The 142,806-nt window shown below is 36.8% G+C and overlaps 5 protein-coding genes across 8 annotated transcripts; 2 read left to right on the top strand and 3 right to left on the bottom strand.

Moving 5' to 3' along the window:
* Nucleotides 1–11,349: 11,349 nt before the first annotated feature.
* LOC137406896 (uncharacterized) lies at nucleotides 11,350–24,166 on the top strand. The gene is made up of 4 exons (XM_068093498.1): nucleotides 11,350–11,638; nucleotides 14,514–14,697; nucleotides 23,739–23,863; nucleotides 24,150–24,166. The coding sequence occupies exons 1-4, from the start codon at nucleotides 11,350–11,352 to the stop codon at nucleotides 24,164–24,166; spliced, it is 615 nt and encodes a 204-aa protein (XP_067949599.1).
* Nucleotides 24,167–46,998: 22,832 nt separating this feature from the next.
* On the top strand, nucleotides 46,999–61,754 carry LOC137406386 (uncharacterized). Its single transcript, XM_068092961.1, has 12 exons — nucleotides 46,999–47,084; nucleotides 49,155–49,327; nucleotides 50,106–50,241; nucleotides 50,514–50,635; nucleotides 51,102–51,239; nucleotides 52,105–52,227; nucleotides 52,677–52,867; nucleotides 56,031–56,235; nucleotides 57,107–57,241; nucleotides 58,277–58,533; nucleotides 58,860–58,988; nucleotides 61,437–61,754. The coding sequence occupies exons 2-12, from the start codon at nucleotides 49,181–49,183 to the stop codon at nucleotides 61,606–61,608; spliced, it is 1,755 nt and encodes a 584-aa protein (XP_067949062.1). The 5' UTR covers nucleotides 46,999–47,084; nucleotides 49,155–49,180; the 3' UTR covers nucleotides 61,609–61,754.
* A 531-nt stretch (nucleotides 61,755–62,285) lies between these two features.
* On the bottom strand, nucleotides 62,286–70,582 carry LOC137406161 (protein amalgam-like). The gene is made up of 8 exons (XM_068092691.1): nucleotides 70,413–70,582; nucleotides 69,836–70,050; nucleotides 68,102–68,274; nucleotides 66,935–67,163; nucleotides 65,654–65,823; nucleotides 65,191–65,305; nucleotides 64,017–64,207; nucleotides 62,286–63,100 (listed from the first exon to the last, which is right to left on the bottom strand). Exons 1-8 carry the CDS (start codon nucleotides 70,538–70,540, stop codon nucleotides 62,789–62,791), a joined length of 1,533 nt encoding a protein of 510 aa, XP_067948792.1. The 5' UTR covers nucleotides 70,541–70,582; the 3' UTR covers nucleotides 62,286–62,788.
* A 10,976-nt stretch (nucleotides 70,583–81,558) lies between these two features.
* Nucleotides 81,559–102,418, bottom strand: LOC137406608 (paramyosin-like). 4 transcript variants are annotated; one of them, XM_068093201.1, is made up of 19 exons: nucleotides 102,188–102,418; nucleotides 101,850–101,951; nucleotides 98,056–98,112; nucleotides 97,339–97,425; nucleotides 96,686–96,852; nucleotides 95,915–96,053; nucleotides 95,367–95,552; nucleotides 94,330–94,526; nucleotides 93,232–93,371; nucleotides 92,615–92,745; nucleotides 91,950–92,071; nucleotides 91,417–91,614; nucleotides 90,109–90,304; nucleotides 89,730–89,858; nucleotides 88,838–88,999; nucleotides 88,274–88,483; nucleotides 85,827–86,027; nucleotides 82,992–83,169; nucleotides 81,559–82,045 (listed from the first exon to the last, which is right to left on the bottom strand). In XM_068093201.1, exons 1-19 carry the CDS (start codon nucleotides 102,305–102,307, stop codon nucleotides 81,894–81,896), a joined length of 2,874 nt encoding a protein of 957 aa, XP_067949302.1. In that variant the 5' UTR covers nucleotides 102,308–102,418; the 3' UTR covers nucleotides 81,559–81,893. The 4 variants fall into 4 exon arrangements, with proteins under 4 accessions (XP_067949302.1, XP_067949303.1, XP_067949304.1 ...); XM_068093203.1 differs by lacking the exon at nucleotides 82,992–83,169 and adding an exon at nucleotides 83,216–83,425 and having other exon boundaries at nucleotides 81,910–82,045; nucleotides 102,188–102,417; XM_068093202.1 differs by lacking the exon at nucleotides 101,850–101,951.
* A 2,836-nt stretch (nucleotides 102,419–105,254) lies between these two features.
* Nucleotides 105,255–135,854, bottom strand: LOC137406393 (PHD finger protein 21A-like). Its single transcript, XM_068092968.1, has 12 exons — nucleotides 135,770–135,854; nucleotides 133,561–133,752; nucleotides 130,833–130,965; nucleotides 128,540–128,708; nucleotides 127,830–128,390; nucleotides 127,498–127,626; nucleotides 122,917–123,077; nucleotides 119,696–119,856; nucleotides 117,851–118,026; nucleotides 112,826–113,051; nucleotides 111,379–111,463; nucleotides 105,255–105,789 (listed from the first exon to the last, which is right to left on the bottom strand). Exons 1-12 carry the CDS (start codon nucleotides 135,832–135,834, stop codon nucleotides 105,610–105,612), a joined length of 2,238 nt encoding a protein of 745 aa, XP_067949069.1. The 5' UTR covers nucleotides 135,835–135,854; the 3' UTR covers nucleotides 105,255–105,609.
* Between the last annotated feature and the right edge of the window lie 6,952 nt (nucleotides 135,855–142,806).

Genomic DNA, 142,806 nt, shown 5'->3' with positions numbered 1-142,806 from the left:
ATTAGGAAAGCTAGATTTGTGTGCACACATAAGTGTGATGCTATTGGCTGTAAAGACTTGTGTGCACACATAAGTGCGATGCTATTGGCTGTAAAGACTTGTGTGCGCACATAAGTGTGATGCTATTGGCTGTAAAGACTTGTGTGCACACATAAGTGCGATGCTATTGGCTGTAAAGACTTGTGTGCACACATAAGTGCGATGCTATTGGCTGTAAAGACTTGTGTGCACACATAAGTGCGAGGCTATTGGCTGTAAAGACTTGTGTGCACACATAAGCGCGATGCTATTGGCTGTAAAGGTCTTTTCCATGGCACAAAGACGGCATATCGCACGAATGTTTTGATATCCAACAGCGACACTGAATCATAATACAACGAGAGCGTCACAGCTGTTGCCATGATAGCATCGCAGCGTCTTATGAAAATGTGCCATTGCGCTGTCGCTGTATGGAAAGTTGACGGTTTTCATTAAGTTTAGCACCGCAGCGCCACATGGGGGGTGCCGCTATGTTATCACTGTATGGAGACTTAGTAATAAAGGTTCTCTCCGATACCTTCTAACCAAGGTTTCCTATTGGCTGATAGCAGTTTTACCAAGGTTTCCTATTGGCTGATAGCAGTTTTACCAAGGTTTCCTATTGGCTGATAGCAGTTTTCAAAGCCTTGAATCTTCAACGATTCAAGTTATTGTTAATTAGAATTCCAGTTTTCAAGCTTTTTAGCTTCAAATTTTTGACAGCACATTTTGGACTTATTACTTGACAAGAAAATATTTTTTAGAAAATAAAATATTGCACTGATTTTTAAATTTTTATCCTATCAGATGGAAAACCTGTTTGAGTAAAGCATTAGATAACAAACCACTTTTAAATCATGAAAATATCAAATCTCAAATATTTTGCAGAGATGACCTATAGAACTAAAGTGCTTTTAAATTCTGACTAAAAAAACATGTGGTGGTTTGGGTTTAATTATAGAGAGTGTTTTATATACATATATATATATATATAATATACATGTATATTTATATACAATATAAATATTTAAGATACAGTAGAGGCCAAAAGTAATGATACCCTTCATATTTTTGTGATCAAATAGATTTTTGCATTTTTACTGTCCCTCTGTACCAGATTGGTAGACTGACACTTTAACATTTGCACTAATCAACTGCCTTCAAGTATTTCTAAATAAATTACAGCAGCTTATTCTTTCCATTTTATCGAGACACTTGAAAATTTCACAAGACGCATTAAACAGCCAGGCTGGTAATGTATACAACGGAGATACTGTGATATAAGGGAGTAGTCGGGCCTAAGGTCAAAAAGGACCGTTACAGCCAGCCAGACAAGCCCAAATTAGGAAAATAGCCCGGCCCCACCAAACCGAGAGGAATTCGGCCTGACCAGAAAGATCGGGCTGGCCCACGATTCAGCCAGAAGCACTACTTGCCAGTGACCAGCCCGTAAAGAACAAGCTGTTGGCTACCGAGCCAATGCCTGCCAGACCGACCTACTGCAGGGTCGACTGATCCAAACAGGGAGCGAAGCCTGCCAGCAAGAAAGATATATAAGGTGCCAGATGTCAAAAAAGCATGGCATGGAAAAACCTCATTATATGCAGTTGTTTGTTGCGCATACGTTAACTGTAATTATTTATGTATTGGCTAAAACTATATAAAGCCTTGTGCACTTTGAAGTGGTTTGATTTTTGGTGGAGCAGTAAAAGGTTGCAGCTGATCCTTTGCAATACTCTAATGTGTTTACGTCATTTTCTCTTTCTTAAGTGCAGCAAAAGAAAATTGTATTTTTAGGTTATTTATGGAGCTTTAATTATTCAAATCAAAATGGAAAACTCGCACTGATTTCACACTATGATATATAGAACTTTTTACAAAGTACCAAGCAAAACCTTTATATAAATAATACTAGTACTCTTGCTTGCCCTGTGCACTGTGAGAGATTGTCATGAGTTATCAGTATAATTATTATCAAATGGTGGTAACGTGCTTGCTTTGGCATCTGACATCCTGTGTTAAATTTTCACGAAAGATAATATTTTTAGCACCCTCAGCGTGACTTTGAACAGACAGATGGACAAACATGGTTCTTATTATAGTAAATATTAAGTTGAATTTATGTAAAAGGATGTGATATAGGAGTGCCTACTGTATAATGAAGGGATGCACATACTTAATGTGGTAATCTCTAATTGTTTCCCAGTCGGTAAGAATTGAACTATATTGATCCTAGCAAAATATCGCATTAATTGTTATAAGTTTGCCTTAGGAGCAAGAGCAGCATATACTATGGATTCTTCATAGCTTAACGAGCCTGGCAGTCCCATGCATCGCGTGAGATTATCTCGAATAATCACTATAGTCACATTTATCTCATGACGATGTAAGGTGATTGAGTGGTGTTGTGGTAGTGTGCTTGTCTTTTAAATTGGATATCCTGAGTTTGAGTCCCGCCTGAGGTAACATTTTTCCCTAACATTCTGAGTATAGTTTTAGACGAACAAACACTGCTCTTTTTATAGTAACGATTATAAAGATTGCATTTGAACCTGCACCTTATAAGAGCGCAGTTGTAGTCTCATCATGGGAGTGTTTTTACACATATATGATGAATTTTGATAATTCATATCATTTCTGCCAGTCACAGCAAAAGTTTCTGAACAAATGTGTACTATTATGTTACACCTAGCAGTCCAGTGTGACATCAGAGATCATCAGGTGCAGCGATTACATGTAAGTACACGCACAATTATTCCACGATGCTCGAAGGTGATCGAGTGGCGGAATTGTTAGAGTTGCTCAGCAATACTGACAGTTGAGAGTTGTCTTGCCATATTTAGCATTTGTTTTTTGACTTAAAACAGACAAGTGGACACAAATGCTACTATAGAAATGTTTGCTCAAAGCTTTTACATGTATATCCGTACAAGGATGAACTATTTAATTAAAGATGAACTTGCGTAAAATCTTAATAGACATCAGAAAGTATCGATATTTTCTTATCATTAAGAAAATATGGGTTGATGTTTGAAGTGATCTGACTGCCAGCATGTTTTAAGATTAAAATTGATAAAACTTAATAACAGCTCAAAATGCTCAGAAGAAGGAAAATACGTGCAAAATGACGTCACTAGTTGTTGTCAAGGTAGTTCGTATCAGCTGTTGCATTCAAATTGTAGCATTATGCGTCTCTATTCTGTCAGTCTATTCGCAACTATAGACGTCATAATCACACGTTAGCTTGATCTGAGCATTTTAACCGCTATCCAGTTTTGTAGATTTTAATCTGAAATCATCCACGCCGTCAGATGATCTCAAACATCACAAACAATATCGAATGATAAAAAATACCGATACTTTCTGATAGATTTAACTAATGTTTTGTATATATATATGTCATGCTGCCGAGCTGGGGGTCAGTTATGTTTTCTGCGTCGCAGTGTATGAACAAGCAGTACCTGTCTGCCTAACTGTAAAAGCTAGTATCTTACTACCCAACATGCAATAAAAAGGACCCTCATCAATATTCTAAAGCTTTGCCTTAATTTAAAGGTCCGGTTGATGCCTTAAAGTTGAACATGCTGCCGCACTCACATAGTTTTTATCAGCTCAGTTTGTTAAATATAAACTTTTCACTTCCTGTCTGCATTAGTGCATTTTATGGCTACTGATTAAATGATTGTTATATTTAATATATATTATTTATGTTATATATATAGTAATTGAAAATACTTAGTAACCTTTTGTTGTTATCTCCCAACTTAAGAGCAAACTTTACTAGACAAGCGTTAAATTGTTTTTAATTATTTTAGATCGGCAGTCGCTAGCTCAAATTTAAGCTCCAAACTTCCGCTTGGACTGTTTATATTTTATTAAATCACGCCATCCTGTAAATGCCAGCTTTTATATTGCTATAATGTGTGCCATTCTGATGCTATGTAAAACCTTCTCACTAGATATATCTTATTACTTACCACTTGCCACTCCTAAGAGATGTCTGAAATAGTTCAAATTGTTCAAGCAAATTGGTACAATTCCATTTGTCAAGCTTTGCTGTTTCTCATAGAGTAGTTGCTCTGAAACAATTGACATCTGCTCAGCTACTATGATAGCATTCATTGGCTGCCAGTGTGTCAGCAACTGTATAGAACTTATGTCTAGAGGTCGTATGAGGTCATGTTTGAGTAGCTGTTCTTATTTTATGTTTTTGTTGCATCCGTATTTCTTATATATTATTATTTTTCTTTGTCTCATAATTTTATTTGCTCTTAACATTATCGACCGATGTAAATAAAGTTTATACGTATTTATCGTGTGAAAGATCTAGTAGGTTTCTTTCCTACAAAAATTCACATCACCGCAGTCACTATCGTATTATTCATTATCTATTGTCAGCATTGATTCATTTTCTGCTGAAGTTCATTAAAGACTCGTTGAATGCCCAGCATTGCACTGGTAATAAAATAATTACCCGATGAGTTTGAGTAACTTAGCTGGTAAGCTAGTCAAATCTATGTACCGCATCAGAAGTTAGATTAATAAACGTTATGTTACTCGTAATATATTACTCATTATGTCAATTAAAACGCTCGTTAGTATTTTAACTATAGTTATTAATCTATTGCATCGCAAGTAGTGGGTGTGGCTTAATGTGTTAGCTTGACTGTCTCTAGAGCTGAAAATGCTGAGTTGATATTCAGTGCAAAACATATTTTCATTGATAAAACTTGATCGACATAACTAGACACACAGCCAGAGCTACAGACAAATGACAAGCACTGAGATTTAGGCATTCCTTTATATTATTCATGTGGAAGATCAAGTATTGTTGGTGCCTACAATAATTTTCTTACACAAATGTATCATCAGATCAAGGTGGTTAAAATAAAACTATATTTTGCCACAATAGCAAAGTTTGCTGCCCACTAGACCGGTCTGTTTTGGCAATACATTCCAAGAGCTTTCCTAGCCAACTAAACTTTGATTTGAATTATGGAGTCGCCTCTGGCTGAACCAATTACATTAAAGTATTTTCTCTGTTTCGCTGTTAACACTTTTAAAATTATTCTGGTCAGTGTTAGAATAAGTTGCAATAAAAAGGAATATTGATGAAAGGAAATCAAATACAAATCAGTACTTCAAGCATTTTGCAAATCATTAGAAAAAGGTAGATAGGTATGAATTTAATTATGGCTGGTCAGTGTTGTTTTAAAGTAAATTAGACTACATAAGACCACAAAACAAAAAATAGCACAAAGTAAAGTAAATTATGAGTATTAAAAAAAAGCTTTTTGGTATGACTCTGTTCAATATCATAGTAAATTGACAAAGTGTTGGTGTCTGGTATAAGGTGCAATGGTTTTTTTAGGGAAGTAGAAATGTGAAGAAGGATGATCAGGCAGATTGGTGATACAATTTGAGCATTTGAAACAGCAAATATCTAAAACACCTTTAGCTCCTTAACATTAAAGGCATTTAGACGTTAGTTTGTAACTATCAATATCAGGTAGCATTACTCTATGGTGCAATTTTTAGAAGCGTTCAAATTTTCTTCATTATTTTCAATATCACTGTATGCGTTATACAGTGATGCCTTTCTACTCGGTGGTTCACCTTTTGCAGCTTCAGGACTAATTAAGAAAATTCATATAAATAAAAACTGAAAACCTAAAATACGTAGCTCATACTCTGACCCAGTGAGATCCCTCCACAAGCATCTTTGTGATGGCAGCAGCCTCAGTTTGCTATTTTTGTTACGTTTTGTGAAGTTTATAAAGACAATGTAGTTGTGACCTTCATCAAGCTTCTTAAAGTCCAAATCATTTAATCAACTAACCTGAGAAAGAGAGGAAAATACTTATAATTAATGAACAAGTGATTTCAAAAATGATTTTCTATTCCGTGGAGTTTTTCTTTTTTCAAAAGGTGAAGGATCAGTGAAAATGTTATTTGTACAAGCTATCTTATTACTGTTGCGTTATTACTATGATTGTTATTACTGTTGCGTTATTACTGTTATTGTTATTACTGTTATGTTATTACTGTTACTTCCTTACTGTTACGTTATTACTGTTATTTCATTACTGTTACATTATTACTGTTATGTTATGTTATTACTGTTGTGTTATTACCATTATGTTATTGCTGTTACGTTATTACTGCTATGTTATTACTGTTGCGTTCTTTTTGTTATGTTATTACTGTTATGTTATTACTATTATATCATTACTGTTAAGGTATTAAATACTGCTGTGTTATTACTGTTATATAATTACTATTACATTATTGCTGTTACATTTTAACTGTTATGCTATTAATGTTACTTCCTTACTGTTACGTTATTACTGTTGTGTTATTATTGTTATGTTATTACTGTTATGTTATTACTGTTACGTTATTGCTGTTGTGTTTTTACTGTTATGTCATTACTGTTAAGGTATTACTGGTGTGTTATTGCTTTTACATTATTACTGTTACATCATTACTGTTCCATCTTCACTGTTACGTCATTACTGCCGCGTCATTATTGTTACATCATTACTGTGACATCAATACTGTTAAAGTATTACTGTTACATTATTACTGTTGCGTTATTACTGTTATGTATTTGATGTTATCATACTTTTATTTTTTTTGCGTCATTAACTTCTGACATATAAATCCGCCTTGCTGTTTTCTTTTTATTTTTACAAAAATCCAGTTTTCACTTCACCGTAAACAGCCGGCGGTGTGCATGCACTCATCGGCGGCACTTGAGGAGGTTGTATGCTCGCAGCGCCTACAGTACCGGTGGTGAACCCGAAATAGAAAATGGTATCTTTTACGTATGAAATTAAAATATAACACATGTTTCCGGGTCAAGGCCGTATTAATTCCTTTACCATAATCGGAAACACAGATTGCTCAGAAACTCGAATTACGGAAATCGTAAGTACAATGCATTCTTGTTGCGCGGGCAGTCTGTGTGTAGTTCTCGCTACTGGCAACAGCCTAAACCTACACTGGGGTCTGTAGAAAAGTTCACCTTGCTGACCTTTGCCAGCAGCTACTGCTAGCAGAAAAATTATTGCCACTCTCACTGGCCAGCTGGTTCTCAGCAACCGTCGGCAGCCATCGGTTGCACCATCTTCCCTGCTTACGGTGGTAGGGTGAAAACCACTGTGTGAAAAATGCACTTGTGCGCATATGTGATGTGGTATGGTTGACCTGAGGTTACAGTTGACCTTTTCTTGAAGTTTCCATGAAGTATTGAGCACATAAGAAGCATACCAGATTAACCCCACACCAGTAAAGCTGTTGCCTCAGAGTCTAACAGTTTATGCAAAGCTTACTTGTAGCTACTATGTCAATAGTAATACTGAACCCTCTACTTCTGCTGTTTAACTGGCTTATACAGTACATGTCAATACAGCCATGTAACTGGCTTATACAGTACATGTCAATACAGCCATGTTACTGGCTTATACAGTACATGTCAATACAGCCATGTTAAAGCATATAATATTTAATCTATATACACTACCAGCACTAAAGTATTAAGCAGAGATAGGAGGTCCTTATAACAAAAAGGATAACAATGTGACAACAAAAAGTAAGACGAAGCATTTTAGGCCAAATAACAAAACAAAAACAAAAGTAGAGTGAGAAAAAGAAAATGGAAAATGTGACAACAATATATAGGTGAAACTGAAAAAACTACCGTAGTTTGATTGGTAGGATGCTAGACTTATAATAAGTAAGTCAGCAGTTAGAGCCCCTCGCATCATAGATAGTGCTAAGAAGGGCATCCAACCAAAACCCCCTAGGTAGCTTTCTCACAAGGATGTCACGCTATAAACATTTTATCGGTTTACACATAGGTAAAGCTGCACCTGCTGTAGCATTGGCAAATGATTTTTTTAGAAGTTTGACATAAACATTGGTCTCCGCCTCACAAAAAGGTTTTGAGGTTTTCAAGTTTTTTGAATTATTTCAGTTTGGTAAGAGTACCAACTAGGTATATTGATACTGATTAAAATATTTTCTGCTACAAGCAGCTTACAGCAAATCTATATGTATAAATCTGGGTGATTGTCGTTTGTCTGTTTGTCTGTTGGTCGTTTGTCATTTCTGCGTCTAGTTATAGCGATCAAGCTTTAGAAGAAAAAAAACAGTTCACCCGGAACCTTCAGGTCTGCAGACAGGCGAGCTAACCCCCTAGGCCAAGCAGCTATATTGCTATACAAAGACATTATTGTGGTCATACACATCCCATCGGGTGAAATACTCATGCTTGCAGTACTTGGGAAAATATTATTGGTTACTACTAGCTCAGCTTATTAGCTACTACCTGCATTAGAGGTCATTACGCACAACGTTACGATGATTAAGCTGGCTTCAGAAATGGCTCTTTTTATAGTTAAAATTTAGACTAGTTTAATTTACTAGCTTAAGTTAATCAATATCGTCTGGTACATATTTTACTACCCATGCAACACTAGGCATTAACCTAGTCTTTACTATAGCAAAATTTGTGTCCATCCTTCTGTCTGTCTGTCTGAAGCCACGGTTAGAGTTTGGTAAAAAGGCATACAACGAGAATCAAACTCACATTTTTGGTTTAGTGGCCAAGTACACTACCAACTGCAACACTTTACCACTTTTCTGTTTTGTGAAATAATTATGTTGGTATTTATTACACATGATGATCTCTCACAGTGCCCTGGGCTGCCAGTGTACTAGTTTTAATAAAGAGATCATGCTGACAATTTTGAATGTCAGCAAATAATGGACCAATGCTGACAATGAGTGGTATGACAGCGACTCTCCAAAAATCACTTATTCTAGGAAATAAGCTAACCAGATCTTCCACATGAGTAATACAAACATAACATAAAATAAGAACAGCTACTCATATGACCTCTGGACATAAATTCAATACAGTTGCTGACATACTGGCAGCCAATAAATGCTATCATAATAGCTCAGCAGATATCAATTGTTTCAGAACAAATACTCTATAGGAAACAGCAAAGCTTGGCATTTGGAATTGTATCAATTTACTTAATTATTTGAACTATTTCAAATTATCTCTTAGGAGTGGCAAGTGGTAAGTAATATGAAATATCTAAGGAGAAGGTTTTACATAGCATCAGAATATCACATAGTAGCCATATAAAGTCTGATAATAATATTAATGGTGTCAGTTGATGTAAAAACAGTTCCAGGAGGAGTTACAAGTTCTGTACAGTAACGTTCATTAAAGCAGTATTTAGCTATAAGGTATGCCATCTATAGAGAGCAGCCAAGATCACAAAGCCTTTGGTTTGAACAAGAATACTTTTAAAAGAACACACAGATCTGTTTGCATTAACCTAAGCAGACAAAATACTCTATTTTTAATAGATTTCTCATAGTACATGTACCCAAGTGCATACAATTGTTGTTGCAGTATTATGTGAACTAACTTTTCTGTTATGCAAAAAGGTCTAACACTCTCATATCCTAGATCTCAGGATATCAGAACATCTCACTCTCTGGATTCAACTGAACATTTGGTTCAAAACTGTATTTGGTCATATCTCTACATTCAATTAAATCCTGATGCATCATGCTAATTTAATCCAATATGTTTTGTATGTTAAAATCATATACGGTATTTTATTAATTAAATATTTTCATAAGAATTTGTTGTAACTCATCTAGCTTGTTCAGAAGCCCCAAAAATGTTTGTGAAGCAAGAAGCACGTCTCATTGCAGCTAGAAAAGAATTCAACTAGTCAAAAGTTCAAAAGGCACTTTTTACAATCAACTACCGTAAGAGTAAGTTATAGTATTTGACCCTGCTGTTTTTAGAGTTAGTAACAAATATGTTCTCGTTTACATCTGAGCCAACATCATTCAAGGTATCAAATGCTGCCGTGCAAATAACTCTTGCTCAATCTATTCGGCGTCAGCAAATATTTGTTACAAATTACAAACTAGCATTATGCCCAGCAATGCTTGGTAGTTCTTCCACATTCAATACATATAGTTTCATGACAACAATACAAGAATGTTCATTCATGACAATTGTCCTTAATGCATATGAAGATGATTTATGGAGTTTCTAATCAGATACATTGTGACACATTTATACAGAAATACGAAAGTTCTAAGATGGTAAATACAACCTGTCATTGCTGATGTGAGCCTGTTATTGCATATTAAATAAGCCTTTGGTCTCATAACTCTGTAATTCTCTTTTATGTGAGAAATATTTTATGCTAGCTAAGTTCTCATGCTATAGCAACTACCCCCAAAGGCAGAGCATGCTAGAATTCTGTTTATTTTTATGTTTTTTAGTTCATTACGCTTCACCTAATGGTCGATTTAACAGTTGGTTTTATTTAGCAATTTAAATTTTTTAATGAATGAAACATTTTTTTAAATCATTGATTCTGAAGAATCTGTGTTAGAACTGCCTGGCAAAGTAGCTAGACATGAGTGCAGGTAAAAGAAGCTGTAATTACTAGGTTTACATGCAGGAAATAATAGTGGAGTGATACCAGGGTGTACCAGTGCTGAAGCGCTACACTGGGCCAACAATAGACAGATCGCGTTTCCATAAAGCGCTATAGTAAGGCGAGGGCTGTATGACGCTTTATGTTAAGATTGTATCCTTAAAAGGTCAAAGGCAAAACATCTACTATTTAATGGAACATCTTGATTTTAAGGTCCAAGCAACCTTTGCTTCTGCCAATTTCAGTTTCTAGTAAAAACAGGTTAGAAAGTTTTGAGAAAATTTTTTACATATGCAGCAACACAAAAACAAGACCTAAGATCGCGCACAAGCATGACATCATTGGTCACTAAGAACATCTCCATAGCACAAAGAAGGTGCATCATGCCGGTGTTTTACTTCCAAACAGTGACACTAAATCACGACAGAAGGGAAGCAACACGACTGTTTCCATGTTTGCATTGCACAGCAATCTAGGGCCGTGTCAGTTTGCCATTGCTGAGGAAAACTTAGTAATTGTGCTCTCTAGTTCATTTAGAATGATCTAGAAGCTATCAACCAGCCAATAAAACAGGACTTGATAAAAGTTAATGTAGAAAACTTATTGTCATAATATTAGTATATACAATTAGCGCTTTAATCTAACAAATCAGTGATGATTAGCTTTTTTATTTGAAGTTGAAGCTTTTAATTGCTTTTTTGCTATATATACTGCATTCGGTTAGCAAAATTTTGTACTTTCAATACTGCTAGTTCAACTTTTACAAAGAATTGAAACTAGTTGACAGATATTACTTGCTAGGAAACATTCTGTTACCTGTTTAGCAGAAAATTTATATAGATTCACGATGTCTGAGGCCGCACCACCACCAGAGGCTCCTTCAGCTGACGTCAACGCATTAGACAGAGAAATAAAAGCTAGTGAAAATAGTGCTCCTGATGGCCAAGGTGAAGGTCAAAGCGAAGCTGAAGGGGGCACTGAAGGTGGAGATGAAGGCACTGCGAGAAATGCTCAAGGAGACACCGATGAAACAGTTGATGAAAATGCCAACAAAAACTCCAGAGGAAACAGTGCTGAAAATGTTAGTGAAGATCCTGATGAGGACAAAGGTGAAAAAGATGACAGTCCTCCAGCAGGTACTAGAGCTAAGAAAGCATGTTAATTGATAAGCTAACTGTTATATTTAGTATGTGTTACTTAATAAGCTAACTGTTATATTTAGTATGTGTTACTTGACAAGCTAACTGTTATATTTAGTATGTATTACTTGATAAGCTGACTGTTATATTTAGTGTGTGTTACTTGATAAGCTAACAGTTATATTTAGTATGTGTTACTTGATAAGCTAACTGTTATATTTAGTATGTGTTACTTGATAAGCTAACTGTTATATTTAGTATGTGTTACTTGATAAGCTAACTGTTATATTTAGTATGTGTTACTTGATAAGCTAACTGTTATATTTAGTATGTGTTACTTGATAAGCTAACTGTTATATTTAGTATGTGTTACTTGATAAGCTAACTGTTATATTTAGTGTGTGTTACGTAATAAGCTAACTGTTATATTTAGTATGTATTTCTTGATAAGCTAGCTGTTATATCTAGTATGTATTACTTGATAAGCTAACTGTTATATTTAGTGTGTGTTACTTGATAAGCTAACTGTTATATTTAGTATGTGTTACTTGATAAGCTAACTGTTATATTTAGTATGTGTTACTTGATAAGCTAACTGTTATATTTAGTATGTGTTACTTGATAAGCTAACTGTTATATTTAGTATGTGTCACTTGATAAGCTAACTGTTATATTTAGTGTGTGTTACGTAATAAGCTAACTGTTATATTTAGTATGTATTACTTGATAAGCTAGCTGTTATATCTAGTATGTATTACTTGATAAGCTAACTGTTATATTTAGTGTGTGTTACTTGATAAGCTCACTGTTATATTTAGTGTGTGTTACTTGATAAGCTAACTGTTATATTTAGTGTGTGTTACTTGATAAGCTAACTGTTATATTTAGTATGTGTTACTTGATAAGCTCACTGTTATATTTAGTATGTGTTACTTAATAAGCTAACTGTTATATTTAGTATGTGTTACTTGATAAGCTAACTGTTATATTTAGTGTGTGTTACTTGATAAGCTAACTGTTATATTTAGTATGTGTTACTTAATAAGCTAACTGTTATATCTAGTATGTGTTACTTGATAAGCTAACTGTTATATTTAGTATGTTTTACTTGATAAAATAAATGTTGTACATAATATACCGCGGGCTACGCGCAAAACTGTAACTTCTCTTTTGCACTAACTGAGTTACAGACCTATAAAGTTGAATTTTGGAAATGTGAGTTTATGTTTGCCCTTGAACCTGCCTTCTTATGCTGTCTTACAGTATCTAGTTATAGTAGTTTAGAAATTAATATTATACACAAGTTTAAAGTTATCACTCTCAAATTGAGTTATAGACTTACAATAATATTGCACTAAATTAATTGAGCGCAAATTTGTTGTATATTAGAGTTACAACAATTTTGCGCTCGGAATTAGAGTTAATTTAGAACATGTAAGATTTTACCTGATTATAATTTATTGCATTTTTGATTTCGAAACACATAAACACCAAATAGTTCACTTAACAGATTTTAACATTGATAGTGTGACATGCACGTAAATCTATCTATAAATATTAATAAAAAAACCTACATAAGATTATAAAATATCAGATTATTTGGAACCAAGTACCTTACATACATGTAGCAGCTGTCAGCAGTTATATGTTATTTAAAACTGTTTTATTTAGCTATGAACAGATTACATTAATTGATAAAATAAATTTTATATTTAGCATATGTTACTTGAAAAATAATTTATATATTGAACATATGTTACTTGATAAAATAGCTGTGTTACTTGATATATGTTACTACGTATAGTAATTGTTATATTTAGTTTATGTTACATGATAAAATAATTGATATATTGAACATATGTTACTTGATAAAATAGCTGTTTTATTTAATATATGGCGCTTGGTAAAATAATTGTTATATTTAATATTTGTTACTTTATAAAATATTTGTTACATTTAACTAGTGTGACTTGTTAATATTTCCTAGTTGTATGCTTTTTGTTTAGTTATCACTTTTCAACAGGGAGAATCAACAGCTCATGTTAGTCTTAGGTTGACCATTAATAAAGCTGAGAGAAACCTGTGTTGCATTTTTTTCAATTTTTAGCTTTCCACCGTATTTATTTTACTGTCATGGTTACTTTTGCATATAGTGAGTTTTTTTCAATTTTAGGTGTTTCTATTTAATGGTAAACCATGAAGTTTCTTCAAGCAATTTTGAAAAGCAACATAATTGAAAACCACTCATTGTGAAGAATCTTACATTTGAGAAAAAATATGAAAGGCCTTTGTATCCATGATACCATAGTCTTTCCTATTTAATTTTTGAAAAGTTGTGGACACTAGTTGTGGACACTAGTTGGGAACACTAGTTGTGGACACTAGTTGGGGACACTAGTTGGGGACACTAGTTGGGGACACTAGTTGAGGACACTAGTTGTGGACACGAGTTGGGGACACTAGTTGGGGACACTAGTTGTGGACACTAGTTGTGGACACTAGTTGGGGACATGACAAACTAACACCAGCTAGTACCATGGCAGTCTAGGGTGTCTTTAGTGATTATCAGGTGTCCTGATAAAACACAGTAAAGGATTATTTGCACAGTTATTGGCACAGGTGTCAAAGGATCAGTCTACCAAGTCTTCGGTCAGGAGTTCGAATCCAGCATATAGCAAGTTTTCCAACCAACCTGTAACCATAGCTGAAGAGTGATTGTGACAGCAAATGAACACACACGCTATCAGACTAATACATAGATTAAATGTTACTTAGTAAATTGCAAATGAATCCACATGCTATCATATTATTACATAGATTATATATATGGTATTTACTAAGTGGATATATATATATATATATATATATGTAGGTATTTGGGAAGAAGTGCAAGACTTTGTAGATGAAATCTTGGACCAGGCGCGAAACCATTTTGTCGGAAAAGCAGGATATGCAGCTGTAGTAAAGATGGATATACTTTCAGGGAATTTGATGAAAGGTGGCAAGGAAAGAGTGAGAACAATCATTCATTTGTTGGCCTCAACTGTAGTTTACAGGTAAGTTAGTTTTGTTTCGGAGTGGTATTTGAAGTAGCCATTGAAGCATAAATATGCAGTATATATATAAATATATATATATATATATATATATATATATATATATATATATGTATGTATATATATATATAAAAAATTGTTTCCTCACCCCGGATACCCCGTATGGGTGGTAAATTCTGCTCTAACTCAGGTCTCCTACCAGAGACCTGGGAGTTTGAGCACTCGCCTCAAGATCTTAGCTGTTCCCAATAGCGCACTTTTCTGCAACTCACCTGAGTTGATTGCTGTTGGTATTTGGGCAAGCCACATTTTATGCGCCGGTGTTATTGCGCCCAGTGCCCCAATGACTACTGGGATTACAGTTGTTTTAACATTCCAGCATTTTTCAATCTCTTCTCCAAGAGGGAGATATTTCTCTACCTTTTCTTTTTCTTTGCTGGCTATATTGTAGTCATTGGGTACTGCTATATCTATTATAGTAGCCCTCTTGTTCTCCTTGTCTACCACCACACACCATACATATTTGTATATATATATATATATACATATATACATATATACATATATACATATACATATATATACATATATATATATACATATATATATACATATATATATATACATATATATATATATACATATAACTAGAAATTCCACTGTCATGCAGCCCACGACCAAAATGATATTGGAAAAAAAGAAAGGGTGCTGATGGTTGAGAAATGCAATATTAGCAGGCAAATGGCACTGCAGTGCAATAGGATAACTGCAATGGTAGCTGTAATATACTGGGTGTGGGTGTTATTATATACAACAAATAGCAATAATGAAAGGAAAAGATTATATGTTTATATCTCTCCCTTGCGATAGGAGAAATGCAATATTGGCCAATATTAGAAGTAAAATGCACTGATATTATTAGAATAACCATTATTATTAACATAGTAATAATATAAAACCAATGCACAATTTTGTTTACATTTCAAAACGTCATAGCTAACAATACCACGAAGTTGTGATATTTATATAGATTTTTAGAAATTCTGTACTACGTAGTCATTGTTCTGTAGTCATCCAAACTTATAATTAGTTATTGTAATAATCTCATAAGAACCGTTAGAAAAAATATCATCGTCATTTTCTTTACTTACACTGCGTTGGACATCAGTTAGAATACTAAAGTACTCCAAATTGTCTAAAATGTCAGTTACTTTTAAATCAGCAAAAATGAAATGATTGCAGTACTCCTAACTTAATTACAGAAACCTTCGACAATGCCATAGACTGGTGAAATGTGCACGTTATTTTTTCGCGAAATGTGCACGACTTAATCGTTCTATTCTCTGTCGTCCAGTGTTTCAATTTCCGGTCTTAACTTTTATTAAACCAAGCTTCTCAAGCGTTTTGTGATGATTTTCGTTCTAATAAATCTGTCTATTTGTGTATAATTACGCTCAAAGCAATCTTATAAGATGCCATAAAGAAGTGAGAAAATAAAAACAACTGTAAAGTTTATCAAACTTTGTCAAACAACTGTAACTTTTAAACTTCATATCATGAAGAAAAGGTTTTCTACCAGTCTAATAAATTAAAAAAATAAAACAATTGTAAAAGGGATTAGATGTAAATTTCAAATAATTAGCAAGTAATAGCTAAATTAAGTCAGTTTTGCAACAATTACTATAAAAGATGATACGGTAATGATACAATTAATACAAACTGAGAAAACAAAATAAAATTCATGAATATGTTGTTTAATAGTAGCGATTCTTGCATAAAAGTGTGTGGGTATAAAAAGGTTACTGTCCCACCAGAAACTATCCATCAATTCTTTGAATACGACGATACTACAAAATGTGACAGAATATCATGGCATTTTGTAGTTGAACTTTTATTAGAACAATGTCTGCTAAAAATGGTTGAATAATAGAATAATATTAATAATAAAGATTGGAAACTAATCAAGTAATAATAACAGTGATAGGAAAATGAATAATGTTTAAACTTCAAACGCGATACTCAATTTATGTTTAAAAGAATGCAAGTTGAAATAATAACAACGATGAAACAAACTTTAAAAAACTTATATTATAAACTTCAAAATTCATAAGAAGTTTATAAATGTAATAAGAGAATTTAAATTTATATATCTATATATATACATATTTCTCAAAGTACAGTATATAAATGTATGTAGATATAAGAGAGTGGAGACTAACTGATACTTGCAATCTTACACGATAAATCTTACAGTAATCTTACAATTGTTTGTTGTAAAATGTGAAATTAATTACGAAAAACTAATTGGTTAGGTTTAAAAGGAAAAATATGTAAGCTAATACATTTAGCTGTACAACCCAGCGTTGCCCGAGTAATAAAAAAAAACTCAACAGAAAATTGATTTGTATTCAACATATAACAACATTTGCCATTCTACCTAAAACAACTGTAAAGGTTTTCAAACTTACTTTGTCAAACAACTTTTAAACTTCATATCATGAGAAAAATGTTTTGTGCAGGTCAAATAAATTTTAAAAATAAAATGACTATAAAATGTTTTAGATGTAACAGTGAAATAATTAGCAAGTAATAGCTAAATTGAGTCTGTTTTGCTACGATTACAATATGAGATGATTCGGTTATGATACAATTAATACGAACTGAGAAAACAAAATGAAATTTGTGAATATGTTGAATTAATAATAACGATTCTTGCATAGAAGTGTGCGTATAAAAAGTTACTGTTCCACCAACAGCTATCCATCAAAACTCTGAATACGACGATACTGGTATGACGATATGTTATGTAAAAATAAAATATTGTAGGGTCTTTGTCTGAGAGAATCTAGATGCTATTCTTACTCGAGATAATACAATTGTCCGCGTGAAAAGTAGTGACCTTAACAGCGACTTAGCAATTGAAACCTAAAAAAAGCCAGAAATATAGGTTCACAAAAGCGGCATCGTGTTTTGTATAGTTAATAAAATTTATTTGCCAAATTCTAATATTGAGAGAGTCTATTCGTCGATATCGTTTTGCCGAAAACAAATTATCCCTAATACGTCGAGGACAAAAAAGCATCGCGTGTCATGAAGCTAAAATAAAGCCATAGACATGTAATTATTATGTCATTTTAGTGTGAAAACGGCAAACGATAAATAGGTAGGTTATGTATAGAGGCGCACTAACCGGAGATTCCCGTTAATGTGCCTTAGATACCTAGTAGCAGCTAATAGTCCGGAAAAGTACGGTACTCTATAAGGCGAACACATAGACAGACAGATAGACAGACAACGATTGCCGTTTATATAGTAGATATATATATATATCCCATCAAGTATATGTATGTATATATATATATATATATAGATGAGGGCCGCGAATGAATAACTCCAAATTCAAGGAGGTGAGCGTAGACCCACCGGATCTTCAGTACGAGCCCTGGAAGGAGAAGCCTTTAACCAGATGAACTCGGCCAAGACTGTTATTATGGACAACTAGCCCGGCTGGTCCAAACTCTCGCTGACAAGGTGGAACGGCTCCAGGAGCAGATTTGCACTCAATCCGAGAAGAGCAGCCAGCCAGCTATTCTTTGCTGAGGATGTGGCCAACCGGGGCACGAACGGGAAAATTGCCCTCACCACACCAAACCGGCTTCGGGAAACGAAGGACGGCCACAGCAGTAGCTCCGACTACCGGCTGTGTCCTTTGACCTTTGACTTGTGTCCTGAGCGACCTTTGACCTTCCGGTCCGAAGCCACTATCGGCATTTACACGAGAGTCCCTTATTGTTTGACACCGGTCCGTCTTCAATCAATGGAGTGCCGGCTCACTTTGAGGAATTGTTCCAGGCGGCCCAGCTGAACTGTGAGGACATAGGACAAACATCAAGGTTGGCATTCCTGCTGCGTCTATATGCCACAGTGTTCAGTACGGGTGACGACGATGTATGGTGGACCTTGGAAGTGGAACATTCTATTCCACTTAAAGAAGGCACTCGGCCAATCCGACAACCCCCTCACAGACTCGGACTGGAGAAGGAGGCAGAGGCCGAGAGGCCCGTGGTGTTGGTCTGAAAGAAGGATGGAAAGTGGCGCTTCTGTATTGACTACTAGCAGGTATGGGCAAGTACCCCTGGATGCAGAGGCGTAGGAGAAGTCAGCTTTCTCGACACGGTCCGGACTGTGGAAATGGAAGGTGTTGCCTTTCGGACTGGCGTTCGCCCCGCCACCTTCCAAAGACTCATGGAACACATTCCGCATGGCCTCCACTAAAGAATGCTGCTTCTATATCTGGATGATATTATCGTCATCGCCCCGGATTGTGACACACATCTACATTGGCTGGAGGTCTTCCAGAGAATCCACAAGGGTGGAATGAAGCTGAGGCTCTCCAAGTGCAATCTATTGCAATCTCAGGTCCGCTACCTGGGTCACATAGTAAGCCAGGACGGAGTTTCTACAGACCCCGACAAGGTGGAGGCAGTTGCAAAGTGGCAGAGTTCGAGCGGATTGAGAGAACTCTAAAGATTCCTCGAGACGGTCGGCTATTACCGGCAATATGTCCCGGAGTTCGCCACTATAGCTCCTTCCCTGCACCGACTGACTGCAAAAGGAGAGCCCTGGAGATGGACGGAGGGAGAACAGGCTGCTTTCAACACGCTGAAGGAGAGCATCAGCACCGCCTCGATCTTGGGCTATCTGGATCTTCGGAGGCAGTACATCCTGCACACGGACTCTAGCGGATGTGGAGAGGGGTTCGTGTTGTCCTAAGTACAGGAGGGCTGCGAGAAGGTCATTGCCTGCTACAGCCAGACTCCCGCCCCTTGGAACACAATTACTGCATCACTCGACGGTAGCTACTTGCGGTAGTGAAGGCGGTCAAGCACTTCCGGCTGTATCTGTACGGCCAGGAGTTTCTCCTACTGACAGGTCACGCATTACTCTGGTGGCTATGCCGGAGGAGGGAACTCTCAAACCAAGTAGGCCAGTGACTTGAGATCTTGGCGGAGTTCCGCTACATCCTGGAGCACCGATCAGGGACTCGCCACGGGAATGCAGATGGATTAAGCAGGAAAACCTGCAAAGACTGCCGGCAATGCGTGAGCATTGAACAGAGGGATGGGGGCCCCTCACGGAAAGAGTTGGCAAAGGAACAAGGGTCGTTAGCTATGTAGGTACCGACCAGTTGCCTGGATGGGACTCTCGCCCTCAATAGAGCTAGATCGACCCTGGGCAACATCGCATACCCAGGGGGGCCGACCGGCAACTCGCATGGGACTCCCGCCCCAACAGTGGCAAGATTGAACCTGGGTGCCGGAGGTTCCTCCGAGTGGCCATCAGCCCCGCCATGAGTGACAGGATCAAAGGGCGAGCTGGCTAAGACACAGGCTACCAAACAGGGACCAGTTGCCATCATGTACCGTGCCATCGCCACAGGAGAGGAAGTGCCAGCAGAACACCTGGAGGTCGGGAGCAGAGAGCTGGACATCTTGCATCGCGTGCGGGACTCCCTGCGCATACGACAGGACGGCATGCTGGAAGCACGCGTGGCCCCATAGGGCCACACAAGATGGTGCGCCATCTGCCCCCGCCCATGTGAGAAACCACAGTGTGGCAAATGCATGCCTTGGCTCACTCTGCGGTGGGAAGGATGATAGGTCGCCTCCAACTGACGTGGTACTGGCCCGGACTGACATCCACAGTCAGACGGCTCATCAAGAGTTGCAAGGTGTGCCAGGCCGCAAAGCATGGAGGGACAAAGGCGACCGAAGAAAAACGTAGGTTTTACGCAGGACGACCTTGGCAGAAGGTGGCCATGGATCTGGTGGGGCCATTTCCTGTCACACCAAGGGCGAACAAGTGGGTGCTTGTTCTTACCGACCACTTCACCCGGTGGCAGGGCGCTTTGGCACTACCTGACGCCACGGCCTTGGTGGTTGCCAACGCACTGAATGAGCAGGTCTTCTGCTACCTGGGATTGCCTGAGCAGATCCACACGGACCAGGGGGTGCAGTTTGAGAGCCAACTGATGGCTGAACTGTGCCAACTCTGAAACGTGGGGAAGACCCACACGACTTCGTATCATCCACAGGCAAATGGAATCGTGGAACGGAATAACCGAAGACTCGAAGACTCCTTGAAGGCGCTGCTCTTGGCTCTTGGACAGGACGAGTGAGACCTACTGCTCTCCCGGCTGATGAGGGCATACAGAGGCACCCGCATTCCGTGACTGGAGAAACGGCCAACATGCTAATGTTAGAACGGGAGGGAGCTGAGGTGGCCAGACCGGCTGGAAAGCTACCCCCCACTAATCGAGTTCTTTTCTGCCCACGAGCACACTCTGGAGGTGCAGGAGAGACTGCAGACGGCGCACAAGGCACTATGGCAAAGCAGATGGAGGTGCGGCAAGAAGACAGAGAAGAGCCACCGCTTTACGCCCCAGGCAACTGGGTATGGCTCACGAACAAAAGCCGGAGATGAGGAGAAAATCCCAAGCTGCAGGCGAAGTTCGTGGGACCATACCAGGTCCTGAAGGCTTGGGGAAACTACACATATCTAGTGGAATGGCAAGGCCAGTTTTCCATCCAGAGCAGTTTTCCATCCAAGCTAAAACCCTATCATGCTTGCCCAGAGAGGTTGGAATCGGCCCCAGCCACTCTGGAGCCAAGAAAGGGTCCCAACATGAAGGGAGCTCGACGCAGCAGGCCGGAAAAAAGGCAGAAAAAGGCCAGAGTGGACCCTGTGCCAATAATGCCGTCCTGCAACTGGGAAAGGTTGCTGCTGGAGGCTGCTGCAAAGCAAGGACAGGAAGTAACTCCGAGAGAAAACCCGGCCAGACCAGAGGAAGGAGAACGCTAGGGACGCCAAAGATGCTAGGGATGCCAAAGACGCTCTCCAAGTTCGGTAGAAGCCAATCCGGTCCGACTAGAAAATCCGGTTCCCGGTTCCTGAAAAACCGAAACCAAACCCGGAGGAGACCGGAACGGCTCCGACACCGGTGACTTCATTGGAACCTGTCCGCCACAACCCAAGGCCGGCCCAAATGACTAGAAGGCCGGATCGGTATGGGAACGGAGTGTGCTACTCAATGGAGTCACTGGCAAACGACCCTGAGATGGGACAAGAGAACAACCAGGTAGTTCTCACGACCACTACCCAGGTCTTTCTGTTGGAGCACTTGCTCACCCCGGACACCCTCAGTTTGTTGGAGAACTTGGATGACGCATGTGATGCGTCTTTGCCAGAACTATTGGCTTCGGTCACGAGGAGCTTGAAAGAAGCTGAGGAAGCCCTAAGTGCACCGAAGCCAGTCGGTGTGGCAACAGACCAGGGAGATCTGAGGTGGGAGAAGGCAGCCGCCAAGGCCGACACAAGCTGCTTCAGACATGGATGTGGAGGACCTGGGCAGAACCCTGACAGGAAAAGAGGAGGTCTGCCACGTGGCTACCGTAGGCTCTCAAGGTCTAGATTAGAGACCATGGTCACCAATGGGGGGAGAGTGTTGTGAAATGTGGTCCGCTGGGAGCTGAGCATAGGGTTGAGTTAAGCCAAGCTGTGTTCAGTCAGGCGCGTTAATGAGGTCGGAGTTCAGCCAAGCCCACCCAAAGCCATGCCGGTTCCAGCCAAGTAGAATGGAGGCGGAGCTTACTAGCTATATAGGCCCGAACATTTGTGTAGAAGAGCAGAGCTGTTCTGGGCCTGTTCATTGCCTGTTACTTGTTTCTTTCTTGTAACTAAATTCAGTATTTACTGCATTAGTTTCTTGAGATTGTATTTTAATTGATTAAAATTGCTTGACGGTCGACAAAGAGTTCCGTAATGCTGACACCTAAAACATGACTCTCCTTTTAACACTGATGCCGAGGAGGAAGGTGGAAGTGGTGATGCTATCAAGGAATGATGATGTGCTATATGTAACTAATGGAGAAATGTTTTTAAAAGTGTGGGAGGCTAAGGAAAATACAAAATTTTCAAAGTTATGAATATGTTGAATTCTAGTCTCTTCAAATAAGGAAACTGATAGAGTTGTTGCTTTTTTGTGATGAATGATGGAAAAAGATTTTTTTGCCTTACAAAATGTTATTTACATATATATTTTGGGTACGTTATCTCAAGCTTGTGAGTGATAAGCTAATTTACCGCTAACTAATGTAGAATTATTAAGAAACAACAAAGAATCCACAAGTAGCACAGAAGTATTTCACAGTTGTAAACAATTCATTCTTGGCTTTTAATAACTTTCTCATTTTCGTTTAAAAATTTTCAGTTTCAATAAATTTCAATTGTCATATGTTGAAGTTACCTTCATGTCAAATCAAATATACACTGACATTGTACATGGCGTACACAAAAACTGTTTAAGTGGGTGCAGGTGGAGGTTTGACTGTGTAGATAAATTATACTCCACTAGTAATACGTCAATGACTCCAAAAGCTTTAAATAAAAGACTTTTCAATACTCAAAAACTCGCAAATTCAAAACCAGGAGGCGGTACCAGAATATAAGATGTGGCGCCAGAATATAAGATGTGGTACCAGAATATAAGATGTGGTACCAAAATATAAGATGTGGTACCAGAATACAAAAGATAGTACCACAACTCAGAAGGTAGTGCTAGAATGCATAGGGTGGTACCAGTGTCATGGACGCCAGACCATGACTCCGTAATTTGTTTAATTATTATGTCTTTGTTTATTGCTGTATTATAACCATGCCAACAAATTAGCAATTCTGTTTATTACTAATGTCATAAGGTTTTATCTTGGTTTCGTTAGCAGAAACGGGTGAATTTATTGTATATAAAGGAGCGCGCTCACTCAGTTGGGCAGAGCAGATAGCCATAGCTCCTCAGCTAGTGGAATTATCTTCTGTAATAAAAACTGAACAAAACTACAACCATTCTTTTCTTTTTATGTAATAGTCTAGATCGTGCCAAGTAAAGGCTGGCAAATTCTATTAAACCAGCATATATGAGGTGGTCTGAAAATACAAAAAGGGTTTATCTAGTTTGGTTTGACATTAGCATAGATCCATTGTAGATTAACGCAGCCTTTGAAAAGGTACGTGCCAAACCGCTTTGATGTGGTGGATCTCATTCGAGTCATGACCGCCACAGTCAATGTCAACTTCCATGACTCGCTGAGCTACAAATTCTTCTTGTTTAGTAAGTTTTTATTCTGACTGTCTGGGACAGCAATTATATATCTTTTACCCCAAGTTGTTTGCATTAAGTTTTAATTTTGGCTAAAGATAACCCGATAGCACGAGATATAGGAGAGCATTTCTTTTTTGAGCATTGCGATATTAAAGCCAAAATTTTATTTTCTCTGCAGTGTAAGCGATAGATGAAAACTCTTCTTTTTAAAAGCTAGAAGACTTCAATAGAGGGAACTTTAGCTTAGCTTTATTAAAACCAATATTGGCTCTTAGTGTTTATCTCCTCTTTGCAGGATGTTTCTTAGAATAAGATTGTGTGGCAAACTTTTTTTTTATGATTGATTATGCCTACCTTCTTGTTTTTCATTATGGCGAGTTGAAAAATAGTGGCTTAGTTCCTCGTAATCCAATTCTTTTAAAGTTAGATATTTCATTCTGCGGTTTATTTTGCTAGCATAGGCAGATTAAATATGGTTCTATGGTAGACACCTGCAGCAACAGGTCTAAACCTGTCAGTAAAGAACCACAGTAAGAGGCCCAGACAACCTGACACACATATGTTTTAGTACCAAATGTGTCTCCACTATGTAAGAACAGCTCAACTACCAGCATCTTGCTGCAGTGCTAAGAATTTGGGGCAAGTGGTTCGATAGTAATTATCGCAACTGTAGAGATAAAGCCCCATACCATTTACAGCTTGCTGTTAGTTATTGCCTTGTATGTAAAAACGGTTTTTCGAGTGCAGTGACTTACAGTAGTTAGAGTTACCTTCTCTCTGACATAGTCCTAGCAGACTAGGATACTAAAATAGAGAGGGTAAAGTAATTAGGTAAATCTGAAGTTTATCTATTTTCAGGCCAGGCATCCGATAATGGGAGTTTATTTAATTCATCAAAAGTAGAAATATTTATTTAACTTTTATTTAAGTATCTATTCAACTTACAAGAGCTTGTTACTAACAGAAGTATGTATTTCATGGTAGGTACACTTGGTTTGTAGTTTAGGGTAAATACGCTATGGTATGTACTTTATAGTGGGTCCACTGTGATATGAATTCTATAGTAAGTGCACTATGGAATGCACATTATGGTGGGCATGTTATAGTATGTACTCCATAATAGATACACTATAATATGTACTTGTGCATTAATGCTCTAATATTTACTATATGTTTGATATACTATGGTATGTATTTTATAGTAGGTACACTGCGGCATGTACCTTATAGTAGATACACTGTGATATGTACTCCATGGTAGGTACACTTTGGTATGTACTTTATGATAGGTGGAGTGTGATTAGTGTTTTGTTGTAGGTACACTATGGTATGTACTCTATGATAGGTACACTATGGTATGCATTCTATCGTAGGTACACTGTGGTATGTATTTTATTGTAGATACACTATGGTATGTACTCTATAGTAGATACTCTTTGGTAGGTACGCTAAAGTATGTAGTCTTTATTAGACACTCTATGGTAGGTACTCTATAGTAGATACACTTAGGTATGTACTCTATAGTAAGTACACTGTAGTAGGTACTCTATGGTAGGTATACTGTGGTATTTATTCTATGATAGATACACTTTAGTATGTACTCTATGGTATGTACACTATAGTAGATACTCTTTGGTAGGTACACTAAAGTATGTAGTCTTTAGTAGACACTCTATGGTAGGTACACTAAAGTATGTACTCTATGGTAAGTACACTGCGTATGTGCTCTACAGTAGGTACACTGTGGTATGTATTCTATGGTAGGTACACTGTGGTATGTACTTTATGGTAGGTTCAATATGGTATGTACTCTATAGTAAGTATACTGTGGTATTTACTCTATGGTAAGTACAACTTGATATGTACTCTATGGTAGGTACACTCTGGTATGTACTTTATAGTAACTACACTGTAGTAGGTAGGAACTCTATAGTAAGTACACCGAGGTATTTACTCTATAGTAGGCACAATTTGTTATGTACTTTATGGTAGGTACACTCTGGTGTGTACTCTATAGTAAGTACACTATAGTAGACACTCTATGGTAGGTACACTAAAGTATGTACTCTATGATAAGTACACTGTAGTAAGTACTCTACGGTAAGTACAACAGTAACCAACTAATTCCGTTTGGCTGGGCCAAACAAGTTAGAATATATGCAATTGATAAAATGTGCAAAGTATGTATTCGGTGTAGGTAACCTGGTAGAAAGTTTGAACAGTGTGAAATATATTGAAAGATACGCAGTGATACACTAAGCTTATAATGTGAAAAGCTTTACTACAAAAGAAAACGATGTGGGAAGTTTAACAGCTATTTTAGAATTGTTTTACATGTAAATAAACTACTTTTGTAAAGTTTAAGCCTAACTTTTTATATGCACTAATAATAATAATAATAAGCGTATGATATGGTTCCTCACTCATAGATAATCAAAGTAATGGATATATTAGGGATCTCAGAAAACATCAAGAGGTTCATGACAGCAGGTATGAAACAATGGAAAACAGAGCTGGAAAGTGGAGAAAAAGAACTAGGAAAAGTATCGATCAGCCGAGGTATCTTTCAGGGGGACAGTCTTTCTCCTTTGATGTTTGTGATGTCAATGATACACCTGACAACTGTACTGCGCAAAGTTAAACCAGCGTACCATCTCAAAGACAAATATGCAGTTAACCATCTACTGTATATGGACGACCTGAAACTGTATGGGAAGAACAAGAATGAGATTGAGACACTGATACACACAGTGAGAATCTTCAGTGATGACATCGGTATGAAGTTTGGATTAGATAGGTGCGCTACCATCACCATGATAAGAGGGAAATTAACTGGCAGAGGAAATATCATGCTACCAAATGAAACAGAAATCCATGAACTAGAAGATAATGAAAGCTACAAATATTTAGGAGTTATGGAGGCAGATGATATAAAACAATCTGAAATGAAAGCTAAGATTAAGAAGGAATACATTCACAGGCTTATGAAAGTGCTGAAATCAAAGCTGACTGCTGGAAATCTCATTACCGCTATCAATACATAGGCTGTGTCCTTGTACAGATACGGAGCAGGGATTATTCAGTGGACGAAGGCTGAGTTACAGCAACTGGACAGAAGGACGCGGAAACTGATGACAATGCATAGAGGTCTTCATCCCAGATCTGATGTAGATAGAGTACATGTTGAAAGAGACCAAGGAGGTAGAGGATTAATGAGTGTTGAGGAAACTGTGAGTTACGAATGTCACAGTCTGAAAAAGTACACAGAAGGCAGCCCAGTCGAATTTATAAGAACAGCCGGTAAGATCATAAATACCAACAGTGAAGATGGACGACAAGAGTATAGAAACCATCAGAAAACTGAACGAAAGCAAAACTGGCATGGTAAGCCAATCAACGGACAACATCTAAGACAGACAGAGGATCAAGCAGCAAAGGAGACATGGCAATGGATGAAGAGGGGATGTCTCAAACGAGAGACTGAAAGCTTGATCATTGCTGCCCAGGATCAAGCATTAAGAACCAACTATAAGAAGGCCAAGATAGAAAAGTCAATAAACGATCCAAAATGCAGATTGTGCAAACAGGAAGATGAAACAGTGTCCCACATAGTCAGCGAATGCAGTAAGATTGCACAGACAGAATATAAAAGGCGGCATGACAAAGTGGCAAGTGCAGTGCACTGGAGCATATGCAAGAAACATGAGTTGCCCCACACAGAAAAATGGTATGACCACCGTGCAGAAGCTGTATTGGAGAACGAGAAAGTGAAGCTGCTATGGGACTTCAATGTGCAGACAGACAAGGTTATTGAAGCTAGAAGACCAGACCTGATACTAATAAATAAAGAAACCAAACAGTGTCAGGTCATAGACATAGCAATACCTGGAGACACAAGGGTAGTACAGAAGGAAGATGAGAAAATTGGTAAATACAAAGAGCTTGGGTTCGAGATAAACAGACTGTGGAAGGTGAAGACCGGCGTGATACCAATAGTAATTGGTGCACTTTGAACAATATCAATAAGGCATATAGCATACTTGGCGGAGGTGGGAGTGAACATGTCTTTTGAGACTATACAGAAGACGGCCATCTTAGGAACAGCTCACATTTTGAGGAAGGTCCTCTCTTAGTGGAGTTGAGGAAGATGTTGGATCCTTTGGCCTTTTGTTAAGACCCGGACTCAACATGGACAACAACCAGTCACCTACCACCACACGACTGTGAAGAAAAACTTTTACTACAATAATAATAATAATAATCCAAATATTATATTTATCCAAGCTAACAAAACCCCAAAACATTTTAACATTCTTTTTTTCAAAAAGCCCTCATAAAAATTTATTTTTCAATTTATTAATCATATAGTAAGAAATTTGTTGTCAGTTAATGTTGTTAGTTATTGCTCAAAGAAAGTTAGAAATAATGAAAGTAACCTATTATTATTAATGTTATTATTAATGTTATTATTATTGTTCATATGCAGTAAACAGTAATCACTCAACACCGGAACAAAAAGAGGTTTTACAAAACCCAACATCAAGAGAAAGTTTCTTAGAAGGCATGGATCTAGTTTTGCATGATTTCGGAAGAGCCTGGGAACCAAACATCATAAGAATTGCGCAGGTATTTCATAAGCTGAAATTTGTAATGTATTGTTTTATTTATTCCTTTCTTAAGCATTAGCATAATACACCGGTTACCAATTGAGCTCCTACAGCCGCAGTTCAATATAGGCAAATATTGGAAAAATAGTTGTAAACCACCCTTAGTATCGAAATATTAATATTGACTATTTGTCTTATAGCTGAGCGAAGCTCATTCTATGTCAAGGTCAAGCTGTTAAGAAATATCACCATTTGTGTGATATAATAGTGTGACTATACCTGTGCCCTCTGAATACTGTTTGATTGTAATACTGAGAGGGCACTGAAAGTTACTGTAATAAACATTGGGGTTTCATGCGAATGTCACATGGTTATCGTGTGAATGTTATATGGCTGTCATGTAAATGTCACATGGCTGTAGTGTGAATGTTATATGGCTGTCGTGTAAATGTCACATGGTTATCGTATGCATGTTATATGGCTGTCATGTGTATGTTGCATATCTTACATTTGTCACAAGAGCATTATATGGCTATGATGTGACTGTCACTTGACAATCATATGGCAATCAAATGATGAACATATATGATAGTCATATGGCTGTCATATGACTATCATATATGTTCATCATTTTATTGTCATATGATAGTCAAGTGACAGTCACACCATAGCCATATAATGCTCACGTGACAAGCGTAGGATATGCAACATTCACATGACAGTCATATAACACATGACAGTCATATGACTCATCATATGACTGTCATACAGGTTAGCATACCATTGTTTGTTATTTAATAGGCATTTTTGAATTAGTAATAAAGGTACCTTTTTCATATTATTATTAGATGTATAAAATTTAGGACAATATATTTATTTTTGAAGCTTTGCATTGCTTGAAGCTTCCTAAAAACTTTATTTTTTATTATTTTGTAAACAAAACTTTCAACTTTAGTGATATTGTAAAATATAAAAATTTTGGTTTCTGTCACAAATTTTAACTTGAACGTAATTTGATAGTTGCTGTTCCAGCTTTGCTCATTCTAAAACTAATGGGTTATTACGTCCCATGAAAATTGATTACTTATAATTGGGTAAGGCATGATAGTCATATAAGTGCCTTGCAGGTTATAGAGGCTGTGGCGGACGATCTCTATGCAAGGGCACTCTGGGAAACCGATATGAAAAAATGTAAGTTTGGTGAACTTTGCGTTTGGTTCGCAGAAGGTGTGTCGTGGGACCTCAAACTACAAGAGTGGGTCGACAGGCGAGGGGGAATGGTAAGCTCATTTCTCCGAACTCATACAATATACATGTAGTTCTTTGTTGAGTGATTGTGTCCATTTTCGCTAAGTAATATAAAAAGACTATTTATTTAACACCACATAAGATAAAATAGTATCAGGTCACTTACCCACTTAACACAAAAATCCAAAATTTTATTCAAAATGGCTTAAATTAATGAGTTTTAAGTGAGCGCCTCTTACGTTTTAACAGCACTGAATGAATGATAACATCAGTTTTACTACATTATTTAGAATTTTGCGTTCCTTTCTAATTATAACTATTGATTTCTAATGTAATGATGTAGGTTTTGGTTACTAAAACTCAGTTACTAAAGCCAATCATGTGCCAAAATTTTACTGCCGTATGTAAACCTGTTTGGGAAAAAAAAATTGCGGCTGGGGGGGTAAGTGGCCAGGGGGTAAGTGACCTAAAATCGACAAAATAGTTAGGCTTTATCTAGAGCTGACTACTGTCTGAGCTTTAATTTATAGCTTGAAGCTTTGAAATATTGCTAGGTTTTTGAAAAAGCTCTGTCACTTGGCTTGCGTGGCATTTGTGACTAATCAGATAGCAAGGACTATAAACATTCAGATAGCGAGTGAAACAATCAATCAGGTAGCATGAAAAACAATCAATCAGAGGTTCTCAATAATGATGGTTTTTTGCCTAAACCAATATTTGGGTATTCATTGCTTGTGAAAAGCAAGTTTGGAAGTCAGATTTTTATAATAATTCACATCAGCAAAGATCAGTCTCACAGACAGAGTTTTATGAAAGTTCTGAGCTTTGAAACCAGAGCCAACTGCTATTATTGGTCTGAGTATTTTTTATTTAACTAAAAGATATAAAATCAGTCTAATACTTTAAATGTTTACCACAAATGAGCTATGGTATTTCAACAAAATTGAGTTACATACAAAATATATATATATATATATAATATATTTGCCTTTAAAATAAAAACATAAAGATGAATTGTGGGATATTTTTGGTTTGTAACTGTTTTTATAATTGATTACAGTGATTCTTTTGATTTCAAGCAGTACTTAAAATAGTTATCAAAATTTTGCTCATTTTCTAACAATTTTAAACTCTCTGTCAAGCTCTCCAGAAGTGAAGATACAAATTTTCTTGTTTGGGAGTAATTGGTTGCCACTTTCGTATCAACCAGGATAACTCAGGACATTTTACCCCTTCACATAACCTGGCTCAAACTACCTGATTTATGAATAATATAGTTGAATGACCCATGCATGTGTGTCATCACTAGGGAAGCTATGCGTCATTTCTAAGATTTTTTACTACGAGTATCTTAAGAGGTCTAAAAGCGTAACAGCAGAAAGGTCTATTGTTTGCCTGTGTTTTTATTAAAGTTATATTATATATTGGTTATATTATATAGATATATGTCACAGAAAGTTAGAATTTAAAATATGCTGAATAATATATTTTTTATAGATTGTAAAAATACCCATTTATGGATACTACATAAAACAGTGGTTATCAACTGGTGGTCTATGGATCCCTAGGGGTCCACAAGAGGTTTTTAGGGGGTCCACAGGCTGGTGCCAATATTGTTTTTTTTAGCTAGTTACTTACAGCTATTTCTGTCTTATAGTGGTTGGATCAATGATATAAAACCCTAAAAGGATAGGCGATAGCTATCATACGGGTGGGGTTTAATGATCGAGCTCTGTTGGGATTGTGCTAGCCTGGGTTTTGGGGCTAATGCAATTCCCGCGGGGTGGTCGCGTTGTTTTGTTAGGTTTTTGAGTCTGACTTTTATCATGTATGTGCATCAATCGCTGGATAGTACCTGATTTCCGGTTAGTAGTACAACAAACCTGTAACTAGCAAACACGTAATTCTCTCTCTCCCTCTTCAATTTCAGCAATATACTAAGATCCATGGAATATAAAACATTTCCATTTACCTATTTTTACCAATTTTAAGATTAGTAGGGGTCTTAGTATATGCTTAAAGTTAAATATAATTTACCCAAAATCACCTGAACAACGGCCTTTTGTTCTTAACTTTTAGTTAATATTTTGCCACCTCTAATATAAAATGACAAAGTCTTGTTGTTGTCGCATTGTTTGACTTGGCCAATAAGATGGGACAGCGGGCAAAGTTGTGCAGTGTAGTTTTTACACTCAAAATCTTAATCTAAAACCAAATTTGGGTCATTTCACAATGACGACTATTAATATCAAAAAATTAAAAAACAAGAAGTACAATCCATCCCACTAACAAACTGACTACTGAAAATTAACAGTCAAAGCAATTTAGTATAGCATTGCTTTATATAAGTAAATAAATAGAAACATGTCAAATCTACTGACTCTTATATTATTCTAATTTATAATGTACGCCAATTTACAACGCATTGTTATAAACACCATATATTATGATGTTTATAAAGGGGTCCATGACTTTTAGATAAGGAGTTCAGATGGACCATGGCTCCAAGGTAGTTGGGAACCACTGACATAGAGTAAAGGGACATTTAAAAATAGAAATATTTTAAAGAAATACAAATATTTTAAATGACTACATGTGGATTAAAAAGTAGTAAAGTTAGTTTGTAAGGAAATACTGCGAGCACTAAACACAAATTGTACTTTCAGGAGAAGTTGATTGACGGTGTGAGTCCGCTGATAGAGACGAAGATTCATTGTGAAAATACTGTTGATCCAGAATGACTCTATTTCTTTCCAGTATTTCTGCCTGCTCATTAAAACTTGTTTCATAATTGTAAATTGATGTCATGTGATATCCAATAATATTTATCGATTGGTTTAATACAAAATTAAATGGAGTTTGCGTAATATTATATTGTTTACAATTCTCCATGGTAACTGTTTGTTGGTAGATACTTTGAAGATAAACTTATGCAAGTTTTTAGTGGATTTTATCAGAAAGTATCCTTTTTTTTTACAATTTGCGATTGTTTTTGATGTTAGAGGCGGTCTGATTGTCAGGATGTTTCAAGATTAACATCGATAAAACTTGATCACGGGTAAAAGATTCAGAAGAAAGATACGCGTGAAATGACGTCACTCATTGCAACTGTTTCTATAGTTGATATCAGTCATTGTGTTTTAATTGAAGCATTATGTGTTTCTATTTTGTCGGTCTCTTTGCAACTATAGACATCATAATTATTTTTTAGCTTGATCTCAGCATTTTAGCTGCGATTAAGTTTTATTGATTTTAATCTTGAAACATCCTGGCAGTCAGATCACCTCAACATCAAAAACAATAGCAAATAATAAAAATACTGATGCTTTTTGGTAGAATCTACAGAAAAATTGCGGAAGTTCATTTTTAACGAGTGTGATTTTGGTTTAGCTCATGATTGTAGGCTCCAAGTGTTGATACAATCAATTGTTTCATCCTAATATGGTTGGTTGCACATCATAAAGATCCTAAAAGTCGAGTGTTTTGTCCTCTGTATTACTTTTATGATATGTTCTACTCTGTTCTATAGATACAAAAATAGGCTTGTTCTACGTATGGCATCCTGTGCACTTTTGTAAACTACTATGATTCTTCTTTGAAAACCATAACCCAAATTATTCTTTATAGTTTGCAGTATGAGATGCAGTCCAATACATTTACTCTATGTTATAGCCTCTATAGGTGATATTCTATAGTTTTGTTGTGCTGTTCATCCTTTATGAGATACTCTACTTTAGTGTAAAAAAAAGACTTCATTTCATTTGTTCATGAGAGCACGGAAAATATTTAACTGTGTACAGAAGTTTCACCTAAGTCTACAGTGGTAATGTTTGTGAATCAATAAGATTCATGTACCACTTACGTCTGTGAGGTGTATGCAGCTATTAAGCATTGTTTTCAGTATTTCTGATGTGTTCTGGTACAAATTATAAATACAGCAAGAGTCTCAAAGAAATGATTAGGTAATGCGCCGGTTAAAATTTTCAATGCATGATAGTTTGAACTTACAAGGAAAAGTTTTAAATGCCAAAGTCAAATATTAATCTTACTAGGCTAATCCAAAACTTTATCAATGATAAAGTGATGAAGGATACCGCCAATTTATATACATGTAAGTGATTAGGCTTACATTTGGTGGCAGCGGAGGGCTATTAAAAAAGGTTTTTATTGACTAGAATCACATGTTGTGAAAGCAGAGGCCAAATAATCGAAAAGTTATTAAATGTTGTTAGGTATTTGTATAGCAACCATGTTCAACTGTGTTCTTCCAGCAATTACCATTTTGAATAAATTACTAGTGAGTAACCATGTTGCCATCACATCTATACTCTAAGGCAACTCTAAGGCAGTTCGTTTATTTTTTCCACTCCTGTATATACTTTAGGTTAATACAGTACATATATACTGTATCATCCTACAGTGTATATATATACTAAACAGTCATATTGTGTATTCTTATATAGTTAGAATTACTATACATAATGTGTGTTTATAATGTTTTGATTATGATATGGTTTTAATTGTGCATGATACTATAATTATAGTCCTTGCTGACAATGGAATCTATCTCAGTACAACATTACATACTGCGGCCTAAATTTTTAATAAATATTTAACACTTGTAGGTTAGAATAACCATCTCTTGCTACATAACAAGCATTTTCCTACTAACAGTTTATTATTATTAATATTATTATTATGAAGTACATGTATTACTACTAACAAATAATTATTTGCTGTTAAGATTCTTCAATGAAGTAATTAACTTGTCAATAATTGGCTGTAAAACGCCCCAAGTGGAGTACCCTTGTAAGGACAGGAGTATCTCTAGCTTGTGCTAACTTCTATTGTGTACCCTAGCGAGTTATGTAGCTGTCCTGTAATACCCTAGGACACTTATATTTCGCTAGTATTTAGTTTCGTGAGTAGTATACAGAGTAAAATTTTGCTGCAACTTAATTTCGCAGCTCTGAGTGCGAAAATATAGTGATGTGAAAATAAATGCGGTGGAATAAGCATAATTAGATTTTTCAGGTTCAGTTCACCGATAAAAAAATTCAATTTGGGACTAGTTTGTAATTGTGAACCGCAGGTAGAATGGTGTGGGCAAGGTCGATAATGCAATTTGATCGCTTGCTGTCATTTGTTTCTTGGACTATCAATGAACAAAGCTATTTAATTTCGCGTTTTCGCTCATTCGTTATGATAGTTTAGTTTGGCACATGAAATTTCTGTGAGAGGATGACTTCGCGAAAACGCGAAAGTTAGATGAGGCGAATACATAAGTGTCCTAGGGTATATAATTTGTTTTACTATCAAAGCTACTACACACAGATGCAGGCACCTGACCTCTAGCATATATGGATAAGAATCTCACTATTGTCATTTTATAACGAAGTTAAAACTTAAGGTCCTTAATTTATTCTGTTCTCCATTTTGTTTTCATAGCTGTTCCTTCTGTAACAGTATAAATTGTTGTGGGTTAATTAACCAAGGGCTTTCATTCTGGCAGATTTAAAGGCTGCTAGTACAGTGCACCTCAGGATATTATTACCTAGATATACGATTTTCTCACCTTATGAAGTAAAACATGATGATTTTTTCACCTTGCCATACGAATTTTATTTCACCATATGAATTCAACAAAACTTTCACCCGAGTTCACATTTGGCAGTCGGTGTGCTTATTACATAGGTCAAAAGTAACAAAGACACCGAAATACTGTTTGCTAAAAATAGTTTCACAACGCTTAAAAGAGACCAATTTCTCTCAGTTTAGTGATTCTCGTGTGTAAAACGGTAATATTTTCCCTGTCAAACCAGTAACAAATTGCGTTCTCTTCAAGCAGTTCAGTGGTCAGACAACTTCCCTAAACATGTGTGTTGGATCCTGCGACCAACACGTAGAGGCGACTAGGTCGGCTTACTCTACCGGTCTGCATTCACTCTTCACAGGGGCTGTGTAAGGGTTGCCCGTGACCAACACGCGGAGGCGACTAGGTCGACTTACACCACCGGTCCACATCAACCACCTTACAACAGGAATTGCTCCCTGAGTGGTACTATACTAGTTCGACAAGGTCGACCTGAGGTCGACGGGGTCGACAGTGTTTCTGCGGCTTTACTCCCAAAGTACAGTCCATAGACTGAGTCTTGGAGTAAAGTAAGTGCTCAGTGTGGTTCTGTTATTGCGCAAAGTAACAGAAGAGTGTGGGTTCAAATGCAAGGCATGTATTGAACAACGTAAATGAGCCGAGGCTCTGCCTTAAATACAGCTGAATATGTAAATAAGGTAGCAAAGGCCAGCCTCCTTTAGGGGCGTGGTTATATAAATGAAAAAGAGAATACAACTCCAAATGATATACAGAAAGGGAGATGGCAACATACGTTTCCATCACACACGCCGCCCCTATAGACGACCATCGGCTATATAAAACCAACCAAAAAAAAAGAAAAGAAAAATAAAATGAGAGAACGCCAACTAGCTACAACATACCAAAAGAAAGGAAAAATACAATAATATGAGAGACACCAACTAACTAAAACATACCAAGAAAAATAAGGATAAACAATGTCTTTCGTATCTTCTATGGGGTCGACATTCTGTTCGCCAGGTCTTCTAGACGGCGAGCCGTCCGTCGGAGATTGGAGGCCTCTTCCCGCAGGACGTCCACCGTGACTCGGGGTCAAATATCCCCCAGTCTGCTCTGGACGCTTCCGACCGTGGTTAGTTTCCTGGGAGCTGGGATCGGCCGTTCTACCTTGAGCGGACTACACCACTTTTTCTTCGGGGGAGAGGGAAAGGGTGCCTGGGGCCCTCTTCGCACAGGCGGCTTCGCTTTAACTGGCCCGTAGGGTGCGGGCTTTTCGAATGTCGGGGGGTTAGTCAGTTGGACCTTCTGGCTCCATGCGGAGTAGCTGGTGCGATCGACTTCATAGATAGTGATGCCCTTTCCGCCGTGAGCTTTTCGTGTCTCCGCATCTTTAATCCGTGACTGATGCTTCGAAATAGTGTCTCTGGACGTGGAATTTCTCCCACATTTACAGAAAAATCGGGTGAAATGTTGAGCTATATGTATCCTGCACCGTCGAGGGGTAGACAATAGCTGTTGACATAGTGGGCAGTTAACACCCTTTTCCCGGCATAATCTTGAGATTTTCTTGGCCGTCTCCTCAGAGATCCATTTCGTCGGCAGTGGGGAGTGTGGAGAGGAATTCTCCTTCAATGAGTCCGACTCCATGTCGTCCAGGGTCTCGTCAGGAGCTGGGTGGAGCTCCAGTGGAATGGTCACTTCAGATAATAAAGGCAAGGCTCCGATGATTGGCGAAGCCTTCTTTACTGTCTCTTTCGTAATTTCCATGTTTAGAGGAGATGTAGATGTGTGCGCTTCGAGTTGACAGCAAGCAATGAGCGCGCTCTTTCTGGGGCCCAAGATGGCCGCCTTCTGACCTTGACTTCTGATGGCTTCTCCTGATTGGACGGCGCTGGTATCATAGTCGGCCAAATACGCGGGAGGCCTTCTTATTCGTTGGGGCCGTGATGCATTCCCAGCCCCGGTATTACTAGCCTGGGCTCCTATATTTCCCGTGGTTCTTTCCTCCTCGGTTGTCAATTCGCCGCCAGGGTCGGGGTCAGCCATCGAGTTAGGGTTGCGTTCCCCTGGAGAGACCAAGGAATCTTCGCCGGGAAACCGAAGTGCTTCCAATCTTCCCGGCGACTGGGGTATTGGTAACTCCGTTAGTCGGCTAGGCAGGAGTGGTTCTAGAATAGCGGCATCCGGATTATGGTTTCCTCGTGAGACTCGTCTTCGGGGTTGACCTCTCATGTTAGGACGTCGGGCAGGCTCGACTTCAACTGGGGCTCGTCCTTGTTGCACCGGACTAGGGCGACAGAGTCTTAACCTTCCTTCAGCTTGAATGGATCGCTGTCCATACCTTTCTATTTCGTAAGTATGATTTTCGTGACTCCTTAGTACGCGATAGGGTCCCACATACTTGGCCGCTAGTTTCGGATTTTCCCCTCTTCTCCGCCGCTTGCTTAGTAACCACACGAGGTCACCCTCATTGAATAGCGGAGGCTCTCTCACATCGGTTGACACAATTTCCTTCTGTCTATCTCGGAGGAGAGTGTGGGCTTGCATCAACCGGTCGTGGACAGTCTGGACATACTCGTGTATGCTTGTAAATGATTCCAGCCTGTTTCCATACAGCAACTGGTCAGGAAGACGAAGCTCTCGACCCAACATCAAGTAATTGGGTGTTTCCTTAGTGGCGGAGTGCGGTAAACCTCGCAGCGTCCGCATGATTTGTGGCAGTAACTGATCCCAATCTTCCTGTCCTCTGCCCAGTAAGAGGGCTCGTAGGGAGTCACCCAATACACGATTATTTCTTTCAACCACACCATTCCCTTCGGGGTGGTACGGAGTGGTCCTAGATTTATCGACTCCCCACAAGTCACATAGCTCTTGGAATAAAGAGGACTCGAATTGGCTCCCCTGGTCGGTGTGGATAATTTCGGGCAGACCGAAGTAGCTAAATATTCTCTCGTCCAGGACCTGAGCTACCGTTGGGGCTGTAGCGTCGGGGATGGCCAAAGCATCTGACCACCGAGTGAAATGGTCAGTGAGCACCAACACCCAGCTATTTCCTCGAGGGGTCTGAGGTAGGGGTCCCACCAAGTCTACGGCTAGGCGTTGCCATGGCCTCCCGGCGTACAGCCGTTGTCTGTTCCCGGAGGTCCGGCCTTTTCCTGTTTTGGCCCTCTGGCAAACTTCACAAGAGAGAACTGCCCTCCGGATATCTCCAGCCATGCCCGGCCAGTACCAGTCCAATTGGACGCGTTTCAAGGTCCTTTCCACACCGCAGTGCGTTTGCTCGTGGGCTTTCCACAGGATTTCCTGTCTCAGCGTTTGCGGGCATACCACCACCACCCTTTCTCGCCCATTCTGAGTGAGATGAAGGGTCAATACACCTGACTCGTCGAGCTGGAGCTGGTGGAACATCCGGGCCAATCGCTGCAGCTCAGGGCTGCCTACTTGCAGCACGGCCTCTTCTATTCTCCTCCGGTTCCTGACGGCCTGGTAAATGATCCCTAGGTCGGTAGCGGCTCTCTGTTGTAATGCCCGTACTTCATCCAGCGAAGTCTGCACCACTGTCAACCGTTCTGGAACCTTTGGGACCGTGCTTTCACCAGCTCCCTCAACGACTCCGGTTTCACCTGCCATCTTGATGGCCCGTAACCGAGGGTCTTGAAGCCTTCTGGGAGGGTCGTCCAACACTCCTGGTGACCCCGCACCGCCTGGCAGCCGTACTGGGACTGGACTGGCTGGTGTGGGAGTCGGGAGGCTGGGCCCTGAGGCATGTCCGCTGCTGGGTAGTCGAGGCCATTCATCTTCATCCAACTGGCGGATGTTGGGACTGGGTGTTCCTGTACCTCTTGGTGGCTGTACCGGAACCTGGTCCACCTGCACAGCAGTTTCCCAATTTGTCCCTGGGGTTACTAGAGATTCACACACTTGTGACCTCGTTGGCCCCTGATCCCGCTTCTCAATGGCAGCACACTGCCGGCAGTCGACGCACTGTCGTCGACTCAATCCATCGGCGTTACCGTGCTTATCGCCTTTTCGATGGATAATTCGGTACTTGTGCTTGGCCAGGCTCTCCAGCCACCGGGCCACCTGGCAAGAGGGTTCCTTCCTCCGGTGCAACCAAACCAAGGAGGCATGATCGGTCCGGATTGTAAATTCTCTGCCATATAGGTAAGGCCGGAAATGCCGGACAGCCAGCACAACTGCCAGCAACTCTCTTCTAGTTACGCAGTAATTGCGTTCGGCGGAGGAGAGGGTCTTGCTATAGTAGGCTATGGGTCGCTCCTTGCCTTGCTGGACCTGGGATAACACAGCCCCGGTCCCTACGTTACTAGCGTCGGCATCTAGCACGTAGGGTAAGGAGGGATCGGGATATGCCAGTACTGGAGCGTGTGTCAGTGACCATTTGAGCCTAAGGAAAGCTTCCTGTTCCTCTTCCTCCCACTTTTAGGGGACCCCTTCGCTTGTCAACAAGGTGAGAGGTTTGGCGATCGAGGCGTAGTCAGGTACGTATCGGTGATAGTACCCAGTGGTACCCAAGTATGACCTCAACTGCGTCACATCCTGGGGTGCTGCCCATCCACTGATGGCCTGAATCTTCTCAGGGTCGGTAGCCACTCCCGTGTCGCTGACTATGTGGCCCAGGTACTTGACTTGGGTCTGGAACAGACTGCATTTAGAGGGCTTTAGTTTCAGCCCGGCCTGTCTCAATCGCTCCAACACCTCTGCCAGCCTAGTGACATGACTGGAGAAGTCTGCTGACATGACGATGATGTCGTCCAGGTACAGCAGCAAGGTTTTCCAGTGTAGCCCTTGGAGGACGCGCTCCATTAGCCGCTGGAAGGTAGCCGGGGCGGAGGTCAGTCCAAAGGGGAGCACCTTCCACCTCCATAACCCACTGCGTGTGGCGAATGCTGACCGTCCCTGGGCCTCGGCGGAGAGGGGTACCTGCCAGTATCCGCTCATCATGTCCAAGGTACTGAAAAACCTGCTGCCGGACAAGGCGTCCAAACTCTCGTCAATCCGGGGGAGGGGGTAGGCGTCCTGGCGAGTGACACTATTAAGTTTTCTATAGTCTACACACAATCGCCATGCCCCGTCCTTCTTCCTCACCAAGACCACCGGAGAGCTCCAGGCCCCGTGAGCGGGCTCAATCATGCCTTGTTTCTCCAGGGCCGAAACCTGTCGTTCGATTTCGGCTTCTTTCTCGTGTCCTACTCGATATGGGTGTTGACGGATGGGTTGTGCCTCTGGGAGGAGGGGGATCTCGTATTGTACCAGAGTGGTACGCCCCACGTCCTCGCTTCCTTGGCTAAATACATCCGCATAACGGACCAAAAGGTCTTCCATCCTTCGGTGCTCGGTAGGGGACGAGCAATGTGGTGCCGCCTGTTGGAGCAAGTCCAGCATGTGGGGAGGTACGTTGGAAACAGAAGGGGGAGGTTCCTTAGAAATCTCGGCCTCTCCCCTCGCTGTCCAGGAGACCCCTATTTCGTCCGGCCCGACTCCAGTGTATTGTCCCACGACCGTTCCTGCCGTCACGCTGACGGGATGGTCGGTGGGATTCATGCAGCGGATGGCCACCCTCCCCTTCTCACCGGGTTGATGTAGGCTGGCGGCCACCATATAACCGTTTCTTATTCCCTCGATTAACCCGACTGGTTGATAGGATGAGGACGTGAGACGTCCGGCAACCAGGACCTCGGTTCGAGGGGGAAGTGTTGTGGCTCGCATTATTTGAACTCCGCTTGTCAGAGGTCGACCCTCTCGGTCAGTACAAGTCAACTTCTGTCCATTTAACACCAACGTGGGTTGCTGGAAGTTCATCTCACAGTGGTGGTCGACCAAGAAGGGCATGCCCAGGATGGCGTCCTCCTTCAGGGCACACACCACGAGAGATACAGTAACCTGGACACTCCTGACTCTGACTGGGAGAGTGATGAGTCCGTGAAACTGCAGCCGGGTACCATCTGCCATCCGTCCATAGTCCTCCCGAACCTCCAATTTGCTTTTGACATCCTTAGGTAAACGCTCAAAGACATGTCGTCCCAACAAATTAGAGGTGCATCCGGTGTCCACGAGAAACTGGACGGGCTGACCTCCGATGCAACCTGGCAAGAAATAGCTGCTATTATGCGGCTTCCATGATTCGTCTCCGTGCGTTCGTCTGGCTTTGCTCATCCTCTGGGGGCCTTTTTTGGAAGGCCGAGACGGCTTTGGCCAGACGTACGTTTCGTCCTTGGCTTCTGAGGGTGGGAGACCTGCACACTCAGGTAAGGGTTGATACTGGTTATGCAAGGGGACCGGTGGCGAGCAGGGGGGGAGCCTGTGTCGCCTAGTCCGTCGTGGCCGTTGCCACTGGCCTTGCAGGGGTATTTTCGATCCACAGTCAGTACTTCCCCCTACTGCTGTGGATGGTAATCGTTTCCCGACCTCGTGGCTTGAGGTGGTTGTCCTTGGGAGGCTTGAGGGCACCGGCGTTGGATGTGCCCTGTCTGGCCGCAACCCCAACAATTTGGTCCCCTTTTCTCCACTCCCCGTTGTCCCAACAGATTTCCTTCCCTTAGTCCATCCGCTAATCCTTTTATAGCCATCAGGACGTCATTCAGGGTGGCTGATGGGGGATCCGAGTGGACGGGGGCGACTGTAGCAGGGGTAGTCTCCTCCTCCTCCACTGTCATTATTATGGGTCGGGCACCAGGCCGAGGAAGAGTAGGCTGGATTTGCAGGAACTCATTCCCTGCCTGCACTGCTTCCTCCAAGCTCTGGGCCTTCATTGCTAAAAGATGGCGTTGGAGGGGCGTGTTTCCCAGGGTCAGGGAAAACGCATCCATGGCCATACTGGACTGGTAGGAGTCTGGAAGGTCAGCGTACGCGATCTTCACCAGACGCTCCATTTCTGTGGCATGTTCTTGGAGGCTCGTCTTTGGTTCCCTCTTGAGGTGGAGCCTACTCTTAGCCTCTCTCGGGGAGAGCCCGTACTTTGTGCGTAAAGCCGCGAAGATGGAGGCAGGTGAGTCCCCTCGACTACAGCTTCTGGCTCCCTCCTTCAGTGTCTCACGCAGGTGGAGGAGAGTGGCCTTCTCACTCCACTCATTAGCTTCCGCAACCTCTTCGAACTGGGAGATGAACAACTCTACATCTTCACTCCCATCGAACTTCGGTGGCTTGAAGCTAGCTTCCTTCTTGGGTATTTGTAAGGCTCTAGTAATAGCCTCTGTTAGTTGACCAATCTGGTCGACCTGGTGTAACTCTGCCTCAGCCAGATCTCTGGTAGCACTCCGTCGGCTGCTTGGCATGGTTACAAGGTTTATCTTAGAAGTCCGTGGTCAAATCCCACTGCTGCCACCAGTGTGTTGGATCCTGCGACCAACACGTAGAGGCGACTAGGTCGGCTTACTCTACCGGTCAGCATTCACTCTTTACAGGGGCTGTGTAAGGGTTGCCCGTGACCAACACGCGGAGGCGACTAGGTCGACTTACACCACCGGTCCACATCAACCACCTTACAACAGGAATTGCTCCCTGAGTGGTACTATACTAGTTCGACAAGGTCGACCTGAGGTCGACGGGGTCGACAGTGTTTCTGCGGCTTTACTCCCAAAGTACAGTCCATAGACTGAGTCTTGGAGTAAGGTAAGTGCTCAGTGTGGTTCTGTTATTGCACAAAGTAACAGAAGAGTGTGGGTTCAAATGCAAGGCATGTATTGAACAACGTAAATGAGCCGAGGCTCTGCCTTAAATACAGCTGAATATGTAAATAAGGTAGCAAAGGCCAGCCTCCTTTAGGGGCGTGGTTATATAAATGAAAAAGAGAATACAACTCCAAATGATATACAGAAAGGGAGATGGCAACATACGTTTCCATCACACATGTAAACAAAAATCCACTTCCTTACGAAAACAGCATCATTTGGCCTTTTTTGTGCTGAAATAGGTTGAAAAAGGTTTTAAACAGGTCCGTTAAAAGTTATAGTGAAAGCAGAGATAGAAAACGATAAGTGATAAAATTTTAGTGATAGAACGTTGAAATTCATTAAAATAGTTAAAAAGACATATTAAAACTTAGTTTTAATTGTGTGTGTTAAATACGCTAAAGTTATTTGAGATAAATTCAATGGTCACGGCTATCATCAAGTGAACATAATTAAGTATTAATTACAGAATACAAAAAGAACAAAAGCAGGTATTAAGATAACTGTTGGTGTTTCTATGATACATTCAGATGCTAAGGAAGAGGACCACTCCAAAGAAAAGAATTTTTAGCATTTCTATGATCCAAACCTATACAAGACCACCACAATATAAAGTAACATTTTGACATGAGGTAGTTGAAATAACAACAAAACATTGAGCTATGAAAAATTTGAAGGATATTAATAAATTTTCTCCAGTTGATTAATTTATTTGAAGTAATTTAGTTTTTAAAAGGACTCACCATGTTTGTAATAACCTTTATTGCCAGAGTTATTCTCTCTTTTCTGGCCTTGGAGTTTTATCAGCCTTTTAAAAAAGCTTAGATTTTTGTAGATGCTTTAGTTACTGCTATACAGGACTGCTAAAGTCATGCTGATACAATAAGGCGGAATTTTATAAAAGTACACAGACTAATATTTGTTTTGCAAAACAAAAGTAAAATATTTCAGTTCAGTGCTGCTATGGATTTTTGATACTTTGTACATTTTACTTGTAAACCAAAGTATCACCGCTGTTATCTGGCTCTGTGTATGTCATTTCGTTAAGCAATTTGCTAAAACTTAAAGGTTGACTTGCAAGAAAATTCACACTACAGTTATTTGGTATCAAAAGATTCACCATGTTTTACTCTGTTGTGTTGTAAGTGCAAAATATGTGGGAATGTGATTACAAGCTTTTAAAAGCTGAAAGACGAACAGTTAATCGCAGCCACACGAGACCGCCGTAGTTTGAATTCTCTTTCCAAAATGGCTCAAATGGGGCGTAGTTGTACAAGATGGTTTCTGTTTACACTTTCATTCAACCTCATTCGTCGAAATATTTTTACAAATATACTTCACGCATTTAATAAAACCATGTCTTTTGTTCTTACGTGTCTGTTTTATCGTCATTGTAATGCTGTCACTTTTAGCACTGATATCTTATAACTTACTGTAAAAATTTGTTTAATTTTTTAACCTTAGCTTGAAGGAGTACATATCATTGTCTGATAATCATGACAAGCCTGTTGGTCACCTGTGATAATCAAAAAATGCTGCGAAAATTATTTGCGAAGTATTGGGTCACATGATCAGATTACGGCTAGACGATTATATCAAGCCGAAACAAAACTGTAAAGCAGTGAGCATCTATATTTGATACGGGGTCTTCGGGAAGACCCGAAGTGTTTGTCATAAATTATTGCTACGAAAATTTTTATATTGAGCTTTTTATTGGCCTTTCAATTCACATGAGAACATCACGTGACAAAGCAATAACCAAATGTAATGACAACGTCAGAGAAATAAACTGATTCCAATCTACGGCGGCTTTTCGTTTTTGAGCTTTTAAGGGCTTGTAATCACATTTTCACATATCTTGCGCCTACAACACAACAGAGTAAGATATGGTTAGTCTTTTGATACTAAATAACTGTAATGTGAATTTTGTTGCAAGTCAACAATTAAAGGTTGATGGTACAATAAGAGTTATCATACCATTACGTGGTACAATTCTAAAATCAAGCCTCATATTTAAAGTAAATTTGAGGACCTATTGATAAATTTCGTTTATGAATGCCTAATAAATGCCTTGTTTATGCCTCACACCAAGAACTTGGATATCAAAATACACCATCATATGATTTACCAGTCTATAGTGTCATGAAATAGGAGTTATCATACCGTTAACATTCGAAGACCTCAACGAAGAACGATCAATGTCACATTTTCTCAAAATACTAGGTTTATCTTTCATTAGACAATTCTGACCACAAAGTTTAGTCTCTGTGACAAACTTTCAGCAAAAATGATCCAGGTTTAGGGATACCCCTACTTAGAATAAATTAGCTCTTTGCAAAACTGATCAATGTCCAAGTTTGTAAACTTTAAAATGGCTATATCTCCAGTTTGAACAATTGTGACATTGATCGTTCTTCCGTTGAGGTTTTCATTGGTCAAAGCCGTAATATCTTGAGCAGCTTTTTGAGAAAGGAACCTGACAAATCTAACAGTATTCTTGTTACATACAACTCTAAGATTCTAGACAGTAGTAGCCATATTGAAACAGATTGTGTTTTTATGAAAGGCTTGAACAGTAAACTGACTTTTATAAACCATCAAAACACGTTTACAACAGTTAACTTTAAAACATTATTAGTGAAGTCTCAGAGACGAGCGCAGCAAGAGCAAATACTGACAATAAAAATTCCCAAGTTTTGTGGACATTTGCGATGAGTGGTCAAGTGGAGCTCATGAGAAACAATTGCCTTTTTCTGAATAGTCATCAATTCGTTCTATTATTATTGTGATTTATTATTATTAAATTATTAATATTATTAAATATAATTAAATTATTAAATATTAATTATTAAATTATTGTGAGATACGACTTGAATCATATCTCACAATAATTTTAATTTAAATTTAAATAATTTAAGTTGATAATTTAAATTTTCCCAAATAATTTTCACATTAAAACTGTTTTAGTCAAACCATTATGATTGGAACTAATAGACTTAAGTTTTTATTACACTGAAAATTTTTGAAGTGATTCCTGAAGAAGTGACCTAGTCTTTATCTTAACGTCTTATCAAGCAAACAGCATTTATAACTGCAAGAGTAATGACTTTCATAAAAACTTCTGCTACTAGTTCAGATTCTCAGCTGTGGTATTAAGTAGCTCTGATTGGATAAATACATATATACATATATGTATTATATTATTTATTGTATTATTTTATGTAATATATAAATACGCAGTACTCAAATGCTGGTAATCTCAAACATACGCATCTGAATTGTTATAAGTTACAGCAGGAAAGAAAATAGGGATTCTGCTATACATAGATATATATTAGAAATTACATAACTTAAAAACTTTTTTGTGTAAAATAAGATTATTGTCAATGAAGTAATATATATCAATGTTTACTAGTAGTTTGTTAGTTACAAGCTACAAAACTACACTTACAATTGTCAAAAAAAATTTTGCAATGTTTTCAAAAATAAAAACCTCAAAAAACGGAGAGCAAAGTAGAACTTGTAAAGAGTAGACAAATCCCGCTGTAGAACAGCTGGCAAAACTGGACAGGTGTTTCAAACTGAAGTATTGATGTTAAATTTATTTTCTGGCAGCGATATCTCTGAACTTTTAATCATCATCTGCTGTGTTTATCTTTTGTGTTCATGAACTCTCCAAGTGGTCAGCATTAGTTGGGATAATTTGGTCTCAGACAGAAAAGCTTTCAAAGGCTTACACTACTAAATATAAGGGGCGTGATGTCACAGAGCCCGTCTACAATGGCTCAGAGCATTATAAAGCATAGGCTCGTTTAATAACCCAGTTGAAATATGAATAAATACATGAAGTTTATTGTTATTTGAAGGCTATTGTGGCTGCTCTGAAAAGAAGAGCGTAGTCGCATTGATTTTATCCAATCAAATCACAGCTTTGTTAATATACGCTTTGCTAATACTCGGTGAGGATAGCTTATTGCCAAGTGAAACAGTTACTTTTTGTTTGTGACAGCGCTGCCACTTTGACCAGCAGCTGGACAAATAGCATCAGTTAAATCTACATCTACTTCAACAGCAGACATAGGAGCTAAATTTTGGTAAGTCAAACAAATCAATTCCACCTTTTTTCCTCCAGTCTTTCATGTGAAATCCTCCTTGATTTCGACTGATAGTCATTGTTTTACCTTGCCCAAAATCTTTAACCATCAGGAAGGCTTGACTGTTAGGAAAGGACTCACAACACTTCATAGAACTGAAGAAGTTAGCTTGAGCACCCTACCGCTGAGCTGATATTTAATGTCAAGGTTACTACTTGAGACTAGCTAGTGAAGCACGGGCTATTTGATGCATACAGTTTGAAGGTTTTCCCTTTTGATCTTCTCAACTCCACTTCTGCGCTTTGACAGTTTCATATTAGTATTTTTATCGTTACTAGTACTCCGGCAGTTCTGCGTACCACGAGAGATTGTCATGTGAGCCACTAAAGGGCAGAGAACAAATAAATTCACAACAATTTTAAAACGATTGGTGGCAGGCGGTAGTGCACGGATGCAGAGCAGTTGAATGTCACGGGTTCGGCATCCCGCTCGATGTAATATTTTTTCTCAGCTTTTAATCATGACCTTAGACAGATGAACAGACAAACAGACACGGCTCTCATTATAGTTTAGTTCTTAGCTTTTAGTTATATCGTTTAGCATTAGAGTCAAACATTTTTATCATTGGGTAGTTCATCACTCTATGTTTTATGTCCCTAAGTCTATGTAGTCACTCTATGTCTTTATCTCTCTTTTTTGCTCCTTGTTATTTGTCATTTATCTATCTATTCAATTTTTGGCCACCACACAAGTTGATTAGCTCATTAGACTGGTTTGGCCTGCGTTGCCACTACAGATGCACCTGATAGTCTATCTGCTGCCTCTTTGTCTGAATACACAGTTGTAAAATGTTTTTCATAGCATTCACTGATCGACAACACCAATTTATACTTTATTAAGTTGGTATTTTATTGTATTCAACTAGTATGCTGGCAGTGTAGTGTGCCAAGAGAGATTGTCAGGCGTAATAACTAGGTGCACAAATATTCTTAGATGTGGAAATTTGGTCGAGTGACAGAGCGGTAGTGCGCTTGGCTTTAAATCTGAATATCCAGGATATCAGGTTCAATCTTTTGTCCAATGCTCTTATGGTGACTTCGAACAGATGGACCAACATGGCTTTAGTTTTGTAAAGTTTTGCATTAGAGTAGCACATCTGATTGGTCGTTCAGATTAATCCATGTTAGAGCTTCGAACCCACCCATAAAGGAAACAGCTTTGTAGCAAAACTTGCTGTATCAAGTAAAAACACTTTCCGTAAAAATCTTATGTAACCCCTTTCTATTAACAGAGTTTGGATACCAGGAATGCTGTTTATCATAAAGAGCAAATAAATCAGACATCTTTGACTGATATACGCTGTCGTATTTCCAAACTATCTAATCTACAACATAAACAGTGTAACATTCTCTCAATTGTTATTGGCTAATTGCAAACAATCTCCAAGTGTTTACGCAGAACGAATTGACTGACAGATATTGTATTGTTGAAAGCCCTGCTCTATACTCTATCTATGCAATGGAAATGCATCAACAGTGTTCAGCTCATTGAATTCCTTTGTCCCGAGTGCAGTTCATAGAGAATTCACCTCCTGTCAACCTTCAAGGGATTTAACGCGCATGTAGACATGCATTTATGGCTGTAGCCAGGCTGCCATTTATCCTGTCATTATGTAACGTCAGTTGGTTGTATTCCTAGGAGAATGACTAGAACCCCTCTAACATTTCAATTAAGAATCTACTTCAAGTCAGCATTTGATACGTTGCTCGGGCGAAAGTTAAGGTCTTCAGATATTGATTTCAAAAGTTATTGAGTTAATGAAAAGGTATAATCACACTAATGCTGCTTTTAGACGTGCGTGTGAGACAATCCGAGGCAGCGGTAAAGACAAATTATATATTACTTAAGTACGATAAGCTTTCCTAATTCAATTTATGCATTTAGTACACGTATTCAGGAAAGTCAGCGTATTTGATTACCATTAAATTCAGAAGAAAATGAGTTCACAACTATAATTTTCCCAGCTGTTTCTCGCTTTGACTGTTAATCATTCATCAGGTTTGTTTGTAGAAACCAGCAGCATAGTTGATACAAAGATGGCGTCGACCAAGGATTGGGGTCATCGAGAGTTGATAGAATGTTATCATTCGCTGCTCACAAAGAACCTAATCTTGACAGATAATTTCTTTAGAACACTTGTCACTCACGGTGTTTTCTCTGAGCCACTGGCTAATGATATCAAGGTAAGAAAACTCCTGCATGCGTATGTTGAATTTATGAGCTCAGTAACTCCTATTGCATCTCTTTTTAATGTTGTAAATGTTTACCTATTTGTATGAGCAGAATAAGATAACTCCTAGTAAATCTGTTCATAGAATTATAGTTTTGGCTAATCATTGAAAAAATGATGACTGTAAATTTTAGACTAATTCATTGTGTGAGCAAAATAAGATAACTCCTACTGCATCTTGTAAGATTATAAATGTTTGTCTAGTTTTCTGAAACAAGTAAGATAATTCCTAAAGCATTGTGAGATTGTATATCTGTGACTTTTTTTAACTTCTTTCCAGAATGTCATAACAGTGGATACACAACTTTTAACAATTGTACAAAAGTAAGTCTTCTGTTTGTGATAGACTAATAGCAGACTACAGATGCACTAACATGTCCTTCATGCATGCTTAATGAAAATTTAAAAGAAATTTTTAGCAAAAAACTGGCATTGCATTCTAGGCTAGGTTCCCACATACAATGTTTGTTTTGTTTCAAGCAAAACATTTCTCAATAAACGACAGCTAAACATTGTGCCCTTTTTCTTCTTTTTTTTTTCTTTTTTTTGTTTGATTTTTTTATGGCATAATTTGAAAAGCATTTCTGTTTGAAATGAATTATTTCCAAAAAAGTAATATTTACGAATTCAAAAATGTTTTGGTCTTATTGCATAAATGGCAAATTAAGCTTTAACATAGCTACTGCTGCTCACTATGATCCAGTTCAACTCCTAAACATATTTTACTTTAGAAACTTCCAGCGTATGAGAGAGCCACAAAACTTATTGACCTAGTTATGACCCGAACTGCAACTGGCTTCCGAAAGTTTGTCGATGTGTTAGAGGTCACAGGTCACCACTTTCTTTCTGATTGTCTTCGAGAAGCAGGTTTGTTCTATTTTATATTAATTATTTTAATATTTTTCTACATTATTGCTCCGTGCGTAAATGTTTGCTTATGCACATTATTTTGTAAAATTATATAGCAAAAATATTTCAGATTTCTTGTCTGTATTTTAAGTGTTAAAGTCAAATAAGCTTAAGTTAGATATTTGCGCATTTTGTCAGCTATGCGAACAAACGCTATTATAAATTTATACAAAGTTAGATGCTGCATATTAAAAAAGTAGAGTGAGCTGCCATCTTGGTTTTCTTGATAGAAAACTACGAGCCAATCAAGGACGTAGATGTGCAAGATTTAGCCAATAGGCTTCCATTCATCAGCAAGTCTCTCAAGACAGACCAGCAAAGGCAGGCTGTCCGACAATTCTTTAAAGAAGCTGTAAGTATCATAAGTATTCAAGTATTATACTACAATATCATATTACAATATTATATGTGACAGAAATACAGCGTAGTTCTGAGGTCATCAACATCAGCTGAGTGTGATTCAGTGCAAGTGCATTCGTTTTCTATGTCAGAGATGTCGGCTCAATTCTCTTCTAAAAAAGTTTTTTATAACTTGTTTTACAAACGAAACTAAAATGAGCTAATTTTTAGATAGACCAGATGTAATAACGGGATAGTGCAGTATGAAATCTTGAAAAAACTTCTTTTCGAGAGTTATAGAGTTATCCTTCAGAAGAAATGGACAACTCCTAGAAGTAGATCTTTTAACAAGTACAAAACATAGCAGAAAATTTATCATTATTTTTTGTTTTCTTGTCTTATTTTTATGTCAGATGTAACCAAAACAAAATTTTTAAAATTTGTTAAAAATGTTTCTTTTTATTAAACATATCACTCAGATCCAGAAGGAAGTCGTGAAACACACGTGGAAGGGAGACATGCAGACCAAGGAGCAGCTTATCCTCTCAAGACAGAAACAAATTGAGCAACTCTGGCAGTTTGAGGAAGAAGAAAAAATAAGAGAAAAATCCATGCAGGTCTGTAACATCTTTATAAATATCACCATATTGAAAATCAAAACCTGTAATTGCTGCTAGAGAACGAGGCGCGAACTATGTAATGTTAGAATGCTGCATGCTCCAATAGTTAATATGCATAATTTATATAATGTATACTATATCTCAAGCTCATCTCAAACTTGCTTGCTTCTGCATTTGTATTACAGGTTTCAAAATTTTGCGTAAACTATACCCCGAATATTTGTTTATTTTTCTACATATATATGATAAACATAAATTTCTATTTAGTAGCACTAATATACTACATTCACCGATGTATGTTTCAGTTTATAAAATTTCTGTTACTAAAATCTTCAGTTCACTATATTGACTCCTCCTCAGTACTATTAGATTATCAAATTTTACAACACTATTTTGTCAACTCACTCAATTATTCCACATTTCTGTCTTCTCATTTTTGTCTTTGTTTTTGCATGTAGCAAAAACATAATCTTTTCAGTGATTATCAACGCCAATAAAAAGGTATAAATACATTTCCTATTGCTGGTGTGAAAAAGCGTGAGAACACAACTACTGATAGGCTGAGTGATGTACTATTAATAGATTATAAATATTTATATGTAGTTTGGGTCGCGTTGGATTAACACAATTAGTGATAGGTAGTGTTTATACATAGTGATCAATGTTTTTCCTCTATTTTATTTTAATAATACTTGAGAACAAAACAGAAACCAAACTTTATCTCATGTATACTAACCATTTCAGAGCTGCAACCAAGATTTCTTTATGTGTTGTATTAGCTACAGTTCTACAAAGAATACGAGTACGCAGATTATGCAGATCGTGCTTTGTAATGACTTCCTGTTTGATGCTGACTCTGTAGGAGCTGCAAGAGAACTACTTACATCTGCAGGAATATGCAGATGATTTGAGACGAGAGACAAAATCTCTTCAAAAACACATTGAGGACTTGCATAAGAAACAGAGGGAAGAGCTTAAAGCTCAGGTAAAAAGCCACAAAAAAGTTTTTATCATAATGTGGGAGAAGGTTTAATATAGCCCCAACCCATCTTAATTTAGTATTTCCTATACTCTCACTCTAATTTTTCAAGGCTAATTTTTATTCCATACAACTGCGTTTGAACAAAATTTTTGCTAGCCTCCTAAACTGTCTCTGTTAAGGGATACATGAACTGCTTTTTACTAAGATTGAAGTCAAAGAACATGCATCAGAGCTTTTATGCTGAAGTCAATAAAGTAGTAACTACTATAGTAGATTTTTGTTAAGCCTAGTTCACATTAGCTTTTGCTCATTTTCAAAACTGATAGAATGTCTATCTAAATATTGACAAAAAATATCTATGCCGCTAATAGAAATGGTTGTTTGATTATTGTATTATATTGTATGTAGTAACATGCACTTTAGTTCTGTCATAATTAATTACAATGATGTAGGTTGATTTTAACATGGCAAATGACAGACAGCTAACAAGACTGAATGAGAAGGCTGAGGACTCAGGCAGTATTCTAGACAACTTACATGCAGAGCTGAAAAAGACCATGGACTCAGACTATCAGTCCAAGCAAGCTATATCTGACTACAAAAACTTGGAGAATAACTTTAAAGTGTTCTGCAACCAATACCAGTGAGTAGCATCTATGAATATGTCCAACATTAGTGAATTACATCTACTATTATGTTAATACAAGTGAGTAGCATCTATGAATATGTCTAATATCAGTGAGTAGTATCTATGAATTTGTCCAATATCAATGAGTAACATCTATAAATATGTCCAACATTAGTGAGTTACATCTATTATTATGTTAATACGAGTGAGTAGCATCTATGAATATGTCCAATATCAATGAGTAACATCTATGAATATGTCCAATATCAATGAGTAACATCTATGAATATGTCTAAAACTAGCGAGTAACATTTATGAATATGTTCGTCATCAGAAAGTTACATCTATGAATATGCTCAAAATCAGTAAGTAATACCTATGAATATGTCAGTAACGGTGCATCTTAGGTTGGTACAACGCGCATACAACGCATGCGCAACGGACATACAAGGCACATGCAACGCACAAACATTGTGGATGCAACACACATACACTATCATCACAACGCTCATACAATGGTCAATAAAAAATCCATAGAATACTTTATGTAATGTTTTAAGCCTGTTTTATTACCAGACTATAAACATTATTAGAATATTGAATCTATATATATTTCTCAAAGTATGTTTTATGTCTGTATGCCATATGTCTGTCTGCATTCTGGCTATAGCTATTATTATAATAGCCTAGCTGGGCAACAATGCTGATGCATTGTCATTGCCTACCGGCATTTGAAGCTTACTAACTAGATTAATGGAGTTTTTCATTGACAATGTGTCAGGCCATTTGGCAATGGCCTGCCACGTGCTAGAGAGTTGCCTGCCAGCAAGTGGTAAGCAAATCTCATCACTTCTCATTGTTTATAAGCTGATTTTTAATACCCGGGCAATGCTGGAAGGCACAGCTAGCTGTCTGTATGTCTATCTGCATTCCGACTATAGCTATTATTAGAATAACTGTAGCAGGATAACGGTGATGATGCAACGTCATAGGGTACGGTCATTAGGAGCCTAGCAGCTTACTGGAATTTTCCATTGGCAATGTGTCAGGCTAAAAGTTTGAAAGTTACAGTTGTTTGACAAAGTTTTAAAATTTTTAGTTGTTTTTATTTTTCTCTTAATTTATTTCAATTACACAAAACACTTTTTTCATGATATGTACTTTGAAAGTTAGAATGGGAAATGGTGTTATATTTTAAATGCAAATCAATTTTCTGTCCAGACTTTTTTATTACTTGGGCAAACCAGGTAGCACAGCTAGTAATAATATAATACTATTACTATTATTATTATAACACATTAATATTATTAATGATATTAATGTGTTAACAGTGTCAGGTTGTGGCGCATGCGTTGTTAATTACTTGTGTCAGCGTTGTATCCACAATGTTTGTCCGTTGGAAGTGCCTTGTATGTCCATTGCGCATGTGTTATATGCGCGTTGTACCGACGTAAGAAGCACCGTTACCAATATGTCTAATAAAAGTGACTAACATCTGATATTTAACAGATAATGTAGGTTACCTTAATGAACTTGTTAGAAAGCTAGCAACATGGCTATTAAATGTATTTAAGGATAGCAGCACTAAAGATACATGCAAATACATGCAGCCAACATGTAGACAGTCTTACAGTCTCATGCAGGTTACTGTCTGCTGGTAGAACACCCAAGGTATGGGTAAACAAGATTGGGATAGACTAGTCAGTCAACAGACAGATCACAGTTATGTGTTCTATCTCACTATTAAGGACCTATATTACATGTATAGCCAGTCGCTACACTCAAAGTGTCTTGGCTCTGAATGTTCTTGTGTTGGCAACACTGAGCTACAATTGTATTATTTGGCCATTGCTCTGAGCTGAAGTTTTAATTGTCCAATCATGTTAATCTTGAGCTCATATGTGTGTATGTTTAACTATGCTGTCGGAAGTTTAGTCTGCGTGAGAGGTATCAGGTTATAACAGTTTGCTGAAAGATATTTGGGTTTTCATGAAATCTAAAGTTTTTTAGCAGCACTCCTGTACTTCACCCAAGTTGTTTTATATTTGTATAAAAGAACTCAGTCAAACTAAATATCGAACACCAGAAATAGACTTTTTCATAAAGATGCAAAATCAGTTTTAATTTTCCCAGATTTATTCTTGTAGATAGCAGGCCCGTGACAACTAGATTTATATGGGTAGACAACTTCAGTTTTACTAAATGAATACTTTCTGTGTTATCTCTTCTACCTAGACGCACAAACAGTTTTATTTGTCCTTCATTTTTCATCATTGTCATGAAATGGCCAATTTAACTTGTCTCTGTAACTCCTTACAAAATACTTACCAGCTCTGCAAAAGGCCACAAAAACTTGATTAATAAACACAAGAGTTGTTTTCTCATGGCAAGGGTAGATAACTCTGGTATCCATCGAGTATTGTTTAAATTGAGGACATGAAATTTTGAACTTTAATAGTGCTTTTCTCAATTGAAAATCTTATGTTTAATTGGAAACAAAGTGTATGTCAAAAACAGTTTTTGTAAACACTTTTTCTTTTAAAATTTGTTACTTTTTCTTGCATTCTATGTTGCCTTCTCACCTCTAATGTGTTGAGACAGATAATCAAACACGTTATTTAACAGCCGCTAGATGCAGAGGTCTTAATAAGTAAACTCAATTCATTAATCTTATCTATAGAATCATAAAAACAAAGGTAAACTGTGATGACTTTTAGCAAGGTCAAGGTATATTTAATGATTGATTGTCCCAATCTGCAATCCATGCTGATACCCACAATCTATTTAATGGAATAACTATTAATAAAAGGATTGTACAAACAAGATTTCATTTATATTCATTGTCAATAAAAGAGAACATTGTTTCCAACATACAAGCAAACAGGATTATCAGTTAGCATGTTTGTTATTTACCTCTAAGATTTTCATTAATATACTTACATGTATGTTAATGTACTTACATGTATGTTATTATACTTACATGTATGTTAATATACTTACATGTATGTTAATATACTTACATGTATGTTAATATACTTACATGTATGTTAATATACTTACATGTATGTTAATATACTTACATGTATGTTAATATACTTACATGTATGTTAAAATACTTACATGTATGTTAATATACTTACATGTATGTTGATATACTTACATGTATGTTAATTCGCAGAGAGATGGCGTCGTTAGTTGATCACTTCCGAGTAGAGAGACATTATATGTCTAACCAAGTGGCAGGCCTTGTCATACCTGACAAGTTTGACTTCAAGGCAGAGTTTAGGAATTATGTACTTAAGAATGAGGAAGAGCTCAGCGCACTGAGAGGGGAGATAAGCAAGTTAGAGGAAGGCGTTTCAATAAAAAATAAAAAGATCAAGGTTAGTAACCGTTACTATAGAAGTCAGCTCACTCTCACTCATAGTAACATAGAGTCTGTGTTACTATAAATAAACCAACCCACACTGAGGCTATGTTATTATAAATAAACCAACACATACTGAGGCTATATTACTATAAATAAACCAACACACACTGAGGCTATGTTACTATAAATAAACCAACACATACTGAGGCTATGTTACTATAAATAAACCAACACACACTGAGGCTATATTACTATAAATAAACCAACACACACTGAGGCTATGTTACTATAAATAAATCGACACACACTGAAGCTATGTTACTATAAATAAACCAAGACCCACTGAGGCTATGTTACTATAAATAAACCAACACACACTGAGGTTATATTACTATTTAAACAAACCAACACACACTGAGGCTATGTTACTATAAATAAACCAAGACCCACTGAGGCTATGTTACTATAAATAAGCCAACACACACTGAGGCTATGTTACTATAAATAAACCAAGACCTACTGAGGCTATGTTACTATAAGTAAACCAACATTCTCTGAGGCTATGTTACTATAAATACACCAACACACACGGAGGCTGTGTTACCGTCAATAAACTAGACAAAGCTGAGGATGTGTTGGTATAAAAACAATACATTCTGAAATTATCTACCATGAAAAAGCCAGGATGAAAAATATTATGTAAAATTTGAATAAAAAAATGATACCATGCAGATCTTTCAGTATACAGTAGCTACTATAATTTTTTATCGTATTTGCTCAATCTAACAATGCTTTTATTGAGCATATTTTGTATCTCTAAACAAAGCATGCCATTATTTCTCATAGTTATAAAAAAGCATCGATTGAATCGCTTACTATTATAGGAACTGGAAGCGGCCCTAAAGAGATTAGAAGTAGGAGAGACTATAATCGACCCAAATGCTGCCAAACTTGCTGAGCTACAAAAAGAAAATGAAGAAAATCGGCTAAAAATTATAGCTAAGGATGACCACATTCTGGTAAGCTGAAAGGCTCCATAGAATTAAACTCAGAAACATAGAAACATAAACATTTACTATGTTTATGTATTTTGGTGATCCCTTAGCAGAAGAACCTTATAGTTGGTACCCATGTTCCTTACTCAGCAACCAAAAGAAGAAACAGGCTCGACTGAAGTCTTTTAAAATGATTTAAATTTAAAACTATTTGTTAAACAATTTTGATGGTTTAGCTTGCTAATCGTTTCAAATTTTAGTACAGCCTAATATAATGAAACAAGTTACAAAAAAATGCCATACATATTTACTATAATGAGTCTAAACTTTAAAAAAATTTTAAAAGAAAGTCGGCAACTTGTTGCCACACTACTCAGGTTTATCAATAGCAACATGCGTCTGTGTTTAGCATAAACATGGATGCATAGTAGTTAGCTAAAAATAGAAAGCAGGTAAGATGTTTATTTTAAAAGACATTTAGAAACAATTACCTATTCTTATCAAAATTTGTTGGTAGAATTCTAGTTGAAACAAGTTATAAGAGCAAACCTCTCAACTAGCAGGTTTTCTTTTGTAGAGATAAGATAACCTCCAAGTCAGCTCCCAGTTGGCAATAAACTAAGGAGATATACCAAACACTCTCACATACTGTTTAATTGATGCTTCTAAGTTGTATATCTCCTAGTTTCTAATTGGGGCAGACCTCGTCTCAATTAGTGAACTCCTGAGCCTAGATTTGTATTAGCCTAATTCATCATAAGTTTTTGTGTATTTAGAGTTGCCTCCTCTCAAAGCAATAACTACAAGGCATATGATGGCACTTAATTGGCCCTCCCATACTGATGAAAGCTTAATTATTAATTAAACTTTTATGATTAACTCTGAGAATAGGTTGTGTTAAGAGTTACAAAGCACCAATATGATTAGCATGGAAAAACAATCTACCAATTGAATGATGACACCAATTGATAAATTGGTGGATAAAAAAGCTAATTTCATAGACTTGCGAATCACTAACTGGCAGTTGTTTATCAAATGCTTCAAATTCTTATTTTGCAGAAACTTGAGAAGCAACTGAAAGCACTAAATGACAAATTTAAGTTGCTGGAACGCTCGTTACGAGAAAGCATGCAGAATGAGCAGCACATCAATGATGCTGTTGCCGCCGCCAAACATGCAAAGAATGGAAATCACAATGGATCTTCCTCAACCAATCAGGTTGCTAGAGGATTTGAAGAAAGCAGGTCAGATTCAGCAGAAAAAGTAACCCCTGGGCCACCTCCTCCTACCCAACAATCTAAACCATTAAAACTCAGGTATCCCTTACCTATGATTAACTGTTAATGCTCTTGTTTTACTAACTAAGTGGAAGTTATGTTCTTATGTTGTACGAGGAGACAATTCTAAACAAAATACTAACAGCGCACATTTAAAACCCCAGGTTTTTGAAATGATGTGGAGTTGTAGACTGTTATTATAAATGTATACATGTTGTGACTTAATTACTAATAAGTTATTACTTTTCTTTTTTGCACCATGTATGTTTTACCAAATGAGGTGAGTAACAAAAGATTTACTTAAAACTTTTAAGCAGTTTATAATGTAATTATTCATAAATAAAAATGTTCAGCTTGTTTTGCAGAAATAAATCTTTTGATAGCGGCCACACCAGCAATGCCTATCAACAGAAAAAAAACAATCAGCCTCGGCCTGTTTATTTTATGGACGAAACTGCTGAGATATCTGAAGACACACCCTCACCTGCTGAAAAGTAAGGAGTTCTATAGGCTTATGCGTAGTACATAAAATACTAAAATGTATTTCAATAGTCTACATCAAAGAGTAGTGTTAAGATACAGCCAAAAGTGGTGTTAAGGTTCAGCAGGTAATAGTGTTAAGGTTCAGCAGGTAATAGCGTTAAGGTTCAGCAGGTAATAGCGTTAAGGTTCAGCAGGTAATAGTGTTAAGGTTCAGCAGGTAATAGCGTTAAGGTTCAGCAGGTAATAGTGTTAAGGTTCAGCAGGTAATAGTGTTAAGGTTCAGCAGGTAATAGCGTTAAGGTTCAGCAGGTAATAGCGTTAAGGCGCAGTGGCTAGTGGCGTTAGAACTAGCAATGATATGATCTGTGATTTGATGAATTAGTTTGGTTTCATGTGAAACAAGTAGTCTGTTCTTATACATACTAGTACTCTAGCAATCTAGTGTGCAGTGAGAGATCACCAAGTGTGCTGATAAAGCTGATAATTATACACACACCTGTTCTGCAATACCATAAGGCAAATGATTGGTGTAGGTGGTTGTGTTCAAGCATTGTGGAAGGTTCGAGTCCTGTACGATGCAATCTTTTTCCTAACTTCTAAGCATTGCTTTGGACATACAGACACGGCTCTTATTATAGTAAAGACTAGTACGGTGTCAGTCATGTGTAATCACTATGCACACAATTATTCCATGGTGTTGCAAGGTGGTCCAGTGGGGCAGTTGGTAGTGTGCTGTGAGAGATCATCATGTGTAATCACTATGCACACAATTATTCCAAAATATCAGGAAGCAGATGATTGGCATAGGTGATGCAATGTCAGCCTGCCGAGCCAAATGTAGCTCTCTGTAAAAATCCTAAAAGATTTAATCATTTTTCTCAACATTTAGCTGTAGCTTTGAATAGATGACTTTAGCTGGGACAGAATTACTCTTCATTATTAAAGAGATATAATATACTCCATAAAAATACTTTTCAATTTAGTTGTTGCTTCTTAGTTACCGCTCAACTTTTTCTTGTTAGTTAAACTTAACATCATTAGAATTCATATTTATCTGCTACTTTGTCAAATTTATATTTTTTTCATTCGATTGATAATGGTTTTCATCAAGTAAATATTTTATTTTATCAATGCCTAGTAAAAGATGATTAGCAAAACTTTATTTTTTCCATAGCATCTGACTAGATACTAAAATCTTTTTACATTCTGCTGACCCATAAGTAAAACTTTACGTGAATGGCAATCAGTTGTGAAAACATTACGGAGAGAGAAATTAGCACCCGCAACTGTATCAGTTTGCTGCCTATCGTGGCAGATGTGTGACCTTTCATATGATGCATCTTTAGCCAGCGGTAAGACCAGCGATGCCCAAGATTTCCTTTTAATCAGAGAGGCAGCAAGTGAGTGTTTAAGAAGCTGGGTCTCAGGAACCAGATAGAGTTTGGAAACAAATACTTTATCAACCTGTTGACAGGCACAAAACATATTCATGTGAAATTTGATTAATATTGGCCAAAAAAATGTAAAAATGCGTGACATTTTTCAAACTAACAAATGCGCACAAACAATGAAAAAGTGGAGTTTTTTGATATAAATAAAATACAATAAAGGAAATCGTAACATAATATAATGCAATTAATTTAATTATACTGTAATAAAATCTTGGTGCTAATATATTGTTGGTCTAATTGTTTGTTATCCGTGTGTCCAGTTACAGTTATTAAAATCTAGCCATGAATTCCGCTTTGTGGGCACCTTCGGGTCAGAAACTGGTGATCTAAACCATTACACTTGTTCAACTGATTCTAGCAATGAATGATGGTGATTAAATTAATTTCGATGGTTAAAATATTCACACTTAAAGCGCCTGGGGTTATTAACTAGCACAGGGGATCACTAGGTGTACCGATGATTAAGCTGGCTTAAAACGCGGCTATGGTTTTAGTAAAGATTTGAACTATTAACATACAAAGTAAGTTACTCAAATTCATCGGGTAATTATTATATTATCCGAGCAACACTGACATTTGACTAGTACTACAACAAGTGGCTACATAATATAGTATGATATTTTATAATATAATAGCATTTTGTAAAATAATATCTTACATGTAATATTAAAGAATAAAAAGGTTATATTAAACATTGTATTAGAATAAAATATGCACAGTATGAAATATATGCAGTCTATATTTTAGGCATTTTATTTTATTAGGCCTTAATATTGTTGCGATATAATGCTATATGCCACATAACCATATCAAGGTATTGCATCAATTGTCATCAAGTTCTATAATGTATTAGAATGTGATGATATGTTAGGGTTGATATTAATACACCTTAAAAAACTACTGCAAACAAACTAAGTAATGTTACCATCTTATTTTTTGTAATAACATTTCCTGTTGTATCGCATTATCTTGTACTACATGAAATAATGTTTATGGCTACATTTTCAGGTCTCTTCTGCCAGATCCAAGCAAACTAAAGCAAGTACCAGGCCTTTCAAGTAAAGCTCTTTCTGTAGGGCAACCAACATCTACGAACCACAGTAGGAGACAAGCTGCCGCCAAGGCTCTTAAGCAAAGTAAAGGCAATGGGGTACCGGCAGCGCTACTAAAGATGAAATGATTGAAAACTAAAGCAGTACATAAAACAGTAATAAGCTTGATTTAATAGGTTAATATAAGATTATTTATTAGCATGTCATATAATAATAGCTGCTCGCTATTGCCACGATGTGTTGTCTAACGTCTTGTTTTATTTCTAGTAATTATTATTAATTATAATATATACTTTATTGTTATTTACAGTTATTTTGCATCTTGCTGTTTAATTCGAGCTAAAAAATGCATAGTTAAAAATCAAGTGGATGTTTGAAGGAAACGTTGAATGAACACATTTGTCAAATAGGAGTTGTCTCCTTAATAATAGCACAACTCATGCTATACTGTTACACTTGTTTTATATTTCCTATGTCAAGCCTAGCCAAACACAGCTATTTGCAATAATAAGTGTAACTGATTGGTGTTCAAAGCAATTGCGTAAAACATAACCAGAGGTCAGCCATGTAACATTCTTACAACAAAAACTGTCTCTAAAATCTTTGATGAAATTTTGTCACTGGAGGGAAAATTCTCACACTCTCCTTAGCCATTACTAAGCTTGTGTGTGTCCAATTGGCACATTGCATGTTGCATTTAACATGAAATAAGGCTTGCAAGAGTTATCATCTCTGTTTTGCTTTGGAAATGCCTGATTACGTAAAAGCATAGAACTCAAATCAAAAGAGAATGTGTTATTAAAAGAACGCTATGTACAAGTTTATTTCAACAAAATAAATAATAGTAAGTCATACAGAACTGGATATGTAATGAGCACCAGGGTTCTAGATATACCTAAACGGACTGAGAGATATTGGAATGCTATTTTAATGCAAATCATTCGCAGTTAGTTCTAAAAAAAACTTTATCATACTTATCAGCCTAGTAAAATTTCAAATTTAAAATACTAAATTGTACAAATAAGCATGCTATGAAGACGTGTTAAATCCAATAAGGAAATCATGGAGTGTATAATGTACATATGCGTGTTAACGCATAATATTTGCAATGAGATTCAGTCGAAACTTCAGTCTTAGACTTAGCTCCATAAAATGCTCAAGATGGTGAACTCATTAAAAATCGTAACATCATTTGGTTTCAATCAGGTTCTTATTGCATACAAAAGTACTATTTGGTGGTCATGGATAACTTTAATGGAAGTATGGGTATCAACTAAGGGAAGTATTTCAGATGCTTCTAATGTATATTTAGTATCGTCCATCACCGCTGTATTCCTCCACGTCATCTCTTCCTGATGCCTTAGTTTTACACGGTCTGCCTGCCTTGCATATGCTAATTCTAAGAGCTCCATTTCGCCCTTTGAGCGCCGCTCTTGCATAATCTTCATCATCTGCAGGAAGTGGGTCATCACTCTCAACTCCGCGGATGTTGAACTCTTGACTTTGTGTGCCGGCATCGTTGCTAGCTCTGCACTCATACGTTCCCTCTTCAGATCGCTGGAAAGCCTTTATGGTCAGTTTAGAAATGACAGCATTTTCTGTATAGGATGGCTCATAGCTCTGCAACGGAAAACAAGAGTAGGTATTTATTCATCACAGACAGCTCGTTAAAACACCGACAAAATATTGTTCGACCTTGGCTACAGAAGAGCATAGCTGAACCAAAGTAACAAAGGCATGCAAGAAGTAGCCAAATGTATTCAGACTGAAACACATTTAATAGATAAATAAAAATATCAAAGAAATAGATTATAACGCTGCGTTCACTAGTAATAAATTTTCAATGACTGTTAAAAAAATTGAAATTTCAACTGTTTATTGTTCGTTTTTTAATTCTCTGTGTTTATGTCTCATTAATAAGCGCCATAAATAAATTGGTACTATTAAAATGTGACCATTGTATTCACTAGCACTAAACTGCTCCATAAAAAGTGAGCCTCAGTGGTGCCTGACTAAACCAAATTGAGCGTAAAAGAAATCATTTGGCTACTTCTGCTGATTCCCCAAACCAGAGTTTTAAGCATCAAAAGCTTCACTTCACTAACTGTATAGTTTCTTCATTAGCAAGTTATAGCAAATCATATGTATAACTTGCAAGATCTGCATCTTTGTCAACATTTTTTCAGCTAGAAGTATGACGCTACTGAATCTGCTAGTCTATGTATACCTAAGGATAATATCGATATACAGCATTATTATATATTATATTAATTATTAATTATTATCATATATTATATTATAAACACTGATACCATGAGAGGTTGTCAGGTGTAATAACTAACAGCCCAAATATTCTGATAAACATCAAGGCAGTTGATTGGTGCAGGTGAAAGAGTATTTGTTTACCAGGCAAAAAGTTGCAAGTTCAAAACCTGTCAAAAGCAATGTTTTTCCTAATAATCTTTGCGTCGCTTCAGGCAGACAAACAAACGCTGCTCTAAAGCTGACATGAGAGTTGTGGTAGGGTGCCACTTACGGAGATAGAGAACTTGTAAGAGTCTGACAGAGGCACTCCACTCTTGTACCAAGTTACAGTCGGGGTAGGTACACCACCCGTATCACATCTCAAATTCACATTGTCTCCGTAGACTGGGTCCTTGTTGTATTTGGCAAGTAAGGAGTTAATCTTAAATCCTGCGATGTAAGCTTCAATGGGCCATGGTCGTTCTAAAATTATAAATTTCAATAACATTGAGCAGTTTGAAAGGTGATATTGGGGCAGGTGCCTTATTTGTAATTTGGTTTGGAGCCAGTATCATTGTGATATCATTGAATTAGTTTGAATGGAAAGGCATGTGGGTGATAGCTACGAAGCATCCAGTATTGAGATAGATAATAGGGAGGCAATCCATGATGGTTACTTATTGAACAACTATTGACAGTGCAAATGCATGTAATTGATTGACTGAACAGCACCTTGTAACGAACTAGCGGATAAAAAATGACTTTGGGTGGAAATGCCAGTAACTTATCAAATTACCTGCATAATAGTTGATCTTTCCAGCGATGAATTGTTATTTTAAAAATATGCAGATTCACAATCAGTGCTCATATAATCAATTTTGCTTTCCATATCGAGATGGGAAATTGTATGAGAAGTTAATAGTCAAATAAGAAAGTTCAGATCATTATGAGTACTTTCTATTTATAGTTATACACCCTGATGGAAAAGTTCAACATTAATTTTTAGAAATCAAATTTGGCTTGGATCACCCTTCAAAATCAGCTGAAGCGCATAGCTGAAGGTCAAGACAGGTATTTGTACTTGAAGCTCGCGGAAAAAGAGGCTATCCGGAGGTGAGAAAAGACAATACGTTAAGACTTAGTGAGTCTTTGGCTCGTACTAGGTGCAAGGAAGATCATTGTTCAGTAATTATTAGCAGAATATAAACTGCTAAAATTATTGTACTGAAAGACGAGGTGTGGAAATAGTTAATGATAATTGTTGTTACGCAATTCTCTGGCACCTCAATCAGGCATCAAAGAACTTTCCGGAATAACTACTGGCATGTCAGCTAATTATACAAGAGTAAACTGTCCAGTTCTTTGTTACGGACAGGAGCAAGTGAGAGGGGCGCATGAAAGAGAAAAGGTGAGAGAAGGACATGAAAGAGATACTTAAAAGGCTCAAACTTTTTGAAGTACCTTACCTTTAACAACTACGCTGAAATGTCTTCTAATGGGTGCCGCAACTCCAAAGTCCACATGGCAGGTATAAACGCCAGCCTGATTTCTCTGGATGTTTCTTATGGTCAGAGTTTTTCCCTAAAATCACAAATCATGTTGTTTTAGTACGCTTTTATACAAAACATACCACGGTATCTCAGAAAAATCATATCCAGGTTTTTAGGTATTCATAAATAGTCTGTAAGTTCAATTCGATATTCAAAAAACAGCGAAGAACCACTTCATTTCCAATTAAGTGCTTTAAGTGCAAAGAATAAACAGATGGAAAGGTTTGAACGAAATGCGACAGAACGACTTGCATGTCCGATCGAGTCTCACAACTTGATTGAAAATGCCAGTCGATGAAACTCAAATATGGGAAACTTTAAAAAGCCTTCCGTAGCCTACCAGGTCCTAGAATATTGTCTGTGAAGAAAGGAAACTTACCGCTACTCTGTCAAAGCCTCTCGTGACATCGATGTTGTTACCGGAAGCATCCTTAGCAGTCCACCAGACGCTCAGGCTATCGTCCTCAGGCTTGCAAAAGAGGTTAAGCTCATCTCCAGAATTTAGAGAGGTTTCACGGGGAGAAATGGCAAGCATGTCGCTCTCCGCTTCTACAAAGAGCCATTATTTGTTAGCCTCTTCAGAGATGCATAAACTATCAAAAACTATATAAATATGTGGGACTGTGTCAACCAACATGATACAGATGTGTGGGACTGTGTCAACCAATCACATGATACAAACGCGTGGGACTGTGTCAACCAATCACATGATACAAACATGTGAGACTGCGTCAATAGATCACATGATGCGAACATCTTAACAGAGCTCAAACAACTTATTGATAATGTTGACTCTAAATCGAAATGTTTAACCTTATTAGCTGTTTAGTCAAAGTTTGATAGTCTTTAACCTATACCATCAAAGTGATGAAAATGAAAAAAAATCAATATAAAGATAAGACACCAAGCTTCAGTTTGATGTATTTTTGGTTTTGTAGACCTACTCAGTCCAAAGATATAATAGTTTGAATGAGATCCTTCCTTGAAACCCTCAGATTTAAGTGGAAGCGCGATTATGACATCTATAGTTGCACTTCGGCAAAGAAACCGATAAAATAGAGATACGTGACGCAGCAACTAGTTTAATTAGTCCATATCGAGCCATAGTCCATAGCCGCACAACTAGTGATGTCATATCGAGCCATAGTCCATAGCCGCACAACTAGTGGTCATATCGAGCCATAGTCCATAGCCGCACAACTAGTGATGTCATATCGAGCCATAGTCCATAGCCGCACAACTAGTGATGTCATATCGAGTCATAGTCCATAGCCGCACAACTAGTGATGTCATATCGAGCCATAGTCCATAGCCGCACAACTAGTGGTCATATCGAGCCATAGTCCATAGCCGCACAACTAGTGATGTCATATCGAGCCATAGTCCATAGCCGCACAACTAGTGATGTCATATCGGCACATGTATTTTATCTGAGTGTTTTGACTGCCAGGAAGTTTAGTCGATTTAAATTTTAAAATATCCCGACAGTCGGATCATCTCAAGCATCAAACACATTTTCAAATGAGAGCAAAATGTTGATACTTACTGATAAAATCTACTAAGGTTTTGTGTAAGTTAATCTTCAAGTAAATTGCATCTCATGCTTTCAACCAATAATCTTTCTTCGTTATGGAAGGGCAACCAATCAAATAACTCATACCTTCTACTTCAAGGGCGGTAAAACTAGTTCTTGTGCCAGTGACTGTAGGGAGGCTGCACTTGTACTGCCCAGCGTCTTCCGGCAAAACATTCTTGATGATAAGAATGGAGAACGTGTTGTCTGGGAAAGTTACAACTCGAAGTCTGTCATCAGGGATTCTAACTTGTGTTCCGGCAGCAACGATAACCGGCCGACTCACGCCAGTCTCTGACAGCTTCGTCCACCAGATCTGTTCATAACACAATAGGTTCATTATTCATCGGCTCTCCAAACATAGATATATCGCTCTAAAGAGACTATCATGTTTGTCTTTCCTTTAGATAATTGAAAAGGTTACTAAAGTGCCTCGGCTAATGTGACAATAGATGGAAATTCCTTCCCAAACATAAACATTCATTACATAATACCGACTGCTGGGCCATTGATTACCCTGTAAGCGGCGCTTCATCGGGACACGTTGTAATGTTGAGATATATTGTTAGATATTTGTAAACTGAACCATTAGATAACATGGGATCACCTCTCAAGCAGGCCAACTTCTACGCCAATTCACATCCCTGGATTAGAAAACATTCGGCTATTGTTAAGGCCTAACTTCTGTTTACACAAACATAAACTAGAGGTATGTGAAACACAACAGAATCGCCCTCAGTTGCTAATTACGCCTGAAAAGACAATAAGGCGTGTATTATGAAAAATCTCTATGATAATACGCGTTAAGTTGTGGTATTTATGACACGACTTTGAGTTACTAAAGAAACAAAAGAAATCGTGGCCTAAATAGATGGCCCGAGATAAAGAACCCTGGGCACTGAATTGCTGACTAGGTTTACGTAATGCATCACCATTTTTCGTAGTCATGGTGATCAATGGGCACTCAAATTGCATTAGATACAAATTAAATGCACTGGTTGAGCTGGGGCAATACTTAAGCAAGTGTGTCGACAGGTGACACAACCACAGGTGACACACGGTAGCAGGTTGTTGCGCCACACTTTAACAAGAGACCACCCAGTTCTGCATGAGATTTGGTTGATAATCGCTTTCAAATTTTAAATTATGTTAATGTGATTAATAAGGAAAAACTACTTAGACAATGCTGACGTAAGAAACGGCCGTCACGCTGGCGAATTATCCGAACAAGCATAAACATTGATGACAGCATACCTTGGCCTGCCTGTAAGCACCGACTTGCTGCATGTTGTCAAAGGCACAGTGTACTATAGCTGTGTGACCGACATGGACTCTCTCTGTGATGATATCACTATCTTCAGTTTCTGGCACCAATTTGGATTCAATGTTTATCTTGTTTGGGTTAGACTCTTCTTTTGTAGGCTTGTCTAAACAAATATGTTCATGGTTTAAACTCATTTGGATATGTCTAAAACGTGGAATTGAGTTTTTATGGATGATTTAAACTTACAAGAACTTACAGTACATGCTTAAGTGCTTATAAAAAAAATACTTGACTCGTGAAATGACTTTAATGCGATGGGTTTATTAAAAAATATTTTTTGAATATTATTCTCTAAAAGTTTTATTGTAATCTGATAGCCAACATTTCATTAAGTAGTATGTCTCCGATGTATTTTATCAGTAAAAGAAATATGTTGTTTTCAATTCAAATAAATTTTTATGTGAGGCATCTGCAACTGGTTTCATAAAATTGTATTTTGTGAATTGGCTACAAATATTGATCTCAGTAGACAAGATTTGACTTCTTCAGAACAAACACATTCTATCTCATATCTGATCTTGTATCTCGCACCCTGATATAGCTGCATAACATCACGTTTGTGATTATTATCAACATGGCTCCGGATGCATCCATTTAAAACTTTTTAAAAGGCACAAAGCAAGGAGATTTACTCCCACCCACAGAGTAGCTAAACTGAAAGTCATTAGCAAGCTTAGCGCGTGAGAGAAGCAAAAAGATCTCACTTCGCTACACCGATCTCTAAATTTATCAAACAATAACGCTCACAAACACGGTCCGTGTTCACCAAGCGTATGTTGGGGTCCGTGAGAACCCACTAAGTTTTGTTGGTCATACAAACTTTGCACCTGGCGGTGTGTCATAAGAAAGTTTCCCACACAAAAATAATAGCCTTAATTTTTTCCAAGTAGCAAGAATCTAGGGGTGCTCACCTTCTCTCTATCTACTTTAGCATCTAGATTTGAAGTACTTGGACTAGAAAAGTTTTCTAATAATTTGTACTCACGCAGAAAATTCGACATATTTAATGTCTGGCTCGATTAATAACGACAATAGACATAGGTGTTACCCTGGCACAACTGTTGTTCTAGACATTCCTTTGTTTGCGTAAGTAACGGCCACCCAAAATCAAGGATAGTTCAGACCATGCCGCTGCCGGTACTGGCTGTCAACAAGTTGCTGCCCTCGCTAACTTCTAGACATAATTTGAATACGGTCAATGACTAATGAAACTAGGAGCGATAAAGAACCAGCTGACCCTATCAGCAGCGCTTTGGCGGCAGCACTTCATCAGTCTTGCTTCTAAATTCCTTGAGACCAGTGAGAGTGCGTTGTTGGGTCAATATTTACTGCAAATTAGGCATTACCACTCATCTCTAGGTGATGGACAATAAATTTAGTCTGTTTTCAATCACCTGAAGAATATTGTTATTTTCTGTGTGTTTGACCTCATTATTATTACTATTATTCATCAATTTACATTGTTTTATTAAATGTCGTTTTATTTCATAGTCAGCAAGCATTACTTCTACAGAGTTTTTTAGAAGGTTTGAAAATCAGTTAAAATGTTGCATCGGTCTCGATTTATTAAAATAAAAACCAAATTACACCCCTTAACAGGTGAACTGAAAAACTTGACAGACTGATTTGTTTTCTTCCATTAAGCGTTAAGTATTTAGTCTCACCAAGGTTTCGGTCAGGAAGTATGGCATTCTGCTGATCAGCTATATCATAGGAGCCTCTTTGGCCTCGGAGGGCAGACGCTGGACCAAGGTTCGAAGCAGCGCTAGTTTCAGGTTCTTTTGGGGTATCAGGACTTGGTCTCCTGCTTCCAACTTTTTTACGCTGGCCAAATTGTCGACCTGCAAATCTTGGTGAGTCTGTTTTAGTCAATGTGAACCTAAAAACAAAAGTTGAAGGTAGTAAATCGAAATATTTTATCATCCGTCGTAAATTGTGGATAGTTATACTTTTTATATTTTCTGATTGGCTGTTGAAAAGTTCATTATGAAAGCTACGCAGTTCAATATTCATAAGATAACAACCAAAAACGTGCATAGGTATACAAATTCTAGCAATTTCGGTATCAAACAGTTTGACAATTTGGCAGCTGTGAAGTAAAGAATATGTTGACCAGTATTAGAGCTGCCAATTGACAGGTTACCAGATAACGATACAAAACTGCAATTCAGCCCTAATTCTACAAAAATCTTTGTCACAGTGCGTAGAAATAGTTGTCTATAAGTAGATGTCTGTTCTTACCTTCGTCTGAGGCTCCCTGGAGAGAGTCTAACTCTCTGAAAGCGATATTCACCACTATTCACCTGCGCTTGGCAGACTGTTGCACATATCGCCATAGCGATTGCGAGCAACGCGATAAGTTTGTTCATTCTGATGTTTGTTATCAAAATATGTCTAAAGGTTGTGTGACCGTCAAGTGCTGGTGTAGATGAGAAAGAAGAAAGTAAATGGGCAGCTTATATACCACGGAGTACGCAGACCTGCCAACATACCTTATAACAGGTATGCTCTGGATAAGGCCTACAGACCATTCATCCTACTGAAGGAAAAACTTCTATTTGCATGTTTGAATTTTTTGTGTGTGTATATCATTGAACTATCTTTTGCTGGGTTTTACACACTTAAAAGTTTAGCTAATTTTAAAGAGTACAACTTCATGTTAACGGAACTTGAGAAAAACCTAAAAATTCGTTAGATGTGAGCCGCAGAACTTTGTAAGGTCAAAGTTAAAAATCTTTAACAACTTTCATTTTAGAAAATATTTTTTCAGTTGTCTATCACCCTGGTTGGCGACCTAACCCTCATTCAATTTAAACTATAATTCTCGTAAAATTTGCACTCGGCTTTTGTGAGGACACAAACTTTTCTCCGTGCGGGTTCATGTTCCATTCCCAGGCAGACTCACAGTGTACTCATTAAAATATTTTTTTACAAAATCGGCTGTTAGCGCTGTTAGCGTGGCACACTGAAAAATACTCCCTTCTTGAATACATTGAAAGGGAACATAGTATTGTCTAGACATCTACTCGTAGCCTGAGGCAGTTACCAGCTTCAGGTTCCATTGGAGACACTTTGAGCCATACATCTGCCTATTTATATAACGATGCATTGCTTGACAAAAGATCAAATCGCAAGGCGTTAATCATGCTCATTGTGAATGTCGGATATCAGTCGAGTCAAATTTAACAATACTTTCTAAACAACAATATATTCTGTTATATAAAGACACTTTGCTCGCTATGAACAGCGCAATATTTACAGTAATTTGTTATAGGCAAACACGCTGTGTTGATTAACGGTAGGCAAGGATCGTATTAGTGCAGCTAGTGCAGGAGCTCCTGCGTCAGTCTTGCATTCCTACAAGCTCAGCCATTGCTTAAATTGAAACATTCAATTATTTAAGACATAGGCATACCAGAAATTAATAATTTAACAGGCGCTAGACCGAGTAATGAACCCCAATAGGAGCATCCTGTTTAGACTGCATAATAGTTATAAAAACAAAAAGCTAATCAATTCACAGACGGTAAGGTTAAAAAAATATAGACTCAACGCTTGAGTAAGTCAAAGCTTTGTAAAGTTAAACTGATCTTTAAAGGCTTTTGTCTTTGGAAATCTTAAGGAACTCTAAGGACAGTCCGAATTCTGTAACTTCGAGAAGTTTTCACGCGTGACACGGCGGTTGGCTCTTTGCCAGTTGTCAATAATTAGTCCGTCATTTTGAGCGAGAAGAAATATTCGACTTTCTTTGTATCGGCTGATCTGCCTGTGGATGCATACAAGTATTAAACTAATGATTGAAACTGCGAACTCTAATCGTCTGTGTCTATCAAAAAGTTGTAGTACAAATGAGCATGTATCATAGCAAATACTAGCCTTCTTATAGTCACATCAAATAAGTTACAGTAGCTGGTATTTTATATAGCATCTATATTTATTATCTTTAGGCTATTCTCTGCAACTATATAGTACTTATATTTACCTACTGTCTATTAAAAAGATGCATCTGTTCTATTAACATTATGATAGTGTTTGGTGTTATCACTATTCATCCTTATTATTATTATTATTGTTTATTGTTCACTTGTTTGATGTGTTTACAGTGAGACTGGCTCAGCAATTGATATCGCAACATCCTTAGCTTAGAGGTTACTATATTTTTTGTAATAATATGATCAAGGTTGAAGTTTATGGTCTCACAAAAAGTCGGCATTTCTGTGTGTGCGAGCACATGTGTGTATGTGTGTGTATGTGCGTGTGTGCGTGTGTGTGCATGAGTGTGTGCATGTGTGTGTGTGTGTGCTTTTGTGTGTGCGTGTGCGTGTCTGTGTGGGCATGTGTGCGTGTGCGTGTGCGCGCGTGTGTATGTGTGTGTGTGTGCAGTGTGCGTTCATACATGTGTGCGTGTGTGTGTGCATGTGTGCGTGTGTGTGTGCGCATGTGTCTGTGTGCGCGTGTGCATTATCCGTGCATACGTGTGTGCGTGTGTGTGTATGAGCTCCAACTGCGATGTTCAAAAACTATAAGTAAACAGCTTTTTTACATGATATGAATTCCTGTTTTGCTTTGACAAATCAATGCATAGAATAAACTATGCTATGTATCAAACAAATCCTCAACCTGTAAGCTTTCTAGAAAATGTACTTTTAAAATAACATTATGATATTGCAACTTGTAGCTTCCGGTGATCAGACTGCCAAAATGTTTTAAGATTAAAATCTACAAAACTTAACAGCAGGTAAAACTTTTAGAAGGAAAACGCATGCCCAGACTTCCAAATGAAGTCAATAGTCACGCTTTTTGTTTGTCCCTCTCGTTATTGACATCAACTATTGCGTTAAACTTTGAAGTGTTACGCCTCTTTATTGACATACATTTTATATTGTAGTTGCTCATGATTGTTAGAATAAAACTTCAAATATAGCCTCAGATACATTGCTACATGTATATATGCTTCAAATGATTTGAAGTTGGAGTTTCTTTTATTATTTTTATCAAAAGGCTGTGTAAACATATGAGAACCGAGACTGGTGATTGGCTAAAGATGAGACTGTATATTTATATTACTTACAAACAGGAAGTGCAACTATTTGCCTCATTTTCTGAAGAAGTCTTTTCCTTATCAGCGTTTTAATTGCGATCAGGTTTGGTCGATTTAAACTGGTCATCCTGCTAGTGACTAGCGGGACGTTTCAAGGGGTCAGCAACCTGTGGCTCCGGAGCCGCATGTGGCTCTTTCATTCCCTCGCTGTGGCTCCCTCTGACTTTAAATTTTTTCCTTTTATCTTACATGCCAAGTAATAAAACTATAGAAGCTTTATCACTAGATTTTGTGAGATAATTTAAAAGAAATGTAGTTATGGTGATAAATCACATTGTCGTTTGTTATGCGTCATTATTTACGTTTTATTATTATTAGTACCTTATCACATGATCGTCACATGGCTTCAACTTTAACATAAAAGTACAGAAAAACATACTACCGGACTTGCGCAGAGGGCCAGATCGCTACGAGATACCTTCTAATATTATGTCAACAAACGGGTTAAACAATCATAAATCTAGTAAGGCTGGCCAGCCACTTAAGACCGCAATATCGTCAACAGCACTACTGGAAAATAACAACACTAATACAGGTAGTACACCTTATAAAAATTTATGCACTAAAACGGCCTTAAAAACTATTTTTTGTTGTTGGCAAAAGTGTAATTTTGTTTTCTCAGCAGTTAAATCATTATACATGCCACACATTTTCGTTTTATGGTGTAAACATGGTATAAAAGCATTAAAAGCTAAACAAAAAAGTTTCGTGTAGTATTTTTTATTTTTTAATTAAAAATATCAAAGGGGGATTGTGGCTCCCACTACAGTCTTTCCTGCGGAAAACGGCTCAAATGGCTCTTTGAGTGGAAAAGGTTGCCGAACCTGGCTAGCGGCTAGTCAGATCACATAAACTAACAAACAAAATCTTAAATGATAGAAAAATATCTATACTTTTGATAAAACCTGCAAGAACTTGATATGATCAAGGCTGGTTTCTAAATTTTTCTTGGAAATCCCTACAAAGGAAAGCAACTACAATGTTTTACATAAAACTAAAGTCAATTCTTATAGCTGCCTCAGCCCCTTGTGCAATGATGTTAATACGATGTATTGGCTAAACAAAACAGTAGCCTATCACATTTGATATTTAAATGGGTTCATAAATTTAATATCTTTATTAATTCGCTAGTGATAAAATTAACTGTAGCGTTCTATGAATATGATATTCAACAATGCTGATTACCTTCTTTTTCAAACATATAGAATTTACATTGTTTAGTTGGATAAAAGGAAGAAATAGAGGTGAATATAAAATGCAAATATGTTTTGAGTTGTTTCATAGTTTAAGAATTATTTGCAGCCTTTTTTGTCATATAAATGTTTTATTTTTAAAGTATGCTAAATTTTTTGTTTTACACACTGGAATATAGTGTGTTCCCAAGGTTTTACCAGTATTATAGTGAACTACACCAGCCATGATTGCTCTTTGTATAAACCCAAAATGTTTCTCTATAAGTTCAGTACAAACACCTCGTATTTTTCATGTAATTAGACATAATATGAAGGTCAAATGTGAATTTTATGAATTTTTTAAACAAATGGCAATGCTGACTACCTAGTCTCAAGTCTTGCCTTGATTTCAGCAGCAATGCTAAAGCAGTTACTCCATCACAATGAGAAAGACAAATCCTTGCTTAGGCAGCTTTTATGTCATTGGTTAATCATTTCTAACGAGACATCAACTTTTCATCTTCTTCAAAAATGGCTCAAAGTGACATGGCGGTGTTCATTTTTTTCAATTGAAATATTGTTAATGTATATAAAACTACAAAATGAGCAATTGGGCCTTTCAATAACCAAGTCCTTCTATTCAATTCTATAAGATACAAATATGTTAATCAAGAGCTTTGCTGTGTTTCACTCAGAATGCCAACATGAAAAATATCATATGATAGTTATAGTAAGAAATGTTTGTTTTCATAGATGAAAGGCAAAAATAAAAACTGACAGTTTTGTTGAATTTCGTTATTTTTCAATGTTCATCTGTTTGTAAACCATGCACCAGGTTCACTTATAACATTACATAACTAGGATTTGGCCTCCGTGTAACATTCCTCTCTGATTATTTAGGCCAATATTTACTCGCTACCATTGATCATAGACTACGTAATAGGTCAAGTCAATTTCGATCGCGTCATACAAATATTTCCAAACCGAGTCCGCCTTCAGACAGCATCTTGATGACCCTTTAACCTTGAGATAAGTTACAGGATAGTTGAAGTTTCAAAGGGGTTTATTAGCTTCTGCACCGAACATTTGTCGAGCAGAATACTAATTTACAAAATGCAAAATACGTCAGCGAGATGAAGCCAATTCCTGAATTTCCACATAAGTTTTCATTTTCGCTATGCAAGACGTATTAGGAAGCATTACTGGCACGTATGCACTCTTTCATTTCTGTAGTAACGCAATGTTTGTTGTCGGTACAAGCACCGGGCTTCACACAAGTCACCAAGAAATGTCAAAACATTTGCTAGTGCACTTGTTGCCCATACTTGACACTTATGAAATCATTCCTAATAAATTTCCATCATTCAATGCGCACATTAAAAATGGAGTCATTTCAACTGTTAAATAAACAAACGTGTGTTAACGAAATCGAACAACAATGAACGAGTTTAAGTGCAGTTAGATTGGTGGCGACCACCCGGCTTCAGTGACAAGGTCGACTTCGAGGGAGCCTAGTTTGTATCGTATAAAATTACTCCGAGTTAATCCAAACTTGACAATATTTGTAAGGTGGTAATCAGTGACTTGTCATAAGTTAATCTGGAATCAAGGAATGCTAATGAGATCCTCGTAACAGAGTTTACAAGTTAGAGGAAATGCTTTGTGTGCCTGAGGGCACTACTCACTGATCCGTATGCAAGGTGAATTCTTACTCGATTGTATCTCTTCTATCTTAGTTTAAACAAACAAATTTCAAAAGGCCAATTTTCGCATTTTTGCATGTAACTTAGTTACACATCAGTGAGCAGCATGTCAATGAATAAAACTCAATGTGACAACTTTCGATTATTATAATAACAAACAAAGCTGAAAAAAGAAACATCTGTCCTTCAACATCTGTGTTAGCCGTAAAGTTTACATAATAGTAACAGCTTCAATAATAACTATTACATAAATTATCTTCACAAAGTTATATAAAATTTATCATAGAAAAACTATAAAATAATAATAACAATAATAAATCTATTGCAATATGTCAGGCTGTTAGTTTGTTGCATTATTATTCAGAGATATACATGTAGTTACTACAGTTGTTTGACTGGTTTTATAGTGAGTCCTATCTAAGGAACAAAGGGTTGTCACCTAATTGAATACTACGCGAGGGCTTTTCTGAGATTTTGTGCTGCCCTGAGACGTACTGATTTATGAATCAAATCAAAGGACATGTCAGTCTCTATCTCAACGAGGTGTGAGGTGAGGTAAGGGTTGAAATTTCCTTTGAGATGATCCAGAAATCATTATTGCTGTTATTATTAGTATTACACCTATTATTGTTATTGTGGCTTCCCACAAGGTGACATGTTGTTGGTTTGTATAATGTTTTGGTCCTTGAGCTAAAACACTTGATATGAGAGGTGTAACACTTTCCTCAGAATCCTTGCTAACCTCCAGTAAAGCAGAAAACTATTATAGTTCTTGCTAATATTACTGTATTATCATCTTTATACAGTGACAATTACCTTAGTTACTACTATTATCATTAGTTTCGTTCATCCAGATGAGGAAAGGAACCTATTCTTAGATGACTTGTAGAAAACTATACCAGGGCTACAAGTGTAGATTGTGTTTTATACTGCTTAGCCTGTATATCCTACTACTTCGAGCAAATACACCCAACGTAGTCTTTATAATATCTTAGGTTCTATTTTTCTATTTTATGTCAAAAGTTAAATAAACTTCTGAGAAACCTGGTCTAGTGTCGGCATAAAACAAGCTATACAAGGTCTGTTCCAAAAATACTCACAGTTGTGTGCATCTGCATATTTGTACGACAGAAAAACCTATTACAGCGTTCACCAGCAAGCATCTGGTGATTATTGTGCCAAAATTTTAGGTTGCTGTGGTCACTATGGCCATGCTTTCTTGCGTGAGCCCAAGTTATGCCAGTCGATCGCTTCTGGTGTATTTTTTGATAAACTTATTAAAACTTCTAATTTATCAGAACAGCACATTTGCATAAAACATTGTGTGAAAGTAGAGAATTGAAATGTTAAACATTGTTTTTGAATATGCCGCTCTGAGAACCACTCATCTTTGAGTGGCACAAATGTTTTAATAAAAGTAGAGACAGCGAACCTGTTCGGTGCCCTTTACTTTCAAAAAGTGGTGCACTTGCTCAGTAATAAACAGTGTGAGGTCATTAATCGTGGCAGATTGTCGCCTAACTATTAGAGACTTGACTTGGTTTTAAAACTGTTCAAAGGTTTTTAACAAATGGTTTGAACATGGGAGTCGCATCAATGCTTGTGCCACGCTTGCTAATCGACCACTAGAAGAAGCTCAGAGAGCATGCAATGATTTCAAGGAAGCTTTTAGCAATGTTGGGAACTTTCATTCGACTGTAATAACTAGAAATTAATTTTGGAATATAAGAGATGAATATTTAGATAATTTAAGACGACCTAAAGAAAGAGTTAGACACAGAAAACCTGAATTATGGTGCACAAGTTCATGGGCGCTGCACCATATTAACGCACCCACCCTCACTGCATTTTCTGTTAAACAGTATTGCGCTAAAAACAACATAATCCATATTCACCCATTCTGGCATCCTATGACTTCTGGCTAATATCTAAATTAAAACTTACTATGAATGAGATTAGATTTGGCAGAGTAGAATTAATTCAACATGTAACAACAAGTGGGCTACTCAGCATCGAGGCCGATGGCTTTCAGCTCTGCATGGCATCACAGCAAGAGGGTGGGACAAATATATCTATAGCTCAAGGGAAGTATATTAAATTGAACTAACTGGATAGGTAAGTTGAAGTTTTGAGTTAGAGCTCATTCATGCAATTTTAGATCAGATCCTGTATGAACATTGAACCAATGTAGGTTCTGCTTTGGCTTGTGCAAACAGTTTTAAAAGGCGGCAAAGAATATGACTGTACAGCTGTATGTATACACATTCTCATCTTCTATTCTCCGTCACATCTATTCTAAACCTCACTTCTACACCCTTCTTAACCAACTTTTAAAATTATTCTCAAGAACATAACCTGACGAAACAGCACAAAACGTCGACAAACATCCTAATTTTTTCTTTTTATAGCTTTACTACTCCGATGTTTAACTTAACTCGGCTTTTTGGGTCAGCCTTATACTGGAGACTGAGTTATTCTTATACATTAAAACTCAGGCTATAACAAATATACAGGACAATGTCAAGGCTAGAGTATGGTAAAAGCATGCAAAAAGAGCAGATAAATCCTATCAATTGGTTAAAGGTTGGATTGTTCTCGGTCGATAAAAATCTAGCCTAATTTACCTTCACGGTGACTCCTTTGCTTCTCTCTGTTTAGTAGAATAAACAGAAGGAATTATTATTACTTGACTATTATTACTCGTGATGTAGATATACTCTGAGTTCACTTTCAAAGCTTCAAATGATAAGTTTGCAGCCAAAGTATTGAAAGGACAAACAGAATAAAGAGATCGTTAAAAGGTGGGCACAGGAATTTATGAATATCATATAAATATCAGAGGAAGAACAAATATGTCTAGGTAGTAAATGCAAGATATTACTGCGAAAATCACGATTGAATCAAGAAGTTTAGAAAGTTCAGTAAGAAATTTATGTACAACACTGTAATCATTATAAAACTATTTTTAGCACAATAGGTAAACAAAAGATTGTTGGAGAAATAACTTCGACTAGATCTCTTTCATGGAAAACAAAAGCTTACAATTTTTAACAATTATAAACTCGAAGTATTTAAGCTCATCTTTTCAATTTTTTTTAATCACTGTCACTAGGAATTAGTCAACTTCACACAAATTATCAACTATACAGTGATTTAGACTGCCTTATGGCAGCACTTGTAAGAAATGATGTTTTATTATACTCTCAGTTCATATAAAGCTAAGGTGTTATTGCATGTTTTTGTTCTATTATGGTCATATATTGCTTCAGGGGTATATATTATGGTCACACATTGCTTCAGGGGTATCTATTATGGTCACACATTGCTTCAGGGGTATCTATTATGGTCACACATTGCTCCAGGGGTATCTATTATGGTCATACATTGCTTCAGGGGTATCTATTATGGTCACACACTGCTTCAGGGATATCTATTATGGTCATACATTGCTTCAGGGGTATCTATTATGATCACACACTGCTTCAGGGATATCTATTATGGTCATACATTGCTTCAGGGGTATCTATTATGGTCACCCACTGCTTCAGGGGTATCTATTATGGTCACACACTGCTTCAGGGATATCTATTATGGTCATACATTGCTTCAGGGGTATTTATTATGGTCATACATTGCTTCAGGGGTATCTATTTTGGTCATACATTGCTTCAGGGGTATCTATTATGGTCATACATTGCTTCATGGGTATGTATTTTGCAATTTTAAAGACTTTTCAATTGTTCTTATTTTACATGACATCTTGTACAGAGCCAATGTTCGAGTAGTACTACAACCCTGCTGTTTGGTCTCATATATCATAGCCATTAGTCATAGACTGTCATACTTTAGTCTAGCCAGGTCTAGTCTAATCGGATGTGATTATGAAGCAAGCGATGTACTCATTGTGTTTATTCGGTGAATTTACTATAAATAGAACAGATGCTAGAGGTGAATCTGCACTTCGAAATAATTTTTACACTAAAGCATGGAGATCACGTAGATAAACGTAACTTAATTGCATTCCATTCTGTGATCAGACCTTTTGATCTGTTTCAGCCGACTGAATAGCTTTAGAAAGGTCGCAGACAGTATACAAGTTGTAAATGGATTATCTAGCAAATCATAATCAATCGCGTGCGTGTGTAGTTTTTTGTCAGAATATTATTCTACTTTTTATCCGAGGAAACAGGAAGTTAAAATGAGATTGGAGGATTACTATTTGGGTTACAGCATAGCAAAACTTGCATCATGCATAGACTTGTAACAAGTGGAATACAATGAACTAGAGTGTATGCATGTCCTGACTAGAGGGTTACACAGGAAAATTATAGTAGGCCTAAATGTTTCACTGTGTCACCATGTCAAGCCAAATTCTTGTCTTCGTAACAAAAGAACTAAGCACAAAGCTGACATAGGAATAATGGCCGAATGTAATGTCGACAGCAGATGCAAATGTGCAGATACAGGAGATCAACAAATCCAAAATAGAGAGGTGATATTTTTTAAATACTGTGTCAAGTTTAAGAAAATACTTGACAGAACAACTTGCATTACACCAGAAATACAATTTGGTAACAAACCATCATCTACTAATCTAGACACAGAGTAGTACATTGTAGTTGTCTACCATCTACTAGACACAGAGTAGTACATTGTAGTTGTCTATTACCTACTAGACACAGAGTAGTACACTGTAGTTATAGTTGTCTACCATCTACTAGACACAGAGTAGTACATTGTAGTTGTCTATTATCTACTAGACACAGAGTAGTACATTGTAGTTGCCTACCACCTACTAGGCACAGTGTAGTGCATTGTATTTGTCTACAATCTACTTAACGCAAAGTATAAAGTGTAGTTGTCAGCCCTTGATTAAATTATTATGGCTTCGCTAAATCTTTCTAGAATTGCCCAACAAAAAGAAGATCACCATCAAAAGCAAGCTGATTAATATCTAATAGAGCTTTCGCTTGCAAGTTGTAAACCTTGATGAGATCCATAAGCTTTGTACTCATATATAGGATTGTTTGTGAGTATTTATTGGTTCAATTAACCCAGTTATAATAGACTATCTTTCTCTACTTCTCCCTGCCTGTCCAGCATGTAGTGTTTTGAGTTTATTAGTTTAACACAGGATTACTATTACAATTGTTGGAAAATCCGTCCTGCGAGAGCTTGTGCAACTGTCAAATTTATTATACAGATGTTTATTTTCTGTTATTCATCACCCATAGGGCTAGTTCAAACCTAACAGACAGGATAGCCTAAGTTACTCAACTGGTGCGGCCTACGAGAGGTCCGCATACTCTAAAACATTAGTGCGAGTTTTTAAATATAGCTCGATTTATAATACAATCAAAAAGGCTACAAGAGCAGAGCAATACAACAACAAAGATATCGTAGACAACACACAAAGTTCTGAAGTTACTGTATTTAACTTGGTGGCGACATACAAACATGTTATGGTTCTATTCAAAACTCAATAGCTGGAGCACGAAAATGCATGTCCTTGACGCAATGCCCAAACTCGGGTGAACACTTGAAGCAAAAAGATAAAAACTTTATCCAATCAGGTTACTGGAGACATAAAGATCGGTAATATAGACGCTAATTTACAAAAGAACTGTTGGCGTGATAGAACGGTGTGGTGCTGGCAAAGCCAATGAGGAGCGCAACTACCTAAAAAACCTCAATTCTATTGGTTCATTTTTAAGAATTACGAGTATGATTATGGGATGATACGGCTTTACTCCTCCTCTTCCTCTTCTGACTCGGTCTTGCGTTCTTTGTGCATGACACGGCGCTCGACCACAATGGTTTGACCGATGGGAGAGCTTTCTCTTTCAACAAAAGAAGAAGGAGTCAAGTAGGCGCCGTCTCCAGTCGATAGCGTAACTTCTACAATAGTGCGATCACTCTATTAATCTACTTGTATAAATATTTTTATTGGGGTCTATTGTTTTTATAAAATTTTTTTACATATGGTAAACCAAAAAATCAAATAAAAAACCAATAAATAAAAAGGTATTGCCATGTGATGACACAAACAGTTATACAAGACTTGAAACTACTAAGGCTAGTTACACATTTTATCTCTTTTGACAAAAGATTAAAATAATTAGCAATACAATTGTTGAGTGCATCTTTGGGTAAGTACATAATAAAATCATCACGTCGTGTTTATCTGGTAATTGAGAATTGAGGCTTTCTAGACCACCATGTATTTTTTGAATACGCATTTAAATTGTAAATCACTGCCTGAATTACTTCAACTCAGGTCCAAGAAAGTTAAAAGCATTAAATACTTTGTGAACATAGAATTTGTAAATTTCCCGAGCTTACAATATTTTCATATATTGGCCCAGTAGAAAGAATGCCTTTATATAATAATAGTTTATTCCAATCATTGATTAGGCATATTGATTGATGAAAGCGATTATCTCTGCTAAAGCAGATACTACCAATTTGTGATAAAACGTTCTTTTGGGAACAATTAGTCTTCCTTTTACCATACTTACTGATTCAATGAGTTCACAAAACAATCTGATATTATTTTGCCACCCACAAGCAATAAGCAAGAGTATGTTCTATAAAATGAACATAGAAAAGGTGTGACAACTCCAACTTTTAAACCAGTACACCATTACAATCTTAAAGAATTGTGGATTTTTTCTGGAATTTTCTGCTGATTTATACGAAGATCAAGTATAACGAAACCCTTGTTCCGGAAACTTCATCAATTACATGAAACCCAACCAGATCCATAAATTTCCTGTCGTATATCAACACAACAGAAGCAGATAGTGATAATCAATTGGGCTAAAATCTCTTGAACTTTTATTACCTCTGCGGGGGACCCTCACATACTCAACATATTCCTCATTAAGCCTGGGAGCAGCAGCTTTCTTCCTCTGCTGATAGAACTTGAGTGAACTCTCAGCTGCAGCTGCCCGACCCTCATGGTGCTCAACGAGAGAAGCGAGCTTACGACAATGGTTTCTCATTTTGATAACGGCATTCTCCTAGCGAACAAGGCAGTCACACTGAAGATATTGTGCATTGAATTACCTGATATATATATAGAGATGATTATAGAGAGAGTGTGAGTAGGAGTTATGCTCGGACAATCCGAACGACCTCCCGCTGAACACTAGTGCTACGAGCACGCGACCTTGATGCGAGATGGCTACGCTCTGCCGCGTCAGCTCGGCCTTCTGCTTCCTCCAGAACAGCTTGCAGTTTTCGGTATTTATTCAAAGTGATAGTGGTGACCTCTTCCTACATCACAGAGGAAACGGGAACACTTAGCTCTCATTGGATGGTTATACAAACCCCCGATTGCTGATTGGATGGTTGTCCAAAACCTGGGTGTGCGTTGGATGGTTGTACATCACAAGGGAGATGGACAAATTAAAATATGTAAGCCATGCTATGCAGCGATTTGTTTGCTCAGAGGTCCAACACATGCATTTACGGATTTACATAAATTATATATATGGGAGTACGGGACAAAACGTTTCAAACATTATAGTCTACCCACTTTTTTAATAATATAATGAGAATATTGCTATGCAGCTTAGCGAATCAAACCACAACTATTAAATATTCGCTCTTTATGCTACTAAACAACAAAAAAAACCTGCAGTGCTACGAAATGTTGACACAAGCTGTAGTCGATTTACTGCATGGCGATTTAGGAGAGGCTGACTAAGAGCAAAACGAAGGAACACACACAACACATCTAGCTAGAGCTCAGCAAGCTGTAGGTACGGGTTTTAGCTATGTGACAAGTCACCCGTGTGAGAGGAAGGAAAAGGTCACCTACTATACTGCAATTTTAAAATAGTTTGACCCTCAATGATGAAAAGTGGTGAAGTACAACCATGGCTCCCACGCTCACCCAGAGAATGTGAGTGAAAGCTTCTATAAATGAACACTCACTTGCGAAGCAGTGAGAAAACTGATATAGTAAGGAGCCTGTAAAACAACTGTCGCCAAACAAACAAACATCTGAACAGCAAAGGTTTAGAGCAGTTGCAACACTCATGCAGATATGCCTCAAGACATTATAATTATTAATGTATCACTTCCATCAGAACTATAATGTCTTATAATTGAATGCTTATAAACAAATGCGAAATGGTGTGTGTTAATGAACAGAGGTTTAGCCCCCAATGAATCAAAAATACATTTGCAAGGACAAAAGCATTTAAAAGAAGCTTGTTAAGTGAGAACTAAGGTAGATTCTTCTGCTGACCATGCACTGGAACTAGTAGATATCAGCAAGAACTGTGAGTCCTTAGAAATGACGAACCGACTAAAATTTACATTGAACAGAGCCCAAACGAGCATATACATTAATAATGTACATATATATGTACATACTTATAGTACATATACATATAGTGGATATACATATAAGTGCACTATACAAATTGCACTATAGTATACATACATATATACATTTGTATATATGTATATACACTATACGCATATATAGCGTATATATAGTCATATATACATTTGTATATACCAGTATGTACATATATATATATACGTACATACAAATCAGTATATACATATATACATTTATATATATGCACATACTGATATGTATGCACATATATACATATACATATATATATATATATATATATATATATCAGTATGTACATGTAAAACTTTTTTTTTTATCTGAAGATTGTTGTCAGCAAGCATGAAACTATTAGTAATCAAGTGTTTTCTCTAAAGTTAGTCTGTTTTACTGATTTAATGTTCATATATATATATACATATATATGTACATACTTATAGTACATATAGATGTACATACTGATACAGCTATTGATTGGTACAGTAAAATATGATGTTTAGGTTAGTTAATTTCCTCTACTTTTATGAATGATTTTTAATATTTTTAAAAGTAATACAAAAGGCATATATGTAGCCACTTTGGTGAGAAACAGCAATAATTTTTGTCACACCTAAAAAGTGACGATCAACTGCCTAATTTATTTAGATTAACTCCTACACAATGGAATTTTTTGCACATCTGATAGAAATAATCCACGTCAAAAAGTTTTTGCCAATGTATGGTCAATATTTTTGCTCTAGCAGTTTGAGTTCCTGTCACAGAGCTTTAAATCTAAAGTTTTTTTTGGAATCATCAGGAAATTTTGCCCAGTAGTGAATGCATTCAAAAAAACCAAAACCATGTTTAATTTTTTTTAGGTAAATGAAACTAGCTGCAGAAAAAATGCTGTCGTTTTCGCAGTTTGACCAAAACGCAAACCCCAATTCACTAACACAAAAATATAGCACTCAAAAGTATCTGAGGCTCAAATGCTGAAGAATTTCACTAGAAGAAATATTTTTAAGTCACTGTTCACCATTTTCTTGTCATGAATACTAAACCAAAAATACTTGGAAACCTCGATATTATGCTGTGAATTCTGAGTAAAAAGAAAACAAACTGGTTCATTTTTTTTGGGAAAATAAAAGCCCAATATCCTAAATTTATTGTGGCAAACTTTTGGGTAGATCGGCTAACTCAGTGACTCATGATTAATGTTTTTGAATAGGTACTAAGGTGCGCCATTATAAGGTCTTTTCTTAGCAAATGAGTTAAACAACAGAAAATTTAGTTTTAGAACTATTGGAAACATTGGGTGGTACTTACAGCCTCCTCTACTTGTCTCTTGTACATTTTAATCTTCTGGTTAAGCATGGACACCTGCTCGGTCAAGTCGACAACCATCCTTCTGTCCTCTTCAACAGTCACAAGGAGCTCCTTGAGCTGACGCTCAAACTTTCTTGCGGCAGCTGAAGCCTCACGATGACGACGCTGCTCGGCTTCCAACTCAGCCTCGAGGTCACGAACCTGGAAAAAAGAAACTTGTCATCGCGAGCCATAAACAGGCGTTGGTGTTTTCTTAATTGTTCGCCAATATCACTTCCTCTGACTTGACAAGTACATGCCTGACGAGCGATTCATGTACCGTACTTTTTGGACTATTAGCCGCTACTTTTTTCTGATGATTTGAGCCATGCGGCTTATATAAGAGTGCGGCTATTCTGTGGCCTTTTCTTTGACCGCTAGTGTGCATTAACCAGAATCTATGGTTAGTGCGCCTTTAGCGATGAAAGAAAATATGAAACAATGCCTAATGATACTGTTCCGTTAGGCATTAGGTTAAATAGCATCGGTTAATACGAAACAGTGCCGTTAGACACTGTTCCGTTTTAAACCGCAAAGTTGCCGCCGTATTAAAAAGCACCATCCTGAGTTCTGCGGCCTATACAAAGATGCGGCCTATGTATTGTTTATTATCGGTTTTTGGAAAATAAAGCAGATGCGGCTTATGTAGGGGTGCGGTTTATAGTTTGAAAAGTACGGTAACTAGCTATCATAGTTACATCATACTGCATTTATCATTATCTCAATATTTAGCAGGGTCTGGGTGGAGATTACAATTAAATTAATTGGTAGTTTAAAGTTACATCAAATAAAATAATTTTGGTTTTGTGACTTTCATTAACAATTTAACTAACAAATTATTTTCTGTTCAAATTCAATCATGCATTAAACTAGTTTGTAAAATGATTCATCATAAAATTAATGAACTAAATAATTATTAAACTGAATTATGCACTAAATTACCAAATTAGTTTGTTAATATCAGCGAATTAATAATTGAATTAGTGAACTAGTTTTTTCAAAAGCTGAATTACTCACTAAATTATCAAAAAATCATTTAAAAAAAACTACACTATTGATTAAATAAACAAAGGAAAAACTGAATTAATCATTAACTTTTGAATTAACATAACTATACATTTTGTGTTAAGTTTCTAATTAATAATTTAATGAGTAATTTATGTGAATTCTTAAATGCTCAGAACCCTGATATTTAGAAGAATATTAATGTCAGCAGGTCAAAGTTGACAGACGATGAAAGTTGATAAGGAAATTGAAATTGATTGATTTTTAACCATTCTATATTATGCTCTAAAATGAACAAAAAACAGAAAACTTGAAATGCATATTCAAGTAGCATTTAAACATGCTGACCAGAATTTTACACAAAAAATATAAATGTCTGAACTTCCAACATTATGAGATAATGTACGCGTGTTGGGTTTGATTTTAGTTAATTTAACATTATTTTCTTTTAAAAGTTATAACATTAATTAAAAACTCACTATAATTATGCAGCTTGTAATGATGCGAGAAAAGGTGCAAAGTTTATTCTGGCCTACAACTTCCTTGGCAAAACCAACAGGAGACCACACAGAGATATTCAAGTATTTTGTCATCTACTACCGCTGTCGGATGAGAACATAGCAACCACTTATATATCACATGAGACAGGATCAATAAAGATATAAGTAATGGTCTGGCAAGCAGACAAGCATTCGTATATATTTACAGGCATGATTACCTCTGAACACACAACTCCTCCTAGTGAGAAGAACAGAAAAGTACTCAAGATGAAACTAGCCAGGCAGCTACTACATACAGAGATCTCTGTTCAGTCCCATGAACAGCAAAGAAAGGGTAGTAGAAAATCCCAATTGAAATTACTTGGTCAAGATTAAATTATCTAGCAATCCAGGACTAATATTGTCGCCATTGCGGGCATGGTGTCAACAAGGTATAAGAAAATGGGCGAGACCAATTTCTCCACAGACAATTTCTCCATGTTGCGGTTGGCTGAGCAAAACCCTTACATATGTGTGTATAACTTGGCAGCAGTTTTAATCATCAACAAAATGTTTTTCATTACATGCCAAAAGAAAAAAAAAGAACAGACAGAAATCAGGAATTATTGAGTGAGTTGAACAAATGTGTTTTAAATTTGATAATCTAATAGTATTGCAGAAGAGTTGGAAACGTGAATTGAGGGTGGTAGCAACAGAAAGTTCATAAACTGAAACATACGATGGTAGATGTAGTATCACGGAATAAAAAACGGTGTTTGTCATATGTTGGGAAGGATAAATACAAATTATCTGGGCATAGTTTATGAGGATTTTAAAACCCGTACCACAAATGCGGAACAAGTGCTATACAATGATATAACACAATATATAACAGTACAGTAATATAACACAAGCAGATCTTACCCTTGACTGAAGCTTAGCAATAATTCTCTTGCCCTCACGAGCAGCGAAAGATTCGGCCTCCTCCAGACGAATGCTGATTTCTCTAATTTCGATCTCGAGCTGCTTCCTCAGTGACTCAGCATTGCGATAGTTGTTCTGCTCGAGGGCGAGCTCATCATGCATACGCTTGTTCTCATTGGATAGGCGGTCAGCGCGGTCATTGGCAGCGGCCTGAACAGAGAAAATGCAAAAATTCAATATGATTCGAGGGTATGAAAAGCATTTGCGCTGACCAAATGTTTACACACTCAGAGATAAATTTTGATGGCTCATCTCTCGTAAGATACTCTGGTGGTTTGTCTATAGCTATGTGAAGGTCAAAATGGATGACATTGTTGTTAAATTCATACTCACAGCATTAGAATAAATAACTTTTCTGACTTGACTATAGTAAACTGCCTTTGGACCACCAGCTAGATCATTTTCAACACAAGTAAAAGCAGTGTTCGAATTGCACCAACTGTTTGCATAAGTCCGTTTCTTTCGTTATAAGATCAGCAGTAGGTTAATTCTATAACTACTAACCAGATTAGCACGAGCCTCCTCAAGGTCAGCGAGCATCGAAGTGTAGTCTCCCTCGAGACGTCTCTTCTCATTGGTTAATGCCGTGATGTGAATATTAATCTCCGAAACTCTGCTGGTGGCCTCATCTCTCTCAGCCTCAGCAGATTTGCGGCCTCGCTCAGCCTGACAGCAACAAGCTCTCAAATGTTATTTAGAAAGCCCAAACAGCAAGTTGAATTAAACTTATCATGCACATCAGCCAACCCACTTAGTAAACAAAATGTGTCCTCAGTGCTTGAGTTAACAAGAACTCATCCAAGTTACACTTTGTAAACAAACAGCACAGGAGAACTGAAAAGCTAAGTCTAATATATACACCATTTATATATTAGAATATATACACGTAGCATATAATATACATGTATATATTTATAATATAGTATGTAATATATATACTCATAATATACATGTAGTATGTAATATATACACTTAATATTGTATGTAATATTTATACTTATAATATAGTATGTAATATATACACTTAATATTGTATATAATATTTATACTCTGAGTATAATACTCATAATATTGTATGTAATATATACAGTTATAATATTGTATGTAATATATACCTTAATAATACAGTGTGTAATATATATATACTTATAATATAGTATGTAATATGTATACTTATATTATATATATACACGTATATATATAATATAAGTCTATATCTGTGAGACAGACTAATTACGATCTAGGGCTAAGATGATGAATAACAACCGTTAAGGCTACCTTAGGCTAAGGGTTCAGACATGAAGACCTGAGACTATGCCCTGATAAAAATAAAACGGCTAAAACCTAGTCTAAGAGCAACTCCTAATAGAATAGGCTGAGTTTGATGAGCCCTCACATTTTCAAGAGCAGATCTGCAGTCTTCCAACTCAGCAGTCAAAGCCGCTCGTCTCTTCTCAGCATTAGCCAGAGATCCTCTGGTGTCAGCGAGAACATGCTCCATGTCTATCACAGTGGTCTCTAGCTCCTAAATACATAGCGGATGGTTTAGAATTAGTGAAAAAAAAGTCAGCATCTTATAAAGATAAAGTACTATCAGTAAAGTGGAGATAACTTCTGAACATGATGCTGGAGATGACAACTCCAATATTAACTAGTTATTTGCCAGTGACTTCCTGAATAGTTGACAAGCGGTGCATTCAATTGGCTGGTAAAAGATAAATTTCAAATTAGGTCCAAGTACCATAGGTAGTACCATAGTAGCATAGGCCAAATACCTTAATTCTAGCCTGGGCTCCCTTGCCAGACCTCTGTAAATCAGCATTTACTCTGTTCAAGTTCTCAACTGTAATCTCATACTCTCTGATCTCACTGTCGTATTTCTTCTTAAGTCGACCAAGCTCAGCCTTGTATCTTGTCTCGATCTCGACGATGGTTCTCTGTAGTTCCTCAATAGTACGCTGGTTGTTCTTTCTGCAAGAGAGCATCATAAGTGAGAATAATGCTAAAGGAGTATGCTTATACGGAGGGATTGAGCTGACCACATGTCTAGGCACACACATCAATGCACATCCTACTAAAAGCTCTTATACATATTTTTAAATGTTTTGGAATTCCAGTGAGTTTTCCTCACATTGAATGGTTTCATAATCATTGAACATAGCTGAAAGTTAAGAGCGGACAACTCCTTTTAACATAAACTAATATAGATTGCCAGCTGTTTGTTGACTGTAGAGGTCGAGGAGAATGACAGAATTCTGAAGTTTTTAAAGCTGCCAGCAATGACAACACAGCAAGTTTGAAGAATGATATAAAATTTTTCATCAATCCTGCTTTCTTGTTCGTATGAGAAACTTGTTTTAATTCAGATGTAAGAAGCCTATCAGCTCCAATTTATCCGTTCCAAGAATTATTTCATTGTCTACTTCTTTGGTCATCTACGAGTCGTCTAGGAGCGAGTGACTCTGAATAGGTTCAAGTAACCACTCATGTACTACTGGCACTACTATTCTAGTAACCAATCATGTACTACTAACACTACTATTCTAGTAACCACTCATGTACTACTGGCACTACTATTCTAGTAACCACTCATGTACTACTGGCACTACTATTCTAGTAACCACTCATGTACTACTGGCACTACTATTCTAGTGACCCCTCATGTACTACTGACACTACTATTCGAGTAACCACACATGTACTACTGGCACTACTATTCTAGTAACCAATCATGTACTACTAACACTACTATTCTAGTAACCACTCATGTACTACTGGCACTACTATTCTAGTAACCACTCATGTACTACTGGCACTACTATTCTAGTAACCACTCATGTACCACTGGCACTACTATTCTAGTAACCACTCATGTACTACTAACACTACTATCTGTCAGGAGCAGTTTTGGCAAGTTAAGACCAGAAACTGCAGCTTTAGATATAAGTCGAACTTCCAGTGATGTGCACAAATACACAAATGGTTGTCAGAATACGATCTGACAAAAGGGAAGCGTAAAGTAGAATAATAAAAATTGAATTCGCTCTTTAATCATGTAAATAAACTAAAGAGATGCCAGTTACCTCAGTCCCTCCAGCTCATCCTCCTTCTCTCTAAGTCTTCTCTCAAGCTCAGCCTTCACGCTGCTCAGGGCGTTGTTGGCAGCAGCTAGTCTGTTCTCCAAGTCAGCATTAGCATTTTCAGCATCACCGAGGGCTCCGTTCAGACTGTCACGCTCTCCCTCAAGAGAGATCTTAATTTGTGTCAAGTCGTTAACATTTCTAAAAACATATATTTATAAATCTAAACCTAACTAAAGATTTAAATAGCTGTATAAAAAACCTTGTTCATTTCAAAACACAGCTTTTCTGTGATATTACTGACATATTTAATAGTATACAAGTCATAGTTTGTACAACACATGATGACAGCTCTTCAGAATTGTTCATTTATATCAATATTTTGTTAACATTGCTAAAATAGTTATTTTCCGACCATTCTGAATTGGCAATAAATTCAAGTTATATGTATGTTGATGTTAACATTCTAAGACAAGATAATTCCAAAGTCTAAAGTACACATGATATTTAAAGCTAACAAGAAATTTATATCTGACCTTGTAGCGTCCTTCAGGCTGCCTTCAGCTTCTCTTAGCCTTTCTGCCAGGTTCTTATTCTCACGGGCCAAAGCATCATTCTTGCCATGCAAGTCATCAAGTTGGGATCTAAGTCTACCATTCTAAAACGGCCAAAAATATGATAACTCGCTATTATAAGTCTCCAAGCATGTCATGCAAGACATGTATGTAAAAACATCAAAAGTGAAAAATGCCTTTCATAATCATAAAAAGAAAAAAACTGGATTTAATGATTCCGATGCAGCACTAGTACCGTTTTGTTAGCAAAGATTTCACGAAGAGGTTAGGAGAAATTTAAAACATTAAAGGCAGGAAAAAACACTAGTAATATACTGTGTGTTCACTTAAATTAGCCAATACATCTTTCCAACATCTCTCAAGTTTGAGGATAATTAGTGAGTTTACATGTAAAATATGGAAAGACAACTCCTACCAGTCAACTTGTAATAACCAATGCAGTAACCAGTAATCGGAGGTAAACACAAACTAATAGTGTGAAAATAAGTGTTTTGTATGAGTGGTTAACTGAGCGAACAAGCAAATTTGCTTTTTAAGCTTGCAAACAATTATGTATATAGATATATGACTGGTAAATTGACGTCCATAGACATCGATGACTACCTGCATAGATATGTGATACTAACATTATCGGTGAGAGTTCGGATTTCGGTAAGAGAGCTAGAAAGCTGAGACTCGGCATCCCCAAGTCGAGCTCCCAAGTCACCATTTGCCTTTTCTATGTCCTTCATCCTCCTGCTCATGTCATTGTTCATGCCTACAGCATGGTGAGAGCTTGTTTTAGAAAGTTGGAGTTGTTTACCTTATGCCCTATTGGCTTGCCAAAGGAAGCATTAACTCAACAAAAAACGATTGGATAGAAAAAATTCATACTGACAAACTGCAACTAAATACAACTGTGAAAACAATTCATGACAAGTGTTACTTTGCTGACAGCAACCGTTGGCTCAGAAACTTGACGAAGTCTGGACTTTAAATGTCAGATTTTTGTAGGCAGCAAGAGTTCAAGCATAACACATGTAGAAGAATATTCTACATTGAAACATGTTTTATAACATAACAAAAAGACATAACCTTGAACATTGCGCCACAGTAAAGCAGCAGTAACATTTGGATGATAAGCAAGTTCATCAAACTCTATGCAATGATAGACACAGTTTATGATAGACACAATGATGACATAAGGTGCTACTATGAATGAAAAATGGCAAACAGCTAAAAAACAGTTTACATCAGCCCTTACCACCAAGGTTATCAATTTCAATGGTGAGCTCTTTGATTTCTGAGGTAAGTTTATCTTTGGACTTGTTGAGACCTCCAATCTTGCTGTTGGCAGCGTCAAGCATATTAGTCAGCTCAGTAATGCGCAGCATCAACTTCTTCCTGTGAATAGAATTCTAGCTGCACGCTCATAGAACTAAACTTTCATAAAACATATATTTCCATAGAGATATTCATTCATAGTGTCAGAAATATGAGCATTGAACTCAAGTCCAACCAACTATACTGTTATAAAAACTCAAATTATTTGCAAATACGCAGCTATTTGCAATACCTCCGATATAGATATGCTCTCAAAGACATAACTAGGTTCAAATGCACATATACCTAGCAGTAGACTTTCATATACATAGAGCCACACTCCCATAAAGCTACTCTCTGATAATATACCTCCCAGAAGGTTATGCAGTCAGTCTAGCACTACATCTGTCATATACCATATGTATATAGCCATAGGTTGATTTTCACAAAAAGGTAAAAATATGTATCACACCGAGCGTTGAATGAACAGAGCTGGAGATATGTGGTGACAGGTGATGACAGATGGCATGTTGCATGAATGGTACGGATTCCCCTTGAAAAACTGCTTTCCCTTCTTATTTGACCTCCCCTTTCATTGGTTACAATTGTTTATTCAAATAACATTATAACGGTAAGCTTCATTCAGCAGATACGTAGTTTGCTACGATTGAGATATCAAACTCTTAAATGCGTGTTCAATTGATGAAAGTGACTAAAGTTTATTAATAAACATGCCTTCACATGAATGAGAGCATCTACGAGTGGGAGGACCACCCTGTAGGGGACCACCCACATATACATGTACATGGGTGGTCCTCTACAGGTATACAGATATGAGACCCACCTAAAAATATACAAAACCCTCCGACAGCAAGGACAGAGGATTCTGCAGAATAGGTTTTTGAAATTTTATCACACTTTAAATTAAACCCAAGACCATATCTAGTACCTGATGATATGTGAAAGAAGATAGATTCTATCCTAGTGCATACTTGTCTTCCCTAAAGGAAATTGATCTTGACGAAGGATAACCACTGACCTGGTTTCTTCAACTTCATCATTCTTAGCAGCGATCTCACGATCGAACCGATTACGAAGGGCCTGAAATTCTCCCTCTAGTTTAGCATATCTGGCCTTTGCATTGGCGGCATCCTCGGCCTCCTCATCACATCGCAATGCCAAAGCATCGTAGTCAGCTTGTAGGTTGGCCAGGGCTGACTGCAGGTTAGCTCTTTGCTGACAACAGACAAGGAAGAGCAATTGAACGACAAGAGTAATAACAACCACCTCACTGCCATCACTGAGACTGGTCTTGTATGGCTATCTCTTTTATTCTGTTCTTCTGTTAGGAAATATTCAGCAATATTTGCATTTCCTGAGTTCATTTTGAAACACCTAACTTTGGTATGATATTACTAACACATATAATACCCTACAAATCATAAAATCGTACCATCACATAACGATAGCTCATTGGAAATGTTTTATATGTCATTATTTAGTTGACAGCGATAAAACAAATATCCTCCAGTCATCGTGAATTGGCAATAAATTCAGGATATATGTTGATATATGTTAAATGTTGGCAATATTTGGCACGAGTTAAATTCCATGTCTATGAAATAGTCAGCAATGGTAAATACACAGTGGCTAACTAGAGCTTCACAATATGGAGATTTAACTGTTTGATGGTAATTTTCAAGGTAGACGATTTAAAAATCGCCACCATTTAAAGATATACTGCCAATCGTATAAACGATGTAATCGTCTAATGGCGATTTATCTCATACTTGATAATAGGTAGAACGATGCGCGTTTGTGGTCTCAGGCCATACATGTAAATTATTGTTGATGCTGGTGAACAGAATGAGACAACGGCAGTTTCATACAGTCTATCTACAGTCACTCGTTTTCCAATCACTCTCCCTAAATTGTCTTCACTGTCTCCCAATCACATAGTTCTTCAAATTACTTAAACTAAGGAAAAGTGTTATACCATACCATAAAGTTATTCCACAATAATGTTATGTGTCAACTTGTCCAAGAGTAGTGATAAACATCAAAGGGACTACTTACCCGTCCCTCATCATCAGCAACACGCTTCATGTCCTCGAGCTGAGTAGTCAAACTGATTTTCAACTTGGACAAGTTTCCGCTGCTTGACTCAAGGTCCTGCAATGCCTTCTGAAGGTCAAAGTTCTCCTGTGTCAGTCTTGTCTTGGCGTTATTTGCATCACCGAGTTGTCTTGTTAAGTCATCAACCTGCAAAAAGCCACAAACGTGGAAGTCGATAGGCTAACCTGAATATATGATGTAGTTGATTGGCCAGTATGAATACTAGTGCAAGTTGATTGGTCAGTATGAATACTAGTGAAAATTGATTGGCTAGTTTAAATTGCAACCTACTTCAAGAAGCTACATGTAGCTCAAGCAAATCAAATTAATCTTCCAGAAACAATGGACAATAAGATGTGTTCCAATCCGGTTTGACACAATAAATTACTTCAATCAAAAAAACTAGTCTAGTCGGAAGATGAAATGATTCAAATTTTGGGATCTGATTGCAACTGAAAGCAGATAAATCCAACAAGGCGAGACAACTCCAACTGATATATTCTCTATACCTGTGCTCTTAGTCTAGCCAGCTGTGCCTCAATCCCATCAGCTCGAGAGTTGGCAGCCATCATACCTTGACGGCTGTTCTCAAGGTCAGACGAAAGAACATCAATCTCGATAACCAGGTTTTGTCTTTCCTTCTCTGACCTACAGGAGTGGCCAGGTGACTTTGTAAACTATTATAGTACCCTTATAAGACTTACACACACTTACAATATAAATCACTTTTTTCAACAACATTTATTTTTCACCAAGACTACTTCCTTACTACATTACAGTGATACTCTGAACCGTGGGAAAGAAACTCAGAAAGATTTCTATCTAATAGTCAAGATTTAAAATAATTTCTTGCTAAGTAGACTCCCTGGAAACAATTGCTACAAGAGGCCTTTTTCTATCTAGACTAGTTCCCTGGCAGCCCGCCGGGTGCTCTGTGAGAGATCATTGTGCGCCCTGAGAGATCATTGTGTGCTGATAAAACACAGAGCATTACTATCTGCACAATTACTCAAAAGCACCTCGAGGCAGCTGGTTTGTGCAGGTGTTAGAGTGTTGACCTACAGAGCTGAATGTCATGAGTTTGAATTCTGCATGAAGCGCTCTTTTATTCCAATCTCTAACCCTGGCTTCGGACAGATGCATGTACATACAGACAGACATGGCTCTTATCATACATGCAATAGAGACTAAATTTTCGGAACAAGGATTGACAACTCCCAATCATTCATTATCAAGTGAACAAATTCCAGGGAAAAACTAGTAAACTATTAAATACTAACTTATTCTTTTGCTTGGTGAGCATGTCAATTTGGTCTGACATCTCTGCTACAGTCTGTTGGTGTCGTCTCCTCATCGTTTCTGACTCCATCTCAAGAGCATTCTGGGCCATCTCTAGGTCTTTCCTCATTTTAGTGATCTCGAACTCTCTCTTGCGGTTAATTTCAACCTACAGAGAGTTACCAAGAACATTTAGGCTGAGCGGAAAAATTCAAACTACGAATAAAAACAGGCCAATTTTACAGACAGTTTGAAAAATGAGGGCTGATAACAAATAGAAAAGAATTAAAATAATAAACAAAACAACAAGAAATATAAAGATGGAGGATACAGAAAGCAGTAACTCATTTTACATAGAACTTGTTTGTTTCATATTATATGTAAATTCAAAAGTGGTGATTTCAAACATCAAACAAATCAGATCCAACAAATACAAACATTAAATATTAGTGAAAAAATCAGTAAAGCTCGAAATTAAAGAGCTATATCTTCATATATTTTATAAAGATACAAGCATAGTTATCAGCTTCATGATAAGCGCACAAAATTATAAAGAAATCTATGAAGGAATGAGGGAGATTTTAGTGAGAAACATAAAACTTATCAGAGATGAAAACAGATAGATATGGACATAATGAGATTTCTTTCTTGTCACCTGCTGAGATGAGAGTCCACCCGCTTCATCGAGTCTGTCATTTAGAGAGTCAACCATCAACTGCAACTCCGTCGAATTCCTTTCGTACTGAAAATTACAAGTGATATACCTTCATTAGTGAAATGATAGCGAGTTTGAATTAGAATCTGCACTTGTTATATTAAACAAGATAAATAGATAATTTGCTAACTGTAGTGACGACAAAATATAGACGCCCAAACTTTGTTAATTAATGTAGAATTGAATCTTACGTATAACCCAGAAAGGAATTTATCCAACGGTTTAAAGCCGAACGGAATCATAGCAAATGGTAGCGTGAGACAACTCCAGTGCAGACTATTGTAAATGAGCATACATTTGAGAGGTCAGCAAACTTCATACTAAAGTACATGAAAGGTCAGAAGACAAAAGCTTAAAGATGGGTTTTTGGAAATTATATACATAATCCTGCCACTTGCAAAAACACGAAAGAAGTTTTAAACAACAAATTTTATACAACTGATATTGACAGACAAAAACAAAAAGTTGAAAAGCTATGAGATACTAAACAATAGATCAGAAATTGGAAACAAAAAGGTGCTGCCACTTGGCAAGTGAAGTTTAAAAAAAATGCTACAATAAATATGTTTTAAAGACAAGTTTAAAGGGAGGATGAATGAAAAAGGAAGTCGTAACAGGAAGTTTGAGCTTTTGAGACAGGACGTAGGTGGGACTCACCCTCAGCCTCATTTCCCTCTCAGCATCAAGCATGTCCTCCAGTTCCCGCAGTCTTGCCTGCAATAAAAAATCTACACCTCAGAAAAATTCTCCGGACAGCGGTTCAATACAGTAAAAGCTATTCTACACCACACCAATTAAATGGCTTGTACTTAATTTGAAGTATTTTTCAGTTGTTTCTATGATTTAGGAATTAATGCCCGTGAATTCAATTTGCACACAGCAACAAGGGAGGAATGAAGCAGATTGTGACAGCAGGGTTTAGCTACTGGATAAGAGAGGAGCTCTCAACAACAGGGAAGCGGTTGGACATGTAGGGTCAACTACAGCGACATAGATAGAGTAAAACAGCTGGCTGACATCTTTGGAAGAAACAGACTCTGGAAGAAATACCAGATAACTAGCGTTAACCCTTTTAACATTTTTAACCACTAATCTACATCTGAGAATTATTAAAAGACAGGTATGTAGAGTAGTTATGTTATTACATGAGCACAGTACATAGTAGAGGTGTTATTACATGGGCACAGTACATAGTAGAGGTGTTTCTACACTGGTACACTATGTAGATATGCTAATACATTAGTGCATCACCAAGAAAAAATGTTATTACATTGGCACAGCATAGAGTAGAGATGTTATCGCACTGGCACACTACAGATTGAAGTGAGCGTGTAAAGGTGTGAATACATTTGCACGGTAGAAAGTAAAAATATTATTACAATGGCAGACTATCAAGCAGAGATGATATTACAAGGGGACACCTTAAAGTAAAAATGTTATTATATTGGCACACCATAGAGTAAATATGTTATTGATTTGGTATACCATAAAGATTTTATTACATTGGCACCGCATTGAGTAGAAATGTTATTACATTTGCACACCATAGAGTTGAGATGATATTACATTGGCACACCATAACTAGAGATGTTGTTACAATAGCAGATCATTGACTAGAGATGTTATTACATTGGCACACCATAGGGTAGAGATGCGCTTACGTTGTCATATCATAGAGCAGAGATGTTATTACAATGGTACACCTTTGAGTAGAGATGTTATTACACCGATACACCAGGGAGTCGAGGTATTATTACTTCTATACACCATGGAATAGAGGTGTTATTACATCGAGACACCATGGAGTAGAGGTGTTATTACATCGAGACACCATGGAGTAGAGGTGTTATTACATCGAGACACCATGGAGTAGAAGTGTTATTACATCGATACACCATGGAGTAGACATTATTACATCGATACACCTTAGAGTAGAGATGTTATTACATTGGTACACTATAGACTAGATGTGTTATTGCTTGGGCACATACTGAATAGCTATACTATTGTCTAGATTTTATTAGCAAAAGATGCAGAGGTAAATGTTTGAGAGATAATGAGTAGCAGGAGGTATTTAGTAGCTGAGGGAGGGATGAGAGGGATACAACATCATTACCAGTAATTATACCGTATATGGTAGGCCTATGTAAGGCGATACATAAACCCCTACTCTAATCACCGATAATATTCCGTGATACTGCCGTAGACCGCTGACATTACGTTGCGCTATTAGGCATTTGTTTGCGGTTATGTGAACTAAAAGTATGTCATCTTTTAGCCAATCCGGAACACTCAAAATGTGAAAAAAAATCATGTTTGTTATCATAAATAAAATAAGGATAGAAATTGGTGATGTCAATTTAAAGTTAGCAAAAGTTATAATAATCCAATCTAAACACTATAGAAGAGAAAATTGTTGTGAAAGCTTCCATGCAGCTCAAAGAGGCTCTCATCTAATAGTTAAACAGAAGCGTCACACTAACAGTATAAATTTAATGGCAGTTTTCTGTTTTCATTGTTTGCTTGAGATGTACTTATGTAGAGCCGCGAGACAGCTGAGCACACCAGAGCTATTTATATATGTACTGCAGACATCTGCAGGTGAAGGGCTTCTGAACATCGTAAATATAAAAAGTATTACTTCCAAAATAAACCACTTTTGGTCCAATGATTTGTCAAAATGGTGGTAAGTCAAAGGCAGAAAATGCAGACTTATGATGCACCATAGACCTACAGACCTACCATAGACCTAAAGACCTACCAAATACCTACAGACCTACCATATACCTACAGAACTCAGGGGAAATTAGTTAATAAAACCAGACGAATACTATTTTCGATTATTGTTTAAAAAACAAATTTTTCTCTTTCTAAAACTCTTTTTAAAGGTTCCATTTAAATTTGCTCAATGAAGGTGCTCATCTTCAAACATCAGTTGGCGGGCAAATGCTGCTTACTCAAACTAAAAAACTTTTAAATTCCATTTTTCAAACTTCAGGATTGCAACAATATTTTGAGCTGGTAAGGTCAATTTTAACTTTGCGTGTCGGATAAATATAAGACTTTTTGCTCAAAAGTTGTAAATATATACAGAAACAGCACCTATTACTAGCAGAGTTCATTGGTTGATCAGTGGGACAGACTAAGCTCATCCCTCTCTTACTGAAGCTTATGAACCATAAAGCTAACATTCCATTAGTCGCTGACTGCTGCCGTTCCTACAGCAATTATACTGAGTCGCTGCCTTTAATGCTGAGTAGAGCGAAGCATGTGCAGGAGTCTTTACTAATCAACAGTGAGTTAATAATGCAGATATTTCAATATATAACATATGGGAAGTATGTAGCTTTGACACGCTTATAGGTTTCCATGGTAACAGCTAGCAGTTATGATCAGACATCTATGAGAATATTTGATGAGATTCATTTAGGCGTTTATTGATGTGAACTTTACCGATGATTATGTAGAATGTGAAAATAGACAGTGTTATTGAGATGCTTATAAAAGTGAAAACATTTCTTTATTAGATCTGGGCCAAAGTATATAGGCCAGGTTATGAGTTATTTTTTACTAGATCGTCATTATTCTCATATTGACCGCAATATACCATTCGGAAGGTATGCATAGAGTGAGGCAGGCGCCGGCTGATCAACTCTGATTGACTAGACAATCAAAATCTTGCTGTTTGTCGTTTTGTTATATTTTTCACTATGAAAAAACTAGAGAACTCGTGTGTGCAAAAGTTTATAACTACACGATTGAAAATTAACACTTACTAAAGATCAATTCGCTCACTTATAAGCAAGAATAAGATTGCATTAGTAAGAAGCACGGATATATTTTGATGTACTCAAGTGTTAATAAAAATACTCCTTTGACTAACTGAAAATGCCAGATCATTTTTAGGTATAAAATCAAACATAATTTCACAAAAACCAAGTTTTTCATAGATTTCTTCAAAACTATTTGTAATGAAACGAAGAGTCTATGAAATCGAAGAGCTAAACTGCTATTCCTATTCATGTAAACATTTTAAAGAAAATCTACAAATAGTATTAGAATTAGGCATAACAAACCGCAAAGCTAAAAGTTTTCATGATGGCCTGGTATTAGCGTAAGATTCTTACATCCATAAAAAATGGCTAATTATATTGTACCCTTGACATTAGCAGTGTTCCAACATTTGTATCACAAATATCAACATAAAAGCTCCGAGTAAATACTACGTAAACTCTTCAACTGTCAGTTTGAGGTTTTACAATAGACACACAACGCAACTAATATTGCTAATATTAAGACGCTAATATTAAGGTGCTTGCTAATATTAAGACACCATAAGTAAATATTTCTCCTTTAGCTATTCAGGTGATTTCAAAGCAGTGTGTCACAGCGGTCTCTCTCGACAGAATACAACATAGAAAGCGAGACATTGGGACAACTCATTTTACTACCTCCATTCTGTTGCTAGTCGTTGGTGAAACACCACGGTAGACCTGATAGGTTCTAGTGATCTTGGATACCGTATTGGCATCACCACCATAGTCACTCATGGTCTAACAGAAGAGAAGCCAAGAACAATTACAGGAGGACAGAGAAAGGATTAGTATGCCTGAAAAGCAAGGTGAGTGATCAAACAAGGGTTTGTAGAGTCTTGGCTATGAACTTGTGTTAACTTCAAGTGATAAGATTCATGCAACGTTAAAGATATCAGAGGAATAACATATACATAACATGAGTTAAAGTCGAGCATTTTCGGTGCAATGTTGAGAAAAAGGCAAGAAATACATACCTCCATTCTGTTGCTGGTAGTGGGGGAGGTTCCTCTGTAGACTTGGTAAGTTTTGTTGACACGGGTGATTGTCTGACCCCCATCGCTTTCAGTGACAATCGAAGATCGTTGCAAATCCATCTTAGCAGAATACGCTGATGAGTGTGTCTTAACAGAGTGGAAGAGGCAGCACTAATGAACAAGCAGGCGACTGAGTGAGAGCCAAGTCGAAAGTGAATCTCCTACGATCAACAATAATACCTTCAGAGCACTGTAATCAGGCAGAAGAAGAGCAATGCTCGGCCACTTGATTGTCTGTTTTACAATAAACTCTGAAATCTGATTGGCTGCCGGCGCTGCCTCCCATATAAGGAACAACAAGCGGACGGCAGGAGCTATTGTGCAATTCAGCCTGCTCTTTTAACGCTGCAACCATATTACTCTTGTTAATGTGTATAATAGTCATTCATCGTTGGGCAATTCCACTAGCTATCTTGTGCAAGCCGAATTCCTTAACCGTTTGGCTTTTTATGGCCAATGATCAACACTGGTCTTGGCTCAAACAAAGTACTACCTCCTTTCTTGTACAAAATCTTACATACTTACAACTCACTGTACATCACTAAATATCTTCATATATCGTCTAAAGATTTTGCGATTGAATTTTAGTTACAGGTAACAAAAAATTATATTTGCACACAGGGAGTCTACATACAATAAATAAACAATGTGTACCGTTTTGGCGAACTTTCAGATAACATGTCTACTACTGATGAAAAAATGTCAGCAGAAGTCAAATTCCAATCAAGTTTATCAATTCAATATCAATTCAAAATTAATCAAAGGTATAGCTGACATCTAGAATATATCAAACCAATACTTTTTTAGCATTGGCCAACACTTGGAGCAGAAAAACAAAGTTTTTAGACACCACCAATGGTTATGAACTAAAAATATATTCAGTTTATGGAGTCTGGAATGCTTTGTTGAATCCAACACTTTTGTGATATGATAAAATTTGAATACAAATTTTTTTATTGAAAAACAAGTGTTAGAAAGTAGGCTATTTGCATACACTTCCTTTCAATGAAATCCTACTTCAAATGCACTCATAAAAAAACTTATAGATATGACGCGAATGTAGGATGTTTAGAAGTATTTGATATTTTATTAGGTGGAATACCTGACCAACAATAATTATGATTGCAGCCATTGACCTTGACACTGCCTATTCATCTCCTAAACCACATGGAGGAAAATTCCAGAAGGTATGGTTGCACACCACATATCTTTAGGCAGCCAGAGCATGGCAGTCAAAGCCATATTAATGTAATGTTAAAAATAAACAGGCCAAGAAGGCAGCATTGCAGCAATGCATTCCAGCAGAGCTAATCACCTTCAACCAAAGTGTAAAGTTCAACTGTAATACCCCTGCTCACTTAACTAATTACGTATACTAATGAGTTACATCAGCGAATAGGTGAAGGGCATAAGCAAAATTCATCCTTGTAAACAGCTTCTTTTACACCCACCGCCTCAGACTCTCATTTTGCAGGCGGACTAAAATGATTTTGACATATAGGGCGATGTGACCAATGAGATAGAATGGAGATTTGCTAGATTAATTTGAATTTGAACTGGTCTTACAGACAGAGCCATGTGATTGGTTGTTGCTATTTTACCGTTTATGATGTACACAGGATTAGTACAATGTAGAAAGAATAGAAAGAACTTATCTTCGTAGCATGAAGCTGCAGCAGGTACCTTTGTGAAACTTGTCATTCCTTCAAAGTCGTAACTGCAGGAGTGTCATAGTCAGACTAGATAGTAACCAAATTACATACTCTAGCTGATTGTAGCACCAAAACCAAAGCAAATCCATGAACTAAAAAGCTGCCGACAGCATTTTAAAATAAGATTAATCTACTCTGGCAGCTTTTCAGTATTGACTTACAATGTCAACAATTTTTTCATACTTTTCAAAACTGAAAGTTTAGCAGCAATCTACTATTTGTGTTTAAATTCAAACTACATTCAAGTAAATATTGTAAAAATCATGAACGACTACAAACTCGATGTGGCTTACAGAACCTGGTATCTTGGAAGATTACTGATTCCATCTGTGAACAGATCCTTTGAAGAACTTGTTTTAATGCATTAAACCATCACACCTTCATTTTCATCCAGTTTTATGCATCGAAGGACGCTACAACAAACCAATATCCGTAGCTTAAAAACACAGAGGCTCGTTAGCTTTAATGAGATCACATCAGTAGAAGTGAATTTTTTAGAATAGTCTGACTGAAACCATGCAAATAGTAAGAGAGATAACTTGGCAGGTGGGCTCATTTGGTTTTTAACACTGACTATCATTAGGTTTGTATTAATAAAGCAAATAATAGGGATAATAATAGTGATTGGAAAGAAGGTATAATAGTACAGCTTACCAAAGTCGATTGACCCTTCAACTAGCTGCTGAGCGATTTTGAGAGTGATTTCACAGGCTTAAGTCACCTGCTAATAAAATCTTGTAAGTGAAAAGTAAATTACAAGTCATACCATAGCTAATCGCCAGCGAACCATTCGTTCAAGCTATACTTTCAAGTATAAGCTTGGAGCATTATAGTAAAATTATATCATCAAATAGGTCATATATGGATACATACAATTTTTTTTATAATTTTTCGACATGCTTGTATTTATGTAAATCGCTGCATGTTTTCAGTAACAATTTATGAGTATACTTTTCAATACATTTGTAAGTCTCAACTCGCAGTTTATGTGTGCATGTTGAGAACAACTTAAAACAACTGCTAAAACCATAATTGCTGCCTAAATTTTATATGTACAGATATGACATCTCCTATGGCTGATTACAACCATGCAAGCTTTAGAAACGAACTGACTTGGAAGTACTGATAAGCAATGTTAACATTCAGAATTGCTTGTAGTGCCAGGGATGAAAATGATATGAGCTTCACAAAGGCTAAAAATGACAAAAGTTACCCCGCGCAGTTGTCTTTTCACAGCCTCTCCGTAAAAAAACTTGCAAGAAGAAGCTTAGGTTTGCAATACAAACTTTAAAAATAATGAGCGTGTATTTATAAAGAAAAGATGGTTCGAGAATCACAAATGAACCTAACACAAAAGATATTTGAGGAATAAGCAGTCTGCCTAAAAAGAGTAGTTCAGTCATTTACTTGCTAATAATCAGACACCGGCAAGCAAGGAAGTAAACGAATTTAACCTTTACAATGACATCTTACCACAAAACATGATAGTAAGTGCCAAAAAGGCATTAGTACATCAATTATAATTCATCTGTGTAAATGCTTTCTATTCAATACATGCTGCGCATCAGTTCATCTGTCATCTGTGGTGAACGTATACATGTAAATATATACAAACAATAATATTTTCAATTAATATTGAGCAGTGGGAGTTTATCTGGATAAGCGCTTGATCATCTTAACAACATTGACTGTTTTCTGGAATATGTTACGAATGTTTTGATTTTCGTGTTTAAGTTCTTCCCGTACTTTTATATGGTCCTCGATAACTTTATCCATGTTCTGGAGCATCTCCTTTAGAGATTTTGTCTCTGTCATCAACTCTGTGTTCCTCTACAGGAAATGGACATAAATGCTAGGACTATCAACAGTCTGAGATCTTTATTATCTCAATGCACATGCACGCATGTGCCCGGAGTGCAGGTTCACAGCTTCTTTTTTGACCTGTGAAAGTTCAGCTATTCCATTTAAAACTTTGGCACCTTAACAGTATGCTATTTAGATTCAATCAATAAATCGTAAAATCCAAGCAGAGAAATTAATTGTTTTGAGCAAATCTAAATCAACACTTTTTAACTAGCATGCATACATATCAAAGCTATGCTATGAACTTGCATATTTTGAACTCACTTGTACCTAAAAAGAGCGATTGTGCTTAAAAACGACGAAGGAATGCATTGAAAGGAAATCCCGGGTACACAGGCTATAATAATGTGTATAGATTGTAAGAATGTTGATTGTTGACAACAACAGTTTATTCAGTGGTTGAATTACCTGCGAGTTACGCCGTATAACAAAATATTAAAGGAATGCAAGCTTGTAATGATTCCCTGTACACCTATATTCCCCTAAAGTAGTGAATTTTAACCTGAGTTCGATCAAACACCAGGGGTATGGCGAGTCCATCTCAGAGGTTCGGTGCAGGCCTCTCCAAGGAAACCGCAGAAGTCACATTGATTTTCAAGGTCATGTCTTCATGAAAGGTATGTAATTTACTGTGAGTTCATGCTTTGTATTGATTTTGTACTTTGAACACAATGATGTTAATGCAGTTTATTTGATGTACCAGAAAAACATGTGAAATGTGAAACAAATCATATTTCATTGTTTCATAAAGTGCTGCTTGAAAGTGCATATAAACCCGGTGGGGTTCACTACATCCAATAAGAACAAAAACCACGGCGTTAAGGTTTCCACTTTAAGATATCCGACCCACAAAGTTGTAGCAGCGATATGGAATACCAAGCTTATTTAGAAATACATGCGATCAACAATCGCTTTCGCAATTAAATGTATTTAATGCGAGGAAAATTCGACCTTAAACGATTGAACAAGACATGGGACTCAGCAACAATGTGTTATACACCTACATGTTAACGTATTTCATAAGCTAGTTTGTACTAACAGGGCCAACCAGACAGAATAAAATGATCAGCCTTAGCATCTTCAAGTGTATGTATATATTTGTTATAGCCAGTCGCTGCCACCGAGAGCAATGGGTAATAAGTAAAGGGTATTTGCTGCCCTTAAGCGATGCATGCGTATGATAGGAAGTATACACTTACACTAATTAAGCTGCACAATGGATATAAAATGAATACGGCCGACCTTCATTAATGGTCCATTTCGCAAAAGATGAGTGCTAATAAATTCCACAAGACAGACACGGGGAAGCATAGCAGGAGAAAGTGCGAGACGAGGCGTAATACCCGGCCAACAGACAAGGAGAGCCTTCATCAAGAAATTAGTACCTCTCTACTTTTGTATATTAATTCATAGCGATGCCGACATGCCAAAGGAAGAATGCAGCTATTCCTTTTTCAGATAAATCATGGCAGATAATTTTGACTAGAATGTTGGTCATGGTTTGAAGTGTTACTTTAAAACAAACTGGATAGGTGTATTTATGATCGAAACTCTTTTGTCGATCAAAATTCAACCCTTGCTAAATATTTATAAAACTGTTACTTGAGACAAAACAGTAGAGTAACTACCAGGTAACATTCAGTGGCTCTACCGCAAAACAGTTCAGAATCATCCTATCAGTAGTAGATAAACTAGCTGTCAGCGTTGTGCCATTTATAACTCCTCAAAAACACTAATAACTTACAACATGAGAAGAAAACTTCTCATGTATTAACTTAACTCTGTCATTTACATGCAATGCTTTCTACTGCAAACCATGTCTAACCTTGGAGTTGTCTCATTTGACCATAATAATAGGAAAGTACATAACTTGTCATAGAATCCTAGCCTTAGCAATATTCTGTTATAGAAAAAGTACAGACAGGACAACTCAAAGCGAATCTGTTAGCCCAGTCTGAATTGCTCTTCACTGCATTGAATATCATGATAATTGCTAGCTATATGAATAATTGCTAGCTATATGAATAACTACTAGCTATATGAACAATTGCTAGCTATATGAATAATTGCTAGCTATATGAATAACTGCTAGCTATATGAATAACTGCTAGCTATATGAACAATTGCTAGCTATATGAATAACTGCTAGCTATATGAATAACTGCTAGCTATATGAACAATTGCTAGCTATATGAATAATTGCTAGCTATATGAATGCCATATAGGACATTGCATTTCTGAGTTCTAACCTGCATTTACAGGTTCACAATGAGCAATCAACGACATTTACAAAGCCTAAAGCAAATGTTCTCGTGATGCTACCCTCAAGATATGAAACTATTGTTCTGTTTGTTGCTTGTTTAGCATAATTTACAATTTCCATGATTTTTCAAAACTTTTAAATAATTATGCATAACTTGAAACCTATTTACATAAAAATTATCCCACGAGCAAACGAGCGGAGCGAAGTGTGGGAGTTTTTATGATAAATGCATGTGCACACAACTTACGAAAATTATTCATCAACAATGAGACGAACCCTTGGCTAGAAATTTCATCAACAAATTTAAGCATCGTTTTGTAAAGTCGTTAAAGTATAATAACGATACAAAACACATTTAAACCTATTTGAATATGTTACCAAGTCTTTGTAAACCATCGGTATTATCTTTAAACTTACCCATCTGATCGGATTATACCCAAATAGACAGATTAATTTGGACGAAAAATGCTACAAAACGCTTGAAAAGCTCGGTTTAATAAAAGTTAAGACCGAAAATTGAAACGCCAATAAAGCCGTGCGACAGATAGTAGAACTATTTAGCAGTGCGCATTTCACGAGAAAACCGTGCTCATTTCATCAGTCTATGGCATTTTTTACTTGTACAGTCATACTTCAACTTATGAGCTTAATGCGTTCTGAGACTGAGCTCGTATGTCAATTTACTCGCATGTTGGTGCAATTCATTTATATATAGAACAATTAAATATATAATGATTGGTTTCCATACTCTAAAAAAAGCAAATAAAACACTCAAAACAAGATATTGTAACAGAAAGAACATGTTGGTTATTGTCCTTACGTACTACATGCTTTTAAAAAGCAACAAATAAAAATTAATGCAAGGAAATGTGATTAATTAAAATGTAAAATTAAATACATACAATAGCAGTTAACACTCGCATTTGCCAGGGAGGGAGATATAAGTTATCCTTCGTTAGAACAGTTGACCTTGATAAATTTGAATTTTATCAAAGTGTTAAAAGACAAACTTAGAAGCAAACCTAAAAGCAAACTTTCATTTTCAACTAAACGTAATTAAAATTTCTTCGGCGTTCATAGTTTGAAATTTCTCGCTGGTTAGCGAGAAATTTTTCCTTTTTTTCGCTTTCACGACTAGCCGGCCGTTTTAAGATAAACCTATCCAAGGACGTTTGCCTTTGTCGCCCTTTCAACATGTTGCGATTAGGCCGAACACAGGTGTCGTCACAAATGGTTAACGCACGACCACTAGCCAACTTGTCCGAATGTCTATTAAACAGTTTGGATAGATAGCGCCGGCCTTTTCACATAGCATCGTTTCAGTTACGCTGTCACCGGCCAATTGTTTGTCCAATGCCATCAGCGGTCGTGAAGATCGCTGCACCGTTTAGAAACTATGGTTAGCCCTTTTTGCGAACTAAATGCCCTGAATATAATCCTTCTGTTTGATAATTATGAATGTATTTCTGTCATATTGCCGAGCTAGCTGAATCACGCATACACATTTCGCATATTTTTCAATATTTTTCCGTTTAATATCGACTGGTATCACTTGCTTTTTCTTTGTATTATCTTTCATTTTACTGGCAAACTTTCAGTCTACGCACAGTACTTTTAATTCACATGATTCTGCACAGAAAATCGTGCACAAAAAACACGGTACAACAGTATAACCTGAGCAGTTGAAAAATACAGAGTGATGCTGTTCTCATAAAACACCTCCGGCATACTTGGCAACTGACTCAAGTGCTCGTATCTCAAACATGGCTCGTATGTTAGTGCTAAAACGTGCTTGAAAACTGGCTCGTATCTCAAGTTTCTCGTACGTTGGAGCACTCGTAAGTTGAAGTATTACTGTAATCGAATTTATTCGAAGGTTTCTGTAATAAACGTAGACCGTTTGAGGCATAGACCGATTTACAGGTACGAAATTGTGGTACACAGTTTATCAGCCTGTGTTTTTTGTCCAATCACCGAAGGTTTCATTATTTAAAACGTTAGTTGAAATTCTTTACAACTTATGTACAAGCTAGGGCCGAACTACAACGCCCCTTCATGACGAGAACGTTTTTTTTTGCTACAGTTTTATACGCGTGAATGCTCCTACTCGCTTTCTGTTAAAGCTCGCTTATCAAAACCATTCTACATTCAACGCAACCAACTTTCAAACTGTGTATAATACACAGTAGCTTGCCATTTTACTTCTAATTTTGCATTTCAGAGTTATAATAAACATATTTCTTTATTGTTGTTGAATTACATACATTACAGTAAATTAGGCCTACAGCTTTATAACACTTTTATAACAGCTTTTATTTTGCTGCAGTTTGCAGAAATCTTCCAGACGCGTGAACGCTCATAGGTTTTCTATTATTGCTGTATTACTATATTAACAATATTGGTTATTTTAATAATATCAGTGCATTTTACTTATAATATTGGCCAACATTGCATTTCTCCTATTGCAAGGGAGAGATATAAACGTGTAATATTTTTCTTTCATTGTTGTTGTTTGTCATGACCAAACACTTTTTAAATAAATTTTCTAAAAACTTATATAAATACCACAACTTCCCGATATTGCTACCTATGATGTTTTGAAATGTAAACAAAATTGTGTATTGGTTTTCTATTATTACTATATTAATAAAATTGAGTATTCTAAGAATATCAGTGCATTTTACTTCTAATATTGGCCAATATTGCATTTCTCCTATTGCAGGGGGAAAATATAAACATCTTTTCCATTCATTATTGCTTATTGTTGTATATAATAACACCCACACCCAGTACGTTACAGCTACCATTGCAGTTATCCTATTGCACTGCAGAGTCATTTGATTGCTAATATTGCATTTCTCAACCATCAGTACCCTTTCTTTTTTGCCAATATCTCTGGCCATCTCTTTGGTCGTGGGCTGTATGACAGTGGAATTTCTAGTAATCATTACTTATCTAGCAATACGCTAACTATAGCTTCAGAGCAATTATTATGGTAACCTTTGCTAAGGCACGCGAAAACATAAAATTTGAGAAACTGCCAGTTGAAAATTTTTGTACAAAAGAAGCCTTACATTGAAGACCAGAATAAGCCGTGAAGGTCAACCAGGCTCGTCTTCATCAATCTGAATTTACTATTTACAGATTACATAAGGAATTACATAAGGAGAAAGGCACCCTGACAAGGGTTACTTCCTCTTACATTCCTACACACTTGTTTCTCAATGACTTAGTGTATTAAACAAACGTGAATAGATGGAATGAGAAGCCAGTTGGGTAAGCAATTTACTGACCTGCAAAAGTTTTGATCTCTCCTCGTCTTTTACAGCTTTCGTCTGCACAAATTGGTGAACAGCGCTGATGGCCGACATACCTGATCTAAAAAGTAAAGGGAATATTGAGCGTATAACCATCTACCTGGTAAAACGGCAGCGATCTCATGCGACCTTCAATACCTCAGTGGTGGGCTGCTAAAGAAAGGGAAGCATTGTTAATTTAAACGCGCAATGCTAAAAGCAAAACAAAGCTGCAGATCGGTTTCAGGGCTTTATCGTTTGCAGCGTTATGGCGGAAAAACCTTCTTTTTCTTATCATCTACCAAAAATGTAGAGAGGACCACGCACCATGACATCAAATGGCTTTGATAAGGTAAAGAGTTATGCTCTAGCTCTATATCAGCCAATCAGACAAATAACTACTTGTCATATTAAAAGTTAGATAGAACTTAATCTGAAAGTGAAATTCTAGCTAAAGCAGACACGGAGATGAAATATATTGAAGTTGGGAAGATCGTAAAAAGATGCAACAAGAAGTGTTCACCAGACAAAAATAAACCAGAGAGGTAACCGAGCTGCGAGTAAGGAAACGTTAGAGCTACTAAAATTAATTCGATCTATGTCTTTATAATTAGGCTACAAACACACACTACAAACATAGTTATTGTTACACAAATGTTGACAGATCTCGATAAAATTGTAAGTACTAATTGACTCTACCAATACATTATCACACCTTAGTCAAAACTTCACCCGAAGAGGAGAAAACTTCAAATCTAAACTATGCTTAATTACTGGACTATCAATTATGTCAGTCCACACACACCCTAAAGTTGAAACCAACTAAATATGCCGAGAACACGCCTTTTTCCAGTTTAACTTTATTGAATACTGAATATTGAATATTGAAACTAGTATTCTTTCACTCGGATAAAGGGCAACATATATACATACATAGATAGCCATCTTCATGTGGATAAAATGATCACAATTCACTCTATATAAATTTATGAAATACCATATCAATTTGAAAATTTAACTATTTGAAAAAAGAAACTTAAACGTGATGACACGATTAACACCAGTTTCTAACCAAACAAATCCTACATCTGTAGCGTATCTCCTCTTCGTATGGAAACAATGAAACTACGCGATATGTGAGCGCAGAGTACGAAATGCAAACTTGAAGAAATACTATAAGCATACATTCATAGGACAAAGCTTTCATCAAAACCCACCACTTGTTATATTATCTTTACGCGACAAGATCCGAAGTTTTTAGTGAAGAAATATATTGCTTGTGTTCAAAAAAATTCAACAGCATCAATTTGCATTTAAAAATGATCGGAGAGAGTCTGATGCGTATTTTCAAAAATTCTCAAAAAAAAAAATTATTTGCTAAATTTTTCCTAGAGAGATTTCTAAATTGCTAATAAAGATATTCCTTTGCTAACCCCTCCCTTACTTGTTTTTGGATGGCTTGCAATCCAATGGTCCAATGCACTTTGGACAGCTCCACTTGCCCTTGGGAACACTTTCAAGGCCAATGCAGCCGAGGTGATAAACCTGTGTGCACGTGTCACACAAGAGCAGTTGGCCACTCCTAGAGCAGATGGCGCAGAAGTCCTCATGCAGACTGCCATCATCGTCTGACAGACTAGCATTGAGTGATGGTGTCTGCGAATTAGTCTCTAGAACCACAAAGTTACAATATTACCAATATTCAATAGCCTGAACTCTATTGGCATTCTACCAATGGAGTTCAGGTTTACATTTGACAAGTATGTCGGCTATATAACTACGCGCATGAGTAGAATTGCCACAGTCAAACATGTTTGAGCAATTGGCATGGCCAAGTGAAAAACAAGAGAACAGTAGCTGCATTACCACCTAAAAATCTGCTTGTACAAAACATTCAAATATCACACTCACTAAATGAATAATAATTATTAACTATTGGCATTTTAACTGCGGCGTAGACACTCATATTATATAACCCTATTTCATGAACTATAGTTGCCCCCCAAGAATTTATTTTTCAAAAAAACTCTTAGCGCAAAAAAATTCAATAGAATGTAAAGCATCAAATCAGTGCAGGTTCAGGAATTCGATTCGAATAATGATAATCTCATTACAATCTTTATTCACAACTCAGAGAAAGTTCGTGGTATTGGCAGGCTGAGACTAAGGTTCAAGACACTACGCACTACACAATGCAACCTCAAGGACAAGAAGATATCCAGTGGAAGCTGAAAATCTCCCAATAGAAATCAAATTCAATGGAAAAGTGTGGTTCCTCGGATAATAATAATAATCCTTAAAAATATATTTTCATCTCTTGCTGCATTTGGGAGAGAAAACTACATACAGGGGTATCGCTTTTATATATAGTCACACTCTCAATGTCTAATGTGCCGTGAGAGATTGTCAAGTGTATCGATAAAGCGTAGACAATAAGTAGCAGCGGGTTATTGAAAAATACCCAGAGGCGGTCGATTGGTGCAGGTGTTAGAGTGAAAGTCTACCAAGCCGCGTGCCATGAGCTATTAGAAAGCAATGTTTCATCCCAACCTTTAACTCTGGCTCCCGACAGATGAAAGGACAGACAGACAGACTCGGCTATTATTATTAGAGATGCCCCGATTCTAATTTCACCAGCCGATTCAGATACCGATTCGATATACCGATTCTTAATGAAAAATAATCCGATTCAGATACCGATTCAGATTCTTTTGTGTTGCATAGATAGTTGTTCATTTTATTATGGAAGTATAAATATAATGCAAAGAAAATATAAATATTAATGTATTTATTTGTTTGTATTTATGAAAAAGATATACATGTATATATATTCACATACTGACATACCGTGCATCTAATAACAAAACAGTCCATGTTTCTTGAAATATGTTATTATTAATGGTAATTACAGTTAGTGGTACAGCTTTCTCTGTGATAATGAAGTCTCTCTTCTATTGCTGAACAAATTGCTGCGCCTGTACAAGTCTAAAGCAAATAAATGCCTTTTAATTACCGTTAGTGATTCAATTATCTCAGTGAGACGTCTTTATCTTCTATCACTATCGGTGTCGCCAGTCGTACTGAAGGACTCGCGCGCTACAGATGATGGAGGGCAGGCTAAACACCGAAAAGCCCCTGAGGTTATTTTATGCGATACAAACGATACATCATATCGTCAGGATCAAGAGAGAGATAGATAACTTTATGCATCAACTGCTCAAATTACTTTCGCCATGCTAGTAAATAGAAACATTACACCGCGTTTTTGTTGCTCGTTATGGATCTCTTGTTCGTGATTGGCTGCAACAAATCATATCGCTGTAATTGGAAAATACCGCACTTGGTGATTACGTCCTGACTAAAGCCAAAATATTGCGCAGCTGTGTGGATGTTTATTAGGCTATAGACATGAAATAGATTGTGTGACAGGCTTGGAAATCATTAGATAAAAGCAAGGAACTTGCAGCTGATGATTTGTTATTAAAGTAGCAGGCTAAAATACAGGTTTCTGCTAAATAGTTGATATGTAAAAAGTATCTGAAGTGTCCGATTTTTTAAGAAAAGATCGGCCGATACCGATTCAGATACTTAATACCCATATCGGCACCGATACTGATTCCGATATTGAAATCGGGGCAACTCTAATTATTATGGTGAAAATATATTTTTGGTTTACTTCAATCCCAAATTTACAAATTTTCTTTACATCATAGATCTCGCTGGATGAAAAAAATTGACATTGAAGGCGCGCGCTACCCTTAACATAAAGTTACTGTAATCGTGGGCCATAAACAAACTGAACGCGGACAATTAAAAAAATTGTCAATGCAAACCAATAATACTACAGTTACTGCACAGTCTGTCATTAAATGAAAAAGTTGAATTTAGTTTGTCCCATTTTGAAGAGCCAAAGAGATGAATTTGGAATAATCTTCGAACAGATAAGGCGATTTACATGTATTTTACTGTTTTAAAATCTCTATAACATTAAGGTTCTTGGAACGGATTATTTTCGTTGTACCGTCTACTGTATTTAACAAATGTGATGAAAAACTGAACATGAAAGAATATGCTTGCTGCGGTAATTTTATTTGAAAAGTTCTTCAGCGTATGAGGAGGAAGCTTTAATCATTACGCTATGCGCAAACAATGATAGAAATGAACAGGTTTAAACCATCGATAAAATAAATGACGCATAATTCAAGCGGAGTCGCTGTCTATTAGATTCCTTAGTAAACTCAGGCAAGAAGAGACCATTTTTGTTTGCCCTCTAACTTCCACGAAATAATTGTTTTTTTTTTTTAATTCGCAGTGCCGATAGACATCTATAGCAGCACCGCATGCATTTATATTACGCATGAACTTACACAGAATTCTAGTGGATTTTGTCAGAAAGTATCAGAATTTTTGTAGCATTTGCGGTTGTTTTTGATGTTTGATATGATCTGACTGCCGGGATGTTTCAAGACTACAATAGACAAAACTTGATCAACAGGTCAACAGCTCAGATCGAGTGAGAGCGCGATCATGACGGTCATGACGGTTTTGGCAAAGAGATTGATAGAATAGAGACGAGTAACGCTACAACTTGAACGAACGCAATATCCGATATCAACTAGCGATGTCATTTTGTATGTATTTTTCTTCTGGGCGTTTTAACCAGAAGCTTTGTCGATTTTAATCTTGAAACATCCTCGCAGTCGGATAACCTCAAACATCAAAAAAATTTCTGATAAAATATACTAAAATTTTGTGTAAGTTCATCTTTAATACTGCCAGAAATTTCCAGATAAAACTTTAAAAGTGGTATTTACTTTAAAAGTGGTATTTACTTTAAAAGTGGTATTTACTTTAAAAGTGGTATTTACTTTAAAAGTGGTATTTACTTTAAAAGTGGTATTTACTTTAAAAGTGGTATTTACTTTAAAAGTGGTATTTACTTTAAAAGTGGTATTTACTTTATAAGTGGTATTTACTTTAAAAGTGGTATTTACTTTAAAAGTGGTATTTACTTTAAAAGTGGTATTTACTTTAAAAGTGGTATTTACTTTAAAAGTGGTATTTACTTTAAAAGTGGTATTTACTTTAAAAGTGGTATTTACTTTAAAAGTGGTATTTACTTTAAAAGTGGTATTTACTTTAAAAGTGGTATTTACTTTATAAGTGGTATTTACTTTAAAAGTGGTATTTACTTTAAAAGTGGTATTTACTTTAAAAGTGGTATTTACTTTAAAAGTGGTATTTACTTTAAAAGTGGTATTTACTTTAAAAGTGGTATTTACTTTAAAAGTGGTATTTACTTTATAAGTGGTATTTACTTTAAAAGTGGTATTTACTTTAAAAGTGGTATTTACTTTAAAAGTGGTATTTACTTTAAAAGTGGTATTTACTTTAAAAGTGGTATTTACTTTAAAAGTGGTATTTACTTTAAAAGTGGTATTTACTTTAAAAGTGGTATTTACTTTAAAAGTGGTATTTACTTTATAAGTGGTATTTACTTTAAAAGTGGTATTTACTTTAAAAGTGGTATTTACTTTAAAAGTGGTATTTACTTTAAAAGTGGTATTTACTTTAAAAGTGGTATTTACTTTAAAAGTGGTATTTACTTTAAAAGTGGTATTTACTTTAAAAGTGGTATTTACTTTAAAAGTGGTATTTACTTTAAAAGTGGTATTTACTTTATAAGTGGTATTTACTTTAAAAGTGGTATTTACTTTAAAAGTGGTATTTACTGTCCTTGGAAAAATGTGTTTAATGGGAAAAAGTGAGATAAAGTGGGAAAGAGTTAGAATATTTAGTTTGCAAAAAAGCTTGAGCTATAGTTTGCCAAATTGATTATATTGAAAAATTTATTGTACAATGTAGCCTACAATAGATATTCGCGTTGAAACATTAATTCTCAGATTAATGTAATTATCGAAACGCATAATTTCCAATATTAAACTAACTCGGATGAAAATATAATGTGAGAAAATAATAATTGTAACCGCGTGCGTGTTGTGCGTGCGTGATGGTTATACAGGTAGTATTCTACAGTCCACCTCCCTAATCTATGTGATAAAAACCACAAAGTTGTCTCTGTCTGAATTTCTAATGAAATCTGGCCCTGGATAAATGATATTTCATTTTCTTAGAAATTAAGCTGGCCTATTGCGTGAAACATATCATCATTTCTAACTGCCAAATGTAATGATTGTATTTGTAATTTCAAGGACAATTATTACGTTGTCTTTGAAATAGCTACATGTATTTAGCTGAACTGAACATAGGTATGTTCACACAATAATAAAGTCTCAGCCCAAGAGGAACTCACAGACTGGTTCAATCTATCTAACCTCCTGATAATCCACTCAGAATTTCACTCTAAAGTGTGCCCAGGCAAGTATTTCCCAACATCTCATTCCTTGTAGCAATAAACTGGATGCATGAACCAAATTGTTAGCAATAATGCCAGCCTTATGACACGTACTTTGGCTAGTGAGGGATGGAGGAGCGGCATTCAGTGGTGCACTCAAAGGTGGGGTGGACGGTGTCTTTCTAGGTGGAGTTGATGTCCTCACTGAGCGGCGAGGCCTCTTGGCTGTGTAGGAGGGAGCCAAGAACTCATTGCATCTCTTGAGCTGCGAGGCGGATGCTAACTCATGCCTACATTCAGACAGATGCTGGAATGACAAACAGAAATACAATGGGATAGCTACTAAGGAGTGCGACATCAAACTTTGGTGACGAAGGTTTATACAATCCTTTCCTTTCACAGAGCGCTTGAAAAAGAAATAGTAAAGTCTACTGAAAGCCCATAGGAATTAGTAGTAGGTAGTAGGAATCAATCATACACCTGTCGTCGTAACCAACATACCAGGACAATTTTAACCACATAATTGATAGAAAACCATGTGGAAAAACCAAATTATGTCAACCACGCATGAATAGTACCAAAATGGTACAAACATAGACAGTGAAAACCTCTAGGCAAAGCCACAAACACTAATCCCTTAGTCTGTGCTAGTCATGTGTTGCGTTTACAGCATCACATGTTTTGACAAAGTATAGACACGACTTGAGATGAATAGTAATTATTATGATTATTATTTTATATTGAAGCTTCTTTTCGCATTTCAAATATTTTAAAAAATTTTTAAAATAAAATGTTTTATTTTTGTGTTATCAAAATATTTTAAAAAAAACATAACATAAAAATAAAATATTTAGTCGTATAATAGCATAGGAAATGTAATTAAGTATTCGAGAGTATTTGAATAACTTAAAAAGACGAAGAAGGCAACTCCAAATATGTGGAAATGAGTGTAACTTTTAAAATGTACATGTAGTAACAAAATTATAACTTATAAATTACAGTGTTGAGTTAATAATATATATAACACAGCCAGCAAAAACTTGACATTTAGGTTTTATATAAATGTTCGAGTTATAATTGTGATAACCGTAGTGTGAATATGGCATCATGGATCTGCTGCATATTCGTACATGCTGCAAAGCAAATATGGGTAAAAACATCAATGAAATATGTAGCCAATATGGTAACAGGACAATATAATAGCCTAGTGATGGCAGAGGTAAATGAAAATGAGACCAACTGTAATAAAACAAAACTTAGTTGTGTTTTATAGCTGTTTCTGTTTATTTATTTCTCTATGTACTTTTTAGAAATGTGAATGCTGAGTTATTCCTACTACTAGTTAATCGATATATTCAATTTAGTAGTATTACGTTTATCCCGAGCAGCAATGTACAAGTTAAATTAAACTGGTCAGGTAAAAAGGAACACTCTAAGTCTAACACAATGTAAAACACAATGTAAAACACAATGTAAAACACAAGGTATAACACAAGGTAAAACACAAGGTATAACACAAGGCAAAACGCAAGGTAAAACACAAGGTATAACACAAGGTAAAACACAAGGTAAAACACAAGGTATAACACAAGGTAAAACACAAGGTAAAACACAAGGTAAACACAAGGTATAACACAAGGTAAACATAATGGAGAAACTAGTCATAGCCAAAACCATAAAAGAGATACATGTATCACACAAAACTAAGTTATATTAAACTGTACATAATGTAAGTTAGTTACACCACATATTTCTATACTCCCCTATAACTAACCTATTGCATGACTGAATTTACACTGTTCACGTTTTCCCAATGTGAAGTAACGATAAAACCTCTCTACCAATTATCCTTATGCGATTTGTTTTTCCATACAGGTTAGAATAGTTGACAACCATATCAAGTATTTGACCAAACTAACTAAATATAATCAGAACATGAGTACGAGATGTGAGCCTCACCTTGACCTTGTTATTCGTTTCCTCTCAGACTTTTTCTGCTTAAGGAGCTCGAGCGTCTTAGGTGTAACCAGGTCTAGCGATGTCATGAAGTTAAACCGCTGCTCCTCATCCTCTATCGGTGGCTTGGCGGCGCCGACCTTCTCTATAGCCTTCAGATGAGCCTGAAGCTCAAAGGTGTTATATGCATATCAGCCAGACAAGCATTCAACCTATAATTGCTCTCAATGATCATGAGCATAAAAGCCTGTCCCTATTTAGATTAACTCTTTCGCTACCGAATTTATTTCTAGCTCAGCCCGAATTCATTTTTTATATTCACACAACTATTGACATAACGTCACTAATTTTGTGATAACTTGAGAAAAAATAAAGATATCCATTTAATTTAAAAAAGAGGTTGATGAAAAGAAAATACTTTATTAGGAAATAAAAGAAGTTTCAAATTAACTTCATTTAAAAACAGTAAAAAAATTTTTTACAAACTTTACCAACAATATTTTGGCAGTGATTTCGATAGTCTTATTTTGACTGTCGCCTTAATATTCGGTTACTACTACAATTTTTCACATAAAATACATGCACAAGAAGAGTCAGAATTATTCAATATAGAGTTACTGGAGTTCCAATGGCTAATAATTTTTGAAGCTTCTACAGCTTAAACGATCGCGGTATTCTTTTTTGTCTGTGCTTTTTCCGCGGTGAACTTTCTGTTTGATAATCAGTGAGCCGCTAGTGAGAGGCCTGCTGATCAGTCTATATCGTTAGCAATAAACTTGTTTTCATGGAGACCAAATCTTATTGGTCTATCTGAAGCAAAAGCTGAATAATCATAGACAAACTAACGCGCGGTCTAAAAGCTGATGTATCGGCTTCCGGCCACAAAGTGAAGGTAATCCGAGCCGATACATCGGCTTGCGATAGTGAAATAGTTAAGTGTGTTGTGTCAGAAAAGTCCAACATGCCCAAAAATCAGTTGTCTCCCAAAAGCATACAAAAACCATTTACAACAATGTCCACCTTTCATACAGGAAGCAAAGCAGTTTGAAAAGACTAGTATAAAAGCATCATACATGTGCAGACCAGTTTTGGACCTACAAGGACGTAATGACAAAAAGAAGTTGATTATATGCATCAAACTGATTCACCAAATAACATCAAAATCCATGCATGACGGATGGAGAACCAGCAGGCGTTTACAACTCTCTTTTGAGTAACTAAATATTAAGTTCTATAGTATCTAGTATCTGTCTCATTAAAATCATTACAAACATTACATCATCGCACATTACATCATCACGCATTACCTCTGCCAATTGAAGGCTGCATAGGAAAAGCTTTTAGGTAATATTAGAATCTCATATCGCCTACCCTAGGACACTTATGTAATCGCCTCATTTAACTTTCGCGTTTTCGCGGAGTCATCCTCTCGCGAAAATTTCATGTGCGAAACTAAACTATCATATCGAACGAGCGAAAACGGGAAATTATATAGCTTTGTTCATCGATAGTCCAAGAAACAAATGGCAGCAAGTGATCAAATTGCATTATCGACCTTGCCCACACCATTTTACCTGCGGTTCACAATTACAAACTAGTCCCAAATTGAAAATCTTTTCTTATCGGTGAACCAGGCCCGTATTCCCTGGGGCGGCTGGCCGGCTGAGCCGTCCCAACTTTTTAGGAACTTTCCGTGGCTAAGTACGGTCAAACTCGGATAGCTCGCCCTCGGATAAAATGTAACATTTCATCTCAAACACAAGGTTAATTCGAACGGGTTTGTTTGGTCCGTTCCCACGCAATGATAAATTGCTTCAGATAACTCGACCTCAACATCATTTATTCGAAAAGTTATTTGCCCAACGGCTATGGAGACGTTTTTTATCGCTGTAGAATATCACTTTATTCGAAGCCATAGAGACAAACATCAACTTTTAGTAGTTCTTAGGCGTCGTTATTATCATCATCAGTGGCAAAATATTCTTGTTAACGACCTTTATAAAGGTTTGCAAAATATCAAGTTTTACCAAACATCCGCTTGACCATGTCCCATCGAAAGCGTGGAAACTTCCGTATGAACATAAAATAAAATCGGTAAAATTGATCTTTGTTAAAACGCTCAAAAGAAAAATGTCTTTTTTCTGAGCGTTTTAACTGCGGTGAAGTTTTGCCGATTTTAATTTAAAAACGTCTCGTCAGTCACATCACCTAAAACAAAACAAATCTCAAAAAATAGAAAAATGTTGATACTTTCCGATAAAAATTTTTAAAACTTCACACAAGAGGCCCGGCTGAGGCCCTACATAAGAAAAACCTGTTGGGGGCTTACACCGCCCCTTCAACACCCCAGGTGTTCATAAATAGTCGCCTAACATTAGCCGCCCCAACTTGCAACCAGTGAATACAGGCCTGCGGTGAACTGAACCTGAGGAATCTAATGTTTGTTCCCCTGCATTTATTTTCACATCACTATATTTTCGCACTCATCAGGGTTGCGAAATTAAGGTGCAGTGAAATTTTACTCTGTATGCTACTCACGAAACTAAATACTAGCAAAATATAAGTGTCCTAGGGTATGCAAGTGCCAGATGATACAACAAACCATGTGCTACACTAACTACACTAACCTATCCACCACACTAACCTTTGCTACACTAACCTATCAGGAAATTAACAGTCGCAGTGAAACTACATGTAAGCATGGGAGCAGATAATCTGCAATTAAACTCAACCAATATATGTGCCGCATAAGTGGTCACTTTTGTTCCTCCTCAGTGATGGACACTCATGCATGCAGCTCGAATCAACAGCGTGAGGCATGAGCCCAATTGACAAGTCACGTCAGTCACGGATAAACAGATTGATTTTGATAGTGAATGATGACATTACGCATGTAGTAGCAAGCTAGCAATAATTACTCAGGATGGTCTAATACATATATGGACATCACTAGGAACTTGTTAACCAAATCAGAGCCAATTTTACCTAGCAACTCGCTGCTAACATTCAATTTTAGCATTTTCTTTTCATAAATTTAGTAAGTTACAAGCGGGCGATCACAATGGTACTTGAAAAACACTACAAATCACTGCAAGCTAGACACACTTTTAAAATGGACATTATTCCAAAATATATGAGCATGTACTTGGTTTCATCAAATGAAGGTGTGAAGGTAGCTGGAAATGCTTTTTAGGAGACTTTTTCATATTTAACATAAGACTAACCGATTGAACACTTGAATATTCTGCATCTCTTTCATTGGCTACGATGGGCACTGGAGACACGGAAACTGGCTTGGACAGCAGATGTGGCTTACTGCTTGAGGCTGTAGCTAGAGGAGGTGCACCGGTCACCTCTGCAACTTCAATGTCATTCTCATTGTGTTCTGCGAGAGTGATAATACTTACATAAGATTGTATGCTCTCTTCCACCTTTTATACTACACCAAAGACCAAAACAATAAAAACACCATATATATATCTATTACAACACATACATACATAACAACGCAAAGACAAGCTATTAGCAAGTAAATTTGTTGATTAAAAATTGAAAGATGATTAAGAGACGAGGAAATCAAGCTGTTGACTTGAAAGTAGAATTACTAGCCAATCACGACAAATACTGTACTATCATTGTGAGTATAATTGTATAACATGGCATCCCTTGCAAACCTACAAGCTGCTTGCATCATTTTTGAAGCCATGCCACACCATACTAGAAGAGCTACCCTTAAAACACATTTTTCATATAACTTATTGTAATGCAAAAGCATAATTTGGAGATAAATGTATGGTCTAGGGAAGAGGAAGTCAACAGTTACACCGTTATGTGCTTGATGAAGTTTACATAATTTCTAACGATCTTAGCAGGTCTGAATATGTTAGTTTCTGGACAAAAGCCACACTTGCCTCATCCTAGCTCACTATTATAAAAGCTAAACAGAGTTCCACGAGTCTGGGCTATGGTTTCAGTAAGATGTTTGCTAGAGTCTAGGCTATGGTTTCAGTAAGATGTTTGCTAGGGTCTAGGCTATGGTTTCAGTAAGATGTTTGCTAGAGTCTAGGCTATGGTTTCATTAAGATGTTTGCTAGAGTCTAGGCTATGGTTTCAGTTAGATGTTTACTAGAGTCTAGGCTATGGTTTCAGTAAGATGTTTGCTAGAGTCTAGGCTATGGTTTCAGTAAGATGTTTGCTAGAGTCTAGGCTATGGTTTCAATAAGATGTTTACTAGAGTCTAGGCTATGGTTTCAGTAAGATGTTTACTAGAGTCTAGGCTATGGTTTCAGTAAGATGTTTACTAGAGTCTAGGCTATGGTTTCAGTAAAGGTAGGGCCACACGTATCGTGTAATTTCAACTAATCTGGGAAATTCCATTCGTACGAAGTTTCTCACCTGCCACACGGAGTTTCCCCACCACGGATCGTACGAAACTAACTTTCAACTAGCCAATCAGAACGCGGTGATAAATTGAAGCCGATTCCGTTTCAATCATTTGCTTCAGTACAAACAGAAAAACCAAAGAAAACGACCTTCAACATTCAACTAACCTTTTCAACCGACCAATCAAACAACGATTCGTAGGAATTTCTGACGTTTCGTCCAATTCAGGATTCGTTCATCGTGCGCAACCAACGATGGACGAATTCGTCCAAATGTCAATTCGTACGAATCAATTCGTCCAAATTTCGCCGATTTCGTGAGAATTTTGTCTCATGTGGCCCTACCTTAAGATGTTTGCTAGAGTCTAGGCTATGGTTTCAGTAAGATGTTTGCTAGAGTCTAGGCTATGGTTTCAGTAAGATGTTTGCTAGAGTCTATGCTATGGTTTCAGTAAGATGTTTGCTAGAGTCTAGGCTATGGTTTCAGTAAGATGTTTGCTAGAGTCTATGCTATGGTTTCAGTAAGATGTTTGCTAGAGTCTATGCTATGGTTTCAGTAAGATGTTTGCTAGAGTCTAGGCTATGGTTTCAGTCAGATGTTTGCTAGAGTCTAGGCTATGGTTTCAGTAAGATGTTTGCTAGAGTCTAGGCTATGGTTTCAGTAAAATGTTTGCTAGAGTCTAGGCTATGGTTTCAGTAAGATGTTTGCTAGAGTCTAGGCTATGGTTTCAGTAAGATGTTTGCTAGAGTCTAGGCTATGGTTTCAGTAAGATGTTTGCTAGAGTCTAGGCTATGGTTTCAGTAAGATGTTTGCTAGAGTCTAGGCTATGGTTTCAGTCAGATGTTTGCTAGGTAAGTTTTGGAGAGCACTTCCACTTGACTGACGTTTGAGACTTAATATTCAAAGACTGAGTCACAAAGCATTCTGTCCCTTTCAGCTGATTCACACGCATACAAATCCTATGATGCTTACACAAATGCATATATGATAATCACTAATGGCATTTGGCAATTATAGTTCAATTGTTTAGCAACAGACAAACTCCAGTAGCCATAGATGATAAGTTAAACCATAACTGTCACGAACAACTTTCATCGTATTTACTAGGTAAATCAGACACGCTGATTCCGATTTTGTACTCAAAATAAAGATTAGTCTACTAACTTTCAGAGTAATGAAGGCTTTTTTACAGCGTTTCAATATCGGTCTCGAAAACAACACGATCATCATAACAAGCTCCGCCCATAAATACGTGACGTAACCTAGCTTTTTAGGAACAGAAGTTACGTAGGGATGTTTATACCGATTTAGAATAATAGAGATGGGTGTTTTAAAATCCATTAATATCTAAATTCAGCCTTAAAAATAATATCAGTCTTTTCTGAAAGGTAGATAAGCTATTTAGCATTGCATATTTAAAAAAGCGCGATAACAACGCTAGCTTGTGATAAAACCGCGCTTTTTGAGCTCATTTTTCTCGGCGTCCAGCCCATTTAAACGTCATGTAACAAGCTACGAACAATTTTAAATAGTTTATATACCTTTCATAAAAAACTGAAATTATTTTACAGGCTGGATTTAGATAATAATGGGTTTTAAGACACCCATCTCTATTATTCTAAATCGGACTAAACATTCCTAACTTCCGTTCCTGAAAAAGCTAGGTTTCGTCACATATTTATGGGCGGAGCTTGTAATGCCGATTGTGTTGTTCTCGAAACGGATATTGAAACGCTTTAAAAAAGCCTAAATGACTTTGAAGGTTAGTGGACTAATCTTTATTTTGAGTACAAAATCGGAATCAGCGTGTCTGATTTACCTAGTAAATACGATAAAAGTTGTTCGTGACAGTTATGGTTTAACACTCGTTTGAAATTGCTCTCGTAACATCAAGAGATAGAAACTGATCTGAAAAATCTGATATAAAGTCAGCAAACAGCGATAATATTATTAAGACCGTAAATTTAGTGCACAAACTCTGATGAGCTAAAGGCCGATTCACACTACATGTATATCGCTGTATGTCAGGGTTAATCACGCAATACTTCGGTGATCGTCTGTAATAAATTTGTTCACACTACCCCAAACCCATGCGCGTTGATATCAGCGAATAATCCGCGACATAGTGTTCTCGTGGTATAATGCAGTCACAGAAACAACAAAAGTCTAGTCCCGCAGCAACTGCAATGAAAGAAAATGTAGATCGAGCAATCCTCGATGAAGCGGCGCACATTGCACAGGCTGCCATAGTAGCTTGGCGAACTGTCGAGAAAGTTTGACAGCTGCAATTTTTTCTAAACGTATTCGCGTTGCCTTGACGATACTGCCGATTTAGTCACGAATAATCGCTGAGAGGACAACTCCGACATACGGGCTTCAGTGTGAACCTGCCTTCAGAGAGTAGCAGTTTAGTAACTATTCATGAACTTCTCTCAATTGTTATAAAACATTTATAATCAGGGATCCTTTCGTATCTGTCCATCTGTCTGAAGCCCCGAGTGGAATTTCGAAAAAAGGGTTGCATCGCACAGGATTCGAACTTGGAACTTTGAGCTCGGTAGACCGGCACACTCACACCTGTGCCAATCAACTGCCTCCGCAATTTCCAAATATTTGTGCGCATACTAAATTTCTGTGATTTATCTGCATGCCTAACAATCTTTCACAGTACATAAAACTGCCCGGGTACTAGTATCAATGAAAGTTCATGTTAAATTTTACCAAACACTATGTCTATATGACTGAGACAAACACCTACCAACTCTTCGTCTCAACAATGCTGTGCGTTCGAAGTCAGTGAGATTAATTTCATTGGTTACTCCAGTAGTGTCATGAATATAAATTGGGAAAAGAACCTACGAGTATGTTTTAAAAATGCTCCTATTGAATACAAAATAGTGACGCGTGTCCGCAGGCTAACAAAATAGTGACGCATGCCCACAGGCTAACTAAATAGTGACGCATGCCCACAGGCTAACAAAATAGTGACGCATGTCCTCGGGCTAACAAAATAGTGATGCATGCCCGCAGGCTAACAAAATAGTGACGCATGCCCAAAGGATAACAAAATAATGACGCATGCCCTCAGGCTAACAAAATAATATTACACGATTACTGATCGACAGATATTCCAAAATAATTTTTACCAAAGGGCTTAATGATCGATCTAACCACTGAGCAATAAAGGCGATTTTTTAAATTAAAGGTCAAATCTTTTCAATTTCATGACATGCCTATATAAGAAGTGTTCATAAGCTAACGACAAATGCTATTCAAACAGTTTATAAGCAGAAATGTCCAATCTAAACGACTGAGTGAAAATCATGTTTGGATCAAGCTTTAGATGTGTGAGGATTCACAAGAGTTAAAACATCTGACGTGCCCACTCGTGCTGACGTGCCCACCCGTGCTGATACACCCACCTGTGCTGACAAGTATACGATTTGGAAGAGCTTTAGATGTGGAAAGCCTATTCTCTGGGCTTCGAATGAGTTTAGGAGGAGGAATTGAAGGAGAGGCATGGCTAGAGGTCGGCTGGCTTTCCTTGAGGTCTGCAGCAAAAACTTCCAATTACAAATCTACGCTATTATTAAAGAATGCAGAAGCGCTGAGTAGGTGTCGAAGGGCGCACACCTTGCATTAAGTAGAGTGCAATAGCAACAATGAATTCCTTCTAAAGCAAAACCCTGAACCTATTCCTCAGATGAACATTAGCAAGTGGACAAGAAAATAAATATGATGCAATACAACCCACCAGCAGACAAAGGGAAGGAACATAAAATATTTTTATCAGCGACTGATGTGGAAAGGAATGGAAGAGGTGCAACGACTGTCCTAATAACCCCGTTCTCTTGTTGGAATGCTGGGGGTGCAATAGATCCACCATTTGCTGGTTTGGTAGAAGTGTAACTGACTGTTGGTGCATCCGCTGAAGAGCTGCTACAAGTGGTTGAGTGAGCTCTGTTAACGACTGGTTTCATTCTGATAGACTCGCTTGCTGCCGGAGTGCCCACAGCCTGGGTTACAATGACCAGGTTCGCATGAGGAGATGTGATTGTAGAGGATTTGACTGTTTTGGAGTTAACTGTAGAGGCCTTGACTGTACTGGGGTTAATTGTAGAGGCCTTGAATGTACTGGAGTTAACTGTAGAGGCCTTGACTGTACTGGGGTTAACTGTAGAGGCCTTGAATGTATTGGAGTTAACTGTAGAGGCCTTGACTGTACTATAGTTAACCCCGGAGTGTTTGGAAGAAGCCAATTTGACTATAGTAGGCGGGACTGTCGCAGTCTTGGCTTTAGCTGGATTGTCATTACCTAAAGATGGAAGCTATGTTAAAATGACCATAGGCCAAAATAAATAACTAGAACAACCGTTGCCAAGAATCTGCGTGTAAATCAAATAACCCACGGTATACGAATGGAGAAACATTTGGTACAACAAAAAGAGGTAAGCGTATACGAACCCGATGAAGAATTGGAGCGAGATGAACGAGCCTTATAAATGTTAGCATTGTTGCCAATGTCTGATTTAGTGACCTTCGTAATGGGCATCTTGGATCCAATTTCTACGAGACCGTCCCGTACTCCTTTTATAAGAGTTGCCTGTTTTGCCTGAAGATCAGTTACTTTTTTCTAAAGAAAAATATCAGAACCACTAGTACACTCCTATATAACCAATAGTACAATCGACACTCCTATAACGCGAATTATCCATTTTGGGAAGATTTGCGTAACAGGGATTTTACATTATACAAACAGTTAACATGTAAATAGCCTAATTCGATCAAAGATTTTCCTAAACTCCCCTCTTTGGCCTTCAAAAAGAAAAAAGACTAGACTTGCCTTTTAATTTAGCGACTGTATCATAACTGTAGTATTATTGGATTGTATCAACAACTTCTCCTTTTTTATCAGTTTCACTCAGTTTATCGTCCACGATTGCGGTTATTTTACAATAAGTTAAGGAGAATGTACACTTTCAATGTCAATTCAATTTTCATTTTTTATAGAATGCAAAGTTTATTCTGCGAAAGAAAAATCAAAAATATTATGTCTAAGATAAAGTTGAAAAAATAAAACTTCACTAAACGTAAAAGAGCTGTGTCTGTCGAACCCTCTACTCATCCGTTGCCAGGGCTTGAGGTTAGGATAAAATATAGCTTTCAACGAGATAACAACTCATGACAATCAGTTTGGTATACTGACACTCCAACACCTGTACGAATCGAATGCCCCTAAGTATAGTTACGCTGCAACATACGGGCTTAATGCATTGTGGACTGAGCTCATATGTCAATTTACTAATGTATGAAAGCACTATTTTTTATATAAAATAACTAAATACAAATTAATTCGTTACCGTACTATGAAAAACCACATAAAACAGGAAATTACGGTGGAAAAATGGGTTTTTAAATGTTATAATTCAGTACCTTCGCTAACAAAGTAACAAACACCCATCTAGTTGTTAAAACCTGTAATAAAATGTAACATCACTATGTACATGACTGGAAGTTTTTTCCTTCGAAACAAACGTAGTAGCTAATGGCGGTCTGAGAGAAACTGGGCAGCAACGCGCTGAGTACACTAAAATTTTGTCACAGAAACTTTGAATTTAACTGAAATGAATTTAGCTTACTAAACACACACTTAAAGCTAAGTTTCAATCTTTTACTAAACTTTACATTAATTCTTTCACCCTAATTTTTATTATTTGGTTCCGGTTTAGTGTTTTTTGCTCGCGTTCACTATAACTTTCAATCAACCTTTCAAAAGAATTTCCCAACTGATTCAAGGGGAAAGACTAAGCGATGCTGCTCTCGAAAACAGCCTTTCGCATACGTGGCCAGTCATATAGTAGCGATCGAGAACTGGCTCGTATGCTCGTATTTCATGGAAGAAACTTCCCACGAAATTCTGCTTGTATCTCGATTTTCTTATATGTTGAGGTACGGCTGTTTTTTGAATAATCACACGAATGCTTATTTTCCACGATTTATCGACACACCTGATAATCTCTCACAGCATACTAACCTGCCAGTGTACTAATATATATAATAGAGATACCCCTAAACTGCCAGTGTACTCATATATATAACAGAAATATCCCTAAACTGCCAGTGTACTCATATATATAACAGAGATATCCCTAAACTGCCGGTGTACTCATATATATAATAGAGATATCCCTAAACATCGTTTCTCTCCCCAGTGTGGCAAGAAAGAAAGCGATATTTTTGAGCCTAACTACAATATTCTCGTTATTCAAATCGAAATTGACAACTTGCACGTACTTGACACTTCAAGTTGTATGAAAATTTTTACGTAGAATTTATGTTATCAAAGGTATAGACTAGAGAGTCTACTGCACACTTATTTTAAAAATCCAGACCGTCATGAACAACTCCTCTAATAACCCAATCCAGAAACATTTCTTACTAACTGGAGCTGTTACAATCTAATATAAATATATAAGGAAATATGAAAAGGATCCCAAACAACAGATAAAGAGAAAACCCTGCAACGAACAAAGACTGAAACCACAAACTTCTTTCTTCTCTCAAAAATGTTGTTGAAGGGGTTGAACTATCTGCTTTCTAAGCGCGACCAGTACCATTGCTACCAAGTCTGAATAATTCAAACAGCAAAACACTATACTAGCAAAAAGACTGCCTCCTGATACCTCTTCACGGATGAGACATTCTCATATAGAAAAATACAACAGGCAGGTGCGAGGGGAATGGAGGAGACATATACCTGCAGTACAACACACAGCTTCTCTGTAGCGGCTACATCCTCAGGAGTGGTGTACAAGTGCTTGCTGACCACTTTCAGTCTGTGCGTATGCATTGAATAGGCTTGCATGCTGTTTCTCAGTTCTGTTTGTACACTTAAATAGAAATAAAATTATACAAACTGGCTACAGTAAAGAAAAATCCAAAATTTAAAACAATGTTAATGAACTTATAAAATTTTATTCCAAGTGAACAAAGCTCACAACTAACATCCAACCTGTACAACAACAAAATTAAGCCTATTTTTTGTAATAGACAGCCCTAGCCCACTGATCAGAGTATAGGCCTAAAGCTTTAACTGCTTGTAAAGGTTTTAATCTAACTACAGTGACTCAGATTCAAGCGCGTTTAAACCATTTGTTCGGATAACCATCAAATATGGCCTGATGTACAAAAAAAAAAATATTTCGGTTAATTATACTACAGTAGCAATTTCAAGTATATTTTATCTCTATACACTATTATACTACTGCAACACTGTCCAGTATATTGTATATCTATACACTATTATACTACAGTAACACTGTCCAGTATATTGTATATCTATACACTATTATACTATAGTAGCAATGTCCAGTATATTGTATATCTATACACTATTAGACTACAGTAACACTGTCCAGTATATTGTATATCTATGCACTATTATACTACAGTAACAATGTCCAGTATATTGTATATCTATACACTATTATACTACAATAGCAATGTCCAGTATATTGTATATCTATACCCTATTATACAACTGTAACAATGTCCAGTGTATTGTACATCTATACACTATACATTGAAAATGAGCAAATAAAACAACTATCTAATATCTGTGTTATTGCAAACCAATTGAAACCACATATTATGCAAAAATCAAACTACCAATATAGGAATAGAGGGGTTATATAGGGTTACATACGGGTATATATATACAGTCCAACATGGATAACTCGCCCACGGATAGCTCGAACACATGGTTAACTCGAACGGTTTCTTCGGTCCATTCCCACGTAATGATAAATTGCTTTAGATAACTCGATCTCAACTCTGTTAACTCAAACAGTTTTTTGCCCAACGGCTACCGAGACGGATGTTATCGCTTTAGAAAATCACTTAATTCCAAGTCATAGAGGTAAACCTCGACTTTTCGTAATTCATAGGCGTCGTTATTACCACCATAGGCAAAATATTTTTGTCAACGACTTTTCTAAAGGTTTGGTGTAATTTGATTTTTAACAAACATCCGCTTAGCGATGGTCCTTCGGAAGCAAGGAAAAGTGAGGTAACCTTCGCATAAACTTCAAGAAAAATCGGCAAAATTGATCTTGGTTAAAACGCACAAAAGAAAAATATGTCTTTTCTTCTGAGCATTTCAACAACGATCAAGTTTTGCCAATGTCAATCTAAAAAACGTCCTGGCAATAACATCACCTCAAACAACAAACCAATCTCAAGTGATAGAAAAATCTCTATACTATTTCAGAAAAGTTTGAAACTTTAAATTAGAAGCATTTAATTTATATTATAGTTTGTATATGTACATGTATCTACTAATAAATAAATAAATACATGGACTTGTGACAGAGCTCTGATAACTTGAACGCTCTGATAACTTGAACACTTTCGCTCGGTCCCGTGAAGTTCGAGTTATCCATGTTTGACTGTATGGGGTTATGATGTTCCTGTTATACGATTTTTTTGCTTTACAGCGTGGAACACAATGCTTTTTCATCCCCGTCATACGGTATCATCAAAAATTCTTTTCGAAATTCAAATTTGGCTGTCGCGGTGTAAGGAATAACTTGGAATAACGAAAATGTTGATATGCTATTCGCCAAAATCCCTCCCACAACGCCTGAAAGAGATATGATGCTCTCTCTCTCAGTTCAATGTTATAAGTTATAGCGAAAATGAAAGCAGAAACAGACAAGTGATAAAATGTACGATGATGACAAAATTAAAGTTTAGTAAAATACATAAAACTCAACTTTAAATGTGTTAAAGCTAAAGTAATTCAACTTAAATTCGTATAATAAAGCGTATAATAAAGCGTATAATAAAGCGTATAATAATTACACACGAAGTTAAACTATACTTGTATATAAAAACCAAAAATTACATTCATAAAGCTGTGCTAAGCTTCAACTTTTTCACTACTGTGCTAAATTTGCTATTCTGACCAAATTAACTCAAACAGATTTTCGAAAATTTGATACACCGGTAGTAGTTATGCAATACCTCGAGTATCAATGTAGATACTGTTTTCTGTAAAATGCATCTTATTCAGAACAAAATTCTCTACAAGATCAATAAAAAATTGTTTAGTGAATCCAACTCTCGCAAAACTTCTGACGCTTCCTTTGCATTAAATGAATGTGGTGAATTTCTTCTTTTGCCATGATGATAGCGATCTGACTTTCCCGTTTTGAATGAGTAAAAATGGAATTGCTTAGCAAAAAAACTTTCGATTGGCAACAAGGTTGTTTCGTTGGAGACCAAATTTAATTGGTCTAGCTAACGCGTAGGCTTCGTAGTGAAAAAAAATTGAAACCCTATCGATTAGCCGATTCACCGACTAACGGTCTGTACTTGCTATAGACAAATTGAGGAGTTAATTTCAGGATATATAATATTTCTACTGTCTTTACAGTCGGCTATGCTAATTCAACAAGAACTAAAGAAAATGCAATTAAACTTACGTATTTAGTTCGCTTCTCATATCTAATACGCATGTTGGAATTGAAGTCCTGCCGAATGACTGGCTTGGTGAGGCAGGTTTGGTTTCTTTATCAGCTGGCACTGACAAATTCTGGCCCGGAAATACATGTGTAGCAGATGGTTTACTGGATGCCATTGTTTCTTTGATTGTGTATAAGCCATTTACATATGTCCTGAAATATTGCAGCCACACAGTTTTTTACCATCTATTTGCCAAGTTGTTAAAAACAGTGAACAACTTGTGAGCACACAGATGCACAAATCATGATAGAAGAAAAAGCATGGCTGCCAATAAAAGCATTATCTTTACATGCATACAATGGTATTGTGAACTTTGCAGCTTTAAAAATATCACTCTACAATGTACTATTAGGTTAATAAAGATAAAAAATTACTGTTTCAGTACATACATATATTACATAAATTAATTGAATATAACAATCAAAGTGAAAACATTTTTAGGCCTATTAACATTAGATCAATATGTAAGTAAACTCCCGTGGAGTAGTCTCCTAAGTACATTAGATACCAGCTTTTGTGCCACAAAATATTTGATATTAAACGAGGAAGTGTTACTACTGAATATGGATTTGCTGTATCCATCCCATTATTGATAATGTAGAAATGTTTTATATCTTGTTGCACAGGAAGCTCATGAGGCTTATCTAATGCACAGTTAAAGGCCTCTAAACATCAAGATACCTCAACTTGAGCTCAAAACCCACTGACGACTGAATTGAAGGAAAAGCAAAAAGCAAGATTCTATCTATGGGGATACCATGAGTGCCATGAACAAATTGCGATTTATTTTCCTAAAAAATCATGAATTAAATCAACAATTTAAATCATCTGACTTTTTTATGCCAACCCTGGGTGTAACAATTTTTTTAGATCATCTTAATTTCTATGTACAGTAGACATTCCTATAACGTATACCTCCTATAACATAAATTCCACATAACATAAGAAATTTATGTAAAGTCTTTGCTTCGTACAATGTAAAGAATTTCATAAAACAAAGTGTCAAGGCGGTCTGAATTCTCAAATTTGATTAATATGAGAATCTTGTAGTTCACCCTAAAAATATAGATATTTCTTGCAGAGGAAGGACGACATACATATAGGGCATAAACGACGTTCTCTATTATATATACTACATGTAGTACCTTGGCAATCTAGTTCACCGTTAAAGATCGTCAGGTGCGTCAACAAAAAACAGAAAATAAGGAGCAGCGCAATAATTCTGAAATACTTCAAGGCGATCTTTTGGTGCAGGCGTTGCAGTGTTGATATATCAAGGCTACTGTCACAAATTTTAATCTCATCGAAAGGAATTTTTATTCTAACCTCACACCTTGGCGACAGATTAAACAGACGGTCAAACAGACACCCTTTTAAGTATGTATAGTAAAGCTCTATTTTTGTTTTACTTGAAGTTAGACAAAATGTTTTATAGTAATATTTTTCCTTTGCAGAATAGAAAACGTCTATAAAAAATGAAACGAAGTGTTTGCACTCCCCTTAACTTGTTGTAAAATTACCATAATCATGAACCATAAACCAGGTGTAATTGACAAAAAAATTAAAAACCTTGTCGATACAAACCATTAATATTATTGTTACTGTACAGTAGATAAATTAAAAAAAGCCAAGCCTAGTTTTTTTCCATTTTAATGGCCCAAAGGAGCGGGTTTGGGAAAATTTAAGAACGGATTAGGCAACCTGCATGTATTTTACTGTTCATATAACATAAAATCCCCAAACAGGATTTCCTGAAATTCCATCAGCTTCAGGAACTGATTATTTATGTTGTAGGTGCGTCTACTGTACCTAAAATGTTCATAACTTGTCATTTTTTTCATTCTGTGAATTCAGCAAATGACTGATTTAACGTTTTTGTATCACTCCTATACAAAGACTCGAAAATATTGACTGGCTGTACAACTGCACAGACTTACAGCGTTTACCAGTCAAAAGTTGTAAATATTGAAACTGCTTGAAAACAAAATCCAATTTTTTATTATATCTAGAGCATTTATACCATTTAGAGCAATATTAACTGCGTATTAGTGCCTGAATGATAGAAAGTAAACTTTTGCTATTCTCACAGCAATTTGTAAAACAGTGCTGTAAATTACTACCATGGATGTTGTTTACGAGCCCAAGAAGCAGACAATCGTGTAAACTTACAGTGTTTTACCTCCAACAGTCGCAGCAGATTTAGATTGCAAAACAATCGTTTGCGGCTTATCCATGACGGTTTCTAGGAACTCAGGTTACCTGTGACAAACATTTATGCCTGGTTGAGTCTAAAAATATTTTAAGGTAACAGTCAAAATCAAGAGAGGCCTATCTTTAACAGTAATATAACATGCACACCAGATCATGACTTTGCCATTTATTACATATGTATGCCAATTATTACCTCATCTGATAAAGATATAAATGCTTTATTAGAATCTTGTTAATAAATATATGTTATCCAACTAACATAGCCTACTGTGCCATATAAAAAACTATTTATAACTATTTCAATGTTGAGCAATTGAAATTTTTAAAAAAAGACGTCGCGAATATTATTACGATTTCAAAAATGTATATGAGAGTTGCACTTGTTACACACTGCATTCAGCTGCATTTTATGTGAAGAAACTTGCTGCAGCTAGAGTAATCTTTCGAATTATTATGTGCTCATGAATTTTAGAGGTGGTATAGGGGAAGAGGGGAGGGGCAGGTTGGATCGACAATCAAATTTATGCAAAATATGACAAAAGTTGAAACTCTAGGATCGTAAAACTTTTTCTATAAATAGCTTAGCGTGTGTTCTAATCTACTGAAAATACACAATGGTTAATCTTTGGCCAAACTGATAAAATACTTTTTGAAAATTTGTTGTCGTGTAACCCATCTTACCCCAGCTATGGGGTAAGTCGGGTCAGTTATTGGTGCAAGTTAGGTCAATGTAAAAAGCATTCAAAAGAACAGATTTATAACACAAAGCTTTACAACTAACACTGTTGTATATTTTGTATTTATAATAAAATATGTTTCACACTCAAAATTATTATGTGCAAGCACAGATATATGTAATATTACGCATAAGCAACATTATTAATATAAAAAACTATAGCATATCTTTTTTAAGCGTAAAAAGCACTGTATATGTTTTGTATACAGATGTCCTTCATATCTATATGTATCTTGTCACGAAAACTGACACTTCCTTTCCTAGCGTTCTGGTAGTTGTTCCAGAAGAGGGTGGGAAATTTAGTACTTTAATGATCTGGTTGGGATCTATCAGTGATACGTCTTCCGGTTCGGGTTTACCGTTTGCTCCTTGAGAGTCTTTTGATAAAAACCTGACAGCCAATCCAATCTCTCACATCCCGTTACAATTCCAGCAAAAACAAAGAACCTTTATTAGCCAGCAAACTTTACTAAAACAAACTTTCCTATTTGAATCAATTTCTCCTCTTCTTCATTATCAATCTCCACCGCTGGTAAATCACTGTCTGAACTGATCAAGCTGTCTGCCAAGGTTTCTTCATCTGAGTTTGAAGATTCCGATTTTTCATTCTCATTAGTTTTACTTGGGGATTTTTCAGTTGCTGCTTCTTTGGAATATCAATTATTATCGCAGTCCTTGCTATGTGATGCCTTTGGCAGTGACTTCAAAGACTTCAACTGCTGAGTGTGAAGACTATACTGACTGTATTAAAACTTTTCATCTAGTAGGCCCAGTGAGACTATATTTATTATCTTTTTGAGATGTCATCAAACATGAAAGATCGATAAAAAGCTTAAGAGGCAAGTTGGGTCAGTGACCTATCTTTCCCCGCCAAGGTTGATCCAACTTGCCCCAGCTGTCTTTTTTCACAAAATGTATTTTTCCTCAGCATTGGTTCTAGCAGCTACAAAGATTTATGTACTAAATTAAAGATGATATTTTAGCCATTCTGAATTGCATAAACATACTGCTATTTTGCTGCTACCAAAATCGTAAAGTGCAATATGGCAGGTAAAGTTTACTTTTGATGTGAAATAGTACTAAATGTCGAATATAACTCTCACCAGCTGAATGTTTCTTACTAAGTAATGGTAGAAAATGGTCTTGACCTAAGATGTTTTCAGTGACCTAAAATACATAACAGGCAACTACGCATATGCGGCCTGGCCCAACTTGCCCCATGGCCGAACTTGCCCCATAGCCCAACTTGCCCCATGGACCAACTTGCCCAAGACCCAACTGGCCCCATGACCCGACTTGCCCCATGGCCCAAATTTCCCCATGGCCCTACTTGCCCAAGACCCAACTGGCCCCATGGCCTGACTTGCCCCATGGCCCAACTTTCCCAATATATTAGTTCGCAGTAAACAAACCTATTGCTGGGTTTCTATGTAAAGCTCAAGATTTTGGCAAATTTGTCATTATTTTATACTTGCTTATGTTTAGTTGACTGAGGTTCAAAGCATTTAAAGGTTGACTTGCAATAAAATTCACATTACAGTTATTTGATATCAAAAGATTCACCATGTCTTACTCTGTTGTGTTGTAGGTGAAAAATATGTGGGCATGCGATTACAAGCTCTTAAAAGCTAAAAAATGAACAGTTAATCGCAGCCACACGAGACCGCCGTAGGTTGGATTCTCTTTCAAAAACGGCTCAAATGTGACGTAGTTGTGGGAGATGGTTTCTGTTTACACTTTCATGCAACATTATTTGTCGAAATATTATCACAAATATACTTCACGCATTCAATAAAACCATGTCTATTGTTTTTACGCGTCTGTTTTATCGTCATTGTAATGCTGTCACTTTTAGCAGTGCTATCTTATAATTTTGCGTAAACATTCATTTAATTTTTTAACCTTACCTCGAAGGAGTACATATCATTGTCTGATAATCAAGACAAGCCTGTTGGTCACCTGTGATAATCAAAAAGTGCTGCAAAAATTATTTGTGAAGTATTGGGTCACACGATCAGATTACGACTCGACGATTAGATCAAGCAGAAACAAAACTGTAAAGTAGCGAGCATCTATATTTGATACGGGGCCTTCGGTTAAACCCGAAGTGCTTGTCATAAACTAGTGCTACGATAAGTTATATATTGAGCATTTTATTGGCCTTTCAATTTACGTGAGAACATCACGTGACAAGACAACAATCAAACTGTAATGACTACGTCAGAGAAATAAACAGATTCCAATCTACGGCGGCTTTTCGTTTTTGAGCTTTTAAGAGCTTGTAATCACATTTCCACATATTTGTCACCTACAACACAGCAGAGTAAGACATGGTGAATCTTTTGATACCAAATAACTGTAAAGTGAATTTTGTCGCAAGTCAACCTTTAAAAATTTTTATGAAATAAAGAGGTGTGAATTAAAAATCTGAAATGAACTGGATTCAAACTAATAGTTAAAATACTAAATGTTTGTTTTAGTGGCACAGTGCCACTAAAACAATTATGATTGCATAAAATTAAAGTCTGCGATTTTTGTATCACATAAAATTGTCACACAATTATGAGATTACAATCGCAAAGCTATGAGAGAACATATAACCAAGCCAATCAATATTCACTTTTAGTTGTCAAAACGAACTTGTGGCCTTGAGAGCATGATATCTATATAAATACTAATACATTACATGTTTGCAGCTACAACTTATTTGCATACCCTACTTTGATGTGACTAGAGGTAATACACCGTATATTTACCTATATATAAATATGTGCATATGGAAAGGCTAATAAACAATAGTAAGGCAAAAAGCATATTTATTTTCACGTCCAACAAGGGGTGGGAAAAATAAAACAAATATGGTACTTACATAATGAGACAAAATTAGCAAATAAAAAAGACGCTATTCATGAATAGAACCGGTTTACTTGTTTATTTTAGTGATTTCTATTCTTAGTCTGTATGACAACCACTAAGTGAAAAATACATGACCTCGTAGGCACTAGTTTGATGATAGTTGTAACTCAATGCATTAAGTGCTGAACAAACGCTATTTTAGTTGAGATAACTTGGTAGTAAGAAACTTTTTTATCTATTGTCGCCCAGTGTAATTGGTACGTTGTGTGAAAGTCGACCAAGCAAAAGCTATCATCACGCATTGAAATTTGGCAACGTTGAAACAAATGCCTATTTGTGCAGTTATGCGCTAATATTTTTACATTGTTCTCATATATACATAATGTCGATTACTACCAGGCTGATGTTCATACGAATTGACGTTCGTTTCAATACCTAAAGTGTTAACACACGTTATTTAACATCAGCAAATCAAATGGCACCGTGATAAATTCACATGCCCATATAACATAATTTTTGTCAACATAACATCCTAGTCGGTATTTAATATAAAACCTATTAGTATGATAATACGATGACTCGCAGCAGTTTCACGAAAACTACGCTCATTTAATAGAGTAACGTCCTACGCAGTCACAATACAATGTAAATTACAAACATTGAACCAGTTTCAAAACACGGAACAATTGTTTAAGCGAAATTCGCTATAATTAAAAAAATACACAAGAAATAACTAGAAACGAAACCATCTAGAGAGCTTTATATCATGTCCTGGAAAGAATACTGCTGTACGGTCATGCGCGCGCTAACGGAAATTGTTAGACTACGATCTGAAACCTTTTTTCATTGCACGGATTACAAAAGTGACCTACACATACTCTAGATCTCGGCCATATTTACGTCACCGCCTTTGTCTTTGCGGCATATGACGAAAAAAGGACATATTATTTAATCGCGCGGAATGCCATTTAGCGTAATAGCTTGCTGCCTGCACAGAATAAAATACTATTCATAATAATGATATTTTAGCGAGCTAAATTATGTGATTTAGCATAATCATACTCCTAGTCAATAATTGTCTATTGTTGGTATTACTTCCTCACGTCACATCATTTATTTGCAATTACCACATTTATAACTTGAGCCGTATCAGCATGGTGATTGTGAACAGCATTATCTCTGTGTATGCTAAAATGCTAATGATGCTGTTGTTTACTGGATTTGTCTTTTGTCGAGTGGCATTGATTCTTTTATGTTCATTAAGTGGTAAGTTTTGTTTTGCTCAATATCAATTAGTTGATTATGGATCAACATATCGTAGTCAAAAATCTTTTTTTTCGATTTAAATTGATTTTTTTGTTAGTTGTAGTTTTTGCAATCATTTTTGTTTATGCAAGTTCTCTGTGTATTGCATTGTACATCAGAATCTCAGTTAACTTAGTTTTCAATATTACTGACTTAAATGCTCTAGTTTGACAACGTCTTATATTTCTTTATATTCAACGGCCATATAAAATTATGATGTGCAATCTAAATGTAAATTAGTGTAGTAGACTTACTAGCGGCTTCACAAACATTCAATGAAAGCCAAAGACTTAAAAAATGCAGTTATCGATGCAGTTAATCATTCAAGGCATATATACTATTTGACTGGTTATTTAGTATCTAACCTGATTACTATTGTGCCCAATAAGCCTAGAGGTGGAGAATATTCTTCAAAGCCTGCACCGGTAAATAATGTCATTTATTAAACAAAGTAAGAATGAAAAATCATACCAGTTGCAGCTGTTACTTCACAATTAATCCTGCTTTTGGGGTTTACTAAATAAACTAATAGGCCCTACCTTCAGAGGTCATTCTGTAGCATTGTACTACGCATTCAGTCAGTTATTTCCATCACACTTGCTAATTTATATGCTAATTTATGACAGAGGAATATTTATTGATTTGTTACACACATCAAAACAAGATTGTCAAGAAGCACTATTTTGCAAAATTATGAAGAAATGAAAAAAAATCTTGATTTACTCCCACAAATGTCATGATTTAAATCATTTGATTTTTTTTGCTAACCCTGGTGATAGCCTCTCATTTGCAATTTTTCAAGTTCCTCATTTCTGCTTGCCTAAACTGTTCATACCTTTTAAAATTTTCTTTCTGTGAATTCGGCAAATCATTAATTTAACTTTTCGTCTCATTCCTATACAAAAGCTACAAATATTCACTAGCTGTGCAACTGCACAGGCTTAAGGCATTTAATAACTATCCAAATTTTTAAAATGTTGGAATTGCTTTAAACCGAATACCAATTTTTAATATCTCCATAGCATTTACAGGATTTAGAGCAATATAACCGTAAAACCTCCAATTGAAGGCTGCCTCTATTTGACCGCCAATACGAGAGAAGAGTTGAAAAATAGAGCGCCACCCTCTATTTAATGCCACCTCCATTTGACCGCCACTTTGACTATCTTTGATCTTTATGAACCCATAATATCAAGTGGTCAGTAAAAAATGTCCACAAAATCATATTAATAATTAATCGTTTACATTAATAACAATCATTCTCTCATTGTCCAACTCCACAGCTTTTCGCTTTTTTTCTGTAAAACTTTAAAAGCAACAACATAGAAATAATCATTAACGGTCTCAGGCTAATAGGAGTTCTTTGTTTAATGCGGTCTTGATACTCCGAAGTACATGTTCCTATATGAAAAACGGTTTAAATTCACATAGTAGATGAACTTTCAAAGCAATGCCATAGAAATAATTACCAACTGTCTCAGGCTAATAGTTGTTTCTCGTTTAACCCAGTCTTAATACTTCGGAGTATCTGTTCCTATATAAAAACCGGTTTAAATTTAATATGGTAAATGAGCTTTGAAAGCAACACCATAGAAATAGTTGCTGTCTCAGGCTAATAGTGGTTCCTTGTTTTACATGGTGTTAATACTTCGAAGAACATGCCTATAAAAATGGTTTGCAAGTTTTGGATCAAAGATTACGATTAGCGAGCGAACTTTTTCGCATTCCATTTCGCTACATGCAGCGCATAAAAGTTTTGCTCTTCCAAAAATTGTTTAGACACTAATATCGACTAGTTCAGCAATGCAGAAGAAGAGTCGAGGCCAGAAGATATTGTTGAAGGTATTAGACAACTAGAAGATGTTCGTTCTATCGAAACCAACAATCAGAACACAGCTATCCGAGCAAGCGATAGAAATATTTTTGTTTTAAAAACGTTAATTTTTGTTTCTGCATGTAATATAAATATGGTTCGTTTATGTCACTCGTTCATGAATATATATTTGTATCATTTGATAAATTATCATTATATAACTTATAAACATGCAGATTTATAGCATGTTATTTAATGGCATCCTTGCAGCTAGCTATTTTAACA

The sequence above is a fragment of the Watersipora subatra genome, chromosome 10 (assembly GCF_963576615.1).
Source record: "Watersipora subatra chromosome 10, tzWatSuba1.1, whole genome shotgun sequence".
NCBI lineage: Eukaryota > Metazoa > Bryozoa > Gymnolaemata > Cheilostomatida > Watersiporidae > Watersipora > Watersipora subatra.
Note: the sequence above shows the minus strand (reverse complement) of the source record. Positions and strands in the feature narration are given on the sequence as shown.

Bases quoted from the DNA above. Each gene is read 5' to 3' on its own strand.
- LOC137406896 (XM_068093498.1), top strand. From the start codon at position 11,350: ATGTCTGAGGCCGCACCACCACCAGAGGCTCCTTCAGCTGACGTCAAC. The intron at 11,639-14,513 runs GTACTAGAGCTA...ATATATATGTAG, and splicing joins AGATGACAGTCCTCCAGCAG to GTATTTGGGAAGAAGTGCAA. The intron at 14,698-23,738 runs GTAAGTTAGTTT...GATCCATTGTAG, and splicing joins GCCTCAACTGTAGTTTACAG to ATTAACGCAGCCTTTGAAAA.
- LOC137406386 (XM_068092961.1), top strand. From the start codon at position 49,181: ATGGCGTCGACCAAGGATTGGGGTCATCGAGAGTTGATAGAATGTTAT. The intron at 50,636-51,101 runs GTAAGTATCATA...CATATCACTCAG, and splicing joins GACAATTCTTTAAAGAAGCT to ATCCAGAAGGAAGTCGTGAA. The intron at 51,240-52,104 runs GTCTGTAACATC...CTGACTCTGTAG, and splicing joins TAAGAGAAAAATCCATGCAG to GAGCTGCAAGAGAACTACTT.
- LOC137406161 (XM_068092691.1), bottom strand. From the start codon at position 70,540: ATGAACAAACTTATCGCGTTGCTCGCAATCGCTATGGCGATATGTGCA. The intron at 70,051-70,412 runs GTAAGAACAGAC...TTTTGTTTTTAG, and splicing joins CCAGGGAGCCTCAGACGAAG to GTTCACATTGACTAAAACAG. The intron at 68,275-69,835 runs GTGAGACTAAAT...ATATTTGTTTAG, and splicing joins ACTTCCTGACCGAAACCTTG to ACAAGCCTACAAAAGAAGAG.
- LOC137406608 (XM_068093201.1), bottom strand. From the start codon at position 102,307: ATGGATTTGCAACGATCTTCGATTGTCACTGAAAGCGATGGGGGTCAG. The intron at 98,113-101,849 runs GTAGTAAAATGA...TTTTTATTGCAG, and splicing joins CGACTAGCAACAGAATGGAG to GCAAGACTGCGGGAACTGGA. The intron at 88,484-88,837 runs GTTAGTAGTTAT...TTCTCTGTTCAG, and splicing joins AGGAGGCTCGTGCTAATCTG to GCCGCTGCCAATGACCGCGC.
- LOC137406393 (XM_068092968.1), bottom strand. From the start codon at position 135,834: ATGGATAAGCCGCAAACGATTGTTTTGCAATCTAAATCTGCTGCGACT. The intron at 128,391-128,539 runs GTTCGTATACGC...TTCCATCTTTAG, and splicing joins TCGCTCCAATTCTTCATCGG to GTAATGACAATCCAGCTAAA. The intron at 113,052-117,850 runs GTACGTGTCATA...TTGTGGTTCTAG, and splicing joins TCCATCCCTCACTAGCCAAA to AGACTAATTCGCAGACACCA.